At 37.8% G+C, this 120891-nt stretch overlaps 6 protein-coding genes and 3 pseudogenes across 18 annotated transcripts; 6 read left to right on the top strand and 3 right to left on the bottom strand.

Moving 5' to 3' along the window:
• Window positions 1-36386: 36386 nt before the first annotated feature.
• On the top strand, window positions 36387-41231 carry LOC103935811 (disease resistance protein RUN1). 2 transcript variants are annotated; one of them, XM_048566870.1, is made up of 6 exons: window positions 36387-37028; window positions 37476-38574; window positions 38744-39043; window positions 39166-40032; window positions 40144-40801; window positions 40889-41231. In XM_048566870.1, exons 1-6 carry the CDS (start codon window positions 36517-36519, stop codon window positions 41053-41055), a joined length of 3603 nt encoding a protein of 1200 aa, XP_048422827.1. In that variant the 5' UTR covers window positions 36387-36516; the 3' UTR covers window positions 41056-41231. The 2 variants fall into 2 exon arrangements, with proteins under 2 accessions (XP_048422827.1, XP_048422828.1); XM_048566871.1 differs by lacking the exon at window positions 38744-39043 and having other exon boundaries at window positions 36388-37028.
• Window positions 41232-48874: 7643 nt separating this feature from the next.
• LOC103935810 lies at window positions 48875-51627 on the top strand (annotated as a pseudogene).
• Window positions 51628-51639: 12 nt separating this feature from the next.
• LOC103935804 lies at window positions 51640-52761 on the top strand. The gene has a single exon (XM_048566886.1). It carries the CDS (start codon window positions 51761-51763, stop codon window positions 52511-52513), a length of 753 nt encoding a protein of 250 aa, XP_048422843.1. The 5' UTR covers window positions 51640-51760; the 3' UTR covers window positions 52514-52761.
• A 357-nt stretch (window positions 52762-53118) lies between these two features.
• LOC103935806 lies at window positions 53119-61928 on the bottom strand (annotated as a pseudogene).
• Window positions 61929-62763: 835 nt separating this feature from the next.
• Window positions 62764-64121, top strand: LOC125469470 (annotated as a pseudogene).
• Window positions 64122-68656: 4535 nt separating this feature from the next.
• On the top strand, window positions 68657-69544 carry LOC103928357. The gene is made up of 2 exons (XM_048566895.1): window positions 68657-69102; window positions 69429-69544. Exons 1-2 carry the CDS (start codon window positions 68670-68672, stop codon window positions 69455-69457), a joined length of 462 nt encoding a protein of 153 aa, XP_048422852.1. The 5' UTR covers window positions 68657-68669; the 3' UTR covers window positions 69458-69544.
• Window positions 69545-72635: 3091 nt separating this feature from the next.
• Window positions 72636-119433, bottom strand: LOC125469502 (prothymosin alpha-like). 12 transcript variants are annotated; one of them, XR_007251782.1, is made up of 10 exons: window positions 119176-119230; window positions 118984-119071; window positions 117995-118882; window positions 117790-117832; window positions 116757-116844; window positions 116028-116139; window positions 115874-115906; window positions 115249-115398; window positions 114670-114754; window positions 114260-114546 (listed from the first exon to the last, which is right to left on the bottom strand). XR_007251782.1 is itself a non-coding variant. In XM_048566892.1 (6 exons), the coding sequence occupies exons 2-6, from the start codon at window positions 119053-119055 to the stop codon at window positions 72648-72650; spliced, it is 399 nt and encodes a 132-aa protein (XP_048422849.1). In that variant the 5' UTR covers window positions 119056-119071; window positions 119176-119433; the 3' UTR covers window positions 72636-72647. The 12 variants fall into 12 exon arrangements, 2 of the variants coding, with proteins under 2 accessions (XP_048422849.1, XP_048422848.1); XR_007251779.1 differs by lacking the exons at window positions 115874-115906; window positions 116028-116139; window positions 117790-117832 and having other exon boundaries at window positions 117995-118077; window positions 118278-118322; window positions 118704-118891; window positions 119176-119433; XR_007251780.1 differs by lacking the exons at window positions 115874-115906; window positions 116028-116139; window positions 117790-117832 and having other exon boundaries at window positions 115249-115365; window positions 117995-118077; window positions 118278-118322; window positions 118704-118891; window positions 119176-119433.
• LOC103935801 (coiled-coil domain-containing protein 86) lies at window positions 101450-102386 on the bottom strand. Its single transcript, XM_009345612.3, is given in 2 exon segments — window positions 101450-101971; window positions 101974-102386. Coding segments are annotated over 2 exon segments (594 nt in total). The 5' UTR covers window positions 102283-102386; the 3' UTR covers window positions 101450-101686.
• Window positions 105853-114020, top strand: LOC103930120 (disease resistance protein RUN1-like). The gene is made up of 6 exons (XM_048566874.1): window positions 105853-106478; window positions 110322-111420; window positions 111514-111813; window positions 111991-112851; window positions 112973-113588; window positions 113695-114020. Exons 1-6 carry the CDS (start codon window positions 105967-105969, stop codon window positions 113862-113864), a joined length of 3558 nt encoding a protein of 1185 aa, XP_048422831.1. The 5' UTR covers window positions 105853-105966; the 3' UTR covers window positions 113865-114020.
• Window positions 119434-120891: the final 1458 nt, after the last annotated feature.

Here is a 120891-nt window from a genome sequence, read left to right as displayed (position 1 = left end):
AAGAGCAGTGACATAAGCCTTATATAGTATTCCTTATGCTATTCTCTATCAGAATAGACTTAGGATTCGAACCCCACAATTGATGCTCAATACACCAATCTTAAATGAGTTCCATTTCTGAGTTTTAATCTCAAAAAGATTACTCAGAATCTCAAAATACTTATTCCACAAGGAAACCAAATAAGTTATAGCTTTTGACTAAGACTTTTTCGTATCAATCTTAAACACAATAACTAGTTCCTTTCATAATTCATACTCATAATCTTACATTCTCCCACTTGAGTATGAACATGAAAAACCAATCTTTTAAGATTTACAGAAGTGAACACCGAGTCTAAAAATCAACAAGCTCATCATCACACACTAGCATACATTTCAAAATATGGAATTCAAGAATCTAATATGTACAACACAGGATCAATCCAACAATCACTACATATCTGATCTGCATTTCAAATTTATGTGAAATAACATTGAAGTAATACCAAAACATTACTCCCACTGATATTAGCTACTAACCATCAGAACATGTTTATCAAACTCAGTAGTACAACAACAGTTTTAAAGAATGCATCAGCAAAATCCCAAAACAATTCTCTAGCAATCTCAACTATTATTAAATAGACTTGTATTCTAGAACAATTAATTACATAACTGAAAAATTTGAACACGTATTGAAAACCAAAAATGAAATAAACTAGCAAAAATAACTAGATAGGCATAACTAAGCCAACTAAACTACCTAGCTTTGAAGATCTGCATCCTCAACAATGCTGCTCATTGACAAAATAACAGCAACTGTCTTCAAGCTTCTAAATAGTTTACTTCCACTTGTCAAAAGATGCCAAAACTTTCATCTGAGTAACATGCCCTTTAAACACATTATTTGGCAAAGCCTTGGTAAGAGGATTTGCAATCATTACACCAGTGGACAAATATTGTATATCAGTTTTCTCCTTTTTAACCATTTCTCTAACTTTGAGAAATTTCACATCCATCAATCTCGAGGCTGAAGTCCTTTTGTTGTTCTTCAAGATAAACACAGCAGCATTGTTATCACAGAACATTTTTATCTTAGAATTGTGAGGTTTTCATGCTTTTTAATTTGGATGTAGGAGTTAATATCCTACAGTGCCATATACAGTAACAGCTGATTTCCCTAACCATTCTGCTTGGATCTCTCATAGAAGAAGCAACTTGTCACTAATATTCTACAATTGGAAAAAAAGAAGATAAATGAATCCCTACATAGCACAAGTCCGTCATAGGGAAAGGCATGGTTACAAGTTCAATTATAGAGCCAGACCTCATTAAGGCATGCACTTCAAAAGAGAGTGTAGACAAGTTTGACAGGGTCAAAATATGATAAATTTGTAACATCTCAATTTAGTGGATGCGAACCACTTCAAATTTTGTGAATACGAACCACGTCAAATTAATGGACCAAATTCCGTTAATTCTTAAATTTCCCAAAATGCTAAAAAAAAAAAAAAAAAAAACAATTTCATTCTAAATAAAATTTCTGGCTCACCTGAAACCAAATTCAACTAAAACAGAATCTCTGATCCACCTGAGACCAAATTCTCCCCAAACACCACAAGCACCATTTCCAAATGCTTGTTACTGATCTCAAAACTCTCTCTATTGAAGTTGAGATGCTTTTCATTAAGTTTGGAGGTTATGAAGAAAAACTATCCAACCCGCAAACCATCGTTGCCAAAGAAGTGTATGCGCAAAGGGGCAACGGGCAACGGCCGAACTTATTTTCTTGTAGTGCTCCATCTTAGACATTCATCAATATGTAGAGTTTAGGACTGAGGACTTTTCAACTATATTCAGTGCATTGATTAATTTATCAAAGCTCTTATTTATCCTAATTACAAAAATATAATCAGTACAAGACATTAAAAATTGGAATTGTCTTTCAACAGTTTGGATGTCATGTATGGCCATATCCTTATTTCCACTGTTATTATCAACCGAATGGGGAGAGATTCTCTTATCTCACAAACTCATAACGTGACAATTGTCTATTAAAAGAGTAATGTTCGTTTTGAAATCGGGGTAAGTATTTATTGAGTAATGAAGTCATTGAAAATAAATTTGGTTATCTCAAAGAATTTCTCATAAAATAAAATAATGAATGATCAACAAAAGTAACAGCACACCAAGTTGGACCTTTTTCAACGTTGAAATGAAAAATGAAAGAAGAAAAGGAGGGGGAAATGAGAGGAAATTTCGGAGAGCACAAAAATGGAGGCAGGAGGATTTTCTCCCCTACTAATCTCTCTTTTCTTCCATCCCCCCCTACTTGAACATTATGATAAAGACACTTCAACATTTTATATTGATATTTTAATAGAAACGATAAGAAGAAGAAGAAGAAGAGAAAAAAAAAAGTGTGAGAAGAGGATAGGCTAAGCATCCAGAAAACATACAAATGTGGATAAAGCCAAAAAATGGGACTGAGATATCGGAAAAGAAGGAAAAATTACATATGGCCAAACATCCAGAAAATATACGATTACAGCAAAGAGCAAAATGCTTCCAATTTCCTTTGTTTCTTACATTGTAGATTATATTTCGAATAATGAGAAACTAATACTGCTGTTCCGAGAACGTCGGCAAAATTTGATGAATCTCGTAAATATTGTGTCTCATATACATTTCTTACCGCTTTATATATTTCGTATATATGTGCAAAATATGTTTTATCAAGATCTTTAATATGTAGCTCAAACATTAATAGAAGAAAAATGTTAAAAACTTCTATTTGCGAGCAATGGTTTGGATGAAAACAACAAGCTTACTAAGTGTTCAACAAAATGCATCAGCGAACAAACTGAAATTTTTTTTTTTCCTCGCTTCTCGTTCTGTTTCTATCCAAAAAAAAACTTGAACCTTTAACACTAGAATTCCCCAAAACTTGGACCTTTAAAATTGAAGGAAGAACCTGTGAGTTATTCTCACTCTCACGAGCTGGAAACTGAATTGAAGAAAAAGAGAAAGAAAGCTACAGTGAAGAAATAGAAGAAAACGATGCCTTCTTTCATAATTAGATTGGTGTCAACGTGGAGAGGAAACAGAAGCCACGGCTATCCTATTTAAATTGACATGGGCTTTTATACTTTTGGGTCTCATAAATTAAAATCGGGCCAATGAGGAAATAACATGGCGGAGGCATATCAAATTCATGCGGTCCAAAACAAGAGCGTAGACAAGTTTGACAACGTCAAAATATGAGGGATTCATAACATCTCAATTTAGTTGATGCGAACCACTTCAAATTTCGTGGATACGAACCACGTCAAATTAATGAACCAAATTCCCAACATATAAAAAAAAAAAAAAAATCATCCTAAATAGAATTCCTAGCTCAACTGAATCCAAATTCAACTAAAACAGAATTTCTGGTTCACCCAGGACCAAATTCTCCCCAAACACCACAAGCAACATTTCCAAATGCTTGTTGCTGATCTCAAAACTCTCTGTATTGAAGTTGCCTTGCCACACTTTTTCAACAACTTTTCATTAAGTTTGGAGTTTATAAAGAAAACTCTCCAACCCACAAACCACCGTTGCCTTGGAAGTGTATGGGCAACGACCGAACTTATTTTCTTGTAGTGAACTCTGTCTAAGACATTCATCAACATATAGAGTTTACGACAGAGGACTTTGCTACTATAACAATTTGGATGTCATGTATGGCCGTATCTTTTATTTCCACCATTCTTATCAACCAGATGGGGAGAAATTCTCGTATCTCACAAACGCATGACGTGGCAATCCTCTATTAGAAGGGTAATGTACGTTTTGAACTCGTGGCAAATATTTATTAGGCAATGGTGTCACTGCAAGTAAAATTTGGTTGCCTGAAAGAATCTCTCATAAAATAAAATAATAAATAAATCAACAAAAGTAACAGTACACCAAGTTGGACCTTTTCCAACGTGAAAATGAAAAATGGAAGTAGACCAAGTTGGTATTATTTATCCACGATTAAATAATGAATAATCAAGAAAAAAATTGCATGGAGTCCCCCTATCATCACTTAGGCCATCTCCAACCGAGTCAACCAAAGGGTTATAAGCCAAAACATAGCTCGTTTTCAACCTGAACAAATTATTGGGGTCATGAAGCATTGGAGAAATGGCCGTAGCCTCTCGAGCAACGAAATTTACTCTCTTCTCATGAATATTGTACCTGCAAAAGCATAATGCAATAAGCCTTCAACAGTCTGGCCTAGTGTGCTCAACAAACACTCCAAGATACTCCAAACCAAAAACAAAGCAGTTTCACATAGGGAACTGAAGAACATATTGATACGTTATCTTGCAACTCATAAAGGCTCTTCTGTCAACAATCTTCTTCTTCTTCTTAGCATGCAACTTTTTTAAAGAATAAAAAGCTGTCTCTGCGGATGATCAAATAGTGCAAAATCGGAATCAATAAACAATAGAAGTTTAGGATCGATTAGGTCTTGATTGTTAGCAAGAATAACTGCCAGCTTGTTCCATTTTTGAAGTTACAAAAACTTGAACAATTGAAGTTTAGAATCTATTAGGTTCCAAGCCACTATAAGCTGAGACAATAGCTGCACATACATATTGTTCAATAGCTGCACATACATACTGTTCGAATGTAACTTTCCTCATTACTGAGACTTAGTTATTTAAAGTTGGTTAAACAAGTTCAAATTGTTAGAAAATTACGTTCATCCACCCTACATATTCAAAGCAGCAAACTAACGAGGATACCCGGCATCACTTGGGGGGATAAAATCATTAAGAATTTCAAAAGCCACAATTTTTAAATGCAACCTGATTACATGTGTTTTGAACTACAACAAATCTTATAGATCGGGTAAACCGTATAGTATATCACATTCAAATGCAATCATTCATGTATGAAGATCAACTGTCTCGAAACTCCCTCAGTAATTGCCAGTAAAACTCAGAGTCATCCAAAGGTTTGGGGTCACCATCAGCTTGTGCACTAGCATCAGATTGTGTGTCCTATCAAACTGAAGGAGTTCAATTACTCAATTTGAATATAACTTTTATAACACATCAAAGAGAATTGAAGTAGACCTCGCACGCTGCACATCTAAGTGGCAAACAAATCAAAATTTTAAATAAAAATATAGAATTAAAGCTAATGGTGCTTGAAAAAAACTGAAACACTCACGGCCCTCGCACACAGGTTGCATGATCTTTTCTTATAGCAATAAAAGGAAAAAATTCATCAAGTCACATTGGAACCACCCAAAAATAAAAATGAAGCAAACACCACAAACAACCCATAATTTATTCAAACATACTATCAAATAAATTATAAACTGCATCCATCCCAACCAATGAATTTGTCCCTCATTTGGAAGTTAAAATAGCACATGGTAAAATTTTAAATTTCATGGGATGGGAAAATTGTAAATTTCATGGGACATTTAATTCCAATGAATTTACAGATGGGTCCTCAGATTAGTATAGGATTATAATTAACCACAATTATATGCAATCAGTACCTCTCCCTCTGCAGTTATGTCCCCCTTGGAACCCGGACATCCGTAACTCATATTTAAATTACTAAATGTACTAAGCTTAAGAAAATCCCATCTTAATGTTGAAACTATGAAGTACAGATGTATCTGAGCATGCACGACACGTTCGACCTTGGGAACTGTGATTTTTTTTTATTTTTTTATTTTTTTATTTTCAATTTAGATGTAAGAGTTTTCTTACAGTGCCAAATACGGCAACTGCTAATTTCCTCTTTTGCATAAGAAGATGAAAAGTAACTTGTTCACTAATATTCTGAAATTGAAAAAAAAAAAAAAAGAATTCCTGGTTTCCTGGTGAATTTCTAGTAAAGCATGGCACAAGTCCGTCATAGGGAATGGCATGGTTACAAGTTCAATTATAGAGCCAGACCTGATTAAAAGCATGTTGTTTGCTTTTAAAAGCAAACAACATTCTTGGGTAGTTTTGTTGGTTACCTCTGTCTTCCTTTAATTACCATTTGTCTATCGATTGGTTTCTTAAAGTAGTTATTCTACAAGATACAACGTGATAGGTCTTAGTTAGACCAAGTAACAGGCATGGAAATGCACACACTAATGAAAGTTGAAAATAGTACACAAATTTCTAATATTCATACAGAAGTAGTTGTCAGAGACTTGGAGCATGAAAGAATTTATAACAAAACTGCCCAAGAATATATTTAAATTAGTAAACATATGGCAAGACAGATTTTTTACAAGCATAATTTACAAATGTATTTCATGGTTCTTTGCCAGCCGCTTTAGATAACAAATAAATTTAATTTAGTGCCTATTGGAATTTAAATGTCAGAAAACTATCATCTGGTATATTTAATATTGGACACTAACAAACTTAATAACATAATAGCCTCATTTATTAACTTATAAGAACTATGTATTAAAATATAACAAACCTTACAAGAAATATTATAAATTGGGTAAACCGTATTAGTATGTCACATTCAAATGCAATCATTCATGTATGAAGTATGAGATGCCCTAATAGCTTTACCAGAAGATGCTGGGTCAATTGTCTCGAAAAATTCTTTGAGTAACGTCTGGTATAACTCAGAGTCATCCAAAAGTTCGGGTTCACCATCAACTTGTGCACCAGCGTCAGATTGTGTCACCTATCAGAGTGAAAGAATAAAATTACTCAATTTGTGCAAATAGAAATATAACTTTTATAACACATCAACAAGGTAATTAAAGCGGACCGCACATCAAAGTGGCAAACAAATCAAAATTTTAAATAAAAGATAGGATTAAAGCTAATGGCCATGAAGAGTACTGAAACACTCACATCCCTCGCTCACCGGTTGCATGATTTATTCTTATAGCAATAAAAGGAACAAATTCATCAAGTCACATCGGGGCCATACAAAAAGAAAATTGAAGCAAACTCCACAAACAACCCAAAATTTGCTCAAACGTCGTATCAAATTAATTATAAACAGCATCTATCCCAAACAATGAATTTGTACATCATTTGGGAGTTAAAATAGCACATGGGAAAATTGTGAATTCCATGGGACATTTAATTCCAATGAATTTATAGATGGGTCCTCATATTAGTATAGAATTATATTTAACCACAATTATATGCAATCAGTACCTTTCCCTTTGCAGTGGTCTCCCGCATAGGAACCTGCACATCAATAACTCGTGTTTAAATTACTAAATGTAAAAAACCAATCTTGTTATGATGTTAAAAATATGAAGCCCAAATGTATCTGAGTATGCACTTGAGACCTTGGGAACTGTGAATTCATTTTTTCAATTTAGATATAAGAATTAATGTCTTACAGTGCCGAATACTGCAACTGCTAATTTCCACATCTGCATCTGCCCAACCATTCTGCTTGGGTCTTTTATATAAGAAGCAAGTTGTTCACTAATATTCTGCAATTGGAAAAAGAAAAATGAATTCCTAGTGATATCTGGCAAGGCATGGCACAAGCAGTCATAGGGAAAGGCATGTTTACAAGTTTAATTATAGAGCCAGACCTGATTAAAAGCTTGCAGCTCGCTTTAAATAGCAGTAGCGCCTCTGTCTTCCTCTGTCATTTGTCTATCAATTTGTTTTTTGAAAGTAGCTATTCTACAAGATACAATGTGACAAGCCTTAGTTAGACCAAGTAACCCGCATGGAAATGCACACACTAATGAAAAGTTGAACACAGTAGAATAAATGCCTAAAATTCATGGAAGAGAAGTTATCGGAGCATGAAAGAATTTATATAGAACTGCCCGAGAGTATACTTAAAGTAAACATACGGCAACTTAGATTTTTTACAAGTATAATTTACAAATAAATTTCATGGTTCTCTGCCGGCCCCTTTAGATAACAAACTAATTTAATTTAGTACCTAATGGAATTTAAAGGTCAGAAAACTATCGTTTGGTATATTTCTTATTGAACAGTTGAGACAAACTTAATAACATAATAGCCTGATGTATTAACTGATAAGAACTATGTATTGAAATACAGCAATAATATTAAGGTACTTGAATCCACCATTTACAAGAATTTTAAACAATAAAAAGACAAAATTCCAAAGTTCTTTTTGCTGCTCCAAATGGATCAGCGAAGTATGGCATGAACAATAATGTTAAACAATATTTCAGTTATATAGATAGGCTTCAATATAACAAGAGCATATCTAGATAGTAGAATATGATTCTTATTTTCAGAATATCCAAATTATGATCTGAGTACCTCGACAGCAACTAAGAAATCTGTGACCAATCCTCATCACCATCACCATCACTGTCAATGTTCTTAGGTGATTGTGACTTCTTAGATTGTTCAGATTTACCTAGAGAACAGGATATATATTAGGAGAAGCAATACATGAACATATGCAGTATGAAGTTAATGAAAATGCAAACAGTACACGCTGGGGCAACCAATTAGACCATGGTAGCTCAAAAGCCAACCGATCACCAAACGCTTCACTAAGCTAGTCCAGCTTAGTCTAGTCAAAGCCAGTCCAACTTAGTCCCTGCAGCTAGTCCAGTCCGAGACAGTCCGGTGCAATAAACGCACCCTTAGGCTTCTCACACAAAGTGTCAAAAAGTTAGGTGAGACAATAATGGCAAAAAAATAAGGGCAGTGAAGATAGAACTTTAGGAGACGAAGGGCTTCGTTGCGAAAAGTTCACAGGATTCCAGGTTAAAATCTCAGATCCGCACCCTTCTCTCCTTCCTATCTTCCCCGTCTTCTTCCCCAAATCCCTCATTTTTTTCTCCCCCAAACTCCAAAACTTTCTCCCTCATATCCCAAATCTTCTTTCCTTTTTCCTACACTTTCATTGTTGATGATTAAAGATATCGACAATAAGTCTCTATTTCTCCCAATAAAGAACGAATGTTTGAGTCATTAAATTTAACTTTTGAATGTTTAATTGTATCTCATATTTTGTGGGTTTGCAAATTTATGGTTTAGTAAAATTTTTGTAGATGTCGCGTTTGTCCGATTCTACTGCTACTCCAGCTGTTTCGCTAGATAAGCAACCATCCGACAGTGCAACGATTGTGACATGTGAGGGAGAAGCATCACAGACAGGTAATACCCAATTTTGTATGAATTTTACGGTTATTTTTTTGTTGCAATGATTTATTGCATAATTGAAATAAAAGTTGATTATTTACTTAAGTTTGTTGTTGTAAATTTTGGTTGGATATGGAAAATATGTATATCAAAGTTTGTAGGTTATGGGAAATTTTTATTTTTTTAACAGAAGGTTTTGCCGATTTTTCCATAGAATTTAAAGTTTGGATTTGAACAATTTTGCTTTTTCGTAGGGAAGAATAAAAAGAGAATGTCTCGTAGGGTAAGACATCCAATGAATGATCAGCGAAGGCGCACTATGATTCCATGCGGCAAACAGAATGAGAGGGAGGTGCACTACACGTTTGTGCATGATATAGGGTCGCTAGTGTGGAATATGTCCTATGGAATGGTCTTCCTAGAAAAAAAATGCTTTAGGAGATGAAGAAGTCGTTGAATGAGCTATTAGTAAGAGGCAATAAGTAATTTAATGATTATTTTTTATATAATAGCTATTATGATTATGATTATGATTATTAATATTTTCATATTTCTGTGCATAACAGTCTAATTTTATTATTAATTATACTGATACTAGCATGATGAATTGCATTGATGATATCTTCAAAAAACGTTACCAGAAAACGAAGCATTACGCCGATCAAGATGCCTAAGCCCTAGGCACTACAACCACGGTAGTTGCTTAGTTGGATTATTATAATAATATTTTATTTAGCTTTTATTTTTTGTAGGATTTTATGTAGCTTTTATGGACGATCATTGTTTTGTCACCTAAAAGTACCTTATGCGGCGAATATTTCATTGCCTAAAGTCCAAGTGCAATTAGCAACAAGGGGATCCTTTATCTCTGTTTCATTTCGTACTTTGTGCAAAAGCACTCGCAGCGCTCTTTGATGAATGGGAGAAGCAGGGGCGCATAAAAGGAGTTAAGGTTTGTAAAAATGCACCTAGTGTCTATCACCTTTTATTCCCAGATGACAGTTTTATTTTTGCAAGAAGTACAGTGCAAGAGTGTATGCAAGTGAAACGTGTGTTGAAAATTTATGAAATGGCATCCGGACAAGCTATCAGTTATTTAAAAGAGTTGTGTTGCTTTTAGTGGCAATATAAATGATTTTGATGGGTAATTGCTTGCGAATTGTCTGGGCATGATTAGGGTGAAAAACCATGATCACTACATAGGTCTGTTGGTGTTTGTGGGAAGAGCAAAAACGGACACTTTCGCTTATATTAAGGATTGGTAGTGGAAGAAACTTAATGGTTGGAAAGGAAGCCTGTTGAGTAGTGCGGGAAATTAAAACCATGACGCATGCGGTGCTGCTTTATACAATGCAATCTTTCCTACTACCGAAGACGTTCTGTGACGAATTAACCCAAATGGTTGCCAATTTTGGTGGGGGAAAGAAAATGGCAACGGAAGATTCATTGTATCCGTTGGCAGATATTATGCAAAACCAAAAATGAAGGCGGTTTAGGGTTCAAAGACCTTTATGCTTTCAATCTTGCTTTGCTTGCAAAGCAAGGGTGGCGTCTCATCCATCACCCAATGACGCTTGCTTCTCAAATATTCAAAGCTCGATATTTTCCTAATTTTGATTTATTGTCGGCGTTGGTGAAAACCAACTCTTCTTTTTGTTGGAGAAGCATAGCGGAGGCTAGGAAAATTGTTCGCATGGTTGCCCGTTGGCGGGTCAGTAGTGGTTCGCAAATCAATATTTGGGCAGACAATTGGTTGCCAGCGAAGAATTTTTTCAAAGTTATAAGTCCTATTCCCGTGGGGATTGATCACTCGGCTACTGTTAACAACTTGATTGTAGAGGATGACGGTTTAATAAGAGTAATCTCAAAGGCATTAGCTCAAGATTAACCTTTTAACCAAGAATGTAATGAATCAAACAACTAAATCACAACCCTATAATGAAACACTGATGTTAATATCATCAGACTAAAACTAAGCAAAGAATGACATAACTGCAGATGGAAGAAGTGTAAAAGTATAAACATGAGATAAGATGATCGGGCATTAGCTGTTCAAATCCAATAAGGATAAGAAAGTCTTATATGAAGATGAATATCAGTTCTTGTCAATAAAGGATTTTATTGCAGTAGGAAACTGATATAGGAAAACATAAGTTGTTTCCCATAAGGATTCTAATAGGGAATCCACATGCTAATATGAGAAGGATATGTGTATATATATATGGCATTCTCTCCTCTCACAGGTGCGGACTCTTGTTGGAACTAAGTCCTATTCTTGGTTAGAGTAAAAGCATCCTGACAAAGAGAAGAAGAGTTGCTGCGTTTGGATTAACAGTGAACATCCATGGCTGCTTCCAGTGGAAATTCTTCAGGTTAGTATATTTCACTTTATAAGGATTAGTGCTCTGTGTTTTGGTCTTGGTTGTGGTTTATGTAACTGAATCCGATTGCTAGAATAAGTTTAACATGTGGTATCAGAGCCTGGGGTTCATGTTCATAAATTCGATCTATAAAAAAAAAAAAAAAAAAAAAAAACCCATTCTTCAGGTTTCGAAATTGGTTTCAGACCTAAAACTGAGTATAAGGAAAACGGTGCGTTTAAATAAAATATGATTGCCTTGATGCTCCTTAGTTACAACTCTTCGAAACTTATCGGGTTTGGGGTTTTATGAACCAGAGTTGCGACTCTTCGTTCTTCCTCTTATTTTCTAGAAATCAATTTTACTATTCTGAGTGTTTCATGATGGTCAAACCTGATCTTAAGTTCGAATATATCTGTGATTAATGCTTCCGCTGCGGGATATTGATGCTTGTTCTTCAGGTCAGGTTATCGAAACTGAAATTAAAATTGAAAGTCAAGTTTAGTTGTTTTTCTGATTCTGTGGGTATACCATGATTTGAATAACATATGTTGATATTTTCTTATTATTTGAAACTGTTGATTGTATGATCATCTGTGGAAGAAAGCCGTTTTAAGGCTTAGTTCTTCTTCAGAACTAAACCAATGCACTGAGTTGTGTATACGACAAATTCTTCAGTAATGGAATGATTGTCCCAGACTGCATAATTTTAGTCCTGGGCATTCAGAAGGGAATCTTTTATTCTATATATACTTATCAGCTTTTGTTGTTATAGTTATGTATATGGATAATTGATTATGATGACATGATGTGCAATTGACTGAGAATAGAAATCAGGAACCTAAAAGTTCGTATTGTGATTTCAATTTATTCTTCAGTGTCTGCAATATCAATGAAGACCCTCAATTTGGCCAACATCCCAATCCTCACAGGTGGGGGAAATTACAAGAAGTGGAGAAGGGAAATTAGTTTGTTATTGACCTTGAATGAGTTTGATATAGCAATTGACAACCCCAAACCTATTATTAATGATCAGAGCACCAGAGCTGAAAAGGTTGATTATGAGAGATGGACAAGAGCCAATAAGGTGGCACTGTCCATTCTAGAGAGTGGCATGACTGATACTATTCGAGGAGGAATTAAGAAACATGATGTGGCTGCTGACTATCTGAATGCCATAGAGAAGAAATTTCAAGAATCTGTGAAAGCTGAAGTAAGTCAGTATATGTCTCTATTGACTACTTACAAGATGGAAGGTACTGGCTCCATCAGGGATCATATAATGAAGATGACCGATGCTGCAGAAAGACTCAATACAATGGACATAAATATTGGTGAGAAGCAGCTAGTATTCATGATCCTTCAAGCACTCCCCAACAGATATAGCCAATTGAAGATTTCTTATAACACTCAAGATAAAAACTGGGATGTTGACCAATTGATTGCACAATGTGTGCAAGAAGAAGCTCGTCAAAAGCAAGAAAGAATCAAAGAGATTGAGGATATCAACTTTGTGCAGATAGCAAATGAGAAGAAGCAGTTCAACAACAGAGGCTCTTATGCTTCCGGTAAGAATTCTAAACCATTTAAGAATTCTAATAAGTTCAGTAATTCTGCTAAAGTAGTTGACTCCCCTAGAAAGTCTAATAAGTTTAAGGCTAAACCTAAAGATGTGTCTAAGCTTAAATGTTTTTGGTGCAAAACTAAGGGCCATTTAAAAGTCAACTGTGAAATTTTCAAAGATTATGTGAAGAGTAAAGAAAAGGAACAAGTACTTGTATGTGTTGAATCAAACCTTTGCGAAGTACCTGTTGATTCTTGGTGGTTTGATACTGGATGCTCAGTACATATAACTAACTCTTTAAATGGTTTTCAAAAACAAAAGGAAATCGGTGATACTTTATACAATGTTTATGTAGGGGAAGGGACTAGGGTTGCAGTTCATTCAATAGGGATTGTGAATTTAAAGTTAACTTCTGGTTTTGTTTTAAAATTAAAAGATGTGCTCTATGTGCCAAAGATGAGAAGAAACTTAATTTCTGCCTCTAAAATTGTCAAAGACGGTCTTGCTTTCCTTGCTGATGATGAGTGTTTGAAAATCTTTAAAAAGAACTGTCTAAATTCAGTTGTAGGTACTGCCCTTCTAATAGACAATCTGTGGAGTTTAGAATGTTCAATAGAGTCAAATAATCACTCAATTTTGAATGTTGGTTTCAAAAGGACGCTAGGAACTGACACTTCTTATATTCTCTGGCATAAGAGGCTAGGGCACATTTCTAAAGAAAGAATAATGAAACTTTCAAAGGCAGAATTGATTCCAAAATTAGATTTTACCTCTGGAAATGAGTGTGTTGACTGTTTAAAAGGCAAAATGACTAATTTCAGAAAAATGGATGCTAAGAGAAGTCAAGGGCTATTAGAGATCATACACACTGACATTTGTGGTCCTTTCCCAGTCAAAACAATTTGTGGTCATAGGTATTTTATCAACTTCATTGATGATTTTTCTAGGCTCAGTTATACTTTTCTTATTACAGAGAAATCAGAAGCCCTTAGTTGTTTTGTCAAATATAGAACAGAAGTAGAAAAACAGTTAGGGAAGGTCATAAAAATTGTTAGATCAGATAGGGGAGGTGAATACTTTGGCAGGTACACTGAATCCGGGCAACAAAAGGGTCAATTTGCGCTCTATCTTGAGAAGAATGGGATTGTGGCACAGTACACCACACCTGGAACGCCTCAACAGAATGGTGTCTCTGAAAGAAGAAACAGGACCCTCATTGGTATGGTGAGAAGTATGATGTCAAGATCAAAGTTGCCAGGATTTCTGTGGGGAGAAGCTTTGAAAACAGCTAATCATATATTGAATCAAGTTCCAAGCACGGCAGTATCTACCACACCTTATGAGTTATGGCATGGGAGAGTTCCCAGTTTTACTTATTTCCATGTTTGGGGTTGTAAAGCAGAAGCTAGGTTCTATAATCCTAATGAAAGAAAGCTGGATCCAAGGACTCAGTCATGTTACTTCATTGGTTATCCCGAGAAATCAAAAGGATACAGGTTCTATATCCCACAAAGTCACACTCGGATCCAGGAAACAAATAATGCAGTTTTTTTGGAAGATCAGGATGTCTCACATTTGTCAAGGGAAGCTTTTGTATTTCAAGAGATACATCAAGGTGGTGATGACCTTGTGGCAATGGACTACACTCCAGCTCCATTGTTTTCTAATCCATTGACGCCTGCTACAGAGGATATGATTGAAGAATTAGAGGTTCAAGTTGACAACACTGCAGCAGTCGATCAATTAGCACAACCTGAAATATTGACTTCCTTTGAAGAATCACCAGCATCCGTTCCATCTCCTGTTGAAATCAGAAAATCCACAAGAGCTAGAAAATCCACTGCAACAAGTGACTATGTGTATCTGCAAGAGAGTGAGTTCGACATAGGTGACAGTGATGACCCTCTGACATATACTCAAGCAATTGAAAGTCCTCAATCAGTTCTATGGAACAATGCTATGAAGGATGAGTTAGAATCAATGTTCAAAAATCAAGTATGGACACTGGTTGATTCAAACTCTGCAATTCGGCCAATAGGTTGCAAGTGGGTATATAAAACTAAAAGGGATGCTAATGGAAGAATTGAAAGATATAAAGCACGGTTGGTTGCTAAGGGGTTTACTCAGAGAGAGGGAATCGATTATAATGACACTTTCTCTCCAGTTTCCTCTAAAGATTCTATGCGAGTTATAATGTCCTTGGCTGCTTATTTTGATCTTGAATTACATCAAATGGATGTAAAAACAGCCTTTCTTAATGGAGATCTACAAGAAGACATTTATATGAAGCAACCTGTTGGATTTGTTGAAAGGGGGAAAGAAAGTATGGTATGCAAGCTCAATAAGTCAATATACGGCTTAAAACAAGCATCAAGGCAATGGTACTTGAAATTTGATCAAATTGTCTCTGCACAAGGTTTTGTAGAAAACAAGTTGGATGATTGCATATATATCAAGTTCTCAGGATCCAAATTCATTTTCTTGGTACTTTATGTTGATGACATCCTTCTTGCGAGCTCATGTCCTCGATTGCTTCAAAGTACTAAAAGAATGCTCAGTGACAACTTTGAGATGAAGGACCTTGGTGAAGCACATTATGTATTAGGAATAGAGATTGTTCGAGATAGGCAAAAGAGGCTTCTTGGCTTATCTCAAAAGGCATATATTGACAGAATCTTGGTGAGATTTCATATGGAAAGTTGCAATAGTGGTCAAGTTCCGGTCAATAAAGGTGATAAGTTCTCGAAGAATCAATGTCCAAAAACTGATTTGGAAGCAAAGAGGATGCAAGCTAAACCTTATGCTTCTTTAGTGGGAAGTCTCATGTATGCAACTATCTGTACAAGGCCTGATATTGCCTTTATCGTTGGCTTGCTAGGCAGATTTCAAGCAAATGCAGGTGAAGCACATTGGGTAGCAGCCAAGAAAGTTCTGCGATACTTGCAGAGAACCAAGAATCATATGTTGGTGTATGGTAGAACCAATTCTTTGGAACTTATGGGATACACAGATTCAGATTTGGCTGGAGATGTGGATGATAGGAAGTCAACTGGGGGTTATATCTTCATGCTTAATGGAGGGGCAGTTTCATGGAAAAGTGCAAAACAAACTGTTATAGCTACGTCTACTATGGAGGCTGAGTTTGTAGCTTGCTTTGAAGGCATGAAGCAAGCAGCATGGTTGAAAAATTTCTTAACAGATCTAAAGGTTGTAAATACGATCCAGAAGCCTATTAAAATGTTCTGTGACAACAACTCGGCTGTATTCTTTGCCAAGAATAATAGGCGAACTTCAGCTTCACGCTTGATGGATGTCAAATTTCTTAAGGTCAGAGAGGAAGTCAAGAAAGGAACTATCGAAGTACAGCACATAAGCACTACAATGATGCTTGCTGATCCGTTGACTAAGGCACTGCCTGTTGGAGAATTTAGAAAGCATGTTTCTTTGATGGGAGTGCTAGAAAATTTAGATCAGTGGGAGTAATCAAGCTTGTTTTGAGGCTTTGGAGTTGCAGCTGTGAAGAATAGATGAATGAGTGCAGCTCTGACAAACTGAGGTTAAGTTATAGCTAGTTTGCTAGTTTGATTTTGTGTTTTAACAAGTGTCTTTGTCCTGAGACTGAATGCTTTGGAGAAACAGTTTGTCTGTTTTAAAGTTTATAGTTAATGAATTTTGTATTTCAGTCTTTAAAATGTTGCTTTTCAATGAAGATTGTTATGTGCTGTGATCTTTTGAAAAGTGGGAGCATAATCTGGACTGTTTATATTGTTTTGAATCATGAGTCATATTTACAAATTGAGTACATGTGAGCTTAGATTGAATACTGCATTTTGGTTGTAGTTTGAGAATCTTGGTTCCTGTATTTTGAGATGTAACGAGACATTGGTCATGATGGTGGGATCTTGGATAAGGCTATGTGATCACTTCTTATGATTGGTAATAGCTATGTTTGATTTTTGTCTCATGTTCAAGTGGGAGAATGTAAAAGTATAAACATGAGATAAGATGATCGGGCATTAGCTGTTCAAATCCAATAAGGATAAGAAAGTCTTATATGAAGATGAATATCAGTTCTTGTCAATAAAGGATTTTATTGCAGTAGGAAACTGATATAGGAAAACATAAGTTGTTTCCCATAAGGATTCTAATAGGGAATCCACATGCTAATATGAGAAGGATATGTGTATATATATATGGCATTCTCTCCTCTCACAGGTGCGGACTCTTGTTGGAACTAAGTCCTATTCTTGGTTAGAGTAAAAGCATCCTGACAGAGAGAAGAAGAGTTGCTGCGTTTGGATTAACAGTGAACATCCATGGCTGCTTCCAGTGGAAATTCTTCAGGTTAGTATATTTCACTTTATAAGGATTAGTGCTCTGTGTTTTGGTCTTGGTTGTGGTTTATGTAACTGAATCCGATTGCTAGAATAAGTTTAACAAGAAGAAGCCATACCAATCAACACACAAAGCCTTCTACTCTTCAAAACTCGTTACTCTCCAGGGAATTGGCACAAATATGAGTTCTATATTTTAGCAAATACAGAGTCCCAATTCCAATACAATTGATTCAACTCTATTATCTTAAACTGCATTAGCGAAACCCTTTTTGTCAACCACAAGAGAGTGAAAAGACATCTTTATCTTCTATCACATCAAAAAAGTTAAGAACATTAACGAGTTTAGCTTGGAATATGGAGGCTATCAACAAAATTTTCCATCAGGAGCAAGCTTTTTTAATCAGGTGCATACCTTGAAGTTCTAATACAATTGTTGATCTATTAATATGGAGTGTTGACCATTTTGTCCTCGACTTCGTTCTTTAATAATTCCAAATTGCATTCTGTTTGAGCCCACTCGTTCGTAGCGACGAGTACTATGAGGATACACAAGAAAACGGATCTTACATGACACGACAAGACGGTCAACAAAAGTCAAAGTATTTGCCTCGAAGAGCATTTTCGTAATTTCACATTTTAATATTATAAAAGTCGTAATAATTGTGGACGGATCGTTACAGTGCGAACCCAAAGGCAAGTTCCCTTCGAAAAGTCCTATCACTGGCATGGATGTGCGGCGTGGTGGTTGGGAGTGAATTGAGCGGGTCCTATATTTCCGTGGAGATCAAATTTTTGTGGAAGGTGCTATGGAGAGCTTGTGTTCCGGAGAAAGTTAAAATATGCGTGTGGAGATGTTGTTTGAATGCTCTTCCTACTCGTGACAACCTAAGGAAGAAGAGAGTCATTGTCCAAAGTCAATGCCTGTTTTGCGGTGGAGAGGAGGAAACTATTGAACATATGGTGAAGGATTGTTCGTGGTCAAACTCAATTTGGTTTTCCAGTCCCTTGAGAGTTCACCGGGATAGACAGAGAAGTTTAATGGAGTGGCTGGCGGATCTTGCGGGGCAATCATCTAGGGAGAGCTTCGACACTGTCTTGATAATTATGTGGAGTATTTGGAAGTACAATTCGTTTTTGTGGACAGGTATGGCACTTTCCCCCCTTCCCCGGCCGCCGCCGCTTGAAATGCATTAAAAAGCAGCTAGTTGATGGAATTCAAAAAATGGCACGGTGGGAAACGAAAAAGTGCTCCTTCAAACCCACAAAAATGGCAGCCACCTCTAAATGAGTGGATAAAATGTAACCTTGATGGCTCTTGGGATGAACGGAGAGAGGTAGATGGTGTTGGAGTGGTTGTGCGTAATGATAAAGGCGAATTTGTGGCTGTCTTCATGAAACAGCATATTGGACTCGCTTCTTCGCTGAAGCTATGGTAGCAAGGGACGCTGCCTCTTTCATGCGTGAGCTGCAAATTGTTGATGGAGTGTTGGAGGGGGATGCACTTATGGTGATGGCTGCCTTACAAATGGAAGACCAGTAGGATACTTCACCTTTTGGAAATGTTTTACGGATACAAAGAAGAATGTTGGTAGTCTTTGCCCCACTGGAAAACCAGTTTTAGTAGTCACGAAACCAATTTGGCTACTCATCGGTTGGCAAGATTAAGTCTTGTGTTAATCATGTAACTTGGTATGAGGAGCAACTTGATGTAATTCTTGATATTATTATTGAGAATAGTACTCCTTAGTATTCTTTGTGGTGCAGGACTCTTTTTTACCGGGTTGAAATCCTTGGTAATGTTTGCGATCTAACACACTCACAAGACTTTCACTGATCAACTCTACAAAGCCCTGGTCAACGCCGGATTTCACACTTTCCGAGACAACAATGAACTGGAGAAAGGAGAGCATACCAAGCAAGAACTTTGGACCTTTGTCACATTGGAAAGAGAAATACTAGTACAACAATTTTGGTATTATTTTTACAATTCATCCAGGATTAAATAATGAAGAATCAAGAAGGTGTTTGGTCCCAAAATAATATTTTGTGCCAAGTCCATGAGTGTCCTCGGTTTAATAAGAAGTAACAAGAATATCCTTATTTTGGGCCTGGCCCAGTGGAGTTTGCTATCAGAAGATGGTTTTGCCAGGATAAGGGTGAAGTGGTCCAATCCTAGTACAATAAGGATTCTTCATAAGCTAAGGAGGCTTCAAATCAGAAAATATGCCAAGAGTCAAGGGTTGAATCTGAATGATTAAAGAGCTTGGTTTAGAATCCTATAGTAGTTAGAATTGGTCGAGATCAAATTAGATTGGGATGACGAATTCTAGTTCGAGTAAAATTCTAACTCCGTTATCAAGGAAATTGCTACTATAAATAGTGAAGGGAACGCATCATTCAATGCTCCTCCAAATCAACGCACAACTGCCCTGCGCAAAACAACCTTGAGATTTTATTTTCTTTTTTTTCCCGCCAACACACCTTCAGTTTGGATAAACAACATTGTGGAGGCAACTGGCAACATCTTCAGTTTGGATAAACAGCACTAGAGTCGTAGAATCAGTCAATCAATAAGCACCTTCAATTTGGATAAATAACACTGCTTCGAGACCGATTGGTTACCTAACCAAGTCTCAGCGAGCAAGGATTTCTGAGTCCTTGTTGGAAGATGTCATCTCATTAGCCTTCTTGGCCAGTGAGGTGCTACCAAGTTACTTAATATTCAGCACACTGAAAGCTGAATTCGATATTGAACTTCACAGAACTAGCAGCCTTGTCTTCAGGCTCTAGAACCTGAAGGCTGAGACATGTTCCTTCTTCGGCTGAAGTCACAAGATCAAGAAGTCAGTAGCGCGCCCAATGCCACATCAACATTCATTTTACTCCTTGGCTAACGAGTTGGCATGCCTTGCATTCAATCAAAGGACATAGTTAGCTTATTAGTTACTCGGCATGTGCACCACGTAGACTAAGTAGTTTTTAGGATCAACATTTTGGGACGCTTAGTGGGGCCCAGTGCTAAAGCTATGAAGTTCATGACCATTGAGACACGGTTAATAAAAAAGAAAACATCTATGGGTAAATCGACTACCGGTTTACCACCTACAGTTCAAATTGTATTACAAGATAATGTGTTGCAGGCATAGGATTCCCTTGTTGCCTTGTCACCTGAAGCTGCAAACAAAATGAAAATTAATCTCGGCAGTCAGAACCATGACACCATGGTATTCACCTTAACTACTTGAGTGGCAAAAGATGGTGTTATTGATGGCCTGATATAGGATTGCGACAATGAAGTCAATGAGATTTCTGGTGTACCATCTAAATCTTTCTTTCGACGATAATTGGAAAAACATCAATTTAAGCAAAATTTTGGTAGAGGTGTGAAAGGCATACTTGATGCATTGCATGAGAACAACTCGATGAATAATAAGTTGCTTGAAAATCTAGTTAACAAAGCTCACGAGAATGAACCCGTTGATCAACCCAGGCAACTCCTATTTTTAAAGAATGTTCCATTGGGAGGGGAAAGGTTGCCGCCAGTACAGGTTGAGGTGGACTTACTCGGCCCAGGACAATGAATCTTGAAAAAATATATGATGAGCCAAGCACTAGTTCGGCCAAATTCGGTTGAAAACAGAAACAACGTTCATTGACATGGTTGAAATTCAAAGAATGATCAATTCATCCTTGAAAAAAGAGTTGAAATTCCTAAAGTTTATCCATCTATATCTAGCCATTGCCGAAAGGTTTGAATATCCCCGATGATTCAAGATCCCAGATTTCAGTCTCTTCACTGGGGAATCATCCTTATCCTCATTAGAACACGTGGCTAGATTCACTGCCTAATGTGGAAATGACAACAGTGATTTCCATAAACTACAACTATTTAATTTCTCGTTGACAGGCATGGCGTTCGCATGTTACATCAACCTTCCACCAAATTATATACAAAACTGGGAAAAACTGGTTGAGAAATTCCATGAACAGTTCTATCGACCCAGAATGGAAGTGTTGGTTTCTTCTTTAGCTAGGATGGCTCAATCATTTGACGAGTCATCAATGGAATTTCTTACCAGGTTCAAATCGGCCAATAATTGGTGCTGAGTACCTTTCCTTGAGGTCGAATTTGTTAGGCTTGCCCAGAATGGCCTAGATTTAGAATACAAGAAGAAATTTTTGGGGGCAAAGTTTCAAGATATGTATAAGTTGGCTTAACATGACGAGTAATATGATTATTTGCTCAAAGAAGAAAAAATCTCAAAAACTCCAACACGTTGACGATTTATAAGAATACAACGGTAAGTTATGCATTAGATGTGGGTAACAAATCCCAATATGTCAGTATAGATGCGGCCGAGATAGTGATTGAAAAACCTTATATATGCAAGGCATTGGCTCACGTTGGTTCCAAAGATGTCAAAATGCGCTTAGCCTCTGTTGAAGCAGTCGTCAAAACCTCAAAGGTATACACTTTTGACATCGCCAAGTTTGATGCTATCTTTGACCAGCTACTACTTGCAAAGATCATTAAACTTTGGCCAAGGCATGACATTCCTAAGGCCGAAGATTTGAAAGGTAAAAAATACTGCAAAGTATCATAACTCAAACAAACACACGACAAATAACTGCATCATGTTATGTGATCCTATTCAAAGCTGGATCAATAATGGCAAACTGATGTTCCAGGAGAAGACACAAATGTTGGTTGATGCTGATCGTTTTCCTTCGACAATGGTGGACATGGTGGACAACCACATGCTGAAGGATAAGAAAAAGGGAAAAGCTGAGTACATCCCAACATACCACGTCCCAAAACAGAATCCCCAGCCATGTTTGAAAATCAATTTCTCATCCTAAAATGACCGTCTAGTTTCTTCTCTAATCCAGTCTATGTTGAGCCAGTATCTGACTCTTGATAAGTCTGAAAGCCCAATGATCCTATTCAGTAGATGCCAATCAGAAGTCATCATAGCCGAGCCAAAACCACAGAAACCTTCGGCCGAATCACCACAACCCACACCTATGGTTTCGACGAAACCTCAATCAGTGTTCAACTCGGGTCAACGCTAGCAAAAGGTTTTTGATAGACTTGGCCCTCAATAGCAAAATTACCAACAGTCTTCAGCTAGACGACAACTTGGTCAATCAATAAACTCTCAACCCAAACTGCATAATTTGGACATGAGTTATGTCTTTGCCATCATTACTCGAACGAGAGGTTCTCGTAGATGTCTGTACAGCAAAAATGTTGCCAGATGATTGGAGAAATCGATCATATAATATCTCAATAATTCTAGCGGCAAATACGACTGCAAAACAAGGGTAAATGAAAAAAATTATATGGTATACCATAACGAATTATATCGAAAAATGTGATGATGGTTTGTTGTTGTTGTGCCTTGGTCCGAAAAAAGCCATTCAAGCAATTGCTGAAGTTCATGAAGGAATTTGTAGTGTCCATCAATCTAGCCGAAAAATGTATTGGTTGCTTCAGCGACACAAATATTTTTGGCCAAGTATTTTGAAGGATTGCATAGAATATGCACGCAGTTGCGTACATTGTCAAATCCACAGACTTATCCAAAGAGTTCTGGCTGAATTGCTTCATTCAGTCACCAAACCATGGCTTTTCGAAGGATGGGCCGTGGATGTGATTGGCAATATCATGCCGTCATCTGGCATGTAGCATTTAAAATTAAACGAGGCATTATAGGGATATTAGACTTCACTTCGATTGGTAACAGGAACAACTCCATATGCTTTAACTTACGGGCACGATATAATTTTGCTGGTCGAGTTGATTATAAACTCGTTTCGTATTATCGAACAAAGTAGTTTATTCAGTGCTGAATATAGTCAAGCAATAAGGCAGGATTTAGAGGATTTAGAGGAGGCTCGACTTGATGCCTGTAATCTGTTGGTGGCATAGAAAAAGATCATCGAGCGAGCTTATAATTAACAAGTAAAGCAAAACACGTTCAACGAATATGATGGCCTAGAAAATGGTGTTACCAATAGGGATCAAGGATCCCAGATTTGGAAAATGGTCGTCGAATTAGGAAGGACAATTTGCCGTTCACAAGGTTCTTGGCAATGGGGCATACCGTCTCAAGGATCGAACTGGCTCAGTACATAAGTTCCCGATTAATGGAAAGTTCTTAAAGAAATATTATGCAGTTACCTAGGAGATACAGGAGTAAAGATGTTTTCATTAATATTCATACTGAAAATTACATATAAGGAAAGTCAACCAGTCCAGAGGTCGGTGTCGGGAATATGATTTATAGGGTCGAGGGAAGGAAGGCTTCGAGTGTAGCCTTCAACTCCAGCCATTTTCCATTGCCTATAGTGATCTCGGCCTGCCGAGTCATTTTATCAGCCTTCAGCACTTATATCTGCTTTGCACTGGCCATGAATTCTGCCAATCGAGATTTGTTTGCCTCGAAATCCTTCTCAAGCTCACAAGCAATGACAGATCTTTGGGATTGAAGCTCAGCAATCTGATGGTCGAGATCTACCATTTTCTCTTTGTTTGCTTTGATTGCCTCTAAATTTGGTAACATAGCTTCCTGAGCAGCCGTTGTAGCTTTCAGTTCATTGTTAACTTGTAAAATTTTCTTGAAAATATCAAAATATAGCTAAGTTCGCTCCAAGGCGGTCGTTAAGTGAACAATGCTTTCATTACTCACGAGACCGTCAACTGCAAGATTGTTCAAGCACTCTCTAATAGAGTTGATGTTTTTCGTTTAAAGAGCTTGCAAAGCTGAGAGGGATATATAGTCTCTTGTAATTTGGTCAGAACATTGGACTCGACCGGGGCTTCAGAAGGGCTAGCCATTCCTGATTTGCTGGGGAGATAGGCGTCAAGTTTGACTTCCCATGAAGGCTTCACAAAAAGAAAGGTTAGATGAGGAAAATCCAAAAGAAGAATGATGAAATATAAATGTTCTTAGACATGCCGAGAAGTGACTTCGGCCATATCTTCTGGGCTATTGGTCAAACCCAGAGAGCTTAATGGCAAGCCCAATGTTTAAGATATCACTTTAATTTATACGGCCGTTAAAGGTTATCTATGTTCGATGGCCACCGAGGCGGCCACGAAATATAGACAACCATTCAATGCACATAATTTTTGATAAAAATATAGACAACCATTCAATGCATAGAATTTTTGATAAAATGAACGATTGGGCACCTGACAATTAACGTTTTTACTTTGGCTCAGCGTTATAGGACAAAAGTCAATCGAAGTAAAAGAAAAAGATTTACAAAGGCTGAGGTGAAATCTTATGCAAGGATGTCGAGATCTTCGTCCTGAGGGTGAATTGGTGTTTCTGTTGTCGTTTCTGGTTCGGTAAGAATTGCCGGCTCCACTGTTTGACCTTCAAAGGCCTCATTAGGATTAGCGTCGTTGGTTACCTCGACCAATGGGTGGATATCACCCCGACCTATACTAGCATAGAGGATACAACAACCTTGCCTTTATTTAGAGGCAAGGGAACCAGACTTGGTTGCCCACTCGGCCGAGGGCGTCTTACTAGATAACTCGACTCGTTGTCACCATTCTAATAACAAAGTTAGAAAATTCAGTAAAGTTAGCTGAAATATATGTGATGGAAACTATGGCGTTTTCATACCTCTTCATCCAAAACGAACAGAGCGGTGATGATTTTTGGATTGGACAAGGGAGCTGTTGTAGTCTAGTCGGCCATTGCCTCGTCAGAAATGGCGCCAGGCTCTAGGCTAATAACGGCTACATCAAGTTGGGGATCGGCTGGAAGTTGAACTACAGGTCCATCGACCGCCTGGGTTTTGTATCGACTGATCAACTAAGTTGGCAAGTTGTGCCATTAGTTGTACAATGGTCGTTTGATCAGTAGTCAGGGCTGGTAAATGTGGTAGAGTCCCCATGGATACCTCAGCAACATAAGGATAAGTGGCTTCAGGAGTGGTTGCTTCTGTGTCTTGGCTTGAAGCGACAAAAATCTCACGGTCCCCTTTCTTAACCGTCTTCTTCACCGGTTTTGATGGTTGTGCAACGACGCTAGTTGCCTTGGTTGAGAGACAAGGTTGTTTGCCCCTCGTTGTTGGTACAATGGTAGTGTCCGCTAAACTTAGCATAGTCGAAGCCACCTTGCGAGGAATGGTTGAGGTGGTAGTGGCCTCCCCAGTAACAACATCTGTTGGGGTTGGAGTGGTTGAAGTTATCTTGGAAGAGACGACCGCGGTAACAACGACTTTCTTTGAGGGAGAGGTGAGTTTTTTACTGGCCACAACCATCACAACCACTTCACTGTAACACGGTTAATTCAAGGATGTTTGGTTAAATATATATACAGGCAAGACAGCAGGAATGAAAAGTACCTTGTGTCAAGATTTTATTTATGGTTTCTTTGACCAGCGCACCGAAGATTTTAGAGAAAGGGTTTTCTTTAGTCGATCGTCGAAGATTTTATTCAGGAGCATTTAGCCGAAGGAAAAATTTCTTACACCACTCCTGAGACTCTTTCTCCACTTCTTCATACTCTCTCTCTGAGGAACCTAAGATTCATTCTCGGCTCAGGAGCGAACAAGAAGTGAGCAAAGGCACTAGGTAGCCCTGGATAGCCGAGTTGTCAAGCCGTAAAGTGAGGATGGTAGACCTCTCAACTAGCCCGCTGGGCATCACAACCAAATGAGAGGTCGTGAGCCAGCACGAACAATCCCCAATTCTACTGTAGATAGACGTATTCTGTTTCCTCTTATGCAGATATGGGAAGTCTGATGGAGGAAGGATAGTCTCTTTGACGATAAATCAAGAATTCATCGTTGGTAAGGTTATAGGCCGAAGAAATATTTGAAAATTTCTTCGCCCGAATGAGTTGAGGTGAGGTGTAAGGCTAGTTGGAGGCCCATTGCTTCAGATGAGTCAAAATTAAAACTCTTTGACCTTAGAGTGGCAAAATAGACTTACAGCCGAAAGTTGGAAGACCTAGAGTAGGCCATTCTGGTGCGGGTCTATTTTCCCAACAGTGGCCTCAGCTAGGAAGTGTGTGAGGTTAGCAAGGATGGCGGAACTAAGAGCCAGATGGTGACCACTGGCTAGGCCTGGCAATTCCTGACACAACCCGATAACCCAACACGACACGACACGAAATTACCAGGTGTTCGGGTCGGCACGTTAACGAATCGGGTAACCCGATAAGCACCTGTTAAGATAACGAGTTGATTCGGGTATACATGTGGGTAACACGATACACGATAAGCTATTATATTATTTTTATAATTTTATAACCCTAAAAAAATACTGTAATAATTATATATGTTAATTTAATAATTTTATACCCCTAAAAACTATAATAAATATATATATATATATATTAAATTAACTATAATAATTATACCCCAAAAATATTAACTATCTATAATAATTATATATATATATATATTAAATTTTGAATTAAATTTTATAAAAACTATAATAATTATTAATTAATATGCATTCATTGATTTGATTCCATAATTGATAATTCCATTCTATTCCCTGCAGTGCTGCCCTTTTTGAAGAAAAATGGAGGGAAAATGAAAGTGATAAGAAAAGTTGAAAAGGAAACAAAAAGAGAGGGAATTAGGGAAAGATGGGTAGACACCGTAGGCTGTCAGAGGGAAAAGTGAAATTATAAGAAAAGTTGTAAAGGAAACAAAAAAAAGAGGGAAAAATGAAAATTAATAGAAGAGGTGAGATTTTTTTTTTTTTTAAGTTATTAACTTTTTATCACATATATGACATATCTCACTATTTTTATAATGACTCACGTGATGTACTACTCCGTACACCAATCAATTATACATACAAAATAAATAGATTTAAATCTACTTAATAAATATATATATACACACACACACACACCATTGAACTTGATGGGATACTAATTCTCCAAAACTAATTTCAACAATCCCAACAGTCAAACTTGTTTGTATATGCTTCGAGATCACATCAGCAAAAAATCCCAAAAAATAAACATTCAGATATCAAGTAACGGGACAAAGCTTTTCGATGGTTATAAATGAAAAATCACGATTTAACGGTTATTTTAACTTCGATTTTGATGATTTTTTACATCTATACTCATTGACCCTATATGAATACAATGAATGAATTTGATCTTCAATTTAAAATATTTACACAAGTGGATACCACAAAATCTTATGTTATACTTGATGAAAGTATAAATAAACTCTAAGTGTTAGTCAATCTATTGTTTTTATGGGATACGAATTCCCCGAAACTAATTTCAACGATCCCAACCATCAAATTTGTTTGTATATGCTTTGAGATCACATCAACAAAAAATCACAAAAAACAAACATTCAGAGATCAAGTAACGGGACAAAGCTTTTCGACAGTTATAAACAAAAAATCACGATTTAACGGTTATTTTAACTCCGATTTTGATGATTTTTTACAATTACACTTCTTGACCCTATATGAATACAATGAATGAATTCGATCTTCAATTTAAAATATTTACACAAGTGGATACCACAAAATCTTATATTATACTTAATGAAAGTATAAATAAACTCTAAGTGCTAGTCAATCTATCGTTTTGATGGAATACAAATTCTCCGAAACTAATTTCAACGATCTTAACCGTTAAACTTGTTTGTATATGCTTTGAGATCACATCAGCAAAAAATCGCAAAAGGCAAACATTCAGAGATCAAGTAATGGGACAAAACTTTTCCATGATTATAAATGAAAAATCACGATTTAATGGTTATTTTAACTCCAATTTTGATGATTTTTTAAGCTACACTCCTTGACCCTATATGAAAATAATGAATGAACTCGATCTTCAATTTAAAATATTTACACTAGTGGATACCACAAAATCTTATGTTATACTTAATGAAAGTATAAATAAAATCTAAGTGTTAGTGAATCTATTGTTTTGATAGGATACGCATTCTATGAAACTAGTTTCAACGATCCAACATATTTGTATATGCTTCGAGATCGCATACGTCGAAAATTTCAAAAAACAAACATTCAGAGATCAAGTAACGGGCCAAAACTTTTCGACAGTTATTAACGAAAAATCACGATTTAACGGTTATTTTAACTCCGATTTTGATGATTTTTTACAAATACACTCCTTGACCCTATATGAATACAATGAATGAATTCGATCTTCAATTTAAAATATTTTCACAAGTGGATACCACAAAATCTTATGTTATGTTTAATGAAAGTATAAATAAACTCTAAGTGTTAGTGAATCTATTGTTTTAATAGGATACGCATTCTACGAAACTAGTTTCAACGATCCAACCGTCAAACATGTTTGTATATATTTCGAGATCACATAAACCAAAAATTGCAAAAAACAAACATTCAAATATCAAGTAACGGGACACAAGTTTTCGATGGTTAACATTGAAAAATCACGATTTAATGGATATTTTAACTCCGATTTTGATGATTTTTTACAGCCACACTCCTTGACCCTATGTGAATACAATGAATGAATTCAATCTTCAATTTAAAATATTTACACTAGTGGATACTATAAAATCTTATGTTATACTTAATGAAAGTATAAATAAACTCTTAAGTGTTGGTGACTCTATCATTTTGATGGGATACACATTCTACAAAATTAATTTCAATGATCCAACCGTCAAAGTTGTTTGTATATGCTTCAAGATCGTATAAGCTAAAAATCGCAAAAAAGAAACATTCAGAGATCAAGTAAAGGGACAAAACCTTTCGACGGTTATCAATGAAAAATCACGATTTAACGGTTATTTTAACTCCGATTTTGATGATTTTTTTACAGCTACACTCCTTGACCCTATACAAATACAATGACTAAACTCGATCTTCAATTTAAAATATTTACACAAGTGGATACCATAAAATCTTATGTTATGCTTAATGGAAGTATGAATAAATTCTTAAGTGTTAGTGAATCTACTGTTTTGATGGGATACGCATTCTATGAAACTAGTTTCAATGATCCAACAGTCAAACATGTTTGTATATACTTTGAGATCGTATACGCCAAAAATTTCAAAAAACAAACATTCAGAGATCAAGTAATGGGACAAAACTTTTCGACGGTTATCAACGAAAAATCATGATTTAACGGTTATTTTAACTCTGATTTTGATGATTTTTCACAGCTACAGTCCTTGACCCTATATGAATACAATGAATGAATTCGATCTTCAATTTAAAATATTTACCCTAGTAGATACCACAAAATCTTATGTTATACTTAATGAGAGTATAAATAAACTCCAAGTGTTAGTGAATCTATCGTTTTGATGGGATACGCATTATACGAAAATAATTTCAATGATCCAACCGTCAAACTTGTTTGTATATGCTTCAAGATCGCATACGCCAAAAATCGCAAAAACCAAACATTCAAAGATGAATTCGATCTTCAATTTAAAATATTTACACTATTGATACCACAAAATCTTATGTCATGATGATCGATGAAAATTGAGGATTTTGTAAAAGGAATAACATGCAAGCTCTGAGTTCCATTGGCAAAGTTTAAACTTTTGAGAAAGGCTTCACAACCTTGAAAACAAAAACTTTTTCATTTTGCATATCCTTGCACATTTAATATTTTGTAATAGATTAGTAGTGTATGGATGTTTGTTTATTAGGCTCTTATTTTCAAGTGTAGATGTAGTACTTAAATGACAAATGTGTTTTAATGTTTTGAAGTAATATTTATGTGGCAATGTGTGGTATGTGCAAATTTAAAAAAAAAAAAAAAACATTTTTCTTAACGGGTCATAGCGGGTCATAACAGGTGTGACACGACACGACCCGTTAAGATAATAGGTGTTACACGAATACGACAAACACGACCCGTTTGTCAGGCCTACCACTGGCCAAGGCTTTGGCCACTGGCATATTCTCGACAAGGCAATTGTTCAACTTGGCACAAAAGATGAACTTATTGTACCAGTAGAACAAGAAAGCCTCGTGTTCTCTTTTCTTGGGGCTTTCTTTTTCTTGGCCGGTGAAATGGTTGATAAGCGTGCTCTAATTTAAGAAATTCTTGTGTAGCTTGTTCACTTTGTCTTTTGATACTTCCTTAGTTGTCTTTTTTCAAGACCTTGACGACACATTATTCGAAGACCATTTTCAGATCCAAGTTGACTTGATACCGAGAGAGAGCAATATCAACTGGAAGACCAAATTGAGGTGTGCCAAGGATGGTCGTCGCGTTTAGGACGGTAAGTCCGATAGGGCCGAGGGGGAGTACCATAGTATTGGTGGCTAAGCACCAGAAACTCAGAGTAGCCATCAGTTCTCAGTCCATGCTAATCTCGTTGGTCGAAAGCTTAGTGGCATCAAAGATGCCAAGTGTGGCGCAGCCAAAGTAAGGCTTCATTCGGTCAACCCAAGCAGCCCATGTTATAAGGGTCGAAGGCCAAACTCCTTGAGGTTTGGTTGATTCCTATTTTAACCAATCGTGACCCTAGAATAGAGCACTTAAGCAGTAGGTCTTCTTAATCTCAGTGATGACTTCTGGAACCTCATATTTGAACAAAAAACCCAAGATCTGGTGAGTTGCAACTATGTCCCCTTTAAATCGTAGAGGCTTGATAACATTATGATCAATAAAATCGTGACACTTGTCACACTCTTCAATGAGCTTGTTAACGAAGGTGTTGGCAGCCATCTTTGTAAGGTGAGAGGTTCGGGTTTCTGGGTTTCAGAGCTTGGAGTTCCGGGTTTCGAATAGTCAGAGCAAAATGGCAAAAGTTCTGAGAGTTTTGAAAGTGTAAAATTGGAATAAGGCCGGAGTTTATATTATAGGCAGTTGGAAGAGAAGATCGACGGTCCTACATCTGAGGGTTGAAGGACAAATCCGACCAAAATCTTTAATAATCATTGCAAAATTCAAAAACCCAGGCAAAAAGGCCGAAAATCACACAAATTGACGTGTTTCGACGTCTACGCGCCTGGGTATGAGGCGTGTGTGTTGCCAAAGTTAGACAGACGTAACGAGAAACGGCCTTGTGTCAGGGACTTATGACAATTAAGGAATGACATACAAAGTGGGGGTTTGTGTCTTATAAATGCATTTGAGTGGGTGGATGGAGAATATTCGTTTTGCAATGACCGTTTATTTAGCTATATAGTGTAGGCCAAGGATTTATTTTTGGTTTATAAACATTCGCTTCTTCAAGGCCAAAGTTCGGCACGATGTTGTAGGTCGAATACCTCAGAAGTAATGGAGCAATGTTTGGTCCCAAAATAATATTTTGGGCCAAGCCTATAAGTGTCATTGGTTTAATAAGAAGTACCAAGATTATCCTTATTTTAGGCCTGGCCCAGTGAAGTTTGGCTGAATCCTATCAGAAGATGGTTTCGCCTGGATAAGGGTGAAGTGATCGAATCCAAGTACAATAAGGATCCTTCAGAAGCTAAGGAAGCTTAAAATCAGCAAAGATGCCGAGAGTCAAGGGTTGAATCTCAATGATTAAAGAGCTTGGTTCAGAATCCTATATGAGTTAGAATTGGTCGAGGAATTCTACTCCGAGTGAAATTCTAACTTAGTCATCAAGGAAATTCGTACTATAAATAGAGAAGGGAATACATCATTCAAATCCCTTCCAAATCAACACATAATTGCCCTGCACTCAACAACTTTGAGATTTTTATTTTCTTTTTTCCTGCCAACACACCTTTAGTTTGGATAAACAACACTGTAAAAGTAGCCAGCAACATCTTCAATTTGGATAAACAGCACTGGAGCCGTAGAATCAGCCGATCGAGGAACACCTTTAGTTTGGATAAACATCACTGCTTCGAGACCGATTGGTTACCTATCCAAGTCTCAGCCAGTAAGGATTTCTGAGTCCTTGTGGGAAGAGGTCATCTCATTAGCCTTCTCGGCCAGTGACGTGTTATCAGGTTACCTAATATTCGACACACTGAAAGCCGAATTCGATATTGAACTTCGCAAAACTAGCAGCCTTGTCTTCAGGCTTTAGAACCCGAAGGCTGAGACGTGTTCCTTCCTCAGTTGTAGTCGCAAGATCAAGAAGTCAGTAGCGTGCCCAAGGCCACATCAACATTCATTTTACTCTTGGGCCAAGCTTGGCCGACGAGTTGGCACGCCCCGCATTTAATCGAATGACGTAGTTAGCTTATTAATTACTCGGCCTGCACGACACGTATGATAAGTAGTTTTTAGGGTCAGCAGAAGGATACTGTACAAAGATAATCAATAGCAATTTTGATATTATTTTGTGTCTCTTTACTAATTTTCCCTTGACTCTATAAATTTAACACTGCGAACTACTATATATAACTAATTAAAAAAACTAAAGATGTGAACATTGCAGGGGTGGAAACCGTGTTGCGGACGATGTAGGTTCCTACTTTCAAAATCGTGGAGGCTCTATGGAATGGCATTGTATAGGGCCTGATTTTATTTTCAATATTCTTGCAGTGGATGTAAACCTTTCAATTAGAATTTAATAAAATTTATCATTTCACAAAAAAAATTAAAAATAAAAAACTAAATAATTAAAGAAAAACGAAAATGGACAGTTAAATAAACATGACGCCCTGAACTCTTGAAAGCCGCTCAACCGACCAAAATATGGAGGTGAAGAGGGCAAATATTGAAGACTCGGAAAGTATTTTCCATGGATGGTCCCAGTTATTTAGGCTTTTTAATTGGTTAACAGTATTAACTTTAGAGCCAAGTGGAGGGACACATGTAGAAAGCCTGGTAAACAGACACAAAGGGAACACGGAATTGGTGACTAGGGGTGAAAATTTTTACCAAATTACCATACCAACCATAGCATATCAAATTATTACCAAAAATTTGTACCAATTGGTAATGGTACGGTATTTGTACCGTACCATACTATTTCGGTAGGGTACTGGTATCCAAAACCAGTACCGGTGGTATATCGTATCTACCAATATTATTAATATTATATTATGTATTTATTCATATAATTATTTGAGGGCAAAATTAATAATATTAATAATAATTATTGTAGAAGTGTAAAAAATGTAAAAAAAAAAAAATATATACAATCACTCATAGTGACAAGCTTTACAACTTTCATGAAGAGGTCAGCTTCAAAATCCAACACTATAATCCATAAACCTTAAATTTATATTTAACCGTCGATTGTCATTTACGCTTTATTCTTCTGACTGAATTTCATTTTTTTAATCTTCTTTTTTTGAAAACATGATCATTTGGCGGATATAAGAAGATGAACGGTTCAGATCTTTGATATCACGTTTCGATATTTACGATTAACTGAAATATAAGTCGATGTCATATGGTTTGTAGAAACTTTATAAACATCAAGCAATATCTTCACTAACCGTAAAACTCTGAATATAATATCAACAATCCAAACCGTTCGTTTTCATGCATCCTCTAATAGATCATGTTTTCAAAAAAGAAAATCCGAAGAAAACAAAATTTGATGAGAAAAAATGAAGCGTAAATGTAAACAACAATCAACGGTTAAATTTTGATCTATGATTTATATGATTATAATGGCGAATTTCAAAGTTAAGCTTTTCATAAAAGTTGTAAAGCTTGTCATTACGAGCATTTATATATTTTCTATATTTTTTACATTTCTACATTAATTAAAAAATATTAGATTTTGGGCAAACTAAGTGGTGTAAAACAAAGTGGCAATTACCATTGGCATACCATACCAACCAAACTATCGGTATACCGAAAATTTGGTACGGTAATGGTAATAGATTTTGCCGTACTAAATATTTGGTATGGTAATTGGTACAGAAGTTTTGGTATGGTAATGTACCAAAACCACCCTTATTGGTGACAACAGACTGAGTCTTAGCCCATTTATACCAATGTTGTCACATCCCGGCCCGGGGCGCACCACTTCCCGGGCCCGCTCCACCACCGTAGCACGATATTGTCCGCTTTGGGCTTACCATTCCCTCACGGTTTTGTTTTTGGGAACTCACGAGCAACTTCCTAGTGGGTCACCCATCATGGGATTGCTCTAGCGCATTACTCGCTTAACTTCGGAGTTCCTACGGAACCCGAAGCCAGTGAGTTCCCAAAAGGCCTCGTGCTAGGTAGGGATGGGAATATACATTTAAGGATCAGTCCCCTGGGCGATGTGGGATGTCATAATCCACCCCTCTTAGGGGCCCGATGTCCTCGTCGGCACACACGCGACCAGGGTTAGGCTCTGATACCAAATTGTCACATCCCGGCCCGGGGCGCACCACTTCCCGGGCCCGCTCCACCACCGTAGCACGATATTGTCCGCTTTGGGCTTACCATTCCCTCACGGTTTTGTTTTTGGGAACTCACGAGCAACTTCCCAGTGGGTCACCCATCATGGGATTGCTCTAGCGCACTACTCGCTTAACTTCGGAGTTCCTACGGAACCCGAAGCCAGTGAGTTCCCAAAAGGCCTCGTGCTAGGTAGGGATGAGAATATACATTTAAGGATCAGTCCCCTGGGCGATGTGGGATGTCATAATTGTGGTATGATAATGTGATAAAAATAGAATTTTTGAAAAATAAACAAAATGTTGGAAAAACACTAATTATATAACTAAATAGGGTTAATTACATTAACACCCCTTGAGGTTTATTGTGTTTTCACAATATCCCCTCACGTTTGAAACATAACATTAACACCCGTTGAGGTTCTAATTGACTTTCACAAAACCCCTTCAGGGCTGCATCACCTTAAAATTATTTCTTAAAGATAAATTTGCCCCATTATTAATTACTTTAAAAAATAAAAAAGGCTTTTATAAAAATACATATAATAATAACCAATATAAAGAAAATAGATTTTTTTTTGTTGGACTTCAAAAACATACATTAACCATAAAAAAATAAAAAATAAAAAATAAAAAGTAAAAAAACTGAAAATAGAAAGCCACCTATGCATCTTCGGATCTTTCTCTCAATTTTTTTTTTCTTTCTGTTGTTGTCCTCAAATTGCCACCTCCATCACTTCGCCAACCTCCTTCACTCCTTTTTCACCCAAATTGAAACAAATTTCGATGAGGAAACAATATGGAGGAAAGCCTTGATTTCAAACATGGAGAAGAGTACCTGAATTGGCTTCTTGGAAGAAATTCCCTGACCACATTCATATTCTGAAACTCCCAAAAGATTTAACAGGAGAAAGATTTGTTCTGCTACGGTTTTTCCAATTAAGAAAAGAGGATTGGGATATGAATTAACAGAGGAAGAAGGTAACAAGATTTCTTCAATTTTCTTTTATTTCCTTTTATTGTTTAATGTAAGATTTTAATTTGAATTTTTATTCTATTTATTTATAAAGGATTTTTCATAGGGAAGTGTTATTGGCACTCCAAAAATCTCATTATACACTCCTCACAAGTGTATTTTTCTTTCCTTGTATAGAAAGTTTAGAGTGTAGAATGAGATTTTTGAAGTGCTAATAACAATTCCCTTTTTCATAAAGTAATTAATAATTAGGGCAAAATTGTCTTTAAGAAATTATTTTAAGGTGATGTTAGTCCTAAAGGGGTTATGTGAATGTGAATTAGAACCTCAAGGGGTGTTAGTGTTATGTTTGAAATGTGAGGGGGTTTTGTGAAACCATGATAAACCTCAGGGGATGTTAGTGTAATTAACCCCAACTAAATATAATCAAGCAAAAATTAGTAATATTTAGGAAAATAAAACAAATACTGAATTGATCAAATAATTAGAGGCTAGCTTGCAAATTTCTCTGCAATGTTTTTGATAAAAGCGTGACCCACTTGTATTGGTGAGAACTCATATTAAAGAGTTGATACATATATGACATAAAAACTAAAAAGTGTGATATTGTAACATTTTAGCTCGCAACTCAAACAACTTTGATTATATCTTGACCCAAAAAAAAAAAACCCCTTTTATTATAACACCCACACAAAATTTGGTCTATTTTTCGAGTAACAAGTGCACACAGTATATATACACACATGTACACGCGTTATTACTTCTGTATATGTATAGCGTAAGAAGTCCCCCTCTCATCACTTGCCAGTCACCACTTGTGGCCATTATTTTCCGAAGCAAAAGACATCGTATCCATTTGGCATTTGCTTTACCAAAACAAACATTCACAGCTTGCTTGTTCATCCATCCATGGCTCTTGTGAGAGCAGCTCAAGGAACTTCCGCTGATTCCAACACTTGTGGGGGTTATCGTTACGACGTGTTCTTGAGCTTCAGAGGCGAAGACACTCGCAAGACTTTTACCGACCACCTCTACACAGCCTTGAACAATGCAGGATTTCTCACGTTCCGAGACGACGATGAACTTGAGAGAGGAGAAGATATAAAGCCAGGACTGCAGAAAGCGATCCAGCTGTCACGAGCTTCTGTTGTCGTGTTTTCGAAAGATTACGCGTCATCCAGATGGTGCCTTGATGAGCTTGTGCTGATCCTTGAACGCAAGAGAACCACCTCGGACCATGTAGTTTTACCAGTCTTCTACGATGTCGATCCGTCCCACGTGAGGAAGCAGACGGGAAGTATTGGAAAAGCATTTGCTAGACACCAGAAAAATCAGTCGCTGAAAAAGGTGAAGGGATGGAGGGAGGCACTTGCAAAGGTTGCAGATCTAGCAGGCATGGTCTTACAAAATCAAGCTGATGGGTAACTTTCATTTCTCCATTTCTCCTCTTTCTTTAGTCAATTTGATACATGATCTGTAGGGACATTGATTTTTATATATATATATATTATTCAATCTCCGTAGCGAATAACAATCCTAACAACTTAAAGAAATCACACTTGACTCGACTTAAGGATTAGTCATTTTCCAAGTTAGTCTACCGGTTTGCAGTTGCATAAATGTTTTTAAAATTCAGGTGTGATAAAAAGTTGGGATGTAATTTTGTGCTGTATTTGTCTATAGTTCGTATAATTTCTGTACTGTATTATTTTTTTTCCTTTTTAAATAAAGCCATCAACATATGTTTTAATTATCTAAATTCTCCAATTCATAATTTATTCATCCAATACTTCCGGGAGACATGACATGATTGATATAAAATACACCACATGTTTGATATATTTTTCATTTTGTTTGTAAATTCTTAGGTACGAGTCAAAGTTTATCGAAAAAATTGTTAAAGTGATAGGAGACAAGTTAAGTCGCACACCATTGAGCATTGAACCAAAATTGATTGGAATCAAATCTCAAGTCGAACGCATCAATTTGTGGTTACAAGATGGATCAAATGATGTTGGTATATTTATTGTCTATGGCATGTCTGGAATAGGGAAGACAACAATTGCAAAACATGTGTACAATTCAAACTTTAGGAGCTTTGAAGGAAGTAGTTTCATTGAAAATATTAAAGAAATAGCAACTCGACCGAACGGCTTAGTTCAAATACAAATGCAACTTCTTTCTAATATTTTGAATGGTAGAGAAGTGAAAATACACAGTGTTAGTGAGGGAATAATTAAGATTGAAGGCGCCATAAGCTCAAGAAAAGTTCTGCTTGTTCTTGATGATGTGGACCATATGGACCAATTAGATGCAGTACTAAAGATGAAAGATCGGTTTTATCCTGGAAGTAAGATACTTATAACAACTAGGCGTGAAAGGTTGCTAAAGGCACATCAAGTTACAAAGGTGCACAGAGTTGAAACTTTGGATTACAATGAATCATTAGAGCTTTTCAGCTGGCATGCATTTGGCCAGGACCATCCTACAGAAGAATACATGGAGCATTCAAAAATGGTAGTGCAACATAGTGGCGGACTTCCATTAGCTCTTCGAGTTTTGGGTTCTACTTTATCAGGGGAAAGTATAGATGTATGGGAAAGTGCCCTGGAGAAGTTAAAAGTTATTCCTAATGGTGAAATCTTGAATAAACTACGAATAAGCTATGACAGCTTACAAGATGACCATGACCAGAAATTATTCCTTCACATTGCTTGCTTCCTAATAGGAAGGGACAAAAACTACATTGTTAGAATACTCAATGGATGTGATTTCTTTACAACCATTGGCATTCATAATCTCATTGATAGATGCTTGGTGACAATTGATAAATATGACAAGGTGAATATGCATGACATGATTCGTGACATGGGGAGAGAAATTGTTCGCCTAGAATCAGAAGAGCCTGAGAAACGTAGTAGATTATGGCGCCATAAGGATTCTTTCGAAGTATTGAGGGACAAGAATGTAAGAAACATTCCTTTTATGTCAATACACACACACACACACACACGCACACACACACACACACACACACACACACACACACACACACACACATATATATATATATATATATATATATTTCTTCTTGTGAAGATTATCCATTTTAATGTTTCCTTTTTTTTTTCTTCAGGGTACACAAACAATTCAAGGTCTTGTCTTGGATATGCGTATGCACCTTGCAAATAGTCCGATAAACACAAATGAAACAATCTTAGAAACCAATGCATTTGAAAGGATGCAAAAATTAAAACTACTCCATCTTAGTCATGTACAACTCGATGGATGTTATGCAAAATTTCCTTTAGGATTAAGATGGTTGTGTTGGCTTGGATTTCCTTTACATTCTATACCTATTGATTTTCCTTTGGAGAACGTAATTGTTCTTGAAATGCAATACAGTAACTTGGGACAAGTATGCAAAGGAACAAAAGTATGTCACTCTACACATTTCAATTCATTTTCCTTCTTTTGTTAGTTTTTTATTTGTTGACTAATTGCATATGTTAGAATTAACTCCTACAAATTTTTCTTCTTTCTTTATCTATTTTCCAGGTTCTTCCGCTGTTGAAGATCCTTGACTTCAGCCATTCTCATGACCTCACTGAAATCATGGACTTTTCACTTTGCCCTAGTCTAGAAGAATTGATTCTTGTAGATTGCACAAGCTTGAAGAGTGTTCATGAATCCATTGGAAACCTGGAAAGACTCGTGTACTTGAATATGAAAGACTGCAAGAATCTTAGGATGCTTCCAAAGAACATGTGCATGCTAAAATCACTTGAAACACTCATTTTATCTGGTTGCTCAAGTTTGGATGAGTTCCCAGTGGAGATGATGAAGCAGATAGAGTCTCTGAAAGTTCTTAAAACAGATGGAATTCCATTAAATGAATTATGGCCAGAAAGAAGTTCAAGTATCTTGAGTTCTTTTCCATGCTCTTTAGTAGAGTTAAATCTCAGTAGGTGCAATCTTTCTGATGATGCCTTTCCTTGGGATTTAAGTAATCTATCGTCAATCCGAAGACTATATTTAGATGAGAATCCAATTTGTAGTCTGCCAATTTTCATCAAAGGTTTGAGGAGGCTCGATCATCTCTCTTTCTATGATTGTGAGAGGCTCAAATCACTTGTGGGTTTACCAAAAGGACACCAATGCTTGTACGTCTCCCAATGCAAATCTTTAGAAAAAGTATCATATCTACAGGATCACTTCTTTAATTGGTCTCCTGAATTCCACTCCATTGGGGGTTCCATCGACAACCTAGTTGAGTGGCAGTATTGGTACAAGTTAGAACCCATCGGAAGAGTTGATGTAGAAGTGATTAAACTTTTGGGCTTGTGCAACTTGGAATCCCTGCCAAACATTCGGATGCACAAATTCGGTAGAATGGTTTGGTGTGATGATTGGTCTCCTGTCCAGGTGCTCTCTCTCTCTCTCTCTCTCTCCCCCTCACACATATTCTCACATATATATAGGGTATAATTGGAATGAGTTTGACTAGTTAATGCGATTTCCTTGGCATGTATATAGGGACTGCATCAATATGGTATATTCAGCACATTTTTGCCGGGGAATGAATTTTTTCCGAGGAATGAAGTACCAAGCCGGTTGATCCACAAAAGTGGAGGGTCTTCCTCAATATCATTTACTGTGCCGTTACTTCCTAATCACAGAGGTCGAGGCTTGAATGTCTTTGCTGTCTATGAAAATGTTATTGATTTTTCTGATACTGAACTTGTCTACGATTGTATGGATATTCGGATGACTATTAAAGTGAGTAATAAGAGCAAGGGTCTGAAGTGGATCTATGTCCCATTAGTCTACGGTATTCCAGGAGAGGGAGAAGATATGACATGGTTGAGCCATTGGAAAATGGAGAACGAAACAATAGCATTAGAATGTGGAGATGAAGTGTCTGTTTCAGTACTCATGAGACATCCTTGGTTTCAGCTCAAGGAGTTTGGTGTCGAGCTTGTGCAAGAGCACCAAAATAATACGATGATAAGTACCCAACACAACACCAAATCAGATCCTAATTATCCATTTGTCATCAGTGGAGATTTATCGATGTGGGAGCATATACCAGGAATATACTTCCTTGGCGGTTTCTCTAAAGAATATATTAAAAGCATGCCAAGATCTAATTGGATTAATCATCTCATTATGGACTCTGATGAAGAAGATACAGGTATGTTGTTTTGTTGTATTGCAATGAATTATACTCCATCCAAACACTTCGATGTCCATCCGAATTCATTTCAGACATGTTTTTCAGACAAAGAAGAAGGGCAAGAGGATGAACCTTATTACACAATTGCAATGACGAGGGCTGCCAGCAATAACTACGGCCTCGGAGGCTGGAAGGTGCTCCTCATAGTTGTTGGCTTCTTTTTCACGCTTGCTCTAGTACTTTGGTCCTCCATCTCCCAGAAAAAGAAGTGACAGTAGTCCACAAGCCCTCCAAGACTTTGTAATTTTACTTGATACGGACATATATTTGCATTCTCCTTATTTTCAAGATGTTTTCTGCCTTCAAAACTTTGGGTTCATAGCTAAGCGCTCTTAACCGCTAGAGATATAAAAACTCCTTGCAATTAGATATTGAAGTTCAAATGTGTTCAACATCATCAAATATTGCATAAATATAGCATAAAATACACCCAGCATTAGCGATACTTAAGAATTTTTCTTCCTTGCTACTGATTGCTTTCATCCTCATACCAGAAGATAAACACATGGTTGTGTACTAATAGTACATAAGTAAAGAAAAAAAAAATGCTTCTATACATGGTAAGGGAAGGACTTTGACATAGATATCTTTAGTAATAACTGGCAAGAATCATTTCCTTGAATTGGGGGGCGGCACTAGGGAAAACAAAAACGTCCTATATGTCAGAGTTTGTAGTAGTGTATATCTATTTCTAGAAATAAAGAGATCATTTATTTTGGGTTCAATGGGTGCAAGGAACAAGAAGAGAAGTTGTTTGGGTTAATATTTGAACTTTGGACTTAAAGGGAGGACATCCCAAAAAGAACTAACGTGAGGAGGCTTGCCCGAAGCCTAGCACCAAGCCCAACCATCCATCTCAAGACAGTATGACGGCTCCTCATTAATGCAAAGGCTATGTACTTACAAGAGAAGTGACAACCGATGGAAATGAACGTATTCTCACCCCAAAAGCACTTTCTAATGGCAGAACATAAAAAAGATGATGATTCACTAAAGTGTTTTCTGACAAAGCCTTCAAACAGCCAAGAAAAAATGCCTATAAAAGAAAAGATAGGGTCCAGAGATAAGGACACTCAACCAATCAAACAAACAAGCATACAAACTCTGCTCTCAAGCCAGTTCGTACTTTCTAAACCCTTTTTTTAGCAATAGTTCCCTTAGAAAAACATCTTTTGTCTGGTGTAAAAACTATACTACCTTCTCTAGATGTCGTAGTATCGATCCCTTCATGTAAACTTGTTTACCATCCGTCCCCTCTTAGCACACAACTCTATGTAACCACAAAGACAATAAACTGCAAGACGTTCAACCTTGCCCGACAAGGTGAAATCTTGCCCAACTCTCTTTGTCTTGTCTTTCAATTAATAGATCTAGTACTATGATGTATTCTCCAGTATATATTTAAGTCATTTCCAGTCATTTGATGATCAAAGGTTCCATTGGTTCTCAGATATGGTTCATTTAGTGGTTTTACTGTCATAAAAGACTGAACAAGAACTAGGTCGATGGCTTAGTCAGATCTGGACTTTCACCCTTTAAAAGCATACAAGATAATGAACTAAAAGTCTTTGATTTCAAGGCATAGAAAAGAACTTAATGTAGACTTAACCCATCGACGACGATCCTTTGATAACAAGAAGTCGGAATAACTTGAGGCGCAAGTAATCAACTTAAACACACTTGTTCTACATCTACCATACTGAGATGGCAATGGCACACCTAAGCACTTAGTTAGTTTTGATTGCGAGCCTCAAGGCCTATACCTAAAGCCCCCAAAAGGCACCTTTCAGAACTAACTATATACTCCACTTGCAACCTCTCAACAAGCAGGAGCCCGACAACTAACCAAAGTGCCAACTCCTCGTGGAGTTGTGTGCTTGAGTCAAGGACCATCCCTAGCGGAATTCCTGCCCGAACATAATTTTGGCACGCCCAGTGGGATAACAAATCTTTTATGCCAAGATGATGAAGGAAAATGCAAACCTTTAGGTGGAAAACAGAACAAAAACCACATTAGTATATGCCAAGATCAAACATGACAAATCTCCCTGAAGATCTACAAGGACTTGTCTTAACGGAAAGCCCGACTCCTTCTGAAAAATCAGGATCAAAGGTCACAAATGAAGACCTGGAGGCCACCATAGTGGCTGTGTTAAGGAATATGGAGAACATCTCTCTAGAAACCAGAGAAGAAGTAAGTAGACTATGTTCCGTAACAGGGAATCTGTAAAGAATAATAGACCTACCCCAGAAAATTATTGTACTAGAGAAATGATGAAAGAATCTAGCCTTGTGATGAAGCCAGTTATTCCTTTGTTTCCTTTACTTGAGGAAAAGGGGAATAAAGGAAAGAACAAGGAAGGATCCAGAATTAGTCAGCCAGTGTTCGAAGAAATTCTGGAAGCAGAGTTGCCCGACCCCCTATTTTCACTAAACAGTAGGGGGCAGAGCGGGCAAGAAAGAACAAAGTATAGGATGCCCTAGTTGATCAAGGAAACCAGCAGGAAAGGGGAGCCTACAAAAGCAGGCAAGCCTCATCCTTATAGGCCACCACCATTGGCTACTAAAGAATGAGAGGCTAAGTGGAGGAAGCCTAAAGCAAGAAAGAAGATTAACTCAGGCAACGATAGTAGCCCAAAGTGGGAACTTCCTCATACCAGGCCTAATAATACAGCCATCAGCAACTTAGAAATGAGTTGGTTGAGTTAAGAAGAATGGTGGTGAGAAATGCTCAGCCACAAGCTCACCCGCTGTTTAAGGTCACCTATCAGAAGCCCTATCCAGAGTTCGTTGATGAGCAAAATCCCTTTGGCCCGCATACCCAACATTCAACGGAAAAAACAACAATGTGTCATCCAGGGATCACATCTTCAAGTTCTCCAACCATTGTGTGGCATTTAAAGACAATCCTAACTATAAGTTAAGGTTGTTTAGGAATTCATTGACAAGGTTAGCATCTCAGTGGTATTCTCTTTTACCCCCAAATTATATTGCTAACTGGGGGCAAATGGAGATAAATTTCCACAAGCAGTTTTATAGGATGGAGCCAGAGATGACCATCAACGATCTAGTTGCGATAAAGCAATATGAGCATAAGTCTACCGAGGACTTAATGATGAGATTTAGGAAAACAAGAATGAGGTGCCAGTTCCCTATTAACCATGTCCAGCTTATAACTATTGCTCAGAAGGTCTTGAGGCTGCCCTTAAGGAAGAAGTTTTTTGATGTACAGTTTAATGAGTTGCAAGAACTGGTGATTGCTACCACCAAGTATGAGAAATTGTTGATCGAGGAACAACAAGCAAAACATTCCTCCAAAGCACCCTTATTCTACAAAAACAAGGGTGACATTCATCAAATGGAATTCAAAGGGATGGAGCTAGAAGGAAGTGATGGTTGTGGACGAGATGGAATTGATATGTGTGCAGCGGAAATTACCACTCCCTTCAAGCCTTTGATAGTGAAGGGATTGGTCTAACCAGTTAAAGACCAAAAAGTGGTCATGAATGATGGTGGATTTGTACCAATGAAACCCCCCAAGTATCAAAGTTATTCCTTCGATCTAACCAAGGCAGCAGAAATCTATGAAGAATTGGTGCGGGCAAGAGTGATTATGCCCGACAACACCAAAAAGTTACCTAAACCCGAGGAATTAAGGGGAAAGAAGTATTGCAGGCTGCACTACACCTTCAACCACTCCATTACCAACTGTGTCCAATTTAGAGACTGGATACAAGATCTCATTGTCAAAGGAAAATTGTTGCTGGAAAAACCGCAGGCTAATATAATAGTTGACACTGATCATTTTCCAGAAATAAACATGATCAACTTGACATGGGTTGAGAAGTGGAAAGGGAAAGCCACTTGGGAGGTGAAGGCAGAAAGGAGACAAGTCAATAGGCCAACTAAAAGGGCTATCAAGTTACCCGAGAAGCCCAAAGCGACAATAATCAAATGACCGGTGTTGTGTAGTAAATGCCAATGTGAGTGTAAATTGGAAGTACCAGCAGCAAGAGCTATCATTGATCAGGAGTTGATTAGAAGAAGAGAAAAAGAAAGACTAGAAGTCCGCATAAGTATCATGCGGACAGCTGAAAAAAAGACTTCAAGGAATGTCTTCCAAAGGTTGGAAATTGACTCCCAACCAAATGGCTTGTCAGAAGTGTTCAGAAATTACGAAGCTTCTTAAGAGGTGGAGGACAGAGAGGCCAAGATACCAAGATGGGTAGATGTGAGGCTACCCCAGCCAAGTTATATCAGTGGAGATGTTAAAATGAAAGAGAGGACTGTGAACCCGGTCACGAAGAAGAAACATGCCTGACTCGGGCGGAAACGGTATATAGTTGGAAAGGATAGGAGACCTATCAAAGAGAGCCTCTATGATCAGGAGGGTCCAAATGCAGCATAGGGCCTACATGAACTCATTGAAAGTTCCCACTGCTTCATAAACCTCGGAGAATGTAAAGTTTGAAAGTGTACCTCATGGAGGGAGAAATCAACATCATTGGAGGAGTAAAAAAGAGGTGAAGAAAGCCAATAAAAATACTGAAGGGGAAGGAGATCATGTGTCGTAAACTCCTCATCCTAGGAAATACAAAATTCTGAGAATGGCTCAAGAGGATATTTTGATGATACCAACCCTGAGGTGGAGCCCAGAGCCAACCTGTTTTGGAACTATTGCGCCCGAGAAGGGGATACCCTCACCATTGCTAGTTGATACCCTTTATGAAGATACAGACTAAGTGCAGAATTTTGGCATAACTTAGGAGGGAGGTTTGCCCGAACTAGTGCTACTAAAGGAAGCGTAAGATTGGTTGGATGAGTTTGCAGAGCATATTTGAGGCCAGAAGGAGGACTTACCTGGACCTAGCAACTTCCACAAAAACATGACACATGTTTTATCTGCCATGTTTTGTGTCGAGTATGATCAACTTGCCACAATGGAAGGTGATTACTTGGCGACAGAGCCTATGATGGCACATGTTAGTGTTGAAGAAGTAGGACAAAAAGAACCCAGCCAGATGATTTTGCCCGAGCAATCAAGGAAGAAGCCCGAAAGAGCGTATTCTGACAAAATGGTCTTCAGTCGCCCGAATTTGGCCTTGGCTAACCATCTCAAACCCATATATGTAACTGCTCATCTAGAGGTAGTACCCTTCAAGAGGGTCTTAATTGATGGTGGAGTTGTGGTCAATATGCTGCCATACAAGCAGATGAAGAGAGTGTGCAGAAGTAAGGAGGATCTCATTCCCACAAATTTTACAGTTTCCAGTTTCTCAAAAGCCATAACTAGGACTCATGGAATATTACCATTAGAAGTTGACTTGGGTTCTAAACAAATCATGCTAGCCTTTTTTGTTGTAGACAGTACTTCCAGTTATGGGGCTTCACTGGGCAGAGATTGGATTCATCAGAGTCTCTCTGTGCCATCAACCTTACACCAACAAGTGGCTGTCTACCATGAACAAAGGGAAGCAAAACTTGGATTTTGGGAGATAGTGGAAGTCGAATCACGACCATTCAACCCTAAAATCAATGTTGCAGAAGCCAACTTCTACAATAACAATGTTGGGATTCTTCAATGTTCAGAAGTTGATAAGAACGGCCGCCCAACTAAGGTGATGGCCCAAAAGCTTCTAGAGCAAGGGTTAGCTCTTACAAGGGAAGAATGGGATTGGCCCCATATCATCCCAACTCCCTAACACCAGTAATGTCAGAACAGAAAAGGAAGGACTAAGTGGTTACAGTCAGGTCCTTAATAAAAAGATTGTTGGTGTATGGGAGAGAGAGAAAACAAGAGAGGAAGAACTTAGCCAAGGAAGAAAAAGATTGGAACAGAGAGGCTTTAAGCAGCCAGAGTAGAGAAAAGGTAGAGTTTTTAGGAAGGAGTTAGAAGTTGCTATCCAAATGGCTGAATGTATAATAAGAGGTAGAGTTATTTGAGATTAGTGTGTTCCCATAATCAGTGCCGACAAGTCGACTTCCTCAACTCTACATGATGCCAAAACTAGTTGAGTATTTACACACTCAAGGAGGATTTGGTTGTTCGTCCATCAATAATAGGGGCCAAAGGAGAGGGGAAAATGAGAAGGAAACTCTAGAGGGTAGAGGGAAGGAAAAGGAAAGGGAGAAAAGGAGAAGGGAAAAGTAGAAAAGAAAGGAGGAAAATGAGAGGAAATTTCGGAGAATAGAGAAAAGGAGAAGGGAAAAGAAGAAAAGCAGAAAAGAAGGGAAAGGGGAAGGAAGCTTAGGAGAGTAAAGGAAAAGAGGGAAATGCATAACAATAAAAAATAATAAAGAAAAGTTGCCTTCATCATTATGTCTACTAACGGAAAAGAGCAAAATGCTCCCAACTTCTCTTGTTTCTTACATTGCAAATTATATTGAGAGACCAGTATTCCTACCCCAAGGATATAGACACAACTTGCCGAATTTCGTTACCGTACAACAAGTCTATAACTGCACAACAATTCGATCAACCACCTTAAATTCAACCATACATGTTCCAAGATTCAAGTTTTTCCAAACTTTCCTTATGAAACTATCTGAACATTACAAGTGCCACATTATTATGCAATTCTATCAAGTTTTAATTTTTGTCTCATAACCACATCATCTGTAGGACAATCAATCTTATAGTTGAATATATAAACCTTCGAGATTGTGGTATTGGAAACACTGGTTGGTGGGTTGATTGGTAGAAATGGTTCCAACAATTCAAGGACGAGAAATGAGTATTAAGCAACGGTCAAATTATGTTGTATTTTATCACAAAATTTTTTGTGTACATATTAGAAGTGCATTTTATCACAAAAAAGATAATTGTAATTTATAAAATCACACATAAAACAAGAAGTAATCTTTTCTTTTTGGCCAACCATGACTTAAAGAAACGCTTTTTGGGTCAATGGATGGGAACAACCCATTTTATAATTGTTTGTAAATTTCCCTGGAAGTAGATGGGAATGACCCAATTATATAGATAAGGATTGTTTGCCCTCCTAGTTTCGGTGCCCTCCGTGCTTTCCTGTTTATGTGGTCACGGTTAAACCACGTCAATATTTTATATTACTATTCATTTTTGTCTTATTATCTCTATAAAAAAAAAATATAAAATATTGACGTGGTTTAACTGTGACCATACAAAACAGGAGGGCATGAGAGGGCATCGAAACTAGTAGGGTAGACAATCCTTCTCCATATATAATTGGGACAAGGATTGTCTACCCTCCTAGTTTCGATGCCCTCATGTGCCCTCCTGTTTTGTGTGGTCACGGTTAAGCCACGTCAACATTTTATATTATTTTTTTTATAAATCCAAGACGATGATGAACTTGAGAGACGAGAAGATATAAAGCCAAGACTGCAGAAAGAAATCCAGCTGTCACGAACTTCTGTTGTCGAGTTTTCAAAAGATTACGCGACATCCAGATGATGCCTGGATGAGCTTGTGCTGATCCTTGAACGCAAGAGGACCACCTCGGACCATGTAGTTTTACCAGTCGTCTACGATGTTGATGCGTCCCAATTGAGGAAGCAGACGAGAATATTGGAAAAGCATTTGCTAGACACAAGAAAACTCAGTCGCCAAAAAAGGTGAAGGGATGGAGGGAAGAACTTGCAGCGGTTGTAGATCTAGCATGCATGGTCTCACAAAATCAAGCAGATGGGTAACTTACATTTCTCCATTTCTCTTATCTTTCTTGAGTCAATTTGATGTATGATCCGTAGTGACCTAGATTTTTATATATTTATTAATTCAATCTCGGTAGTGACAATCCCAATTTAGGTCAACTCAAAGAAATCACACTCGGCTCAACTTAAGGATTAGTTATTTTCCATGTTAGTCTACTAGTTTGCAGTTGCTTAAATTTTTTAAAGAATAATGTTAGGAAGATCAAAATTTTTAAACCAAATAATATAATTGTAGATGATTAGATTATTAATTAAGTATCGATTAGCGTGCTTATTTTTTATCGATGAGGCATAATTTGGTTTACAATTTCAAAAATGCTGTTCTCACTATCCAGTTGTATATCTCTCTAATAGAGAAGAGATTTGCATCCGTTGATAGGCTCTACTTCTATTGGAGAGATGGAACTAGTAATTGTACAAATAGATAGTAAGTGTAGCGTTACTCTTAAACTTTTGGTCTTTCTAACATTCTCCTTTTTAAAAAACAGGTGTGGAAAAAAGTTAGGATGTAATATGTGTTGTAAGTGTCTAAATTCATATAAATTCTGCGCTGTATTCCTTTTTTTTCTTATCAGTTTTGTTAGCAGTCATCTTTTTCCCTTATTTAAATAATGGCCATGAACAAATGTTTTAATTATCTAAATTCCCCATTTCATTTTTCATTGTGTTTGCAAATTCTTAGGTACGAGTCAAAGTTTATCGAAAAAATTGTTAAAGTGATAGGAGGCAAGTTAAGTCGCATGCCATTGAGTGTTGAACCAAAATTGATTGGAATTCATTCTCAAGTCGAAGACATCAATTTGTGGTTAGAAGATCGATCAACCGATGTTGGCATATTTATTGTATATGGCATGTCTGGAATAGAGAAGACAACCATTGCAAAACATGTTTACAATTCAAACTTTAGAAACTTTCAAGGAAGTAGTTTCGTTGAAAATATCAGAGAAACAGCAGATCGACCAAATGGCTAGTTCAAATACAAATGCAACTTCTTTCTGATATTTTGAATGGTAGAAAAGTGAAAATTCAGAGTGTTAGTGAGGGAATAATTAAGATTGAAGGCGCTGTAAGCTCTAGGAAAGTTCTGCTTGTTCTTGATGATGTTGACCATATGGACCAATTAGATGTAGTACTAAAGATGAAAGATCGGTTTTATCTCGGAAGTAAGATATTTATAACAACTAGGCATAAAGGGTTGCTAAAGGCATATCAAGTTACAAGGGTGCACAAAGTTGAAACTTTGAATTACAATGAATCACTAGAGCTTTTCAGTTGGCATGCATTTGGCCAGGAACATCCCATAGAAGAATACATGGAGCATTCAAAATTGGTAGTGCAACATAGCGGTGGACTTCCATTAGCTCTAAGTTATTCCTAATGGTGTATGGATGTATGGGAAAGTGTAGATGTATGGGAAAGTGCATTACAGAAGCAAAAAGTTATTCCTGATGGTGAAATCATGAATAAACTAAGAATAAGCTATGACGTTTACAAGATGCCCATTACCAAAAATTATTCCTCCACATTGCTTGTTTCCTAATTAATAGGAAGGGACAAAAACTACATTGTTAGAATACTCGATGGATGTGATTTCTATACAATTGTTGGCATTCAAAATCTCATTGATAGATGCTTGGTGACAATTGAAGGATGCAACGAGGTGAACATGCATGACATGATTCGTGACATGGGAAGAGAAATTGTTCGCGTGTAATCAGAAGAGCCTAAGAAACATAGTAGATTATGACGCCATAAAGATTCTTTCCAAGTATTGAGGGACAAGAATGTAAGAAACATGCCTTTAATGTCTATATATGTATTTCTTCTTGTGAAAATTATCCACACTAACGGTTCCGTTTTTTCCTTTAGGGTACAAAAAAATCCAAGCTATTGTCCTGAATATGCATATGCATCTTGCACACAGTCCAATAAACACAAATGAGACAGTCTTGGAAACCAATGCATTTGAAAAGATGCGCAAATTACAGCTACTACATCTTTGTCATGTACGACTAGATAGATGTTATGTAGATTTCCCTACAGGATTAAGATGGTTGTGTTGGCTTCAATTTCCATTGGATTCTATACCTATTGGCTTTCCTTTGGGGTGTTTAATTGTTCTTGAAATGCAATATAGTAGCTTGAGACAAGTCTGGAAAGGAACAAAAGTATGTTACTCTACTCATTTCAATTCAGTTTTTTTATTTTTTGACCAATTGCATATGTTAAAATTAACTCCTACACATTTTTTCTTTCTTTGTTTTTATCTTACAGTCTCTTCCATCGTTGAAGATCCTTGACGTCAACCATTCCCATGCCCTCACTAAAATCATGGACTTCTCACTTTGCCCCAGTCTAGAAGAACTGATTCTTGTAGATTGCACAAGCCTGATTGATGTTCATGAATCCATCAAGGATTGCAAGAATCATAGGATGCTTCCAAAGAACATTTGTTTGATTAAATCACTTGAAACACTCATTTTATCTGGTTGCTCAAATCTTGATGAGTTTCCAGTGGAGATGATGAAGAAGATGGAGTCTCTGGAAGTTCTTAAAGTAGATGGAGTTCCATTAAGTGAATTATGGCCAGAAAGAAGATTTCTTTTCCATGCTCCTTAGTAGAGTTGAATCTCAGTAGGTGAAATCTTTCTGAAGATGCCTTTCCTACGGATTTAAGTAATCTATCCTCAATACAAAGACTATATCTAGATGAGAATCCAATTTGTAGCCTACCAGTTTTCATCAAAGGTTTGAGGAGGATTGATGAACTCTCTTTTTGTAATTGTAAGAAGCTCGAATCTCTTGTGGGGTTGCCGAGAGTACACAAAAAGATGGATGTATCCGATTGCATATCATTGAAAAAAGTACCATATCAATCGTTTGTGGGGCTCCAACTAGGAGTGTGGGGAAAACACAACGACAACATGGTTGAGTGGCAGTACATTTTCAAGTTAGAGTCTATTAATAGAGTTGATGTGGAAATGATCAAACTTTTGGGCTTGTTCAACTTGGAATCCATGCCTGGAATTCGAATGAACAGCCAATTAGAATGCATCAGTTCAAAATATGATAGATGGAGTCTCGTCCAAGTGCGCCTCTCTCTCTCTCTCTCTCTCTCTCTCTCACACACACACACACACACATAAGTCATATATATAATGGGAAATAAATGACTTAGTAATGTTGTGATGAGCATGGCAAATACGTACGGACTGTATCAACATGGTATATTCAGCACATTTTTTTGTTGGGAACGAGGTTTCAGGCCGGTTCAGCTATAAAAGTACCAAGTCCTCCATATGTTTTATTGTCCCTTTACTCCTTACTAGTCAAAAAATCCGAGGCTTGAACATCTCTGCTACGTATGCAAATGAGGAGAATTCTAATTATAATGATGATGATGATGATAAACCTCCAATAATAATCAAAGTGAGTAACAAGAGCAAGGGTCTGAAGTGGATCTATGGCCCAGCTTTCTACGGTATTCCAGAAGAGGGAGAAGATATGATATGGTTGAGCCATTGGAGGATGGAGAGTGAAACAACATTACGACGTGGAGATGAAGTGCTTGTTTCAGTACTCATAAGACCTAGTAAGTTTCAGCTCAAGGAGTTTGGTGTCGAACTTGTGCAAGAGCACCAGAATAATATGATAAGTACCCAACACAACACCAAATCAGATCCTAGTTACCCATTTGTCATCGGTGGAGATTTGTCCATGTGGGAGCATATACCAGAAATATACTTCCTCGATTGCAGTAAAGAATCTGTTGATGACATTGATATCTTTCTGCGGAGATTTTTAAATCGCCTCATCATGGAAACTGATGAAGAAGACACAGGTATGTTGTGTCATTGTATTGCAATGAATTATACTCCATCCAAACACTTCCAAGTCCGTCTGTATTCAATTCAAAAACATAAATTTTATGTTATTTGTATGTTTTTCAGACAAAGAAGAAGGGCACGAGGATGAACCTAATTACACAATTGCAAGGACAAGGGCTGCCAGTAACAACTGCAGCCTCGGAGGCTGGAAGGTGCTCCTCACAGATGCCGGCTTATTTTCACGCTTGCTCTAGTAGTTCGGTCCTCCATCTCCTGGAAAAAGAAGCGACAGTAGTCCACAAGTCATCCATGAGTATGTAATTTTACTTGATACAGACATATCTTTGCATTCCCTCCTTGTTTTTAAGATGTTTTCTGCCTTCAAAATATCGAAGTTCAAATGTGGTCAAAATCATTAAATATTGCATAAATATAGCATAAAATACATCCAACATTATCGATACTTAAGAATTTTTCTTCTCTGCCACTAATTGCATACAATCATGTACCAGAAGATAAACAAATGATTCTGTAGCAACAGTAAATAATTGGAAAAAAAATGATTCTAAACATACAAGGGAAGGACATTGACATAGGTATCTTTAGCAATACCAGGCAAAAATCATTTCTTTGAACTGGTGGAAAATATTTTGGCACCGGGGAAAGCAAAAACATCCTATCTGCTTATAAATGTCAAATTTACAGATAGTACTTGTCATTTACAACAAAATCATGCTTCTTAAAAACTGGGCTCCCAATGAAAAATTGTGTAAATTACATAAATATCAGAACAACAGATATTAGATTGACTAATATATCAAATTAATTAAGAGCAAACAATTTCTTAGCCTGAGATCTAAGGACTATACAGCTGATTCAACCTTGCATTGCTACTACACTATGAAAGCTGGTTTCTGCTTCTTCAACCCGAACAAATTATTGAGATCAGGAAGCATAGGAGAAACGGCCATGGTCTCTGGAGCCATGAAATTTACTATCTTCTCATAAACATTGTACCTGCAAAAACATAATGCAATAAGCCTTCGACAATCTGGCCTAGTTTTCTCAATGAACGCTCCAAGATATTCCAAAACAAAATCAAAACAGTTCCACATAGGGAACCAAAGAATCTATTGATATCTATCTTATCTTGCGACTCTTAAGAGGCTCTTGTCAACAATCTTCCTCTTCTTACCATGCAACCTTTTCAAAGAATAAGATATTGTATCTGCGAATAATCAAATAGTGCAAAGTCAGAATCAATAAACAATAGAAGTTTGGGATCAATTAGTTCATGATTGTTAGCAGAAATAACTCCCAACTTGTTCCATTCTTAAAGTTACAAAAACACAAAAACTTGAACGATAGAAGTTCGGGATCGATTAGGTTCCAAGCCCACTGTAAGCTTGTTCCATTTTTTTAATCGCCTCATCATGGGCACTGATGAAGAAGACATAGGTATGCTGTGTTGTTGTATTACAATGAATTATACTCCATCCAAACACTTCCAAGTCCGTCAGTATTCAATTCAAAAACATAAATTTTATGTTATCTGTATGTTTTTCAGACAAAGAAGAAGTGCGAGAGGATGAACCTGATTACACAATTGCAAGGACGAGGGCTGCCAGCAACAGCTAAAATAACGCAATAAGTCTTCAACAATTTGGCCTAGTTTGCTCAACAGATGCTCCAAGATATTTCAAAACAAAATCACAGCAGTTTCACATAGGGAACCGAAGAATCTATTGATAACCTTATCTTGCGACTCTTAGTGGCTCTTCTGTCAACAATCTTCCCCTTCTTAGCATGCAACTTTTTCAAAGAATAAAATGTTGTCTCTGCGGATAATCAAAATCAATAAACAATAGAAGTCCACGATCAAATAGGTCGTGATTGTTAGCAGGAATCATTGCTAGCTTGTTCCATTTCAAAGTTACAAAAAACTTGAACAATAGAAGTTCGGGATCGATTAGGTTCCAAGCCCACTATAAGCTGAGACAATACAGTGTCATTGACTTCAATGACTGTAGATACAGATTGTTTGAATGAAACTCTCCTCATGACTCAGACTTGGTTACTTAAAGTTGGTTAGATGAGTCCAAATTGTTTGAAAATCATGTTCATCAACTCCACATATCCAAAGCAGCAAATTAACGAGGATACCAGACATCACTTAGGACGATATAATCCTTGACAATTTCCAAAAGCCACAGTTTTTATATCCAATCTGATTACATGTATTTTGAAATACAGGAAATCTTATAGATTGGGTAAACTGTGTATCAAATTCAAATGCAGTCATTCATATATGAAGTATGAGATGCCCAATAGTTTTACCAGAAGTTGCTGAGTCAATTGTCCCAAAACAGTCTTTTAGAAATTGCTAGTACAACTCAAAGTCGTCCAAAAGTTCGGGGTCACCATCAGCTAGTGCACTAGCATCAGATTTTGTCTCCTATCAAAGTGAAGGAATAAAAGTACCTGTGCGAATAGAAATGTAACTTTTAGGGTAAATTACATTTTCATACCTCAGGTTTGGGGCATATTTCAATTCCTTACAACATCTTCAAAACATTTCACTTTCATACCGTAAGTACTATTTTATTTCAAAATAATACATCCGTTACATTTTCCATCCATGAATCCGTTAAGTGCTGACGTGGCTGCCACATATATGCCACGTGGCAAAAAAAAATAATTTTTAATTTTTTTTTTAAACCTGAATTTTCTCAAAAAAAAAAAAAAAAAAGGGTAAGTTACATTTTCATACCTCAGGTTTAGGGCATATTTCAATTCCTTACAACATCCTCAAAAAATTTCACTTTGATATCTTAAGTACTATTTTATTTCAAAATAATACATCCGTTACATTTTCTATCCATGGATCTGTTAAATGTTGACATGGCTGTCACACATATGTCACGTGGCTGCCAAATGTGTGTCACGTGGCAAAAAAAAAATTTTTAATTTTTTTTTAAAACTTAAATTTTCTCAAAAAAAAAAAAAAACACCATTATCCACTCCCCCTAGCGACCCACATCCCCGAAGAACCCAAAAAACTGAAGAAGAAGAAGAAGGAGGGAAAAAAAAAAACTACAACCCGGTTCGTCCCCAAACCGCCCCCCAACGCGCCTACGACCCAACAACTGAAGGAAAATTTGTGAAAAACAAGTTCATTTGAGCAACATCAACAACATGCAATTAACAATTAAAAGGCGGAATCATGTTTTTATATGCACTCAAAAACAAAACTTAACCCATGAACTTCAAAGCCTAGTAGATAGGTGAACCAAGACTCAACTCAAAACAAAGTGAGTTGAGAAATCAATACCTTTGTAGATTCCTTTTTGCATAAGCAAAGGCTAATCACCCAAAGAGAGGGCCTTCATTCCTTGCATCTTAGATCCATGGATTTGGATGGATGAAAAGGTTTCTCCAAGTTCCCAAAATTGAGAACCTCTAAGTCTCCACACCAAGGTAAGATTGGAGAAGAAATGAGTGACCTTGAGGAAGTAAGATTGCTAGATGTTTTTCTCAAGGATGGCCGGCCACTTCTAGAGAGAAAGGAGAGTTTGTGTTTCTCCAATTTCCCCAAAAACAACCCTTAATGAATTTTGGCTATTAAGTCACACTTATACCTTAATTCATTTGAGTGGCAAACTTGTAAATAAGTCAAAACCCACTCTTTCTCTAACATGGCCGGCCTTAGGGATTTATTGGGCTATTTGGGCCTTTGTGAATCATTATTCATTAAGTTGTCATACAACTTAAGTCAATGGACTTGACGTTCGAAGCCCATTGGGCCTTAAGGTCCAAAACTATCCCGAGGTCTTTTAACGAACTTATTCGTTTGATTAATAATCATATTAATTAATCCTTGCCATAAATAATTAAACCATTTAATTATTCTTACTCATCTCCGTTGAATCTTCAATCTCTACCTTACACGGTGTACGATCCATTAGGTTCCTTTTAGCGAGGCAGTGGGCGATTCAAACTCTTTCAAATCGATTGTGAATTGAAACTTACTTTCAATTCTCCCGTTAGTGATAATACACTTTTAGGGCTTCCACAAACCATGGTTGACGCCTAGCAGCATGTCATGGTTACCCAAGCTAATCAGAAGAGGTGGAGAACCTATTCAGTTTTAGGATTACAAATGCAATACGGTCTTTCTCTAATACAATACTCTTGACCACATTGTTTGGTTTGATAGTTTATTCATGTCTACTATCCAATGTGAGTCTTGTGCTTATATGATTACCTTGAATGTGATTTGGAACACATTCCTAAATCTCATTCATACTTTGGCCAAAGATTCTTTAATCATATCAAAGAGTATTCTCCCTCAAACAGTTTGAAGGTTAGAGATCCCTTGTTGCGCATTCACTTGCCTCCATGGCTAAGTGGCTTAACCCCAACGATGCCATGGACACCCTCCTGATGGAGTGACTTTGACATAATCAAAGATTAAGGACCTAACCACAAGACAACTGTGATGCCTCAGGTCAAAAGACTAATTTGCATTATCCCAACCATGAGTTCTCATGTGACATGAATATGAGAACTCTTCGTTGATCGTGTTCAGTGAACTCATTCTCTATTGAGCACCTACGTACTTGTCTTGATGTCACACACACCAATGACTCGAGACTAGTCACTCTCCCTGAGAGAAGACATAGCACGTACTGATCTTAACGGACTGTCAATGCCCAATTGACAATCCTATGATCAGGAACGTTTAGGATGTGTCAACGAAAGAATGGTCTCATGAATCTAACTTCTTTAGATCGCATTCTTCCAATCACATATTCCTTGGACTTATCGTTTAAGCATATAACATTTATATGAGACGGCTCAAACAATAATCTTTGCCCTTTACATTTAAACTACATTAGTTTGAAATGTCCGTAAAGTATCATCATATGATTGGTTTTAGGGCACATTTCCAACAACAACCAACCTCCCTTCCCTCCCCTCCTCTTGGGACCCCGCGACCCACCTCCCTTGCACATAGACCCCGAATCACACCTAATCTTGAGTGGTTTTGTGGTAGATTCATCTTGGGGAGTTTGAGATGGGGATTTTGAGTTTGAGATGATTTTTGGACTGGTTTTGTGGTAGATCCACCTAATCGCGGGTGAGATTTTTTAGGGTAGGTGATGGGGGATGGGAGAGAGGGGTGGCTCGGGTGGGATTTTGGGGTGGGTGATGATGGATGGGAGAAGGGGTGGGTCGGGGATGGGTTTTTTTTTTTTTTTTTAAATTCAGGTTTAAAAAAAAAATTTGTTTTTTGCCACGTGGCACACATTTGGCAGCCACGTGGCATATATGTGGCAGCCACGTCAGCACTTAACAGATCTATGGATAAAAAAATGTAACAGATGTATTATTTTGAAATAAAATAGTACTTAAGGTATGAAAGTGAAATGTGTTAAAGATGTTGTAAGGAATTGAAATAGGCCCCAAACCTGAGGTATGAAAATGTAATTTACCCTAACTTTTATAACAAATCAAAGAGATAATTAAAGCAGACCTTACATGCTGCACATCGAAGTGGAAAACGAATCAAAATTTTAAACATAAAGATACAATTAAAGGTAATGGCGTATGAAGAGTATTGAAACTGTCATAGTCCTCACACACAGGATGCATGATCTGTTCTTGTAGCAATCAAAGGACCAAATTCATCAAGTCACATTGGGCCATCCAAAAAGAAAAATTGAGCAAAGCACCTAACACCACAAACAACACAAATTTGTTCAAACGTAGTATCAAACTAATTATAGACTGCGCCATCCCAAACAATTAATTTGTACCTCATTTGGGAGTTAAAAACTTAAAATGGCACATGGAAAAAATGTTAATTAATTTGTACATCTCCCTTCCCAGTGTTGTACCCCTCAAGAACGTTCACATCCACAACTCATGTTTAAGTTACTAAATGTACAAAACTTAAGAAAATCCCATCTTGTTATGATGTTAAAATTATGAAGCACAAATGTGCATGCACGTGAGAGTTAATATCTTACAACACCAAATACGGCAACTGCTGATTTCCTCATCTGCATTTGCCTAACCATTCTGCTTGGATCTCTCATATAAGAAGCAACTTGTTCACTAATATTCTGCAATTGGAAAGGAAAAATGTATTCCTAGTGAATACCTGGCAAAGCATGGCACAAGTCCTTCATAGGGAAAGGCATGGTTACAAGTTCAATTATAGAGCCAGACCTGATTTAAAGCATGCAGTTTGCTTTTAATAGAAGCAGCACATGTGGTCACCTCTGTCTTCCTCTGCCATTTTTTTATCGATTTGTTTATGAAAGTAGCTATTCTACAAGATATAACGTGACAGGTCTTAGACCAAGTAACCAACATGGAAATGTAAACAATAATGAAAAGTTGAACATGGTACAACAAATTTCTAAAATTCATGCAAGAGAAGTTGTCGGAGCATGAAAAAATTCATTGCAGAACTGCCCAAGAGTATACTTAAACTAAACATATGGCAACATAGATTTTTTACAAGTATAATTTACAAATGCATTTCATGGTTCTTTGCCGGCCCCTTTAGATAGCAAACCAATTTAATTTAGTGCCTAATGGAATTTAAATTTCAGAAAACTATCGTCTGGTATATTTCATATTGAATAGTTGACAAACATAATAACAAAATAGCCTCATTTATTAACTGATAAGAACCATGTATTAAAATATAAGAAAAGTTAGACACCAAGGTATTGAAGCACAGCAATAATAGTAAGGTACTTGAATCCACCAGTTACAAGAATTTTAACAATAAAACAACAAAACTCCGAAGTTCTTTTTGCTGCTCCAAATGGATCAGCAAAGTATGGCATGAAGAAGGAAAAAAAATATTTCAGTATTATAGAGAGACTTCAATACAATAAGAGCATATGTAGATAGTAGAATATGATTCTTCTTCCCAGAATGATTTAAGTACCTCGACAGCAACTCAGAAATCCATGACCAATCCTCATCACCATCAATGATCTTAGATGACTGTGACATCTTAGATCGTCCAAATTTACCTTCAGAACAAGATATGTATTAGCAGATGCAATACATGAAGTTCATGAACATATGCAAACAGTACAAAGTAGGATAGTCAGTTAGACCATGGTAGCCCAAAAGCCAATTTTTTCGCTAAATCAGGCTAAGGTTTATGTGAGATCAAGCAGGAAAGATTTGTGCCGACATCCTAGGGCAATTTGAAATCTGGCTTCATCTTGGCTATCCTCAGATCAACAAAACAAGGCCCAACCGATTTACCTTCCATGTCAACATTATGCTTTTGACAACTGCAACAAATACCTACCTCTAGAGGGTAATTTAATTGATGTTTCTGTAATCAAAATCCCAAGGTGTCTAATGTTTGTCGAAAACAACTGTATTTCTAACCAATTGGACTACTTTGAGCTTCCCACCGATTACACGCAAACCATCACCTATTGGGACTGGCTTGTCCCCAATCAAAACTAAGCACAAATTTCACTACAATTCAGCAGAACCAATGCTGATGTTCCAAGAATTACATTAACAATTGAGCCGGTCGAAGCTCAAGCTCGACCCTTTGTATTTTGGGATAAGCTTGAAAATGCTTTCTGAAGCAAAAATCTGAACTCAAGAGCTTTGTCCCAGAGAGCCTTCAGAAAAATGAAAAACAAAAGGCATAGAAAGTGGGTAAGAATAAACATCAGTCAGACAATAGCTGATTATATAAATCTTTTCTTTTCTTTTTTCAACTTAAAGGAATCGCATAAAAAGAAGCTTTAAACAAGGAGCAATAATTTCATGTTGACAAACAAAACCTATTCATGGATATTACAAGAGCTACTATTTTGAACAACACAACTTTTGGTTCTTCATTGCTTGACCTTTAAGAATATCTTTGTCCTTATGACCCTTTAGATTCTTTAAAATATCTCTGCATGGGAACAAGGAATAAACGAAGAACAAAATTAACTTCATATGTCAGCCTATATAGCTCCATTTTGTGCCTTCGTAGTAACTAAATTAAATAGATGCTAAAAATTAGCCTTGAGCTAAGATGAAAATGGCACTTGTTGGAGTAAATATGTTTTTATTTAAATGTTTAAATATATATATATATATATATATATTTGTGTTTTGCTTAATTACCAATATTATATACATAACAGCCAATTTCTTTTGGCCTTATCAATTAGATAAGGAGTTATCTCCTCTTAAATATGAAACGTGGGATTCCTTTTCTATATAGAGAAGAAGATTAGGTTATTAAGCATATTCAAACCGTTTTGTCTTTTTCATTTTGAATTTGCTTTAAGTTTTGACCAATATTTATGTTAATAAATATTCAAACGTTTTGACTAATAATTGTGCTGATAAATATTCAAACATTTTGACTAATATTTACGTAAAACAGCCCCTAGGCATAGAAAAGTACAATCATTAGATGTACTATATATATATTCAAACCGTTTTGCCCTTTAATATGCAATTACTTTATGTTTTGGTTTTTCTGTTTTGTCCTGCCTTCAAGTCCTCATTAATCTCTCAAATTCTCAACGTCTTTTTCTTCTATAGTATATGTAGTAGTCCTTAGAATCAATGAAGATAATTTTTTGAAAAAAACATATATATGTTCTAATATATAGTTTTGGTAAGCAACATATTGAGAGGGTGTGAGTTCGAAGGTTCTTCCACTGTGCAAGGAAGAACTTTATCAGAAGAAGGTTCTGAGCTGTTTTATCCTGGGGATGACGTGGTGTTTGTGAACTGCTTGCACACTTTTGAGCAGAGCCGCGAAACGTCTTAAAGAGAGCGACTTAGTCCACGACTCATCCCAAAAATCATTCACTACTCAAGGTTTCTACATTTTTCGGGTAACTTTGTTCCTTTCTATTTCAGTATTCAACAACTAGTATTCAATTCCTATAGCTACACCCGCGGACTATTTACGACTTCTGTAACCTAATATCAAATTTCGTCACCAACCTCCAACTGCTATGCATATTATCTCTTATATTCCTATTATTTAGCTATGTCTTCATTCTAATTAAGCATCACTAGTTTATAATTAAGCATAAAGGGATTGTGAACAGAAGTCTCTTACTGCTCCTAATACGAAGATTGATGTATTTTTTCTCGAATTCTTCCATCTCTGCATCTTTATTATCGTTTTGCCTATCACCATTTTTCTCTTCCCCAACTTCTCCATCTTCTTCGTCATTTTCTTATTCTTCTTCCTCCTCCTCGCCGTCGTGCTCATCATCGAATTCATCATCTTCCTGCTTCATCTACGTCACAAATCATCAATTAACAATAAAACAACCAAAACAAAACCGAATGATTACCAAAACCCAATAACAGAATTTACATATCAAAGTAACATTCAGCTCATCGCTGTCGAATCGCCATTGTCCTCGAACTCACTGTTACTTTCACCAGCCTTCCTCTCCATTGTGACGTCTGAACCCCTACAAATTCAAACACCCACATATTTATAGAATTTAATTCCACAAGGATTTAAGCGTTGATGGTACATACAACTTCATTTCAAATATCCAAACCAATTTATGAATCCCGGATTCCAAAATTGATCATTTTTCCTTGTTTTCTTTCAAGCGACACAAATTAAATATACATATATAGAGAGAGAGCCTTGAGAGAGGCACAGACAAGCCTCAGAAGAAGCTGCAGGGTTTGGGCTTTGGGGGGTTTAAGCTAGGGATGACAATTCAAAACGTTAAATTCAACAGTCGTGGATAATCTTCCGAATGAACGGATTTTGGTATGAAAATTTGGGTAACTCCATAGAGTGCTTCAGAGGATCGAAGAGGAGTTCTTGTGCGTCGAAGAAGAACAAATCGCACGGATCGAATGCACTCGAATATCTTGAATATTGAAAAACGGTGAATATTGTTCCATTATGATTTTGAATACGGTTATAAAAATCTTCATTCCATAATCGTTTTCGAATCCGACCCAAATGATATATATATATAATATGTAACATAATTTATATATAATATAATATTATCATATAATATATATGCATATATATATATATATGTACATATGTATTTCTATTCATTATTCACCGAACCTATTAGATGTAAAATACGAAAGTTGCATTTTGTGAGAAAGTTCAAAAGTTCTGAATCAAAATCAATGAAAATTTAATGATGCTTAAGAGAGATATCAAACGTTAGCCGACATCATTAATGTTTTAAATTCAATGCTTTAATTTTTGTATCCTACTATACTTGTTCATTGAATCATTTCATACAACAAATATTTAATAACGAAATTAGTATCTACTAAATTATAGTGTATCAACTGAATGAATATATTTTTTGTATTGACGAAAATGGATATAACTGCTAATTCATGGAAAATCGTTACCGATGGATATGGTTATGGATAATCCCCGATAGTTGATTTGCGATTATTGTTATAGTTAATTTTCATGGTGTTGATCTTAAAAACTACCTAACCTACGTGGCGTGCAAGCCGAATAGTTAATAAGCTAACTATATCTTTCAGTTGAATGCGGAGGGTGCCAACTTGTTGGCCGAACTCAGTCAGGGAGTAAACAAATCTTGACACCTGAGCGGGAAGAGGGTCCAAAGTGAGCCTACCGGCGACGAGAATGAGGGTGAGAAGTCCTCGTGCTCCCACGATGGTGGCAGAGACGACGAAGACGGCAAGGCAGCGACATGTCAAAGAAGAAGCTCATGCTATCCAAAGAGCAGTCTCTGCTGCTCGATGAGACTTTCAAGAAGCTCAACACTCTGAACCCGGTTAGATTTTGCTGTTTGGACAAGGGTGTTTTGGTCTTCACCGATGGACTGATCAGTGGCAATGGTGCAATTTTGGTGGTGAAGCAAGGGTGTTTTGTGTTTCAGAAGCTGAAGCAAGCGTTCGCAAATCAGCTGAACCTAAGATCGAGACAAGGGGAAGTTTGGTTTCAGAACAAGAGGTCAAGGTGAGAAATTTCTTCACTGAGCAAAGGGTGAAATTGTCTTTTAAGCAAGCAAGGCCGTCTAATCCTCATCATCTTCTGCTGCCACGACTTGCTCCACAACTCTTACAAACGGCCCAACCCATTAAAATGATCCGCCTAGTTTCCAACTGCCTATTCCCATCAGCCCATGGGCCAAACTTCCGATCAAACATCGACCGCTTGATGCATCCGCCCATCGGTCATAATTTCCGGTTCGAAGTAGAGGGATCATAGGAAAACTGATGACTTAGAAACATTTTCCTCATTAGGAGGAAATGGGTGACAATGTGTTTGGTAGTGGACATTTTTAGGATAGGGTTTTGGTAATTGAAGGCCGACCCTTCTGTTTTTTCCTTCTTTTTTTTTTATTTTTAATTTTTAATTTGGGCTGTTACTAATTTTATGGTAGGCCAAGTTGAGAAGTTGGTGGCCAAGTAAAGAGAAGTTATTTGATGTGTTGGAAGTAGGACAATTTCAAATGTGAGAAATGCTAAGAGGATTCTTTCAAAGTGAAATTTTGCATGGACTCTCTATACTCACAGTTTAACGTCAATTTATCATGTTAGCATTATAAAACATTATGAAAAAAATATGATATGACAGAGAGATCATAGAAAGTCTCATTTTTTGAAGAGTCTAACATTTCTCTTTGAAAGTTAATTAATAGAGGATAATCTGAATTTGTGTACATAATCTAAGTGGAAAGGTTGACCTTTTGAATGTCAATTGTTGTTGAATAAGAGGAAACATACAAATGTTCCGTATATAGTGATATTCATAATGAACTAGACTACAGAAAATAAGTCCCTGGTTCTACTTAGAAGCCTATTTTGATAAATTACTTTCTACACTTTCATGAAGCCAAAACTTTGAATACCCAAGAATGCAACTATTTGTTTCACACTAGACGCCAATCTCAACGTAGTGTTTTAAGTGCCGGGAAAGACCATAAAGATTAGGCATTGCAAGGATGCAATGCTGTCCCGGACATACAAGGGAACCTTGTTCTTTATATTCCCAAAATCCCATCCACTAATCATATAAATTGGATTCCTTCAGAAATATAAGATACTCAACTGCCATATCTGATTCAAACAAATCTCTCTTAAGGCCTGACCACTGTTTTTTCGTACCCTAATAAAGCACAAGTCTAGGTAACTTGCCTATAATCCACATCATCTAAAAAGATAAAGATACAGAATGCAAGCAAAGAAAGAGCCAGACCTGCGTAACCAGTCAAATTCAAGTTCATTTCTATAGCTTAAGATAATTTGGTTCACCGTTTGGGAAAATTCTCGGCCAGTTTAACTGAAAACCCTCTAGTATACTCATGTGTACTCTATATTTGGTTAAAGAACTTCCAACAGTAGTAAGCACATTGAATCATGCAACTATTACCAACCCTTAACGAGATCCGTGTTATATACAGAAAACAAATCGATACAAAACCACCTTCTAGCAAAACACAGTTCATTTTCTACATAAGTTTCAAATTTCAATTCAATAGATTATGTAAAATGCTCGAAACCAAAATGAGTAACAAGAGTAATGATCTGAAGTGGATCTATGGCCCAGAGTTCCATGGAATTCCAGGAGAGGGAGAAGATATGATATGGTTGAGGCATTGGAAGATGGATAATGAAACAATATTACAATGTGGAGATGGAAGTGCTTGTTTCAGTACACGAGTCCTAGTCAGTTTCAGCTCAAGGAGTTTGGTGTCGAGCTTGTGCAAGAGCACCAAAACAATATGAACACAACACCAAATCAGATCCATTTGTCATTGGTGGAGATTTGTCGATATTCGAGTATATAGCAGGAATTTACTTCCTTGGTTTCTCTATTGAAAATTTTGATCACCTTGATTTCTATAGGCCGAGAGGGTTTAATCGCCTCATCATGGACTCTGATGAAGAAGACGCAGGTATGTTGTGTTGTTGTATTGCAATGAATTATACTCCATACAAACACTTCCAGGTCAGTATGTATTCATTTCAAAAACATAAGTTTTATGTTGTTTGTATGTTTTTCAGACAAAGAGAAGGAGAATTACCTCTTAACAAATAGAATCAGCGCCATTATCTCCATGTTAGAGCAATACCTCATAACAAATCGTCAGCAAACAAAATCAGCTTTTAGTTTTTTGTATTAAAGAAAAAGCCAAAACACATTTTCAGAGAGTCCATTAGCCGGACCAAATCATAATAGCCATAGCAGACAAACCCAGAAAACGATAGAAACAAATAAAATGCAGGAAACGGTTCAATTTTATAGGAATCAGAAATCACCGATGGATAAAATTAAATTAAAATATGGCAATTGAAATTTCCAACAAAGAAAAAAAGGAAAAAGGAAACCAACCCATCATTGTTCTATATGTGAAATCAAAATTCAAGAGAAATCCATCACAGAAAACCAACAATTCAACAACTTTCATGCACAAAGAAATTGACCAAATAACTTTTTTAATACCTACGCTCCTTGAACTGGCTTCTAGCTTTTACCAGAATCTCAATGCGACTCCTTGAATGCCTTTCAATTTTCAACCCAAATTAAAGGCTCAACCATGAAAGGGAAAAGGCCAACAATTAAATGGAATGAGATAATGTGCAGTTATAATTTCATGAGACAGAGAAGCAAAAATGAAGACGGCCCCAGCCGAAGGAAGGCAGAGAGATGGCGAAGAAGAAGAAACATACTAAAGTAGATGAGAAAGTTGTAAATTCCAATGAATTTACAGATTAGTATAGGATTATAGTTAACCACAATTATATTCAACCTGCACATCCATAAATCGTGTTTAAATTACCAAATGTACAAAACTTAAGAAAACCCCATATGGTTATGATGTTAACAAATATGAAGCACAAATGTATTTGAGCATGCACATGAGACCTTGGGAACTCTGAAATTTTCATTTTTTCAATTTAGATGTAAGACTTAGTGTCCTACAGTGCCAAATACAGCAACTGCTGATTTCCTCATTTGCATCTGCCTAATCATTCTGCTTGGATCTCTCATATAAGAAGCAACTTGTTCACTAATATTCTGCAATTGGAAAAGGAAAAATGACTTCCTGGTGAATATCTGGCAACTCATGGCACAAGTCCGACATAGGAAAAGGCATGGTTACAAGTTCAAATTTCAAGTATAGAGCCAGACATGATTAATAGCATGCAGTTTGCTTTTAATAGCAGCAACACCTGTGGTCACCTCTGTCTCCCTCTGCCATTTGTCTATCAATTTGTTCCTGAAAGTAGCTACTCTACAAGATACAACATGACAGGTCTTAATTAGACCAAGTAATCCGCATGGAAATGCGTGCATAATGAAAAGTTGAACATAATAGAACAAATTTCTAAAATTCATGCGAGAGAAGTTGTCGGAGCACGAAATGATTTATAGCAGAACTGCCCCAGAGTATACTTAAAGTAAACATATGGCAACATAGATTTTTACAAGTATAATTTACAAATGCGTTTCATGGTTCTTTGCCGGCCCCTTTAGATAACAAACTAATTTAATTTAGTGCCTAATGGAATTTAAATGTCAGAAAACTATTGTCTGGTATATTTCATATTGAACAGCTGAGACAAACTAGGACAGTCAATTAGACCATTCTAGCCCAAAAGCTATTTTTATGCTTAATCAGGCTACGGTTTATATGAAATCAAGCAGGAAAGATTTGCGCCGACATCCTAGGGCAATTTGAAGTCTGGCTTCATCTTGGCTATCCTCAAATCAACAAGACAAGACCCAACCTTCTTAGTTCGTCCAGATTTACCTACAGAACAGAAGTTTTAAATTTTTGTTGAAGACAACTATATTTCTAACCGATTGGACTACTCTGAACTTCCCACCTAATACGCGTAAACCATCACCTATTGGGACTGGCTTGATCTCAATCAGAACTAAGCATAAACTTCACTACAAATCAGGAGACCCAAAGCTGGTGTGCCAAGATTTAGGTTAACAATTGAGCCGGTTTAAGCTCAAGCTCAATGCTTTGTGTTTTCAGATAAGCTTGGGCAAGGTTGAGCTCAATCCATTACTCTTGATTAACACTCTCACACTCTTAACAAAAACTGAGTACGAGCATAATCTGACTAATTATAGTAATTGGTGTAGTGGAACTTCTGAAGTTTGGGGAACCCTGACAATTATATGAAATAGAGGAAATATGAAGCATTTCCTTAAAGTTTGATTTGATAAAATCGAACTCTATCTTAGCTAATTGTATAGTTATAAGCTAAACACACTTTACGAGAATTTAAACGGGTTATTAAAAACTTCAAACACAAAATGTAATACACTCAGCATAGGAAACCTTTCACATATTGGCAATTCTTATTATTGGATGTGTCATCATTATGTTGGAGGTCATCATTATGTTGGAGGTCATCATTTTGTTGCTTTCGGTTCTCCCATATAGATAATAGATTAAGATTAGTGGGATTGGATGTGTCATCATTATGTTGGAGGTCATCATTATGTTGCTTTCGATTCTCCCATATATGTTGCATTGTGTAATGGTTTCAGATATGAAATATACATAAAAACATTCAACATGGTATCAGAGCGGGCATCATCCTGAGCCAGTTCTGTATATCGAATCTGCTGTGTTTATTTTTCAAAAACAATGGCAGATGGAAGTATCATTGCTTCTTCATCTGGAAGCGCTTCTGAAATGGATATCAATCCAAACCAACGACTCAGTTCAGTATTATTGAATGAGTTTAATTATTTGCCATGGGCAAGGGCTGTTAGTCTTGCTCTCGGTGGAAGATCCAAACTCGGTTTCATCAATGGCAGTCAACCTGCACCAGATGCTTCTTTTCCAGAATATGGAGGGTGGCTATGTAAAGATCAACTGGTCATGTCATGGTTGTTAAATTCTATGGAAAGGAATATTGCTGAAATCTTCAGCTATTCCGAGTCGTCTCTCATTCTTTGGACCACCGTGAAGGAGATGTATGGAAATCAAAACAATGCAGCTCGCATCTTTCAACTCAAGAAGGATATCTCCAACATACAGCAAGAAGGTAAAAGCTTTGTTCAACATCTTGGTTCTTTGAGAAGCATGTGGAATGAGTTAGATGTGTACAGACCTCACACAACTGATCTCTTTGTGCTCCTTAAAAGAACTGAAGAAGATAAAATTTTTCAATTATTGTCTAGCTTGAGCTCAGAATATGAGGATTTGAGAAGTCACATTCTCATGAACTCGGAGCTACCATCCTTCACTAGTATCTGTGCAACTATCCAACGTAAGGAAGTAAGGAGAAAAGTCATGAACAATGGTATAAAAACCAACGTGACAGAAGCTAGGGCTTACCTGACAAATGAAAAAAGATATAAAGGAAAAAACCCTCATTTAAAGTGCCTACATTGTGACAACATCGGGCATGTGAGAGACAAGTGCTGGACCCTACATCCAGAACTCAAACCTGACTTCATGAAGGATAAATCCGCACCAAAGACAAGTCGAGCACACCCTCGTGCTAACACTGCAACATCTTCATCTATCAACAATGTTGATACCTATCAACAGTTCACTGCAAATCCTGCCATCCTTTTAAATGAGTTCGCAGCGTATCTCCAAAAAAAGAAGGGAAAAGAGGATGGATCGGTTGATCATGAAGATGGAAGTACTACTGCATTGATGGGCAAATTTGCAGGTTTTTTAGCTGATGCTGATTATGTACCTCAGACAGACTTGAAAGGTATCGTAACTGCTTTCCAAACTGCTCTTAAAATAAATGAGTTACATGATTTTTGGGTTGTAGATTCTGGTGCCACAGACCATATGACTAATCAAATGTCAAAGTTACATAGATTTGAGAAACTACATAATCCTTCACATGTATCTGTTGCTAATGGTGAAGGTGCTAGGATTGTAGGAAAGGGAAAAATCCACCTGATATCTGATCAAATAGAGTCTATGGCCCTATATGTCCCATCATTTCCATTTCAACTTCTCTTAGTGGGAAGAATCACAAATTCCTTAAATTGTTTGGCCATTTTTTCACCAAAAATTGTCATTTTTCAGGATTGTATAACCAAGAGGACGATTGGTGAGGGGTTTTACCTTGATGGTCTCTATTACATATCAAAAAGCTCTTCCTGTGGGTTCCATGCCAAGTCAAAGTCCATCCATACCTCCATTTAAGCTTCCACCTTGTGGCACCAACGACTAGCTCATCCATCTCAACCTATCTTATCCACCTTATTTCCTGACTTAGGCAAAGAATCAACCCACTATGAAACTTGTCATTTGTCAAAGGCAACAAGACTACCTCTAGGGTCTTCGATGTCTAGAGTTTCTCATCTTTTTGAGCTTGTACACTCTGATATATGGGGACCAACAAATGAATCTTTTGATGGTTATAAATATTTCATAACTTTTGTTGATGATTATTCAAGAGCCACCTGGTTATATTTGTTAAAATCAAAAAATGAGGTGATGGAAGTGTTTAAGGACTTTCACAACCTTGTCAAAAATCATTTTTCTTCTCAAATCAAAACCCTAAGGTCTGATAATGGCACAGAATACATGTCCCAAGTCATGACTCAATATTTGAGCAACAATGGCATCATACATCAAACTAGCTGTGTTGGCACACCCCAACAAAATGGTGTTGCCGAGAGAAAAAACCGAGATCTCCTTGAAAAAACTAGGGCATTGATGTTACAAATGAATGTACCAAAACGTTTTTGGTCTCAAAGCGTCATGACAGCAGCTTACCTGATCAACAAATTACCTAGTAGGGTTTTGGGGTTCAAATCCCCAATGGAGATAGTCAAGAACAGAAAGGTGGACTTGTCTCACCTTAAAGTCTTTGGATGCATCTGTTTTGTTCATGTTCAATCATTACATCGAGACAAACTTGATCCTAGGGCAACTAAATGCATTTTCCTTGGCTACTCGTCTACACAAAAAGGGTATAAGTGTTATAATCCACAACTTAAGAGATTAATTGTTTCAAAGGATGTTCAATTTCATGAAACTAACTCTTATTACAGTAAGTCTCTGGATAGTACAAGTCAGGGGGAGATTATCTTGGACATGTTTCCACTGCCAAGGACTGAGATACTCAACAATGCGGGTGATCAAACTCACACAATGGATCTTGTGGCTCCAAATCAACCGGATTCATATGACAACAGCAACATGCCTGTAGAAGATGAAACTCTACGTAGTATTGGTCCTGAAGAACCTTCAGAAGAGTCTCTTCCTACCATACCTCGACGAAATCCAACTCGTGAGAGGCACCCACCAGCAAGACTGCAAGACTTTGTTACGTACAAGCTCAAGCACCCCTTATCCAACTACTGTTCTTATCAAAAGTTGTCACATAATTACACTGCCTATTTGAGTAATATATCTGCGCATGAAGAGCCTCAATCATTTCAAGAAGCTAACCAATCCCAAGTGTGGCAGCAAGCAATACAGGATGAACTGCATGAACTAGATCAACATAAAACCTGGAGCATTGTGCCACTGCCCAAAGGAAAGAAGATAGTAGGCTGCAGGTGGATATACAAGATTAAATTCAACTCGGATGGGTCTATTGAAAGACACAAGGCACGATTAGTGGCCCGTGGCTTCACTCAAACATTTGATGTGGATTACAAGGAAACCTTTGCCCCCGTTGCAAAGATGAACACAGTGCGCGTACTCTTGTCTGTGGCTGTCAACAAAGGATGGCTTATGTATCAAATGGATGTAAAAAACGCCTTCTTACATGGTGAGCTTGAAGAAGACGTCTACATGAGATTACCACCGGGTCACTCTCAAAGTCATAAACAGGATGTTGTGTGTAAACTGCACAAATCAATTTATGGTCTTAAACAATCACCGAGAGCCTGGTATGCTAAGCTCAGTTCAGTCCTTATCAGTGTTGGTTTTGGAAGAAGCAATGCGGACTCCTCTTTATTTGTACGCTCAGGCACCGCTGGTACATTGGTTGTTCTTGTGTATGTTGATGACTTGATTATCACCGGAGATAACCCTGAAGAAATCAAAGAACTCAAGCACTCCCTTCAGCAACGCTTTGCAATAAAAGATCTTGGTGTTCTGAGATACTTCCTTGGCATCGAAATGGCTACATCTCACAAGGGCTTCTTCCTTAACCAGCGCAAATATGTTCTGGATCTCCTTAAGGAAGCAAACATGAGTGATGCTAAACCGGTCCCTACACCTCTTGACATTAAACTTAAGGTCAACTTAGAGGGTCAATCTCTTCCAAACATAAGTTATTATCAGCGATTGGTTGGTAAGTTGATATACCTGACCATCACAAGGCCCGACATTACCTATGCTGTCAGTATTGTTAGCCAATTTATGCACTCTCCCACGATGGAGCACTTTAACCTAGTCAAAAGGATACTTCGGTATCTAAAAGGTTCTGTGGGACGTGGTATAATCATGAAGAAAAATGCAAGCACTCAGATTACAGGTTATTGTGATGCAGATTGGGCTGGCAATTCTATTGATCGTAAGTCTACAACGAGATTTTGCACGTTTGTGGGAGGCAACCTTGTCTCATGGAAAAGCAAAAAACAAACTGTCGTTGCAAGATCCAGTGCTGAGGCAGAATATCGGGCAATGGCATCTACTGCGTGTGAACTAATCTGGCTCAAAGGTTTACTGTGTGACTTAGGTGTTTTCAATCATCAATCCATGTCCCTTTTCTGTGACAATCAAGCTGCAATGCACATTGCTTCCAACCCAGTTTTTCATGAGAGAACCAAGCACATTGAAGTCGATTGTCACTATGTTCGTACACAAGTTCAATCTCAGGTTATCCAAACGCATTTTGTAAGGAGCTCGGATCAACTTGCGGACCTATTCACAAAATCATTGGCCTCTCATCAGTTTCAGCTTCTTCTTGGCAAGCTTGGATCTATCAACCTTTTGGATCCAGCTTGAGGGGGAGTATTGGATGTGTCATCATTATGTTGGAGGTCATCATTTTGTTGCTTTCGGTTCTCCCATATAGATAATAGATTAAGATTAGTGGGATTGGATGTGTCATCATTATGTTGGAGGTCATCATTTTGTTGCTTTCGATTCTCCCATATATGTTGCATTGTGTAATGGTTTCAGATATGAAATATACATAAAAACATTCAACACTTATCATGCCGAAAATGATAGATTATGCACAACAAAGGAGAGCCAAATTGTGTTATAAAATAAATATAATAGTTTGATAAATGGAGTTTGCACATATTATATGTTGCTTGAACGACAGACGGGTTCTTCTCAAGTAAAGCCTGTAACAAGAAAAATAGCACGATGCGATAAATGTTAGCATATACAAATGGAAATATTAACAAATCATAATAATGTATAAAGTACTTATCATATTACAACAAGGTTGAAGCTAAACCACAGACCAAGTAGTAGGTAGACAACAAATTTTTATGACAGCCACAGTTCTCTTAGATGACTCAACTAGATCAGAATATGTTGCATTGACTCATGTGAATCACAAAATAAAGACCTAACTGGCTCCTGCAGACAACCTCTCAGGTAAGAACATAATATCTTAACATGCATGTCAAATGAAACAAAAAAAATGGAAAAGCAAAAGCAACCTGTGGTTATCTATTTGAACTTGAGAATGCTTTCTGAAGCAAGAATCTGAACTCAAGAGCTTTGTCCCGGAGAGTCTTCAGAAAAATGAAACGAAAAAACAGAATAGACAATGGGTAAGAATAAACATCGATCCGGCAATAATTCTCTGCATAATTTTTTTTTTTCAGCTTTAAGGTGTGCAAGGTGTGGCATAAAAAGAAGCTTTAAACAGTGAGCAATAATTTCATGTTGAAAAATTAAACCTATGTCATGGATATTACAAGAGCTATTATTTTGAACAGCCACCTTTTGGTTCTTCACTGCGTGACCTTTAAGAAGATCTTTGTCCTTGAAGAATTTAAATTTTCGTCTCAATATTGTTACTTTCACGTCTAAAAAAGCAACCAATTAAACTAAATAACAATTCAATTTTAATGTTAAATGATTTTGGTTCACATATTCATGCAAAAATTCCAGTTTCATCAGTTAATGATTTGTTTTTGTCTATTGATTATTTTTAAATTTATTCAAGCGTACGACTAGAAATAACATGATGAGTGTTGAAGAAAAAATAGAATGTGAAAAAATTGCTTATCTTTCATTGTCCCGTACACTAACAAAAAATAAAAATAAATAAAACTCTTGAAAAACATATGAGAAAAAATCTTCCTAGATGTGTATCATCAAATTTGTATGTTCATGACTCGTATAGTTTGCTTTGCTATTTGCTTAGGTGCTCAACGAGCTATATGTTGCATTGCTTTTGTTTTATTCTTTTGTCAAATGACCTCCAAGCCCCAACAGATAAGAATCATAAGATCGCCACTCCGCAAAATCCCCTAAATCAAAACAAAACATAAAGTCAATAGCGTCATTCCAACCAAACGGTCATAACTATCGACACTCCACTTTTTGAATTCCCTTCCCCTACGCACACACTTTTTTCCACTCTTTCTTCTTCCTTGCCTTCAAAGTCTTCCTTGCTTCACACAAAATCCAAAACCTCCGCAGAAGCTCACCTGCTCATCAATGGAGGACTCCATCCCCTGCAGAAAACCCCACTTCCCATTCTCCGATCCAAATCCAGAAGCTCAACGAAACCCGATTCGACACGGTAAGTCCTCACAAGCTCCGGAATTTATCAACCACAAGATCCTCACCAAGTTCTGGGTGTTAGAGTATGAGTATGATTCATACGGTTTGGTAATAATCCTTGTTGTCTCAGATTGCTATAAAGAAGTCTTAATATGTTTATGAGAGTTAATTCAACTTTGGTTAGGATTGAAACTCCGAGTTGATAAGCTTAAGAATAGAACTCATACTTATACAAGGATTCGGTCTTGTATTCCTCGTGGGATTGTTATAGGGCAATCCAGGTTTTGTAGTATAAAACCACAAGCCCCTGCTCTCACAAAGCACGCTCTTATTGTTCCAGTTACCTATAACTTAGAGAGCATTGAGTTTTGCAGAGAGGAGAAGGTTGTGTGTAGATTCGTCCTTGGCTTCTTCATCCATGAACATGTCTGTGTTAAACTTAGAAACACAGCAACTTTTCAAATCAGTTTCATATCCCAGGCCTACGGGAAGACTTTGTTATATATACTACAACATACAAACTTTACAATTTAAAATACAAGTGACAGCACGCCACACATGCAGCAGCACCATCTGCTGTCACGAGCCTTTCTATCCATTGGGACGTCTGATCAAACACCCAAATATGTATACAATTTAATTCCACAAGGATTTAAAAGTTGATGGTACATACAACCTCATTCCAGTATCCAAACCAATTTATGAATCCCAGATTCTAAACTTTTGAAGCTGAAAGGAGAAGAAAGACTGCAAGAGTTGAGAGAGGCATAAACGAGCCTCAGAAGAAGATGCAGGGTTTGGGTTTGGGTCCTTGGGGGTTTAAGGATTCATATGCAATTCACCGAGCTGGATGACCTGTTTCGAAAACCCCAACCCGTCTCCTAAACCAAGTCCCAAAATCTATCGATTAATTTCCCCTTCGTAGACCAAAAACATTTTGGCCTTAAATGGGCTTTATGGGCCAGTAAGGCCTATATGAAATTGAGCCAGGCCCATCTGATTTGATTAGCATTTCGTTGCCCAATTAATGAGAGTGACTTATTTACTACTACAATCTAGTGATTTTTCTCTTCATTTGTAAATGATAATTTTTAGGTTCGACTCATGTAAATGGTCAATTCAACACTAAATTATGACGATTGCAAGAATTTGAAGACCAAAGGGTATGTATTCCAACTTACTCCAACATACATAATCTTTCGATAACAATCGATCCTCAAGGGGAACAGGTTGCTTCTCAAACGAATAGTTAGGGGCATGGGACCATGATTTTCCACGCCAGAGTAAGGTTGATCCGAATATTACTGTAGACATCAAAATTTCGGTGAAATGAATGTTGACCAATAATTAAAATTTCAACGCTCACGTGTCACATAAATTTTACATGTAGCATGTGATTCAACGAAAAATCGAAATAAATTGGAAAAGTCATCAAATATGACACGTGTCAATACCTGGCAGAAATGATTTATTTCATCTGATTATTTAAATCCAAAAATCAAGTTTTGGAATTCTATAAATAGGAAGCCAAGGCATTCATTTTTAGGGAAGGAAAGGAAGAGAAATTTACATTACACCAAAACCTTGAAGCCTTGAAGTTCTAAAGCTCTCAAGCGAATCCCGAAGGATCAAGAAGCACTTTTCGTTCTTCGTCAAATCCCCCTTCAAGATCAAGCCCCAACGGCCCTTGAAGAACTCCCACCAACTCAAGATCAAGCCCCGACGGCCCCTTGAAGAAAGTGTTCATCATTCATCATCCGTTCATCCTAAGATCAAGCCCCAACTGCTCTTTGGATCAACAACCTCAACAAACTCATACACCCATTCTTCAAGATCAAGCCCAACGCCCCTTGAAGATCCATTCATCAACTGTTCATCCTTAGATCAAGCCCCGACGGCCCTTTGGATCAACAACTCATCCACAAACCTACACCCTACGAAGATAGAATCATAGGATCAAATTACAAAGAGATTGTAACCCCAAAATCATTAATACAAAAATATATTTTGTACACGTATTCTTGTCTCTTGTTTCAAGAATTTTTCGTGTTTACAAATTTGGCACGCCCGGTGGGATAATCTCTACCTCTCATCTCTATCCTCAAATCATCGAAAAACCCAAATGGCATCAAGAAAGGATCAAGCTGTTCCTGCAATCAAAGCGAAGAACAAGAACATCATCGCCGCAAGTGGTGATATTTCGGGCATCATAACCCGAAGTAAGGCAAGAGATCTTTTTGCTGCGGCTTCCGCCCCTGCATTAACTCTGTCAAAGGAACAAGAGCACCTGAGGTACGAGCCTGTGATCACCCTAGCCTCGCTAAGGGCATCAAAAGGGGAGAGCCCGAGGAAATACTCAGAGTCCCTACTCTCCGACGCTGATTCGAGCGGCAGTACAACCATGCAAGTCATGACCACCGGAGCAACTTCAATCGAGGAGCAGCTAGCTCAGATGAATGAAGCAATTGCAAAGCTCACACGGACTGTGGAAGAGAAGGACTTGTAGATTGCCGCACTCATCAACCAACTAGATGCACAGCCCGACGTGAAAGTCGACCCAAATATTGGCCTAGTAAAGAAAGAAGACAACGAAGAAGATGAGCCTCCAGCAGAGAAAGTCGAAGAGAAGCTGAAACTAGACCAAGCAACGGCGTCCATGGGATCTCTCTCTATCCAGCAACTACAGGAGATGATTGCAAGCACTATCAAGACACAGTACGAAGGAAGCTCGCATGACTCCGTACTGTACTCAAAGCCTTACTCCAAGAAGATTGATGCTTTGAAGATGCCAAGGGGTTATCAGCCCCCAAAATTCATGCAGTTCGATGGAAAAGGCAACCCGAAGCAACATGTCGCCCATTTCATTGAAACTTGCAACAATGCTGGGACAGAGGGAGACTACCTCGTCAAACAGTTCGTGCGTTCGCTGAAAAGTAACGCTTTTGACTGATACACTGACCTCGAACGTGAGTCTATCAACAGTTGGGACCAGCTAGAAAGGGAATTCCTCAACCGTTTCTACAGCACTCGTCGTACTGTAAGCATGCTAAAGCTGACCAGTACGAAACAATGGAGAGATGAACCTGTCGTCGACTACATAAATAGATGGCGCTCCTTAAGTCTGGATTGCAAAGATCGGCTTTCTGAAACCTCTGCCATTGAGATGTGTGTTCAAGGCATGCACTGGGGGTTACATTACATCCTCCAAGGCATAAAACCAAGAACATTCGAAGAGCTAGCAACTCGTTCCCACGACATGGAGCTGAGTATCGCTAATCACGGGAAAAAGGAGCCGATTACTAACTTCAATAAGGATAAAGTATTCGCCCCAAATGTAGACAAGACCGGGAAGAAGCCCGCTAAGGAAGCTTTCACCGTCAACACTACCCCCATCAAGACCTCCTCAGCGCCCATCAAGACCTCATCAGCGCCCATCAAGATCTCCTCCAAGAAGAAAGCGAAGGAGATAAAGACAAGTGAGCCTCCTCGCACCCAAGACAGATACAAGAGCACCTTAAGAGAGTTGGAACAGAAAACATACCCTTTTCCTGACTCTGACATGGCTGCCATGTTAGATGACTTGCTGGAAAAAAAGGTGATTGAGCTACCCGAATGCAAACGTCCTGAAGAAATGAATCGCACAAACGATCCTAGGTACTGCAAGTACCATCGTATTGTGAGCCATCCTGTTGGCAAGTGCTTTGTTCTTAAAGAACTCATCATGAAGCTAGCACAACAAGGGCAAATTGAGCTCGACCTTGAGGACACGGCCGCAACGCATACCACTACAATTGCGTTTGGATCGTTTAATCCTGTGCCTCTCCAAACGACACCTGACCGTTCCCGTGAATGCTCAAGTTGCACCGCACCCCCTACACAACCATCACTGGAAAGAAGCGACCAAGATGCACATGCTGATAATGAAGAATGATGGATATTGGTAACCTACAAAAAGATAAGGAAACTAAGACCACGAGTCATACAGCCAAATGTGGAACAAAGAAGAAATCACCACGGCCGCAACAATGCGAAGCCTAAAAGAAACATAAAGCATAATAAAACAACATATGCTAGGGAACTTATGGAGCAGGAGCCACGCATTCCCGTTTCCTTGCGTGAGTACTTCCCGAATGACTTTTTCCAACAGTGCACTACCGTGGCCTGTCACATGGTTGAAGTAGAAATAGAAGAGCCCTCAAAAGGCAAAGCTATCGCCACTGAGGAAGAAAAGACCCTCACACCTGAAGAAGGTCTGCCAACACACTTTAGCATCGAGGAAGCGCTACCATTAAAGATACGAAGAGCACTAGCAGCAGTCCTGGCAGGTCCCGGCGATCACGAAGTGCGAGAAAGTAACGACGAAGGCTTGAAGCTTCAGCCACATGAATGTGCCACATGTTGTGCCACCCATGACACAATTAACTTCACTGACGAAGACCTACTGCTGGGATCAAAGCCTCACAACCGTCCTCTCTTCGTCTCAGGGTACGTAAGGGAATACAAAGTCAACCGCATGCTTGTGGATGGTGGGTCGGCCATAAACATCATGCCAAAATCAACAATGACCATAATCGGCATCAAGGTGAATGAACTATCCCTGAGCCGTCTGCTGATCCAGGGTTTTAACCAAGGAGGACAAAGGGCGATGGGCATGATCCGAGTAGAGATGACCATTGGTGAGCTCAAATCAAGCACGATATTCCACGTGATTGATGCAAGAACTTCCTACAGCTTGCTCTTAGGAAGACCTTGGATCCACGCAAATGGGGTAGTGCCGTCCACCCTTCACCAATGCCTAAAATTTTACCGAGAAGGAGTGAAGGTGATCCAAGGTGATACCAAGCCATTCACCGAAGCCGAATCACACTTTGCAGACGCCAAGTTCTACATGGATGAAGACGTGGTACCCGAAGCCCTTCCGGAAGATATCAAATCCACGGGCAAAGCAGCACCTAAAAAGCAGGAGTGGCAAGTCATACCTAAAAAGCAAAAAGAGCAAACTGTGTCATCTTCAAGCAAAGACGATGACGAGTTTGCTAAACCTGCAACAACTAAAGGGAGTAGGATGCTGTCAGAAGGACCGAACGCACCCATATTTCGATATATCCCGATGTCAAGAAGAAAGAATGGTGAATCTCCATTCGAAACTGGAACAAGAAAAGCCGACACACAGTGGCACGCGGATAATGTGAAGTTGCTCAAGACAAATGCAGTTTTGCCTTTGACACAGCTAGGGGGTGCTAAGGTCGCAAGACTACCATAAGGCTTTCTTCCAACCAAAAGGACCGAGGAAGGTTTCGACCCTAACGCCTACAAACTCATGTCAAAGGCCGGGTACGACTTCGCTTCTTCTGCGGTGGCTGGAAAGAAGGTTTCAAACACTGTCAATGACGAAGAACGTAACCTCACCAAAACTCAAAAGAAGTTGAAGGAGCATGGTTACGGAGTTGACAACAACAAAGCCGGACTTGGTTTCACACCAAATGCACCTGTGATGATTTCAAACAAAGCGAAAAACACTAGCGCTCAACACATCAGTGTGAGCATTGAACAGGACCAAGAAGAGCCTAAACCCTCACCTCGGACGTCGGTCTTCGATAAGATGAGCCATTCAAGCTCCAGAACTTCAGTGCTTAATCGCATTGGTGGTCAAGACCGAACCTCTGTCTTCAAGAGGCTTAACGCGCCAACATCCCAAAGCTCTGCTTTTGAAAGGTTGTTAAAGCTTAAGAAACAAAGCAACACAGTTATCTCTCCTCTACGACGATCAGCTTCAGAAAAATTTGAAGATAATGAGAAGCCTTTTGGAAAGAGGAAGACAACACCAAAGGAAGAAAAGCTCGATGGGTTAGGAGAAAAAGACGACGTTCGAAGCTTGATTCCTTCAAGGATGAAGCGCCAAGCAATCCTAGAGGTCGACACAAAGGGACCACTGAAAGTAAGAAGGCGTACTATCATCCACACCAGACAATCCTTATGCCAACAAGCTCGAGAAGACAGCACTGAAGAGGAGATCCAAGATGTTTTCCACATCACGGTTCAAGAAGGTAAAGAAGACGAAATCCCCGAGGAAGATGTCACTGCTGCACCACCACAGCTCGAAGATGGAGGGTAAGCCACGGTCGATGATCTCAAGGAACTCAACTTAGGTACAAGCAAGGAACCAAAGCCTATCTTCGTAAGTGCATTATTAAGTACAGATGAGATAGAGGAGTATTATCAGCTGTTGTTAGAGTACAAAGACGTCTTTGCCTGGACCTACAAAGAAATGCCCGGCCTGGACCTTATCATCGCTGTTCATCATCTTGCGGTCAGGCCTGGAACACGACCGATAAAGCAAACTCAAAGACGCTATCGATCTGAGCTTATCCCACAAATCGAGGTCAAGATCGACAAGCTAATCGAAGCAAGCTTTATTCGAGAAGTGCAATACCCCAAGTGGATCTCCAACATCGTCATTGTCCTTAAGAAATCAGGACAAATACGTGTTTGCGTAGACTTCCGGGACCTCAACGATGCTTGCCCAAAGGACGACTTCCCCTTGCCAATCATTGAAATCATGGTGGATGCAACCACTGGCCATGAGGCATTATCATTCATGGATGGCTCTTCTGGGTACAATCAAATTCGCATGGCCCTCGAAGACGAGGAACTAACAGCCTTTCGTACTCCAAAAGGTATTTACTGCTACAAGGTGATGCCTTTTGGTCTAAAGAACGCTGGAGCTACGTATCAACGCGCAATGCAGAAAATCTTAAATGACATGCTACACAAAAACGTAGAATGTTACGTAGATGATGTGGTGGTTAAGACGAAGAAAAGATCAGACCACTTGAAGGATCTGCGAATAGTGTTCGAAAGGCTGCGAAAATAAAACCTCAAGATGAACCCGTTAAAGTGTGCGTTTGGCGTCACCTCTGGAAAATTCCTCGGCTTCATCGTCAAGCACCGTGGTATTGAAGTAGACCAATCAAAGATCAAGGCCATTCAAAGCATGCCTGAGCCAAGAAACCTGCACGAGCTGAAAAGTCTACAAGGATGGCTAGCCTTCATTAGACGCTTCATCTCCAACCTCGCAGGGCGTTGTCAACCGTTCAGTCACCTTATGAAGAAAGATGTCCCATTCGTATGGGACAAAGCGTGCCATAATGCTTTTGAAAGCATAAAGAAATATTTGTCAAGTCCACCTGTCCTGGGGGCACCTGTGCCCGGGAAACCACTCATATTGTATATTGCTGCTCAGGAAAATTCAATCGGAGCACTCTTGGCGCAAGAGAATGAATCCCAAAAAGAATGAGCACTTTACTACCTCAGTCGGACTCTCACCGGCGCTGAGTTGAACTATTCCCCAATAGAAAAGATGTGCCTCGCTTTGGTGTTTGTCATTCAGAAACTCAGACATTACATGCAGGCTTACACCATCCACTTGGTTGCTAAAGCCGACCCTATCAAATATGTTATGTCTAAGCCAGTCTTGACGGGGCGACTCGCTAAATGGGTTTTGATTCTTAATCAATATGAGATCATCTATGTCTCAGCTAAAGCCGTCAAGGGACAAGCGCTAGCAGACTTCCTTGCCGATCATCCAATCCCGGCTGATTGGAAAATCTCAGACGACTTGCCTGACGAAGAGGTGTTCTACATCAATATTTTCCCGACATGGACGATGTTCTTCGATGGATCCGCACGAGCAGGCGGAGCGGGGGCAGGAGTAGTATTCATGACGCCACAAAGGCAAATACTACCTTACTCCTTCCAACTGAATGAGCTATGCTCCAACAATGTTGCTGAGTACCAAGCATTGATAATCGGGCTCCAAATGGCGATCAACATGGAAGTCACAGCTCTTGAGGTGTATGGTGATTCCAAGCTCATAATCAATCAACTCTTAACTGAATATGAGGTGAGGAAAGACGATCTCGTCCCATACTTCCGGCTAGCGACCCAATTGCTACAAAAGTTCGAAGCTGTGACACTAGAACATGTGCCAAGAAAGGAAAATCAAATGGCGGACGCTCTCGCCAATCTAGCCTCGAGTATGACACTAGGAAAAGATGAAGTTGCAGACGTGCCAGTTTGCCAAAGATGGGTGATTCCGCTCGTTAATGAAATGTCACTAGATGATACAAATGTCATCTCAGTACTTCCAGTCGATGCTGAAGAATGGAGACAGCCGCTGATCGACTACTTAGAGCACGGAAAGCTTCCAGATGATCTTAGACACCGTTCCGAAATACGTCGACGAGCACCTCGCTTCCTTTACTACAAAGGAACACTCTACCGACGCTCTTTTGAAGGAGTACTCCTGAGATGCCTAGGTGAGGAAGAGGTTAATCAAGCCATGGAAGAAGCACATTCAGGTGTGTGTGGGGCACATCAGTCTGGACCAAAGCTACATTTCCGGCTTAAAAGAATGGGTTACTACTGGCCGAGCATGGTGAAGGACTGCCTGGAACACGCCAAAAGGTGCCAAGCCTGCCAATTCCACGCCAACTTCATACATCAACCGCCTGAACCATTACACCCTACAGTTGCTTCATGGCTGTTCGACGCATGGGGATTGGACGTTGTAGGACCAATTATGCCAAAGTCATCTGCAGGTGAAGCTTACATCCTAGCTGCGACAGATTACTTCTCCAAGTGGGCTGAAGCCATACCTTTAAGGGAAGTAAAAAAGGAAACTGTTGTTCGTTTCATCAAGGAGCATATCATCCACCGATATGGGGTGCCTCGCTACATTATCACTGACAACGGAAAGCAGTTCTCCAACCGACTCGTGGACGAGCTTTGCGACAAATACAAGTTCAAGCAGCACAAGTCTTCCATGTATCATGCTCCGACCAACGGCCTCGCAGAAGCATTCAACAAGACGCTGTGCAACCTCCTGAAAAAGGTAATCGGCCGAACAAAGAGAGACTGGCATGAAAGAATAAGTGAAGCACTTTGGGCATATAGGACTACACATAGGACTCCTACCCGAGCTACACCTTATTCTCTCGTATATGGCGTAGACAAGTCCTCCTTAAGCAACGCAAGGTCCTCCGACGGGCATTTCGAAATCCTCCCCTCAATATGGCTCTTGATATCCATTGCCGCACGAAGATTGATGCGATGAATAAGCTGCTCAGTACCACTGAGGTTTGGCCCTCTCAGAGAGATCTCAGAGCTAGCTGGCAAAGGTATAGAATGCATGACGGGATCTTGCATGCCTCCACCTACACACGGCAAACTTGGGAAACTTGACAAACTGGGGATAAGCCCTGTACCAGATGGATCCCCAATCTCCTCGCCTGTAGGTAGGTCACCCCCAAATAGCATCTCCGCATAAGAATAAATACCTGTGGTTACCAAGTCAAAAGAACAAGAAGGCCCAACCTAAAGAAAACAAAGAAAGCTGTTAGAAACAAAAGCTAGAACAATGAAAGCAGAAGAAGTCATAAGAGAGAAGAAGATGCATACGTCTTTCTCAAACAACACACTGCCATCGAGTTGAGGGAGCCTAAACACTTCTTTCTTCTTGTGACGAAAATTGACATCGCTATCGGCCTGAGCACCTTCAAGATGTCGCTTGTTTAAAACTTGTTAACCCTGCTGCAAAACAAGTCCATCTTCGTGCGAATCAACTTCATCACCAGCCTCTTCAAATACATCCAGATGTTGAGAAGACAAGCGTGGGCGTTGAGGGACTAAAACCACTGGTCTATCTTGCAAAGTAGCAGCACTCGCGCAATCAAAAGATGTCAGTTGTGTAGGAACTACAGAACACCCCTCCTTCAATACATTAAGGTGTGAATGAGAAGAATTGGTACCACTTGCCATCCCCAAATTCTCATAATATACCTTTGACCACCAATTTACGTAAGCACGGGTTACTGGACTGCTCTTGAACTCGTCTTTGGCCGGCAGGGTGATAGAAGCATTTGTACATGCACGGGTACAAGACTCCCAATGCATATACACGGCTTGCAAGGAGACTAATTGGTTTTTGTCCTTCAGCTTGCCTGGCACATGTTGGACAAAACCAAATTGTCTGCTGAAACGGTGGGGACTATACGGTTGAACAATGCATCGATCTTCTTGCTGCAAAGAAACATACCCTGAGCGAAGACTTATAAGGTAAGATAAGTCTGAGAAGCGAAGATGCGAATCGTCCATGATGTCTCGCCGCGCTGAGCCAACTCTCGCCAGATAGTCCATCTTCAAGCCTTCGCAGCTTCTAAACAGTGCTTGGGCCTGGGAATCATCGAGGCTCTTCGAAGAAAGCACGCCAGAATACTTCGTCATCAAAGGCCCTGACTTGTTTAGAGTTGAAGAAAAAAAATGAGTGCCGAAGTACTCACCCAACCAACCATACACATAGTGGTAGGGAAGAACCGCAGCACGATCTTCAGTGTTTTCCGAGTTCGAAACAACACTCAAGCCGTTATAAATATTGGCCAAAACCGGGATAGCAAGACTGAAAGATTCACCTGCAGCCATCTTGCTAGCAACTTTGAAAACCCCAGGACGAACAAAGTTGACGTCGCCGATTGGAAAAACAAACTTACAAAGCCAACAAGCTAAGAAAGCAGCTAGGTAAGATTCTTCCACATGCTCTGATGCTATGCCAAGGTCCTCAAACGCTCTCAACTCGGCAGGGGAACGGCGCCTAGCTGAACCAATGGCACCAGACGGATATGCGTCTCCCTTTGGCTTAGTGGTTTTGTTGCAACTTCTTCTCTTCGAGGACTTCTTGTACCTTGCGTCCTCCCAATACCAGAAGCGGATCCATGAAGAAATCTTCACGCCTGATTCACCTCGAGCATCTTGGGAAAGCTTGTGATATGCCCAAAATAAACAGCGACAACTCGCAGGCAATCCTCGGTTATTGCAGAGAGAAAGTTCATCCGCACTAGGAACGACCTCGTCATAAAACTTGCCTTGGATTGGCAATCCCCCTATCTTGTGGAGATCCCAAAGTGAAATTGACATCTCTCTTTGAGCTGTATGAAGCGTGTTAGTCGCTGAACACCAATGCTCGAAGAACGCATGAAGGACAGAATGATGGAGATCATAACTAAACAAAGATGCGTACACGGCATGGTAAAGGCCTATGCTAGTAAGCACATGTTTAGATCGGCCCAAGACATCTTCAAGCCACTCCCAATAAGACTCAGCAAAAACAGCTTCTCCGGTAGTCGACAAGACATCATTCCAAGCCATAGCTCCGCTGCGAATGTGATCTCCGAGAAGCTTAAACGAAGCCGGATGATTGTCACGAGCATGGTGCGAAGGGTTCAAGATAAGAATCCCCAGTGTGCACGCCTCCTTCTCCGTATTTGATCGAACAAAGTCTGCCACCTTCCAAGATACTTCAGAAGACCACGACTTAATATGCATGGAGTTGTCTTTTGTAGGAAGAGCAAGCGCCTTAAGGCCAGTCAGTGGGGCGTAAATCTTCAGCGTTGTTCCCCTATCTTGCGAATCACCTTCCTTCGCGAGAATGGTGATGGTGTTGCTCTTAAAACATTTGAAAAATACCATGACCGCAACAAAGCAAAAACAGCCACAAAACTTGAACAGCAGGACAACAGACAGTGCAATGGTGTGCAGAGGACAGTGCAGCGATGACGGTGCAGCAAACAGCAGCAAGAGGCACAACAACGTCACCACCGAGGAAAATTATGAGCAAAAGGCACTACACAGCATAAACTCACTGCAGTCTTTTGCATAACCTCACACGGTAAAAGTGACACACTGCAACAAGCTCCAAGCAGTGGCAAGAGGCACGGCAACGTCACTACCAAGGGAAGACTATGACCAAAAGGCATTACACAGCAAAATCCATTTGCAAATCTTTGCACAACACCACTCTTTCTACACCACCAATTTATGCGTTCCCGGGTTCTTCGTCGGTTTGGCAGCCTCAGCCTTGCAGATCACATCTAAAAAAAAAAAAAAAAAAAAAAAAAATTAATAATAATAATAAAATAAAAAAAAAATAAAAATAAAAATAAAAAAATAAAAAAAGGGATAGCACCAAAATTTTGGAACCAACTCAAGCTAGCCCACAGGAAATTTATCAAATGAAAATGCAAGAACAAAATATAAAAGACACAAAGATTTTTAACGAGGTTCCTCCACATTCAGTGTAACTGGAGTACGTCCTCGGAGCAGTAGGAGCCCACCCAATAATCCACTATCAACCAAATGGGAGTTTACAAAGTGTTGGCAATCTCACAGCCCAAATAACCCAATACACCCAAAAGCTCTCACACACCAAAGAAACAAATAGAGGAAGAAATATAATGAATAATTTCTTCTCTATACATATAGCTCAAAGCTATTACAACAACAACTACTTTGGTAAATGATTACTAACCAAATGAAGCAGCAGCTTCTCTTCTCTATTTGCAGTTTTTTTTCTTTCTCAGCAGAGTATTGAGCTCTCTCTTCTTCTCTATTTTCTCCAAAACCGAAATGAGCTATCTTCACTTTTCCCTTTGCTTCAAAGGCTATTTAACTTCACGGGTGTTGAAGAAAAAAACAAAAACATTTTCCTTTTTTTCCTCCCCAAAACAAGGAAAGATGTTTCTCCCTTTCTTTCTTTATAATTTTTTATAGCCAAAAGCATTTGCAAGTTGTTATCTAGCTGAAAGCATGGCCAAGTTGGCCATTATCCAACAAAAAAAAAAAAAAAAAAAAACTTTGGTGGATCAGCACCACCGAAGGAAGAAAAGAAAAAAAAAAAAAAAAACTTTGGTCGATCAGCACCACCGAAAAAAAAAATAAAAAATAAAAAATCTTTGGTGGATCAGCACCACCGAAGGAGAAAAAAAAAATATCTTTGGTGAATCAGCACCACCGAAGGAAAAAAAAAAAAAAATTTAGTGATGTATATGTTTTATTTGTATTTAGCACAATACACTAAATAAAACAAAGTATGTTCATTGATTTTCGAGAAATTACAAGTGCGAAAAAAAAAAAAAAAAAAGTATCTAACAAAGAAAGAGAAAGATGGAGCCTTCACAAAGGTTGTTTACGTGAAGCCCCACTACGTGGCAACACTCTAGGAGCAGGAGGCATCGGAGCAGGAGGCATCGGAGCGAGAGGCATAGGAGCGGGAGGCACCGAAGATAGATCATTCGAGGCCCCAATACTTGGTGGAACGCTAGATGACGCAGGAAAAAGGTGCCTCTGGAAAAAAGACGCAAGCCTTTGACGGTCACTTTGAATTCGACCTTGAGATTCTTGCATCTCATCAAGCTTCCTCTTCATGCCCGACGAATAGTTATTTGCAAGCACATGCAAACTTCTATTCTCGTACTTAAGCTGTTTAATCTCCTGCTTAAGATCTTCCACCTCTGCCATCAATGATTCCACTTGACGAGACCGAGTAAGCAGGCATTGACCCATGTTGGACACAGAGCTCGCACACTGGACACTGAGAGCGAGGGACTCTTGAACGGCCAACTCATCGGACCGTCCTGAAAGCAGCCTACTATCTTTTGGTGTGAGGAGGTGAAGGATGATTTGTGAAAAACATGTTCATTTAAGCAACATCAATAGCATGCAATTAACAATTAAAGGCGGAATCATGCTTGTATGCACTTAAAACAAAACATTTACCCATGAAATTCAAAGCCTAGTAGATAGGTGAATCAAGACTCAACTCAAAAACAAAGTGAGTTGAGAAATCAATACCTTTGTAGATTCCTCTTTGCATAAGCAAAGGCTAATCACCCAAAGAGAGGGCCTTCATTCCTTGCATCTTGGATCCATGGATTTGGATGGATGAAAAGGTTTCTCCAAGTTCCCAAAATTGAGAACCTCTAAGTCTCCACACCAAGGTATATTGTAGAAGAAATGAGTGACCTAGAGGAAGTAAGATTGCTAACTATTCCCCTCTAGATTGGCCGAAATTTTAGAGAGAAATGAGAGCTTGTGTTCTCATCCTTTCCCTAAAAAATAACCCTTAGTAAATTTTAGGTTATAAAGTCCTTTATATAGTCCCTTCAAATAAGTGACCTAATGGACCAAAAGCCCTATTCTTGTACACATGGCTAGCCTATAGGTTTATTGGGCTTTCAAGCCCTTTGTTTTATTCAAGTTGTCATACAACTTGAGTTAATGGACTTGACATTCAAATCCCATTGGGCCTTGCGGCCCAATACTAACCCGAGGTCTTTAACGAACTTATTCGTTTGATTAATTAACATATTAATTAATCCTAACCTTAGATAAATAATTAAACCATTTAATTATTCTTACTCATCTCCGTTGAATCTTCAATCTCTACCTTACACGGTGTACGATCCATTAGGTTCCTTTTAGCGAGGCAGTGGGCGATTCAAACTCTTTCAAATCGATTGTGAATTGAAACTTACTTTCAATTCTCCTGTTAGTGATAATACACTTTTAGGGCTTCCACAAACCATGAGTGACACCTAGCAGCATATCATGGTTACCCAAGCTAATCAGAAGAGGTGGAGAACCTATTCAGTTTAGGATTACAAATGCAATACGGTCTTTCTCTAATACAATACTCTTGACCACATTGTTTGGTTTGATAGTTTATTCATGTCTACTATCCAATGTGAATCTTGTACTTATATGATTACCTTGAATGTGATCTGGAACGCATTCCAACATCTCATTCATACTCTGGCCAGAGATTCTAAATCATATCATAGAGTATTCTCCCTCAAACAGTTTGAAGGTTAGAGATCCCTTGTTGCGCATTCACTTGCCTCCATGGCTAAGTGGCTTAACCCCAACGATGCCGTGGACACCCTGATAGAGTGACTTTGACATAATCAAAGATTAAGGACCTAACCACAAGACAACTGTGATGCCTCAGGTCAAAAGACTAATTTGCATTATCCCAACCATGAGTTCTCATGTGACATGAATATGAGAACTCTTCGTTGATCGTATTCAGTGAACTCATTCTCTATTGAGCACCTACGTACTTGTCTTGATGTCACACATACCAATGACTCGAGACTAGTCACTCTCCCTAAGAGAAGACATAGCACGTACTGATCTTAACGAACTGTCAATGCCCAATTGACAATCCTATGATCAGGAACATTTAGGATGTGTCAACGAAAGAATGGTCTCATGAATCTAACTTCTTTAGATCGCATTCTTCCAATCACATATTCCTTGGACTTATCGTTTAAGCATATAACATTTATATTAGACGGCTCAAACAATAATCTTTACCCTTTACATTTAAACTACATTAGTTTGAAATGAACTACATTAGTTTGAAATGTCCGTAAAGTATCATCATATGATTGGTTTTAGGGCACATTTCCAACAGGAGGTTCCTAGCTACTATTGTAGCTGTTGTTGCATCCTGCATCACTGAGTCTTCACCTGTAAGAGGACCGTTAGAAGATAAGAAAGAAGGGCGCCTTACGTTACCTTGACGCGGCGCGCCCGTATCACTGCTGAGACTCAATTCTAAGTAAGGTTCGATGGGTTAGCCATTTTTCAAAGGTGTTAAAAGAGATGGGTGGATGGAGTTAAAACTCAAAAGGCCGGAGATGATTTTCAGGAATGGGCAACCTTCAAAGTGTGCATGTTAGAGGTGATCAATACCTCTATAAAAAGGAAGAGGCGCTTGCTAAGAAATCAAAGAGGCGTTGGTTCAGAAATCGAAGGGCCGCTTATTCAAAAGGGAAGAGACATCGCTCTGCAAATCTCAAAAGCTGGATTTTCCGGCGTAAGTTAGGCGACGCTTTCTCGGCTTTTCAGAGCACGGGTGCCACTTTGTCAAAAGATCACGTGGAGGTCATCATCGCAGCTACACATCTTTAGCGGACAAGCGCAAAGTTCGGTGATGCTTTCTCTGCTTTTCAGAAAACGCGTGCAGCTTTGTCAAAAGAGACGCTCGTTCAGAAATCGAAGAGGCGTCGTTCAGAAATCAAAGAGGCGTATTCAAAGATCGAAGAGTCGTCACTATTTCAAAAAGCCGGATTTGCGGGATCAAAACGTTTGTCGACAAGGGTAAAAGAACAATACCACCACTTGCTATTGGGAAATCCCTATATATGTCGACCTTCATCTTTTATGGCAAGGCAGACCTGCAAACAAAAAAAAAAAAAAAAAAATGCCCAACTCTTCCTCACCTCCGAGAGTACACTCTCAGCAAAGCATCTCAAAATGCTCAGTTTTCTTCCTCTCCGGGAATGCCCTTGTAAACAAATGACACTAAGGCAAAAGTATCTCATATCATCAAGGGCGAAAGCAAAGGTATCTCATATCATGCTTTTCCCCTATCTTTTCCTTTGCCCTTGTTCTCACCTGCCAAGACAAGGACAGAGAAAGCAATATGTCGGAACCTCCACTCAAACTTGCGCTGCCACCAAGAAGTGATGGTCCATTCAAATGCAAGGTTTGCATTCAACTCCTGCATCAGGAACAAATACCACAAGAGAAGATGTTAAACCTGCATAAGGAAATACCACTTCTGCAAAGAGGAGCAAGTAAGGCAAGTGAAAATGATACATCGAAGCATGTGGAGACAAGCACAACAAATATATGTGCTGATTCATTCGCTGCTTCTTCAAAAGCAAAGGTATCTCATATCATGCTTTTTCCCTGTCCTTTCCTTTGTCCTTGTTATTACTCGCATGGCAAAGTGAAGTGAGCAATGAGCCGGCACATGGAGTCAGTCTTCCGATCTGGAACCGACTACCTGGAATCTATTCCCTGGTTGCTTACCTAGCATTGCTCTCGAGTAGTCATCTTCAAAGGTTGATACACTTCCAGAGAAGGGACCACATCTGCTCGGAGAAAGATGAGTGACAATGAAAAATCAATCTTTCTATTTCGTACTCTTCAGTACGAATTAGAAAGATTGAACAAAGAAACAGGTCATCACCTTCACCTCGTGCTTGCCTGCCATGTGTCTGAATCCTGCTACCCAGTTCAAGAGTAGCACAAAGGAAAATCAACGATAGGGGGAGACCAAAAGAATCCTCCAGCCCAGTTCAAGATCAAGCCTCGATGGCCCTTGAAGAAATCACAAGTCCGATTCAAAATCAAGTGTTCACCACCCTTGAATCAAATTCAACTCCAGATAAAAGGAGTAAGTTCAGACCTTCGGAGGAGACCAAAAGAATCCTCCAGCCCAGTTCAAGATTAAGCCTGCAGAAAATCAACGATTGGAGGAAACCAGAAAATCTTCCAGTCGAACTCAAGATCAAGCCTCGATGACCCTTGAAGAAATTTCCAGCCCAATTCAAGATCAAGCCTCGACGGCCCTTGGGTTGACATCTACATTAAGGGACTTCAAAACGCATCTTCTACACGTGACAAGCACATGTCTACGACGCGCCTTGAAGTGGGGGCATTTGTAGACATCAAAATTTCGGTGAAATGAATGTTGACCAATAATTAAAATTTCAACGCTCACGTGTCACATAAATTTTACATGTAGCATGTGATTCAACGAAAAATCGAAATAAATTGGAAAAGTCATCAAATATGACACGTGTCAATACCTGGCAGAAATGATTTATTTCATCTGATTATTTAAATCCAAAAATCAAGTTTTGGAATTCTATAAATAGGAAGCCAAGGCATTCATTTTAGGGAAGGAAAGGAAGAGAAATTTACATTACACCAAAACCTTGAAGCCTTGAAGTTCTAAAGCTCTCAAGCGAATCCCGAAGGATCAAGAAGCACTTTTCGTTCTTCGTCAAATCCCCCTTCAAGATCAAGCCCCAACGGCCCTTGAAGAACTCCCACCAACTCAAGATCAAGCCCCGACGGCCCCTTGAAGAAAGTGTTCATCATTCATCATCCGTTCATCCTAAGATCAAGCCCCAACGGCTCTTTGGATCAACAACCTCAACAAACTCATACACCCATTCTTCAAGATCAAGCCCAACGCCCCTTGAAGATCCATTCATCAATTGTTCATCCTTAGATCAAGCCCCGACGGCCCTTTGGATCAACAACTCATCCACAAACCTACACCCTACGAAGATAGAATCAGAGGATCAAATTACAAAGAGATTGTAACCCCAAAATCATTAATACAAAAATATATTTTGTACACGTATTCTTGTCTCTTGTTTCAGGAATTTTTCGTGTTTACAATTACTACCTCAGAAGTCCAATCATAGACTCACCAGCTTTGGGTAGAGTTGTATCAGACAGAGTAGCAGTGCCACCATCACTCTACTCTAAGGCAATAGATGGAGTCCTAACGGCTTCGCTGGATGATCGTGCTTATTCTGCAAGACAAGCAATCTGATCGGGATATGGACACAATCAGATCCTATAAGTCTTGGAGTTCATACAATGTAGGAATTGGGATACGCTGCAAGTAATCATAACTCCAAAGAGGATGCAATATCTACTCCTAGATATCCTCTAGCATTCTTCTGGCTTAGAACGAGAATTCTATCCTAAAATGTCTCTCTCCCCACGATGTAAATACACCCATCTAGGGTTCATCTATGATAATGCCATCTAAACATTCAATTATCTTGCCCACTGCTTGAGTTTAAAATCATTCACAAACTTGACCATTATAGAGCCTTTGGCTGATACACACTCCTCCCCCTGTCTCAAACTTGCATACGATTGTTCATTGTTTTGCTGGTTGCTCGAGTTTGTGCTCAACCACTGCTCACTGTGGTGTGTAAATTTGGTTCCAACACCTAAGTTAGACTTAACTGTCAGAAGAATGAATCTCAAGCTTTATGTTTCTAGGCTATAGAATAGCTAACTTTTAATGGAAATGATCATACTTCATTAGTACACGTATGACGCTCCCTAAATGGTTGGTTTGAACTCCACACAGTCTCACCCATTTAGCCAACAACGGTTGACCATGGGATGAATCCTAACAACATTGGTGATGGTGGCCTATCTCTAAGCAATGATTATAAGGATGACTGTGCCTTGGAGATCTTGTTGAATCTTGCCATATCCATCTTTTATGGGCTAATCTCGCTTGTGAGTCCAACTAGGCTCACAAGATCCTTCATTGGGCCTTACATGGCTAATTAAGCTCATATCCTCTGCTGAGCGGGTGTGGCCAAGCGCATCGTTTCATGGTAGCCCATCTTGTTTGGCATGAAGAACATGCTGTCCTGGCAAAGGTACCGGTTCTGCTGGGTGTGATTTACTAATAGACATCCCTCCATTGCATTAGTTTTCAACGCATGTAAGGGTTAAGTACTGGTGAAACTCTAGAGATAATTTTGTCATCTTGGCTTGCTTTAGTACACATGGTGTCTCTTATGGGGCCGGTGAAATTTGGTTACCACAAACAACACCCAATATTCTGATAAACATCATTGAATGTAACATGCTTAAGGTTGGTAAAGTAGTGTATAATATTTTCGTTACATATTATCGTGAGATATTTGAGTTAAAATGGGTGGTGGGTTTAGGTTTTTCTTTTTTCATTTTTCTTTCTCCTATAATGTAAAGATTTATATTATTAGATTGGGGGCATATAACAATTCCTTATATGAAATGGGCATAAAATCTGTAATTTGGAAAAGCTCTGGTTGCTTGTTCGATAAACAAGTATGCTGCAAACTTTTCTGTTTTTACAACATATGAACTTTCTCATTTTTTTAAAAGGCTTTTTAGCCAAAATGGTCCCTGAGGTTTGCCGAACTCCTCATTTTGGTCTCTGAGATTTGAAATCAATAGAAGTGATTCTTGAGATTGTCCACCATCAATCATTTTAGTCCTTCGGTGAAAAATTATGTTAAATAAGGATCCAAATGACAAAATTACCGTCAATATAATAAACAATAAGTCAAAATGATTTGACAAAAGTTGAGGGTACTTTTGTCATTTAATCCTTATTTTATAGAGATTTTTCACAGAATGACCAAAATGATTAATTGTGGACAAACTCATGGACCAATTCTATAGATTTCAAATCTCAACGATCAATATAAAGAGTTATGCAAATCTCAATGATCATTTTGACTAAACAATCTTTTTTAAATCTTTGATTGTGTACCAGGTGGCACTGGCAAAGCAAAGGGTTGATGAATACATATTCTCAGCTAGTACAACAAACCCGTCGCTCAACGGCTAGCGTAAGTTTCCTTCTATAATGCTTTTTTCCCACTATCTCCTTGGTTGTGTACTGGCAATTGGTCGTTTGTTATGCACAAGTTGCCTTCTGAAAAGTCACTTATGTTTCTCATAATGTAAATACCTAGATGTGAGAGCTACTATGCACTGGGACTAGTTTGGTACTTCCGCAAGAAGTTTTGTTTGGTAATTTTGCACAAACTGTGTTAGTGTATGAGTGATGCAGTTAACATTAAGTTGAGGGCGTAGTGTAGGAGATCTTCTTGCATTGAACGGATGTGTGCAATGTTCATCACACAATAAATTTGGTTGCATACTGATCGCTTGACCAGTTATTGTGAGGGGGAAGTTGTGTATACCCAGTATATGCCAGAATTTCTCCTAATTTAGATGTAGCATGAGTATCAACATTTTTTTTCTGCCGGGTATGGATGCTTCTTTCTAGGTAGAGTTAAACTCTAGTGAACTTTCATTTTAGTTCTTGATAATTCACTTTGGTCTTTGATATTTTATTGTGATCCACTTTTCCCGTAACATTTGCACATGTAGCAAATACGCTGTTTATTGGTTGTTAAGTCAAAGGAATATGATACCAATTAAGCTGATATGAGGGTACAATAAGATTGAAAAATGTGTTCCCACCTAATGTAGAACAGCTGCACTCTCCTAGCTATTGCACACTATAAATGTTGTAGGTTGGAATTCATCTTTAATTTAATACCCTTGGATTGGCATAAATGTGGACCCTGTGATTACTAATTTTACGGACTTAAATGTAAAATTAACAGGACGGTTGATACTGCTACAATGTGCAACCTTAAGGGTTTAAATCAATTAAATTGAAACATTAGGTAAAGATTCACTCGCTTCATGAGGCAATGTGTGATTCGGTCTTAGCACTACGGTTTAATGATCACCTTGGGTGAATACATGACTTAGTAGGTTTTTTATTTTTTTATTTTTCTTCTGGGCGGGGGCTGTGGAATGGAGAAGGTATCGTAAGGATCTTAATTCCATGCATGACGAGATGCTGTCTGTGCACTATTAAATCTTGGGACGTTCGCTCAGGAAAAGAGGGCTGAACTTGCACCTTTGATTTGCAAGTGATTCATGACTATTTGATTTACTTCAACCGGATCAAGTTTGCCCAAAAAAAAAAAATCAATGAGAATCTTTTATTCTGCTTGGATCAACCTCTCCATTTTCTTTTATACAAATTTCGCCAAAATTGGATCCGTCCTTATCTCTCGCATAGGTTTTAAATTTTCTTTTTGAATACAATATTTTTGTAATAACCTACCAAATTTTGCTTGTTATTAAGAAAACACTTGCTTGTCAACCAAAGTGTAAATTATCAATTATGAGATCAGGATTGTGGGACGCATTTTGACACATTTTCTTAGAAATCGCTCTATGATGTATTTTAACTGTTTAACTGTCTATCTTTTAGTTCTTCCATAAAAAAATATTCTCTACCAAAAATTTACACAACTTAGAAATCATATGATTCTATTGCATTAAATGATAGTCATTTTAATATTTTTTGATAAAATCATATTTATCTATTTTCTTCACTACAAATGATTGTTTCAGTGGTTTTAGATTTATCCAATTTTTTGTAAGGATAATCTAAGATAAATGAATTGAAATATAAACTGTTCGGATTCTTGAAAAAATATACGAAATGGAACCACAAGAAAATGTGTCGAGGTGTGATGATGATTATTCATTGAATCATTCTGAATAATCATAAGAAAGTGTGTCTATTTAGGCTCAAAATATTGGGTCTAGACTGAGGATAACTTGAGTCTTGGCCCAGAATGCAAACCTTCAGTACCTTAGGGGGGCGTTTGTTGCGCCGGATTATCTCGGACTGGATTAGCTTCAAGGACTAAGCTGAACTGGCTTAGACTAGACTAAATTGGACTAACTTAGTGAAGCGTTTGGTGCAGTATTAGACTAAAAAGCTAGATAATAACAAATTCTAATATTATATTATTTAATATATATAAATTATTAATATTTTATTATGATCTTATCTTTTTCTTCATCTTTTCCTACCATTTCCGTCCCACTCTTTTCCTCTTCTCTCATCATCCCACCATCTCCCTCTTTTTTTCCTCTTAGACCTCTCAATTGATGTCTCTTTCTCATTCCTGGTCAAATTCCTTATTAATTCCAGTGTCAATTTCTCTGTCCTCTCTTCCTCTCTAGCTATGTGTTGTTCGAATGGAACTTCACGGCTCCAATTTTCCCGACGAGTTGCAGGTTTTCCAATGTGTTTTCCGGCCAACCCTCGTTAAATTGGATGAAGTTAGCACCGCCAAAAAATTCATCAACATCCTTAGACCGAGATCTTAGCTTTGAATGCTCGAATCTATCATGGATTTGAAGAAGCTCAAACAGGCCGAGAATTCCCGGCCATTTTCCGGCCACATTCGACCACATTTTGGGCTCTATTCAGGTAAAATCGTAATCTTGTCACTCCCAGCTTCAATTTGGTATATTTTATATGAAAGTTGGTTGTGAAATAGATCTGAAAGGGAGTCGGAAAGTTAATGTTTGATCTAGGTAACTGGAGATGACGAGAAGTCTGTCGAGAGTGGTCGTTGAGCATGACGAGGACGAGAAAGAGAAGATAGTCTTAGCTAGTCCCATAGTTATTGGGGGGTCTCGCTAAGACCTCTTAGTGAAGGGTTTTGTCCATGCTAGTCCCCTTTAGTCTCATTAATGTTAGTCCCAGTATGGAACAAACACAGTATTGGACTAATATTTAGTCCAGTCCAGTCCAGTCCAACTTAGTGAGGGCAAACAAACGCCCCCTAGATTTCTTTGAGATAAGTCTGGCCCAAAGAAAGATAGCCGAATCCTAAATTCCAAATCATACTATAGCTCTCTGGAAACAAGGGTTGGATTCGATTGAGTCCTAGATTGAATAGAAATGTCAAACATCAGGGCAAATATTGATTAAATTAGGAATATTCCAAGGATTAATATTCGTGGCTAATCAGGATTAGAACGAATAAGAGATGAAGAAGGGACTAGGTTCCAAGTCCTAAGACAAGGAGGAGTGGTTGAGCTCTATGCAAAGATTGGAATGGATTAATACCGAGGAAATACAGTCAGAGTGGGACTCTACTTCGGCGTTAGGTGAAAATCACTCTTATAAATAGAAGAGGGTCTGCAACACTCAAAGCCTCTTCAAATCAATACACAAATATGCCAATTTATTATTCTACGAAATCTTCTTATTTTTTAGAAAGCAACTGACCTTCCTAACTTTGTCAAGCATATCTCTCAGTTTGTATAAATAACTATGCGTTTGACAATTGTTGACATCTCTCAATTTGTATAAACAGCTATGGGGTTGTAAAGTCAAGCGAGCGAGGAGCATACGAGGAGTATCTCACTTTGTAGAAACAGCTCTACCCCAAGTTTGGCTGACTACCTAACCAAGTCTCTATCAACAAGGAATCTGAGTCCTTGCTGGATGATGTCACCTCATTTGCTTTCTTGGCGAAGTGAGGTGTTACCAAGTTACGTTGTCCAACACATTGAAAATTGAACCTTTTTTATGATTGGATATTCACAAGTGCATTTTTGAGTTCGACATTCCAACGACTGAACTATATTTACAGACAAGACACTTATCTCTTTTGAGTATTTGTGTCCATCCAAATTCGGCGCACTTATATTTGCACAAATATTATTAAAGTAGTCAATCCCGGTGCAGACCATTCATGAACTTCCTAATGACTAGTAGCCTTGTCTTCAGGCGCTACAACCCAGAGGCTGAGACGAGATAAGAAGTCAACAACGCATTTGACATCACCACCACCACATTCATTTACTCATTGACTGAGCTCAATCGACGAGTTAGCACGCCCCCATTCAAACCACTTATGTAGTTAACTCATTAGCTATTCGATTTGCACGCCACGTAGACTTGGTAATTTTTAGGGTCAATTGTATTAAAAAATGTGTCCCTGATCATGACCCGTCAATTATATCCTTTCCATCTTTGAATATTTTATAATGAACTTAAAAGCAATATAATGATTAGACATAGTTTTACTCCCCTCTTCTTCACTTCCTACATTTCCTCATTTCATTCATAACCATTATTAATATTCTTTTTTTTTAATTTAAACACAGTTTTATTTTCTTTAAAAGAAAATATGTATATAATTATTACACATTTTTTTTTATCTCAAAGATAATTGCATTACAAAGAGAAGAATACAAAGGCAGAACAGGGAAAGCGGCCAAAGCCAGCTTCCACGGCCAAGGATAGAACAGAGAAACCCAGGGAGACAAGGAACTTAAGAGTGGTTAAGAAGACAACAGCTAACTGAGTCACCACTCAAGAGAACCAAGCAACCCAAAACAAAAATGAATGAGGGCAGGGTAGACCATCAATGGATAAAATATAAACTAGAGCCGCTGGGGGTTACTTCCGAACACATCCCTCTTCTACAATGCGGATTTACCTATTTTTCTTCACTCGAACCTCAGAAATCAAACTTTCACTATTGATCGTCGCCTGCAACTGCTCCATCATCTCCGTCTACAACAGCTGGTGAGAGCTTTCGTTTTCACTTCGTTAATAGTTTCAATGCTTTCCTGATCTTACTCCTCAACTTTACTGATTCATTGACTCCATTCGAAGCTTAATCTGATTCCTCGAGCCCAAAACCCATCTCTAAAACTAAAAGCCCCTTTTGCTTTTCTATTTTTAACTTTTTGTATAAATAATAATATTATTGTATTTTGTATATTATAATATATTATTGTGCAGTGGTCTGGATATTTAGATTATAATAATTTTATGTATATGCTTTCATGATGCGTTTTTTTATCTCTCAAGTTAACATAAATTTCTCATGTAATAGTCTGTCTCTATGGTGGATTGACTCTATGTTTGTTAATTTAGGAAAATAAATCATCCTGATAATCATGCGAATGATAATGCTAATCTGGATGAAATTGTTGAAAATTTAAATGCTTATTTTATAATGTTTTAGATATATTTATTTATTTATATATATTTTTAATTGTCGTATCCCTAACGTATCATATCTTCATTTTTAGAAATTTGATGTGTCCCCCTATCATATCGTGTCGTATCCCCATATCTGTGTCCGTGTCCATGCATCCTAGATTATCTATAGCCGTCTTCAAAGATAAATTTCATGAGTATGATACATATCTCATGCTAAGTTTTATTACGAACAACTAGAGTGTCATGTCAACATTGTGAACAAGCTCTTAACCAACACATCATATCATGCGAATATTGACCTTAAAAAACCATATCATGCCAACGTTGTGAACAATCTCTAAACCAAGTAGCAATGCTAGAAACAAACGCAACAACAGTTGCTGCCTCAGTCGCTGGTCGTATAAAAGCAGCGACTGCAGCAGCGTTTGTTGATAGAACTATGTGATTGACAACCTTGACCTTTCTAACTTCATCAAGCATATCTCTTAGTTTGTGTACAACTATGTGATTGACAACCAGCGATATATCTCAGTTTGTATAAACAGTTCTGGGGCCGTAGAGTCAAGTGAGCAAAAAGCATCTCACTTTGTAGAAACAACTGTACCCCAAGTTCGGCTCACTACCTAACCAAGTTTCTACCAACAAGGAATCTCTGGGTCCTTGTTGGAAGATGTCACCTCATTAGCTTTCTTTGCAAAGTGAGGTGTTACCAAGTTATGTTGTTCGACACATTGAAAACCGAACCTATTTAATGATTTGATACTCACAAGTGCATTTTTGAGTTCAACATTCTGACGGCTGAACTGTATTTACAAACAAGACACTTATCTCTTTTGAGTATTTGTGTAAATACCAATTTGGCGCACTTATATTTGCACAAATATTATTAAAGCAGCTGAGCTCGATGCAGACCATTCATGAACTTCCTAGTGACCAGTAGCTTTGTCTTCAGGCACTAAAACCCAGGGAGACAAGGAACTTAAGAGTGGTTAAGAAGACAACAGCTAGCTGAGTCACCACTCCAGAGAACCAAGCAACCCAAAACAAAAATGAATGAGGGCAGGGTAGACCATCAACGGATAAAATATAAACTAGAGCCGCTGGGGGTTACTTCCGAACACTTCCCTCTTCTACAATGCGGATTTACCTATTTTTCTTCACTCGAACCTCAGAAATCAGACTTTCACTATTGACCGTCGCCTGCAACTACTCCGTCGTCTCCGTCTGCAACAGCTGGTGAGAGCTTTCGTTTTCACTTCGTTAATAGTTTCGATGCTTTCCTGATCTTACTCCTCAACTTTACTGATTCAATGACTGCATTCGAAGCTTAATCTGATTCCCCGAGGCCAAAACCCATCTCTAAAACTAAAAGTCCCTTTTGCTTTTCTATTTTTAACTTTTTGTATAAATAATAATATTATTGTATTTTGTATATTATAATATATTATTGTGCAGTGGTCTGGATATTTAGATTATAATAATTTTATGTCTATGCTTTCATGATGCATTTTTTATCTCTTAAGTTAACATAAATTTCTCATGTAATAGTCTGTCTCTATGGTGGATTGACTCTATGTTTGTTAATTTAGGAAAATAAATCACCCTAATAATCATGCGAATGATAATGCTAATCTGGATGAGATTGTTGAAAATTTAAATGCTTATTTTATAATGTCTTAGATATATTTATTTATTTATTTATATTTTTAATTGCCGTATCCCTAACGTATTGTGTCTTCATTTTTAGAAATTTGATGTGTCCCCATATCATATCGTGTCGTATCCCCGTATCTCTATCCGTATCCGTGTCCATGCATCCTAGATTATCTATAGCAGTCTTCAAAGATAAATTTCATGAGTATGATACATATCTCATCCTAAGTTTTATTGAGAACAACTAGAGTGTCATGTCAACATTGTGAACAAGCTCTTAACCAACACATCATATCATGCGAATATTGACCTTAAAAAACCATATCATGCCAACGTTGTGAACAATCTCTCTAATCCAAGTAGCAATGCTAGCAACAAACGCAACAACACTTGCTGCCTCAGTCGCTGGTCGTATGAAAGCAGCGACTGCAGCAGCGTTTGTTGATAGAATTTGTTCCTTAACAAGTGTTCTACATTTCTAACAACCAAGACTCAAGAAGCAAAATGAAAAATGGGATAACATTGCTGACACAAGCACGAGATCATCTTACCTAGCCTTGTTGATACTCCACAATCGAGAAAACCATGCTGGTCAGCCTGGTCAATATCCTTCAAATATCAACCCTTCCAAATAGTTTTCAAGTCTCATCAAATCCCAGTACAGCTTTCTAAGTTGTCTCAAAAGAGATGTTCCTTTCCATTTATTATTTGTGTTCCTTTCCATTTATCATATAAATATCAACCACAACTAATTCGTAGATGCAAAATTCGAGCAAGCAAAAGATTTCGCACACAAAGAAACTATATTCAGAACATAGCACAACAACTCTCTGCCACCATAACAAACACAAGGGATCAAAATTGAATCCAACCCTAGACATAAAACCGAAAAGTAAACCAACTCACTAGTCTATTCGTCGTTGTTGTTCCTCTTCCTCCTGTTCTTGTTGATCAAATGCTCCGGAACCGGCTGGAGGAGCTTCCGATCCTTCGTCTTTGCAATCTTTTTTATCGTTTTCGGGTTCGAAATCACCTGCAGCCTAGTACCAGACCTCAAAATGTTCTCCTTCTTCTTCTTCTCCCTCTCCTCCCTCTTCCTCCTCTTCTCCTCCTTGTTCTTCTTGATCTCGTCCTTCAGCTCCGTCATTCTCTCTCTGTAGGCCCTCTTTATCTTCTTCGCCTTCGCCCTCTCCTCGAAAGTTGTCCCTTTCGGCTGACTTGCGCCGCCGACGCCCTCTGCTTCCTCGGCTGCTTCCATTTCCGGCCGGAGACTTTTCCTGCGATCACGCCGTCGTAGCTCGGCTTCCCGATGATGGGCTTGTCAGGATTGTCCGAGGAGGGTACCGCCGACCGCTTCGCCGGAGGTGGATATGAGTCGTCGATATCCATTGCAGCGCCGCCAAAGATAGAGGCATCTTCGTCGGCGGATTGGGGGTTTCTCTAGCGCTTGTAGGTTTTGCCACCGAAGCCCTCGTCTAGGCAGCGGAAATCGATTGTGCAGGCCATGGATGACGGGGCTTGTTTGATTTACAGTCCTAGGTCTTTCACTCATGTGCTGGCTCTAACACTGGATTTTCCTATTTATATGCAACTAATAAAAAAAATAAAAATTGCAATCACAAAACCTCCATGTCATACGGGTCCTTGACCACATAATGGTCACGTTTTAGGACAGCGTGAAAAATAATGGCGTTCATACATTTTACTGCAGTTCAATTCTCCGTCAATTCCTTTCTTTTTCTTTCTAATAACTAATTATGATAATAATTTTAAAAGATGCAATTAATTAATAGTAATGGTATAATTCAATTTATCAAAAATTGATAAATGTGACTCGAGACAAATCGCAAACCCTTGAGGGCCCAAATAAAAATTGATTGGAATTCATTCTCGAGTCAAAGATATCAATATATGGTTACAAGATGAATCAATTACTTGCTTCGTTTAAATTCAAATTTCTTTACCACTGACTCTTTTTCAAATACCTTATTACCACAATGGCCATTTTCGTTTTAGCCTTTATTCTATGGGTAAATTTCTCTATAAGAAAAAAAAATAGATGGAATTTGGTTAAAAGGGGTTATGTGTAAATGAATTAAAACCTCAAGGAATATTGATGCAATGTCTCAAACGTGAGATTTTTTATGAAAACTTAATAAACTTTAGGTTTGTTAGCGAAATTAACCCTACTTTAATATGAAGGATAGCAAAAATCTTAGGATGCTTTCAAAGAACAGTTGCATAAATCACTTGAAACATGGGTTGGTCAAATATTAATGAGTTTTCAATGGATATGATGAAGGAAATGGAATCTATGAACGTGCTTGAAACAGATTGAATTCCGAAAAGTGAATTATGCCGGGAAGAAGTTCAAGTAACTTGAGTTCTTTACCATTCTCTTTAGTAGAGCGAAATCTCAGCAAGTGCAATCTTTCTGATGATGCATTTCCTAAGGATTTGAGTAATCTAGCTATCCTCACTGCAAAGACTCTTACTAAATAGCAATCCAATTTGTAGCCTACCGATTTTCGTCAAGTGTTTGATAAGGCTCGATGAACTCTCTTTCTGGGGATGTAAGAGGCTCAAATCACTTGTGGGGTTGCCGAAAGTACACAAACTGATGACCGATGTGGATGACAACCGCAATCTAGTTGAGTGGTACTACGATTACAAATTGAAACCTACTGGAAGAGCTGATGCTAACTGATCAACCTTTTGGGGTTGCACAACTTGGAATCCATGCCAAATATTCAAATGCACAAACCCTTCCGCAATTCTTAAGATGTTGATTGGAGTCTCCTCCAGGTGCATCTCACTCTCTTTGATAAATATGTCATTGGAATTGGAAAGAATTGACTAGTTAATGTTATGGTGTCCATAGTACATGAATAGGGATTGCATCAACATGATATATTCAGCACATTTTTTGCTGGGAACGGCCAAGAGGACACAACTATGGACCGTAGGAGAGGAAATCACGGCTTAGAAAGACCTTTCATCAGTAGATCCGTAGGCTGACCCAATGATGGAATGAATTGTACTTTATGTGTGCCAAGCTTAACATGTTCACAAACAAAATGATAATTCAACACAATATGCTTCGTGTGAGCAAGAAAAACCGGATTAGCTACCATGTAGGTGGTGATGAGATTATCACAGAAAATATAGATGGGCATTGAAATCACACACCGGACTTCACGATGTAAGTAGGAGACCTAAAGAGATTCAGTACAAGTGTGAGCAAGAGCATGATACTCATACTCCACACTAGAACGTCGTACAATAGGCTGCTATGTGGACCAACAAGTGTATGGATGACCAGCCCAATCTGCATGAGAGTACCCAAGTAGAAACAAGTGGACCACAGTGAGGCCGAAACTAAGACCAATTTTAACGAACCCTTTTAACATAATGAAGAACACGTTCAGCAGCAACCAAATGAGTCATGGTGGGACGAGCCATAAACTGAGCAATATGATTGACCGCAAAGGCAATACTAGGATGAGTTAAAGTGAGATATGTAAGTGACCTGAGAAGGTGACGAAACTCAGTGGGATCAGAAAGAGGAGTACCAACCTGATTAGGAATTTGTGACAATGTAAATTGACGTTTCATGAATTTACATTGCAGGGCATATTGTCTTAATGATTTGATTATGATCAAATTGATTGCAATATATTTATGTTGAAACATACTTTCTATTTATTGAAATAATAATTGCCATTATCATTATAGTTTGATCTATTTATCCCCTTTCACCTATTTACAGAATATCCAATGAAATTTATTTGAAGCTGCAACATCTCTTATCACATAACACAACGGTGTCATCTCCACGCTTGCAGCAAAGACGGTACCAAAAAAATCAAAGCAGGTCCCATAAGAAAAAACTGTGAAAAAAGGCTACAAGTGATGCATTTTCCACTGGAAATGAGCATCAACAAATTAATGCAGGATAGAGACATGGAGGTATGGGAATATGGTTTGAACTTTCTATTGTTTAAATTTTGGTAAGAAAAGCAAATTTAAACAGATCCATCCACATGGCAACGGAACGCAAAGTCGGGGGGTTTAACATTTGATGTTATCTTGACTGAGCTTCTGGATTCAATCTAATTGGATATGATTATTTTTTTCCTTGCTTTTTGTCAATGTAAGTATAGTTGAATTACTACAAACTATAATGCAATTTACACTTCAACTTATATTCTCATTTTAAAGACTCTGTTTGCAGCTATGGAAACAAGTATTATTGTTGTGGCGGTATTGAATTGACAAAGCAGTTTGCAGGTGGAATGGAAATTGCAAGATAAATGTCAAGAAAATAGTAGATATTATACTATAAAACCACAAACCCTATATACTCATCTTAGCAACTTTTAATAAGATAAACTAGTAATATGATAGAAGCGAGTTGTATTTTTTTGTAGTACTGTAAGGAAAAGATGATATATATGAATTCTAACTCTTCAACTCAATGTCATTGTTTATTTTGTTATCTTACACTATTATTTGGTTCATTGATGTATGTCTTCATTTATTCTTTACTAACCTCTTCGAATGACATTTTCGAGCGTGCAAGGACCTTTTCTTTTAGGGGTGTGCTATCCACACACTTCAAATTATTTCTCACACATCTCTTGTTAATTTATGTCTGTTGATCTTCTTCAATTCATTTGATCTGACGATCGAAAATTAGAAACGTATGTAAAAAGTAAAATGGAATGTGTAGATATCACATCCCTTCTTTTATCACACATTTTATACACAACTTAATTATGTTTTATTTCCTTTCTATTTGCATTTGCAACTATAGGTGCAATTTTATTTTTAGGACCCTGCCACCAGCAGCCAGCCATGACTTAAAAGAAAAGCTTTTTGGGTCAATGCATGGGAACACGACCCATTTTATAATTGTTTGTGAATCTTCCTGGAAGTAGATAGGAAGGACCCCATACAACCTTTTGTTTTAATCTCTGCCACTAGCGGTCGGCCATGATTTATAGAAAGACTTTTTGGGTCAAGCATGGGAACAACCCTTTTTAAAAAGCATGGGAACAACCCTTTTTATAATTGTTTGTAAATTTTCCAGTAGATAGGAATAACCCAATTAAATATCCCCTGCACAGAGACATTTGCATTGCATCTAGCAAAGACCAGTTCTTTTGGTTTGAACATCGATCCCCATCAATGGCTCTCGTGAGAACATCTCAAGGAACCTCCTCTGATTCCAAAAAATTTCGGGGTTATCGCTACGACGTGTTCTTGAGCTTCAGAGGCGAAGACACCCGCAAGACGTTTACCGACCACCTCTACACAGCCTTGAACAATGCAGGATTTCTCACGTTCCGAGACGACGATGAACTTGAGAGAGGAGAAGATATAAAGCCAGGACTGCTGAAAGCGATCCAGCTGTCACGAACTTCTGTTGTCGTGTTTTCGAAAGATTACGCGTCATCCAGGTGGTGTCTTGATGAGCTTGTGCTGATCCTTGAACGGAAGGAGACCACCTCGGACCATGTAGTTTTACCAGTCTTCTACGATGTTGATCCGTCCCACGTGAGGAAGCAGACAGGAAGTGTTGGAAAAGCATTTGCTAGAAGCCAGAAAAATCAGTCGCCGGAAAAGGTGGAGGGATGGAGGAAGGCACTTGCAGAGATTGCAGATCTAGCAGGCATGGTCTTACAAAATCAAGCTGATGGGTAACTTTCATTTTCTCCATTTCTCTTCTCTTTCTTTAGTCAAATTGATATATGATCTGTAGCGACCTTGATTTATATACGAATGATATTAGATAGACTAAATTTAGAAGGAAAATTAACGAAACGGACTTCAAAACTTTACATTTTAACAAAAAAATCATCTAATAATTTTATTTAATCATAAGAACAAAAAGATAAAAAAAAAAAAACATAAAATATAAACATGTGTTCCTAGCGCGTTAAGCTTTATAAACAGTGTATTAAGATTTATAAGCAGTGTAGTACTATTAAGTTTTATAAACAGTGTAGTACCATTAAGTTTAATAAACAGTATAATATCGTTAAGTTTAATAAACAGTATAATATCGTTAAGTTTCATAAACAGTGTAGTACCATTATGTTTCATAAACAGTATAGTGCCGTTAAATTTCATAAACAGTATAGTGCCGTTAAGTTTCATAAACAATGTAATAAGTTTCATAAACAGTATAATAAATTTCATAAACAGTGTAGTAAGTTTCATAAAATAGTAAGTGTGAGGACCGTCACTATTTTTTTTTTTAGTTTTTTTAATATTAAAATTATGTCTTTTTCATTAAAATTTAAGTTATTTTATTCTTTTTATTAAAGTTAAGGGTTTTTCATTAAAATTTGTATTTTTTTTCATTAAATAAAGTTATAGCATGGTTTTTGGATAAAATGAATTTAGCTTAAGCTCTTTTCATGAAAGTTCCCAAATTTAGAAACATAATTTGCAAAATAAATGATGTGTTAAACTGAGTACGTTTATCAACGTTTAAGTAATAAACTAATCATCAACTTTCATATTATTTAGTTTTTAAAATTTTATTTACAAATTTAGTTTACCTGAAATTTTCCTTTGTGTGTGTATATATATAATTCAATCTCAGTAGTGGATAATAATCCCAATTTAAAGAAATCACACTTGGCTCAACTTAAGGATTAGTCATTTTCCGTTTTAGTCTACTGGTCACTTCCCTTCAAGTTTTTAGGCTAATGTTAGGTAGACTAAATTCGTAAACTAAGTAATGTGTGACTAATAAAAAATAATCACGTTAATCAATAGTTAAGTGATAATCTATCACTAATTTATATGTCATTTAATTTACAAAATTTAGTCTACAAATTAAATTTTCTTAGCATTATCTATTTTTAAAAAGGTAATGGTAGAAAAATTAAATTTTTAGATAAAAAATGTAAATAATGTGTCACCAGCAAGAACGAGCATATTTATCAATGCTTAAGTAATAATTTATTAACTTTCATGTCAGCAAGTGTGAGAAAAAGTTGGGGAGGTAATCTATGCTGTATTTGTCTATAGTTGGTATAAATTCTACGCTGTACTCCCTTCTTTTCATTTTAATTTCGTCGGCAGTCCTTTTTTTTATTTTTCAAATAAAGACCATCAACGTATGTTTGATTTATTAATTATCTAAATTCCCCACTTCATTATTCATTCATCCAATACTTCCGTGAGACATGCTCTCACATTCATTCTAATTTAACTCATGTTATACTTACAAACATACTTGATTAGAACTCGAGTATTAATATTACACTTCAAAAATATACAACAACCACATCATGCAGAAAAGTTTACAATCCAAAAAAAAAAAAAGACAAACTTAGCAATGCACTGAGACATAGTGGTTCACTAAATACAGTCATGACACTTAATAAGCTCTAGTTTATACCTTCACGATCTGCTTCTGAAATTTATAAAATCGAATGGAAACAAAACAAAAATATAGGTGTGCTCTTAAAGCTCAGTAAGTGGGAGTAAGCATTTATTGAAACAAAAGATAACTGTATAACTCAGTTAAATTTCTCTTTTGCATAAAATCAAATTGAAGAACTATAGAACTTTGAATCATAGTATTAGCGAAACTAAAAGAAAGTTTTTGACATAGCAATACATGTTAAGAAAAAAAAAAAAACAAATCACACTATCACATCCCGGCCCGGGGCGGATCACTTCCCGGGCCCCGTCCACCATCGTAGCACGATATTGTCCGCTTTGGGCTTACCATTCCCTCACGGTTTTGTTTTTGGGAACTCACGAGCAACTTCCCAGTGGGTCACCCATCATGGGATTGCTCTAGCCCCCTTCTCGCTTAACTTCGGAGTTCCTACGGAACTCGAAGCCAGTGAGCTCCCAAAAGGCCTCGTGCTAGGTAGAGATGGAATATACATATAAGCATCAGTCCCCTGGGCGATGTGGGATGTCACACACACACTGCGATCCCTTCGCCACAAATGGATCATACAAAAATGAGCTAAGCTCAACCACAAATTCACTTGTCGGAACGAAAAACATATGCCCTACTCACGAACTAGAAGGGATAGAGGGACCCAAGACACAAAGCCTATACAAAAACTTTCAGATAAATACTTATAATCAAATGAGAAAAACTCCAAAATTAAAGTAGCATATCTCTCTCATTCATTTTTTTTATTTTTTTTATTTTTTACCTTTGCTCTTTCAAAAACCAGACCCTTAGCTTCCACCTCCTTCTAAAACTTCACTGCTGATCTCCAAAGCTTCACTCTCTCTCTCTCTCTAAGGAGGAGGTGGGCTTAGTTTCACAATAAGTTAGCAATAATGTGATTTAATTAGTTGTTTATTAAATATTATTTTATCTATTCTTAATGTAAATTCAATAGAGACCGATTTTATTATATTGATTTAGCTGCTTTAATTGGTTATTCATTTACTTCAAATATTTGACTTTCCTCAATTTACACATATAAATACATCTAAAACGTGTAATTTGAGCTTAACAGGCCGTTAAAAAAATGTCTTCTACACTCGCATGCATTAAGGCTAGTATATATAAAACCACCAAGGCCAATGGATGGTATTTTTTTGGTGTCACAAGCTTTATAAAAAAACATTTGGACAAAAATGCCCCTCAAACAAAAAAACTTCAATAGCAATCCAAAATAATGCATCAAATGTGGCAAGAGTATTTTCGTCATTTTAACAGTGTTTTTTTAATAGGTATCTCACAATATATTAGTGATAATGTAATTCAATCAGTTGTTCATTAAATATTATTTTCTCTATTTTTAAACATGTTCAAAACATCTTAAGAGTGGTGTAATGCTGGTTATAAAAAAAGTATTTTGCACGCGGATAATAATGTGATCAAATTAGTTGTCAAATTATTATTATTTTTTTAACAAACGATATTATCTACACTAAGGGGGAGGTGGTGGGCTTAGCCGCACAATGGCTAGCAATAATGTGATTCAATTAGTTGTTTATTAAATATTATTTTATCTATTCTTAATGTAATTCTATAGATGCCGATTTTATTATGTGGATTCAGCTGATTTAATTGATTTATGAGGGGTTTCTTCCAATATGATCTAAGATTATTCATTTACTTCAAACATTTGACTTTCCTTTTGTCAATTTACGCATATAAATACATTTAAAACATATAAGTCGTGTGTAGCACGCCGTGATTCAAAAAATACATTTTGCACGCGTGTGAGCGTGTGCATAAAGGCTAGTCTATCTTAAAGCCACCTGTCCCCTTCTAACCCAAAATGTTGTCAGCTTCCCTGAAGTGAAACCTTAATTGGGCAGCTCTGCTCCGCTAAAAACTTAATAATTGTTTAGGTGTAATAACCACAAGTGCTAAATTACTTAACAAAACACATATAACGTACCAGATACTAGGGAGAAAACATCTACCACTTTCCAATTAAAAATAAATAAATAAATAAAATAAAAAATAAAACCTAGTCACATTAAGATGGTTTATTACACATGAAAGGTTTGATTTATTTTTTATGTTGTTTGCAAATTATTAGGTACGAATCAAAGTTTATCAAGAAAATTGTTAAAGTGATTGGAGACAAGTTAAGTCGCACACTATTGAGTGTTGAACCAAAATTGATTGGAATCCAATTTCAAGTTGAACGCATCAATTTGTGGTTACAAGATGGATCAAGTGATATTGGTATACTTCTTGTGTATGGCATGTCTGGAGTAGGGAAGACAACCATTGCAAAACATGTTTACAATTCAAATTTTAGAAGCTTTAAAGGAAGTAGTTTCATTGAAAATATCAAAGAAAGAGCAGATCGACCAAATGGCTTAGTTCAAATACAAATGCAACTTCTTTCTGATATTTTGATCGGTAGAAAAGTGAAAATACAAACTGTTAGTGAGGGAATAATTAAGATTGAAAGCGCCATAAGCTCTAGAAAAGTTCTACTTGTCCTTGATGATGTGGACCATATGGACCAATTAGATGCAGTACTAAAAATGAAAGATCGGTTTTATCCCGGAAGTAAGATACTTATAACAACTAGGCGTGAAAGATTGCTAAGAGCACATCAAGTTACAAAGGTGTACAAAGTTGAAACTTTGAATTACAATGAATCACTAGAGCTTTTCAGTTGGCATGCATTTGGCCAGAACCGTCCCACAGAAAATTACATGGAGCATTCAAAAATGGTAGTGCAATATAGCGGCGGACTTCCATTAGCTCTAAAAGTTTTGGGTTCTTCTTTATCAGGGGAAAGTATAGATGTATGGGAAAGTGCATTGGAGAAGCTAAAAGTTATCCCCAATGGTGAAATCATGAATAAACTAAGAATAAGTTATGACAATTTACAAGATGACCATGACCAGAAATTATTCCTCCACATTGCTTGTTTCCTAATAGGAAGGGACAAAAACTACATTGTTAGAATACTCGATGGATGTGATTTCTGCACAATTGTTGGCATTCAAAATCTCATTGATAGATGCTTGGTAACAATTGATGGATACAACAACATGCAAATGCATGACATGATCCGTGACATGGGAAGAGAAATTGTTCGCCATGAATCAGAAGAGTCTGGAAAACGTAGTAGATTATGGCGCCATAAGGATTCTTTCGAAGTACTGAGGGAAAAGAATGTAAGAAACATGCCTTTTATGTCTATATATGTATTTCTCCTTGTGAAAATTATCCATAATAATGTTATAACTTTTTCTTTGCTTTTCTGTTAGGGTACACAAACAATTCAAGGTCTTGCCCTGGATATGCATATGCATCTTGCAAACAGACCAATAAACACAAATGAGACCGTCTTGGAAACCAATGCATTTGAAAGGATGCGCAATTTACAACTACTCCATCTTAGTCATGTAAGACTGCATGGATGTTATGCAGATTTCCCTACAAGATTAAGATGGTTGTGTTGGCTTCAATTTCCATTGGATTCTATACCTGTTGATCTTCCTTTGGAGTGTCTAATTGTTCTTGAAATGCAACATAGTAGCTTAAGACAAGTCTGGAAGGGAACAAAAGTATGTTACTCTACGCATTTCAATTCATTTTCCTTATTTTGTTAGTTTTTTATTTGTTGACTAACTCCATGTGTTAAAATGAACTCCTATGTTTTCTTTAATTCGATGACTAATTTCTTATGTTAGATACTTATTTCATTGTTTTTTTTCTTTTTCTTTTTTCCTTTGTTTCCACAGTTTCTTCCATCGTTGAAGATCCTTGATGTCAGCCATTCCCATTCCCTCATTGAAATCATGGACTTCACACTTTGCCCTAGTCTAGAAGAATTGATTCTTGTTGATTGCACCAGCCTGATTGATGTTCATGAGTCCATTGGAAACCTGGAGAGACTCGTGTACTTGAATACGAAGGATTGCAAGAATCTTAGGATGCTTCCGAAGAACATGTGCATGCTTAAATCACTTGAAAAACTCATTTTATCTGGCTGCTCAAATCTTGAAGAGCTTCCAGTGGAGATGATGAAGAAGATGGTGTCTCTGAAAGTACTTGAAATAGATGGAATTCCAATAAGTGAATTGTGGCCAGAAAGAAGTTCAACTATCTTGAGTTCTTTTCCATGCTCTTTACTAGAGTTAAGTCTCAAGGGGTGCAATCTTTCTGATGATGCCTTTTGTAGGGATTTAAGTAGTCTATCCTCGTTGCGAAGACTAACATTAGATGAGAATCCAATTTGCAGTCTGCCAAGTTTCATCAAAGGTTTGAGGAGGCTCGATAAACTGTCTTTCGAGTATTGTAATAGACTCGAATCGCTTGTGGGGTTGCCGAAAGTACACGAAAGCATGAATGTATCCGGATGCACATCATTGAAAAAAGTAACATATCAATCGTTTAGAGCGTTCCCTCTACAGATCCTTGGGGAACACATCGACAAAATAGTTGAGTGGGAGTACCTTTTCAAGTTAGAGCCTATTGAAAATGTTGATGCGGAAATGATCAAACTTTTGGGATTGTGCAACTTGGGATCCATGCCTGCAATTCGAATGGACAGCCTATATTATCCCTTGAATACAGAAGAGGATAGATGGAGTCTTGTCCAGGTGCGCTCTCTCTCTCTCTCTCTCTCTCTCTCTCTCTCTCTCTCTCTCTCTCTCATAAGTCATATATATAGTGGGAAATAAATGACTTAGTAATGTTGTGTTGATCATGGAAAATGCATAGGGACTGTATCAATATGGTATATTCAGCACATTTTTTGTTGGGAATGAGGTTCCAGGCCGGTTCAGCTATAAAAGTACCAAGTCCTCCATATCTTTTAGTGTCCCTTTACTCCCTTCTAGTCACAGAATCCGAGGCTTGAACATCTTTGCTACCTATAATGATGATGCAAACAAGGAGAATTCTAATAATGATTATTTGTTTTCAAATATAATCAAAGTGAGTAACGAGAGCAAGGGTCTGAAGTGGATCTATAGCCCAGCATTCTTTGGTATCCCAGGTGACGGAGAAGATATGATATGGTTGAGCCATTGGAAGATGGAGAACGAAATAATATTACAATGTGGAGATCAAGTGGTGGTTTCAGTAATGGCCGGACCAGATAAGTTGTTTCGGATAAAGGAGTTTGGTGTCGAGCTTATGCAAGAGCACCAGAATAATATGATGATAAGTACCCAACACAACACCAAATCAGATCCTCATTCTCCATGTGTCATCGGTGGAGATTTGTCCTTATGGGAGCATATACCAGGAATATACTGCCTTGGTTTCGATGGCGAAATTGTTGAAGAGAGATGGTTTAATCGCCTCATCATGGACACTGACGAAGAAGACACAGGTATGTTGTGTTGTATTGCAATGAATTATACTCTATCCAAATACTTACAAGTCCGTCTGTATTCAATTCAAAAACATAAATATTATGTTATTTGTATGTTTTTCAGACAAAGAAGGGCAAGAGGATGAACTTGATTACACAATTGCAAGGACAAGGGCTGCCAGTAACAACTGTGGCCTCAGAGGCTGGAAGGTGCTCGTCACAGCTGCCGGATTATTTTTCACGCTTGCTCTAGTAGTTCGGTCCTCCATCTCCCAGAAAAAGAAGCAACACTAGTCCACAAGCCATCCATGAGTTTGTAATTTTATTTGATACAGACATCTTTGGGTTCCCTCCTAGTTTTCAAGTTGTTTTCTGCCTTCAAAATATTGAAGTTTCCAGATGTGTTCAACATCATCAACTATCGCATAAATATAGCATAAAATACATCCAGCATACAATCCCGTACTAGAGAAGATAAACAGATGGTTGTATACTAGCAGTAAATAATTGAAAAAAAAAAGATTCTAAACATACAAGGGAAGGACTTTGACATAGGTATCATTAGCAATACCAGGCACGAATCAATTCTTCGAATTGGGGGGAAATATTTCGGCATCGAGGAAAGCAAAAACATCCTATCTGCTTATAAATGTCAAATTTACAGATCTTAATTATCAGTTACAACAAAATCATACTTCTTAAAGACTCGGCTCCCATTGAAAAATTGTGTAAATTACATAAATATCGGTGCAACAGATAATAGATTGAATAATATATCAAATAAATTAACAGCAGACAATTTCTTAGCCTGAGATTCAAGGACTATACAGCTGATTCAGCCTTGCATCGCTACTACACTACGGAAGCTGGTTTCTGCTTCTTCAACCCGAACAAATTATTGAGGTCCGGAAGCATAGGAGCAACGACCATGGTCTCTGGAGCCATGAAATTTACTATCTTCTCATAAACATTATACCTGCAAAAGCATAATGCAATAAGCCTTAAACAATCTAGCCTAGTTTGCTCAACATATGCTCCAAGATATTCCAAAACAAAATCACAGCAGTTTCACATAGGGAACCAAAGAATCTATTGATACCTTATCTTGCGACTATTAGAGGCTCTTCTGTCAACAATCTTCCTCTTCTTACCATGCAACTTTTTCAAGGAATAAAATGATGTCTCTGCGAATAATCAAATAGTGCAAAATCAGAATCAATAAACAAAAGAAGTTCAGGATCAATTAGGTTGTGATTGTTAGCAGGAATAACTGCTAGCTTGTTTCATTTTTGAAGTTACAAAAATATAAAAAATTGAAGAATAGAAGTTCGGGACCGATTAGGTTCCAAGCCCACTATAAGCAGAGACAATACTATGTCATTGACTTCAATAGCTGCAGATGCAGATTGTTTGAACGAAACTTTTCTCATGGCTCAGACTTAGTTACTTAAAGTTGGTTAGATGAGTCCAAATTGTTTGAAAATCATGTTCATCCACTCTGTATATAACTTGGGAGGATACAATCCTTAACAATTTCAAAAGCCACACTTTTTATATGCAATCTGATTGCATGTGTTTTGAACTACAGGAAATCTTATAGATTGGGTAAACCGTATCATATATCAAATTCAAATGCAATCATTCATATATGAAGTATGAGATGCCCTAATAGTTTTACCAGAAGTTGCTGGGTCAATTGTATCAAAAAATTCTTTCAGTAATTGTTGGCAAAAATCAGAGTCACCCGAAAGTTCGAGGTCACCATCAGCTTGTGCACAGCATCAGATTGTGTCTCCTATCAGAGTGAAGGAATGAATGTACTTAATTTCTGCAAATAGAAATATAACTTTTATAACACATAAAAGATAATTAAAGCAGACCTTACAGGCTATACATCAAAGTGGAAAATGAATCAAAATTTTAAACATAAAGATAGAATAAAAGCTAATGGCGCATGAAGAGTATTGTAACCATCACAGCCCTCACACATGGGTTGCATGATCATTTCTTAAAGCAATAAAAGGAACAAATTCATCAAGTCACACTGGGGCCATCCAAAAAGAAAAACGAAGCAAAGTACCAAACACCACAAACAACCCGCATTTGTTCAAACATAGTATCAAATTAATTATAAACTGCATCCATCCCAAACGATGAATTTGTACCTCATTTGGGAGTTAAAAACTTCAAATAGCACATGGAAAAAATGTAAATTCTATGGACATTCGACTCCAATGAATTTACAGATGGATTCTTAGATTAGTATAGGATTATAGTTAACCACAATTATATGCAATCAGTACCTCTCCCTTTGCAGTGTTGTACCCCTCAGGGACCTACACATCCACAACTTATGTTTAAGTTACTAAATGTACAAAACTTAAGAAAAACCCATCTTGTTATGATGTTACAATTATGAAGCACAAATGAGCATGCACGTGGGGGTTAATATCTTACAGTACCCAATACAGCAACTGCTGATTTCCTCATCTACATCTGCCTACCTCTGCCATTTGTCTATCGATTTGAATCCGAAAGTAGCTATTCTACAAGACACAATGTGACAGGTCTTGGTTGGACCAAGTAACCCGCATAGAAATGCACACAATAATGAAAAGTTGATCATAGTAGAACAAATTTCTAAAATTCATGCAAGAGAAGTTGTCGGAGCATGAAAGAATTCATAGCAGAACTGCCCAAGAGTATGCTTAAAGTAAACATATGGCAACATAGATTTTTTACAAGTATAATATACAAATGCATTTCATGGTTCTTTGCCGGCCCTTTAGATAGCAAACTAATTTAATTAGTGCCTAACGGAATTTGACTTCAGAAAACCATCGTCTGGTACATGTCATATTGAACAGTTGACAAACTTAATAACATAATATCCTCATTTATTAACTGATAAGAACTATGTATTAAAATATAAGAAAAGTTAGACACTAAGGTATTGAAATACAGCAATAATAGTAAGGTACTTGAATCCACACATTTACGAGCATTTTAACAATAAAACAACAAAATTCCGAAGTTCTTTTTTGCTGCTCCAAATGGATCGGTGAAGTATGGCATGAAGAAGGAAAAAAAATTCAGTTTTATAGGTAGACTTCAATACAATAAGAGCATATGTAGATAGTAGAATATGATTCTTCTTCTCAGAATATCTAATTATGATCTGAGTACCTCGACAGCAACTCAGAAATCTGTGACCAATCCTCATCACCATCAATGTTCTTAGATGACTGTGACATCCTAGATCATCCAGATTTACCTACAGAACAGGATATGTATTAGGAGACGCAATACATGAACATATGCAGTATGAAGTTAATGAAAATGCAAACAGTACAAAGTAGGACATTCAATTAGACCATGGTAGCCCAAAAGCCAATTTTTTCGCTAAATCAGGCTAAGGTTTATATGAGATCAAGCAGGAAAGATTTGTGCCCACATCCTAGGGCAATTTGAAATCTGGCTTCATCTTGGTTATCCTCAGATCAACAAAACAAGGCCCAACCGATTTACCTTCCCTGCCAACATTATGCTTTTGACAACTGCAACAAATACCTTCCTCTAGAGTGGTAATTTAATTGATGTTTCTGTAATCCCAAAGTGTCTAATGTTTGTCGAAAACAACTGTATTTCTGACCAATTGGACTACTTGGAACTTCCCACCTATTATGCGCAAACCATCACCTATTAGGACTGGCGTAACCTCAATGGGAACTTAGCACAAACTTCACTACAATTCAGCAGACCAAGAACTGGTGTACCAAGATTTATGTGGGATAAGCTTGGGCAAGGCTGAGCTCAATCCATTCTTCTTGATTAACAATCTTACACTCTTAATGATAACTTAGTACCAGCATAATCTGACTAATTATAGTAACTATTGTAGTGGAACTTTTGAAATTTGGGGAACCCTCACAATCATATGAAATCGAGGAAACTTGAAGCATTTCCTTAAAGTTTGATTTGATGAAATTAAACTCTATCTCAGCTAATAGTACAGTTGTAAGCTAAACACACTTTATGAGAATTTAAACGGTTATTAAAAACTTCAAACACAAAATGTAATACACAAAGCATATCTACAAATCTTTCACATATTGGCAATTCTTATCGTGCGGAAAATGATAGATTATGCACAACAATGGAAAGCCAAATTGTATTACAAAATAACTATAATAGTTTGATAAATGTCGTTTGCACACACCATCTGTTGCTTGAACAAAGGACGGGTTCTTCTCAAGTAAAGCCTGTAGTTTGCACACACTAACTAGGTCAGAATACGTTGCATTGACACCCTCATGTGAATCACAAAATAAAGGCCTAATTGGCTCGTGCAGACAACCTCTCAGGTAAGAACATAAATCTTAACATGTCACAAATCTAAAAAAAGGGGGAAAAGCAAAAGCAACCTGTGGCAATCCATGATTCTATGTGAACTTGAGAATGCTTTCTGAAGCAAGAATCTGAACTCAAGAGCCTTGTCCCACAGAGCCTTCAGAAAAATGAAAACAAAAGGCATAGAAAATGGGTAAGAATAAACATCGATCAGACAATAATTCACTACATAAATCATTTTTTTCAACTTTAAGGATTGGCATAAAAAGAAGCTTTAAACAAGGAGCAATAATTTGATGTTGAAAAACAAAACCTATTTCATGGATATTACAAGAGTTATTATTTTGAACAACGCACCTTTTCACTGCTTGACCCTTAAGAAGATCTTTCTTTAAAATATCACTACATGGGAAGAGAGAATAAACGAAGAACAAAATTAACTTCATATGTCAGCCTATATAACTCCATTTTGTGCTAAGATGAAAATTAGCCTTGAGCTAAGATGAAAATGGCACTAGTGTTCAATTCCTATAGCTGCAACTGCTAAGCATATTATCTCCTATAGTCACATTATATAACTCCATTTTGTGCTTTCTTAGTAACAAAATTAATTTACATTATTCAATGACTTCTGTAAACTAATATCAAATTTCGTCACCAACCTGCAACTGCTATGCATATTATCTCCTATAGTCACATTATTTAGCTCTATGTCTTCATTCTAATGAAGCATCACAAGTTTATAATTAAAAATAAAAGGATTTGTGAACAGAAGTCTCTTACTGCTCCTGATGACGAAGATTCATGTATTCTTTCTCGAGTTCTTCCATCTCGGCATCTTTATTAACGTTTTTCCCATCATCATTTTCCTCTTCCCCAACTTCTTCTCCATCTTCTTCCTCATTTTCTGATTCTTCTTCCTCCTCCTCACCGTCGTGTTCACCATCAAAGTCATCCTCTTCCTGCTCCATGTACATCACAAATCATCAATTAACAACAAAATCACCACAACAAACTGAATAATTACCGAAACCCAATAACAGAATTTACAAATCAAACTAACATTCAACTCATTGCTGTTGACATCGCCATCGTCCCCAAACCCACTGTCACTGTCAAGAGCCTTCATCTCCATTATGACGTATGAGCCCCTACAAATTCAAACACCCAAATATTATAGAATTTAATTCCACAAGGATTTAAGCTTTCATACAACTTCATTTCAAATATCCAAACCAATTTACGAATCCCAAACCTTTTGAAGCTGCAAGGAGGAAAAAGACGACGAGAGTTGAGAGAGGCACAAAGGAGTCCGTCAAGAAGCTGCAGAGTTTGGGTTTTGGAGCCGTTTCTTAAACCCAAACCCGTCTTCTAAAACAAGTCCCAAAATCTGTCGATTATTTTCCCCTTCCTAGACCAAAAAACTTTGGGCCCTTAAATAAGCCTCATAGGCTAGTTAGGCCAATATTAGATTGAGCCAAGTCCGTCTCATTTGATTAGTACTTTGTTGTGCATTCTACGAGAACAACTTATTTACTACAATCTAGTGTCATTTCTTTTTATTTGTAAATGATAGATTTTAGGTTTGACTCACGTAAATGACTAACTCAATATTAAATCATGATGTTTGGCTCATTGTACGGCTAGCTCGAACTTCATACCTATCAAAGAAATGATAAAGACTTGCCGAAAATAGGAGTGATAGATTGTCGGATGTATCCCAAGCCAATTTTATAACAATTTCCCTCCAATCTCTCAACTATGGCTAGATGTCTTTTATTTGTGGATTTGGAATACAATTGACCTAGTACGCTTGTTTCATATTAATCTTTCTTGCATTCAACACACAACATCATAGTTTTCATAAAGTGAGCACCACATATAGGGGTTGTAGACATGCTCGAAATAATTTGAATTAAGCTCAGCTTTTTAGTGAAATGAGTTGAGCTAAAAAAATTGCTAGACTCATTAGTCAACATGGAGTTTTGGTATTTTCAGCTCATAAAGCTAGTGAACAGCTCATATCTTTCATGAGATAGCTCATATCTTTCACTAGAATTCTTTATATAGGACTGACTGGGCTCCTATTTTAAATTACAGGTCAATCCCCAATTTTATGCATTTAAGTGGATCACCCTCATCTTAACCCAGGAGTTCAATTTCGCTGACAGCCTTCACACTTGGGATACACTTCAAGTGATCTGAGGGTCCTCAGGTAGTACTATATCCTTTTGGATTGTATAGACCGTCTGTTTTCAAGGCATGAAATGAAAAAAAATTTGGCTTTTGGTTTTTGCCTCCTAAATTATCTGAGCGATTGATTACAATAATGTGTGTAGTACATAGTATTTCTAAGCCCGAGGACTAAATTATTAATGTATACAAATTTTCTTATAAGAAAACTTTCTACATGTTTTCTCACTCTTCTTAGTTTATGATTGAATTTTATACTCCTTTCATTCATTAATTTATGAAATGGGTTGTTTTTCTTTTGTGATTTCAGTAGTTAGGTCTTCAGTGACTGCACAATTTCATGTTTTTCACTATCTCAGAAATAATTGATAGAGTTGGATGTGATTCGCGCAAGTTTGCAGATATCCGTTTTGTTTTGATTCGGGCACCTTCTACCAGACTGTATAGAACATAAAAAAATTATTTGATTGCGCTGTTATGTATTTCTTTTTTTATTTTTATGGCAGTATCATTTTCTCAACAAAATAGAAATTACTTAAATAAATAAACTACTCAAGCAATGAATCTTCAATGAGAACTCCATATTTTCTCAGGTTGGACAAAACCAGCATGTGTTTCTTCACAAAATTTACATGCCCATCTCTTAGATGGACATAAAGAACATCAATTGTGTGTCTCTTACTTTTTTTTGTTATGATTTTTGATACCGTAATGAGTTTTTTTTCTCATAATGCATATGAAGACCTTTGACTCTGTTGGTTCTATGTTTGAAGCCAGA

The sequence above is a fragment of a genome, unplaced genomic scaffold (assembly GCF_019419815.1).
Source record: "Pyrus x bretschneideri cultivar Hongxiangsu unplaced genomic scaffold, Pyrus_bretschneideri_v1 Contig43, whole genome shotgun sequence".
NCBI lineage: Eukaryota > Viridiplantae > Streptophyta > Magnoliopsida > Rosales > Rosaceae > Pyrus > Pyrus x bretschneideri.
The sequence above is the reverse complement of the archived record's forward strand: the minus strand, read 5'-3'. Positions and strand labels throughout refer to the sequence as shown.

What these genes read in the sequence shown, in the direction of transcription:
- LOC103935811 (XM_048566870.1), top strand. Translation starts at nt 36,517, where the DNA reads ATGGCTCTTGTGAGAGCAGCTCAAGGAACTTCCGCTGATTCCAACACT. An exon ending in AAGTATGCAAAGGAACAAAA is followed by an intron (nt 39,044 to 39,165) that starts GTATGTCACTCT and finishes TCTATTTTCCAG; the next exon opens with GTTCTTCCGCTGTTGAAGAT. An exon ending in CTCTGATGAAGAAGATACAG is followed by an intron (nt 40,802 to 40,888) that starts GTATGTTGTTTT and finishes CATGTTTTTCAG; the next exon opens with ACAAAGAAGAAGGGCAAGAG.
- LOC103935804 (XM_048566886.1), top strand. Translation starts at nt 51,761, where the DNA reads ATGGTATATTCAGCACATTTTTTTGTTGGGAACGAGGTTTCAGGCCGG.
- LOC103928357 (XM_048566895.1), top strand. Translation starts at nt 68,670, where the DNA reads ATGAACAATGGTATAAAAACCAACGTGACAGAAGCTAGGGCTTACCTG. An exon ending in ACCTCAGACAGACTTGAAAG is followed by an intron (nt 69,103 to 69,428) that starts GTATCGTAACTG and finishes GTCATTTTTCAG; the next exon opens with GATTGTATAACCAAGAGGAC.
- LOC103930120 (XM_048566874.1), top strand. Translation starts at nt 105,967, where the DNA reads ATGGCTCTCGTGAGAACATCTCAAGGAACCTCCTCTGATTCCAAAAAA. An exon ending in ATAGATGGAGTCTTGTCCAG is followed by an intron (nt 112,852 to 112,972) that starts GTGCGCTCTCTC and finishes GAAAATGCATAG; the next exon opens with GGACTGTATCAATATGGTAT. An exon ending in CACTGACGAAGAAGACACAG is followed by an intron (nt 113,589 to 113,694) that starts GTATGTTGTGTT and finishes TATGTTTTTCAG; the next exon opens with ACAAAGAAGGGCAAGAGGAT.
- LOC125469502 (XM_048566892.1), bottom strand. Translation starts at nt 119,055, where the DNA reads ATGGAGATGAAGGCTCTTGACAGTGACAGTGGGTTTGGGGACGATGGC. An exon ending in AATCTTCGTCATCAGGAGCA is followed by an intron (nt 118,323 to 118,703) that starts GTAAGAGACTTC and finishes CTTCCCATGTAG; the next exon opens with TGATATTTTAAAGAAAGATC. An exon ending in AAGGGTCAAGCAGTGAAAAG is followed by an intron (nt 118,078 to 118,277) that starts GTGCGTTGTTCA and finishes ATTTTTCTGAAG; the next exon opens with GCTCTGTGGGACAAGGCTCT.